Source organism: Hyla sarda, chromosome 1 (assembly GCF_029499605.1).
Source record: "Hyla sarda isolate aHylSar1 chromosome 1, aHylSar1.hap1, whole genome shotgun sequence".
NCBI classification, from domain to species: domain Eukaryota; kingdom Metazoa; phylum Chordata; class Amphibia; order Anura; family Hylidae; genus Hyla; species Hyla sarda.
In genome coordinates this window covers 396,204,245-396,343,932 of record NC_079189.1, presented here as the reverse complement: position 1 = coordinate 396,343,932, position 139,688 = coordinate 396,204,245, and the positions used below count along the sequence as shown (strand labels likewise).

Below are 139,688 nucleotides of genomic sequence, written 5' to 3'. Positions count from 1 at the left end.
GGTTCACATATACAATATGTCTACTTTATGTTTGCATCATAAAATTTATGAGTTTTTACTTTTGGAAGACACCAGAGGGCTTCAAAGTTCAGCAGCAATTTTGAAATTTTTCACAAAATTTTCAAACTCGCTATTTTTCATGGACCAGTTCTGGTTTGAAGTGGATTTAAAGGGTCTTCATATTAGAAATACCCCATAAAAGACCCCATTATAAAAACTACACCCCCCAAAGTATTCAAAATGACATTCAGTAAGTGTATTAACCCTTTAGGTGTTTCACAGGAATAGCAGCAAAGTGAAGGAGAAAATTCAAAATCTTCATTTTTTACACTCGCATGTTCTTGTAGACCCAATTTTTGAATTTTTGCAAGGGGTAAAAAGGAGAAAATTTTTACTTGTATTTGAAACCCAATTTCTCTCGAGTAAGCACATACCTCATATGTCTATGTTAATTGTTCGGCGGGCGCAGTAGAGGGCTCAGAAGGGAAGGAGCGACAAATGGTTTTTGGGGGGCATGTCACCTTTAGGAAGCCCCTATGGTGCCAGGACAGCAAAAAAACACACATGGCATACCATTTTGGAAACTAGACCCATCAGGGAACGTAACAAGGGGTAAAGTGAACCTTAATACCCCACAGGTGTTTCACGACTTTTGCATATGTAAAAAAAATTATTATATTTTTACCTAAAATGCTTGGTTTCCCAAAAATTTTACATTTTTAAAAAGGGTAATAGCAGAAAATACCCCCCAAAATTTGAAGCCCAATTTCTCCTTATTCAGAAAACACCCCATATGGGGGTGAAAAGTGCTCTGCTGGCGCACTACAGGTCTCAGAAGAGAAGGAGTCACATTTGGCTTTTTGAAAGCAAATTTTGCTATGGGGGCATGCCGCATTTAGGAAGCCCCTATGGTGCCAGAACAGCAAAAAAAAACACATGGCATATCATTTTGGAAACTAGACCCCTCGGGGAATGTAACAAGGGGTTAAGTGAACCTTTATACCCCACAGGTGTTTCATGACTTTTGTATATGTAAAAAAAAAATTTTTTTTTTACCTAAAATGCTTGTTTTCCCAAAAATTTTACATTTTTAAAAAGGGTAATAGCAGAAAATATCCACCAAAATTTGTAACACAATTTCTCCCGAGTACGGCGATACCCCATATGTGGCCCTAAACTGTTGCCTTGAAATACGACAGGGCTCCAAAGTGAGAGCGCCATGCGCATTTGAGGCCTAAATTAGGGACTTGCATAGGGGTGGACATAGGGGTATTCTACGCCAGTGATTCCCAAACAGGGGGCCTCCAGCTGTTGTAAAACTCCCAGCATGCCTGGACAGTCAGTGGCTATCTGGCAATACTGGGAGTAGTTGTTTTGCAACAGCTGGAGGCTCCGTTCTGGAAACAGTGGCGTACCAGACGTTTTTCATTTTTATTGGGGAGGGGGGGGGGGGGCTGTGTAGGGGTATGTGTATATGTAGTGTTTTTTACTTTTTATTTTATTTTGTGTTAGTGTAGTGTAGTGTTTTTAGGGTACAGTCACACGGGCGGGGGGTTCACAGTAGTTTCTCGCTGGCAGTTTGAGCAGCGGCAGAAAATTTGCTGCAGCTCAAACTTGCAGCCGGATACTTACTGTAATCCTCCGCCCATGTGAGTGTACCCTGTACATTCACATTGGGGGGGGGAAACATCCAGCTGTTGCAAAACTACAACTCCCAGCATGGACGGTCTATCAGAGCATGCTGGGAGTTGTAGTTTTGCAACAGCTGGAGACACACAGGTTGTGAAACACCGAGTTTGGTAACAAACTCAGTGTTTTGCAACCAGTGTGCCTTCAGCTGTTGCAAAAGCTACAACCCCCAGCATGTACGGACAGTGGAAGGGCATGCTGGGTCTTGTAGTTATGCAACAGCCGGAGGCATACTACATTGGCTGGGGATGCTGGGGATTGTAGTTATGCAACAGCTGGAGACACACTGGTTTGCTACATAACTCAGTGTGCCTTCAGCTGTTGCAAAACTACAACTCCCAGCAGTCACCGACAGTCAACGGGCATGCTGGGAGTTGTAGTTATGCAACCAGCAGATGCACTACTACAACTCCCAGCATGCACTTTAGCTGTTTGTGCAAGCTGGGAGTTGTAGTTACACAACAGCTGAAGGTACACTTTTCCATAGAAAGAATGTGCCTCCAGCTGTTGCAAAACTACAAGTCCCAGCATGCCCATAAGGGCATGCTGGGAGTTGTGGTGGTCTGCCTCCTGCTGTTGCATAACTACAGCTCCCAGCATGCCCTTGTTGCATGCTGGGAGCTGTTGCTAAGCAACAGCAGGAGGCTGTCACTCACCTCCAACGATCCACACAGGACTGTCCCTCGCCGCCGCCGCCGTCGCTCCTGGGGCCCCGATCCCAACAGGGACGCCGGGGATCGGGGTCCCCAGCACCCGGGGTCGTCTTCCCGCACCCGCTCACGTCCTCCGGAAGAGGGGCGGAGCGGGTTGCGGGAGTGACACCCGCAGCAAGCGCCCTGATTGGTCGGCCGGTAATCCGGCCGACGAATCAGGGCGATCGTGAGGTGGCACCAGTGCCACCTCACTCCTGCAGGCTCTGGCTGTTCGGGGCCGTCTCTGACCCTGGAGACCCGATTGACCCGGAATCGCCGCAGATCGCTGGGCTGAATTAAAAAATTGGGTTTACAAGAACATGCGAGTGTAAAAAATGAAGATTGTGAATTTTCTCCTTCACTTTGCTGCTATTCCTGTGAAACACTTAAAGGGTTAAAACACTTACTGATTGTCATTTTGAATACTTTGGGGGGTGTAGTTTTTATAATGGGGTCATTTGTGGGGTATTTCTAATATGAAGACCCTTCAAATCCACTTCAAACCTGAACTGGTCCCTGAAAAAAAGCGAGGTTCAAAATTTTGTGAAAAATTGGAAAAGTGCTGCTGAACTTTGAAGCCCTCTGGTGTCTTCCAAAAGTAAAAACTCATCAATTTTATGATGCAAACATAAAGTAGACATATTGGAAATGTGAATAAAAAAAAAATATTTTGAATATCCATTTTCCTTACAAGCAGAAAGCTTCAAAGTTAGAAAAATGCTAAATTTTCTAATTTTTCATCAAATTTTGGGATTTTTCACCAAGAAAGGAGGCAAGTTACCACAAAATTTTACCACTATGTTAAAGTAGAATATGTCACGAAAAAACACTCTCGGAATCAGAATGATAACTAAAAGCATTCCAGAGTTATTAATGTTTAAAGTGACAGTGGTCAGATGTGCAAAAAACGCTCTGGTCCTAAGGTGTAAAATGGCCTGGTCCTTAAGGGGTTAAGGATGCAGGGTTTTTCATTTTTTCCTCATCACCTTCTAAAAATCGCTTTCAATTTTGCACATAAAATTCCATATGATGGCTTATTTTTTGCGCCACCAATTCTACTTTGCAGTGACATTAGTCATTTTACCCAAAATTCCACGGCGAAATGGAAAAAAAATTCATTGTGCGACAAAATTGAAGAAAAAATGTAATTTTGTAACTTTTGGGGGCTTCCATTTCTACACAGTGCATTTTTCGGTAAAAATAACACCTTATCATTATTCTGTAGGTCCATATGGTTAAAATGATACCCTACTTATATAGGTTGGCTATTGTCATACTTCGGAAAAAAATCATAACTACATGCAGGAAAATTTATATGTTAAAAATTCTCACCTTCTAACCCCTATAACTTTTTAATTTTTCTGCATACGGGCCGATATGAGGACACATTTTTTGCGCCGTGTTCTGAAGTTTTTATTGGTACCATTTTTGTATTGATTGGACTTTTTGATCGCTTTTTATTCATTTTTTCATGATATAAAAAGTGACCAAAAATACACTATTTTGGACTATGGAATTTTTTTGCGTGCATGCAATTGACCGTGCGATTTAATTAACAATATATTTTTATAGTTCGGACATTTCCGCACGCGGCGATACTACATATGTTTATTTTTATTTACACAGTTTTTTTAGGGGGAAAAGGGGGGTGATTCAAACTTTTATTAGGGAAGGGGTTAAATGACCTTTGTTAACTTTTTTTTTCACTTTTTTTTGCAGTGTTATAGGTCCCATAGGGACCTATAACACTGCACACACTGATCTCTTATGCTGATCCCTGCAAAGCCATAGCTTTGCACGGATCAGTGAGATAGGGGCTCAATTGCTCAAGCCTGTAGCTCAAGCTTTGAGCAATCAATCGACGATCGGACGCCGCGGAGACAGGTAAGGAGACCTCCGCTTGCGTCCCAGCTGATCGGGACATCGCGATTTTATCGCGATGTCCCGATCAGCCCGACTGAGCTGCTGGGAAGCGTTTACTTTCGCTTTCAGATGCGGTGGTCAACTTTGATCGGCGCGTCTGAAGGGTTAACAGCGCGCGGCACAATGATCGATGCCGCGCGCTGTTAGCCCAGGGTCCCGGCTATGATTTGCAGCCGGGACCGACAAGGTGTGATGCGGGGTCACGGCGTGACCCCATTTTAAACACCGGGACCGGGCGTAGGGCATAAGAGGTTAATAAAGTGTGTGTGTGTTTCACTTTTTCGATTTTTTTTTTCATTTTTTAGTTAGTACTACTAACTACTGGGAGTCAGCATGAAACAAACTGTTCCATGATAATAGACAGATCGCCCGGGTGGCACTCTTGACACTCGATGTGATCGTCCATAATATAGCAGAGATGCGGAGCGGCTCTATACAGCACTCGCATCTCTGCACTATACTCCGGGCTGGCCAGTGATATGAATAGAAATTCATCTCACTCATATTCATATTTTCCACTCAGAGTGGGGATGGTGGGGGATGGTTGCAGCCAATCACAGCTCTCAGAGGGAAATATGATTGAGTGATGTTCTATTCACATCACTGGCCGGATTATAGTACAGAGATGCGAGGGCTGTATACAGTCGCTCCACATCTCTGCAGTAGATAGGATGATTGCATCGGGTGTCAGGAGTGATACCCGCTGTTATCTGTCCTTAACTGCAGGTACTACTACTCCCAACATGGAGCACACTCCATGCTGGGAGCTGTAGTACCTGCATTAATAGACAGATCGCAACGATTGTAACTTCTGACACCTGTTGCGATCTGTCTACTAATGCAGGTACTACAGCTCCCAGCATTGAGACGAGTGTGCTCCATGTTGGGAGCAGTAGTACCTGCAGTTAAGGAAAGATCACAGCGGATGTCACTCCTGACACCCGCTGTGATCGTCCTGTAAAATGTATAGACGCGGGCGGCCGCTCTTCTATGGTCCCCTGCACTGACGTGTATATACACATATTCATATTTCCCACAGAGAGTTGTGATTGGCTGTAACCATCTGGCCAATCACAGCTCTCTGCGAGAAATATGAATATGTGTATATATACGTCAGTGCAGAGGACCATAGAAGAGCAGCCACCCGCATCTATACATTATACAGAAGGATCGCAAAGGACCCGGGGCGATCTGTCAATTAGTACAAGTACTACTACTCCCATCATGGAACAGTGTATTCTATGCTGGGAGTAGTAGTACTACCTAAAAAAAAGTAAAAAATAAAGAGTGAAAAACACACACACTACATTTTTATTATTGTCGGCTATATTTTTAGGTCCCCGCCCGCACACATAAATTGATCCCTGTTTAAAAATTAATAAAAATGTCATTATAAAAAAGATACATTTCATTAAATAAATTTTTTTCCATCACTACTGTATCTTTTTTTTATTATTCTTTTTAATGGTACCCTACGAAATTTTATTAAAAAAGGTATCTCCATAACTTTTTTGGATCGCTAAAGTCCAAAAAAGAAAAAAAAAACACCTGAAAAAACGCCAAAGTTAAAACCCAAATTTTTATACTTCTATGGGAGAAAAACACCACGATTTCAGGTAAAAAAAACGCCATAGGCTCAACATGCTGTGCCTTTGCAAAACCGCCAAGGAGCTGAAAAACGCCAAAAAAGAGTGAAAAAAACGCCAAACTGAAAAACGTAAAGTGGAAGAAGAATTTTGCGTCTTTTCATTGATTTACAGCTAACATCTGGCCACAGCGTTTTTTCAATTAGTTTATTTGGCAAAATGCCAAAATAAAAAACAAGTGGAAACTTAAGTGGAAACTTAGCTTCAGGGGTTGTTGGATGTCCTCCGGGTGAGCATGATGAGGTTTCTCATATACTGTACAGTCCATTGAACCCTTTGATCTCCATGGTTAGTGGAAACACTCTTCAGTCAGCCCAGGAGACCTAGAAAGGACCTCAAGGCTGTTTGTTGGTCTGCATGCTGCTATGGCTCAGTGAGTTTATCCATAGTAGCCTCCTGCCTCATAGGGATATAGGGTATAGTGTACTAGCATACAGGAATATGCTAATACATTATCAGTATGAAATAAACTGCAATTCCATTGACCGTGCAATTTAATTAACGATATATTTTTATAGTTCGGACATTTCTGCACGCGGCTATACCACATATGTTTATATTTATTTTTATTTACACAGTTTTTTTTTTTTATGGGAAAAGGGGGGTGATTCAAACTTTTATTAGGGAAGGGGTTAAATGACCTTTGTTAACTTTTTTTTTGCAGTGCTATAGCTCCCATAGGGACCTATAGCACTGCACACACTGATCTCCTATGCTGATCCCTGCAAAGCAATAGCTTTGCACGGATCAGTGAGATAGGGGCTCGATTGCTCAAGCCTGTAGTTCAGGCTTGGAGCAATCAATCGACGATCGGACGCCGCGGAGACAGGTAAGGAGACCTCCGCTTGCATCCCAGCTAATCGGGACATCGCGATTTTATCGCGATCAGCCCGACTGAGCTGCCGGGAAGCGTTTTCTTTCGCTTTCAGATGCGGCGGTCAACTTTGATCGCCGCATCTGAAGGGTTAACAGCGCGCAACACAACGATCGATGCCGCGCGCTGTTAGCCCAGGGTCCCGGCTATGATTAGTAGCCGGGACCGACCCGGTGTGATGTGGGGTCACGGCGTGACCCCATTTTAAACACCGGGACCGGGCGTAGGGCATACAGATACGCCCTACGTCCTTAAGAGGTTAAGTAAGACACGTGTAGTGACACGGTGTCATGTAAAGGTAATATTGTTATATTGTCTAAAGTATGTATAGTGTTCTGGGGAGAAGTAGCTTCTGCCAATGGGCCCCAGCAGCTAAGGCATCGGGTAGAACTCCTCTGGCAGCCTGATCCGAATCAGGAGTGTAAAATGTGTTACGTATGCAGTTACAAGATTTAAAAATCCCACATGTTCAAGATCCCATAACCCAAGGAGCATGTAAGGACATTGCCAACTAATGCCACATGGACTGTCCCTAGTTCTTTCCTATTTGTTTGCCAGACCTGTGAATGACATTTGATATCAATGCCCAAGGAACTGTTGTCATCACCAGGCCCCAGTGGCCACTTCAGTCATCTGCCCTCCAGGACTGGGCGCTGAGGACGGCTGTGTTTAACCCCTTAAGGACCGGAGGTTTTTCCGTTTTTGCATTTTCGTTTTTTGCTCCTTGCCTTTAAAAAATCATAACTCTTTCAAATTTACACCTAAAAATCCATATGATGGCTTATTTTTTGCGCCACCAATTCTACTTTGTAATGACGTCAGTCATTTTGCCCAAAAATCTATGGTGAAGCGGGAAAAAAAATCATTGTGCGACAAAATTGAAAAAAAAAACGCTGTTTTGTAACTTTTGGGGGCTTCCGTTTCTACGTAGTACATTTTTCGGTAAAAATGACACCTGATATGTATTCTGTAGGTCCATACGATTAAAATGATACCCTACTTATATAGGTTTGATTTTGTCGGACTTCTGGAAAAAATCATAACTACATGCAGGAAAATTAATACGTTTAAAATTGTCATCTTCTGACCCCTATAACTTTTTTATTTTTCCGTGTATGGGGCGGTATGAGCGCTCATTTTTTGCGCCGTGATCTGAAGTTTTTAACGGTACTATTTTTGCATTGATAGGACTTATTGATCACTTTTTATTCATTTTTAAATGATATAAAAAGTGACCAAAAATGCACTATTTTGGACTTTTGAATTTTTTTTCGCGCACGCCATTGACCGAGCGGTTTAATTAATTATATATTTTTATAATTCGGACATTTCCGCACGCGGTGATACCACATATGTTTATTTTTATTTTTATTTACACTGTGTTTTTTTTTTTATTGGAAAAGGGGGGTGATTCAAACTTTTAATAGGGGAGGAGTTAAATGATCTTTATTCACTTTTTTTTTTCACTTTTTTTTTGCAGTGTTATAGGTCCCATAGGGACCTATAACACTGCACACACTGATCTTCTATGTTGATCACTGGTTTCTCATAAGAAACCAGTGATCAACGATTCTGCCGGATGACTGCTCATGCCTGGATCTCAGGCACTGAGCAGTCATTCGGCGATCGGACAGCGAGGAGGCAGGAAGGGGCCCTCCCGCTGTCCTGTCAGCTGTTCGGGATGCCGCGATTAGCCGCGGCTATCCCGAACAGCTCGACTGAGCTAGCCGGGAACTTTCACTTTCACTTTTAGCCGCGCAGCTCAGCTTTGAGCGCGCGGCCAAAGGGTTAATAGCGCGCGGCGCCGCGATCGGCGCTGCGCGCTATTAGAGGCGGGTCCCGGCTTCACTATGATGCCGGGCCCGCCATGATATGACGCGGGGTTACTGTGTAACCCCGCGTTATATCAGAAGAGCAGGACCAAGGACGTACCGGTACGTCCTTGGTCCTTAAGGGGTTAAGAGGGGGAGTTTGTGGTGGCCTGGTACAAGAGTTGCACCCTAGCTGCCCTGTGTCCCCTGGGCCCCTGCACCTGTTCCCCTTGTATAGTTATCTTTATGCTGTGTATTGTATATAAAAGCTTTATGTCTTTAAGAACCATTGATATGTGATTAACCAGTGTCATTTGATTGTAACCCAGTGAGGTATCAGTGACCATGTGACCTTAGGGTGACCTATGGGACCCCTTCTAGTCTCTCCCATATAAGCCCTGGGAGGAGAAAGCTCGCTCTCTTGATTTCCAGTTAAGTTTTTGCTGAGGTCCAGTGTCCAGAGGAGGCCTCAAGTCAACTATGCAGCCACAAATCTACAAGTCCACAACCCCCAGGTCCCAGTCTGCAAAGGGGGTATAGTCAGTCTCCGTCAAGTCAGTCAAAGTCTTCAGTCAGCGTGGCCTGCATCAAAATTGCCCCAATCCACTGCAAGTCCCAGCAAGCCCTAAGGTCTCTGAACTCACTGGTCACCTCCGTGGGCCTGGCTAAGCTGTATAGACTGTTCCACCTGTCTAACTCAGTAAAGCTACCGTTGTTCCGTAACTTGGTGTCAGAGTCATTATTGCCCCTGTGCCTAGCCCAGGATCCAGTGGTATACCTTCGGGTGGTATTGAGGATAAACCACGCCCTGGCATCACAAACATAAGGGGTTAATGCCATCTGCCCCTAGGGCCATTCCATCTGCCCTCATCACACCCTCTACCACACAAATTTATTGTGAAATGCCCCGGCAGTGCTCACTGAAACATTCAGAGGGTTATAAATGCTCCTGTAATCAAAGCCATTGTTATGTTTTGCAACAATTAGGTTGCTAAGGTCTTGGGACATATGTGCTTTTATTGATCATGAGATGTATCTTGTGTGACACCAGTTGGGACTAAACTACTGGTTGGGACTAACCTACCTGATATGAATTTGCACTGACAAGAGGCTGGATTGTTTTTTTTAACCCCGGACCATGGTTTATTTCCGTTTTTGCACTTTCGTTTTTTCCTCCTCACCTTTTAAAAATCATAACCCTTTCAATATTGCACCTAAAAATCCATATTATGGCTTATTTTATGTGCCACCAATTCTACTTTGCAGTGACATCAGTCATTTTACCCAAAAATCTACGGCAAAACGGAAAAAAATCATTGTGCGACGAAATTGAAGAAAACAGGCAATTTTGTAACTTTTGGGGGCTTCCGTTTCTACGCAGTGCATATTTCGGTAAAAATGACACCTTATCTTTATTCTGTAGCTCCATACGATTAAAATGATACCCTAGTTATATAGGTTTGATTTTGTCGTACTTCTGGAAAAAATCATAACTACATGCAGGAAAATTTATACGTTTAAAATTGTCATATTCTGACCCCTATAACTTTAGAATTTTTCTATGTATGGGGCGGTATGAGGGCTCATTTTTTGCGCCGTGATCTGAAGTTTTTATTGGTACCATTTGTATTGATGGGACTTTTTGATCGCTTTTTATTAATTTCTTCAAGATATAAAAAGTGACAAGAAATACGCTATTTTGGACTTTGGAATTTTTTTGCGTGTACGCCATTGACCCTGCGGTTTAATTTATGATATTTTTTTATATTTCGGACATTTACACACGCGGCGATACCACATATGTTTATATTTATTTTTATTTACATGTTTGTTTTTTATGGGAAAAGGGGGGTGATTTGGACTTTTATTAGGGAAAGGGTTGAATCACATTTATTAACTTTTTTTACACTTTTTTTTGCAATGTTATAGCCCCCAGTGTTATCGGCGGTCGATTGCTCAAGCCTGAATCTCAGGCTTAGAGCAATCAATCGCCGATTGGATGCGCCGGAGGAAGGTGAGTGACCCTAGCTGAACGGGACACAGCATTTTCACTGCAGTCGTCTCGATCAGCCCCACTGAGCAGCCGGGAAGGTTTTACTTTCGTTTCAGACGCGGCGTTCAACTTTGAACTCCGCCTCTAAAGGGTTAATCGCTGCCACGCACTATTAGCCCCGGTTCCTGGCTTCAGTTACATGCCTGGACCAGCCCGATATGACACGTGGTCACACCTTATATCGCGGGAGCTGGCCACGGATGTAAATATACGTCCATGGTCGTTAAGGGGTTAATTACTTATAGATTTTAGCTGTTGTCTTGGCTTTCCATGCTTTGTTGCACTTCCCTTTGTTTATGTGTTTAATACTTTTTCCCTGTGTCATATCACATTATTGCACATAACCTAATTTCTGAACTTATTTGTTTGGGTTTCTTGTATGTGTGGATTACTTGGGTTGTTACTGGTGAAAATGTCATGTCAATAGCATCTCTGAAAATATATATTCAGTGAGAAAAATGGTGACTGACATGTTCAATACCTAGTACACAATATACCAATACACACGATGTGTATATATATATATATATATATATATATATATATATATATATATATATGTATATATTAATATTAATACACACACATACAGTGGGGAAAAAAGTATTTAGTCAGCCACCAATTGTGCAAGTTCTCCCACTTAAAAAGATGAGAGAGGCCTGAAATTTTTATCATAGGTATACCTCAACTATGAGAGACATAATGTGAAAAAAAACAAAACATAAAATCACATTGTCTGATTTTTAAAGAATTTTTTTGAAAATTAAGTGTTTGGTCAATAACAAAAGTTCATCTCAATATTTTGTTATGTACCCTTTGTTGGCAATGACAGAGGTCAAACGTTTTCTGTAAGTCTTCACAAGGTTTTCACACACACTTGCTGGTATTTTGGCCCATTCCTCCATGCAGATCTCCTCTAGAGCAGTGATGTTTTAGTGCTGTCGCTGGGCAACACAGACTTTCAACACTCTCCAAAGGTTTTCTATAGGGTTTAGATCTGGAGACTGGCTAGGCCACTCCAGGACCTTGAAATGCTTTTTACCAAGCCACTCCTTGGTTGCCTGGGATGTGTGTTTGGGGTCATTGTCATGCTGAAAGACCCAGCCACGTTTGATCTTTAATGCCCTTGCTGGAAGGAGGTTTTAACTCAAAATCTCACGATACATGGCCCCATTCATTCCTTCCTTTACACGGATCAGTCGTTTTGGCCCCAAAGCATGATGTTTCCACCCCCATGCTTCACAGTAGGTATGGTGTTCTTTGGATGCAACTCAGCATTTTTTCTCCTCCAAACACAATGAGTGGAGTTTTTATCAAAAAGTTCTACTATGGTTTCATCTGACCATATGACATTCTCCCAATACTCTTTTGGATCATCCAAATGCTCTCTAGCAAACTTCAGATGGGCCCGGATATGTACTGGCTTAAGCAGGGAGACTTGTCTGGCACTGCATGATATGAGTCCCTGGGGGCATAGTGTGTTACTGATGGTAGCCTTTGTTACTTTGGTCCCAGCTCTCTGCAGGTCATTCACTAGGTCCCCCCGTGTGGTTCTGGGATTTTTGTTCACCGTTCTTGTGATAATTTTGACACCACGGAGTGAGATCTTGCGTGGAGCCCCAGATCGAGAGAGATTATCAGTTTTCTTGTATGTCTTCCATTTTCTAATAATTGCGCCCACAGTTGATTTCTTCACACCAAGCTGCTTGCCTATTGCAGATTCAGTATTCCCAGCCTTGTTTCTGGTGTCCTTCAACAGCTCTTTGATCTTGGCCATAGTGGAGTTTGGAGTGTGACTGTTTGAGGTTGTGGACAGCTGTCTTTTAAACTGATCAATTCAAACAGGTGTCATTAATACAGGTAACGAGTGGAGGACAGAGGAGACTCTTAAAGAAGAAGTTACAGGTCTGTGAGAGCCAGAAATCTTGTTTGTAGGTGACCAAATACTTATTTTCCACCATAATTTGCAAATAAATTCTTTAAAAATCAGACAATGTGATTTTATATATATATTTTTCTCATTATGTCTCTCCTAGTTGAGGTGTACGTATGTTGAAAATAATGGGCATGGTGTGACATCATGAGGGGCTTGGCGTTATGTCACTTCTCCTGTCGCAGGATTCCAGAGGTTTCCGAAACTGGAGACGCAGCCCCGCATACAATGCGGGTGCTGCAGGGAGATAGCAGGGGTCCCAGCGGCACTTCCTCTGGCCCTTTAAAAAAAAACGTATTGAACAGAATTGTTTAACTGAAAATACCCCAACAGGTAATTATATGTGTTATAATTGTAATATATGTAGTGAAAATTTGGTTAAAAATTGCTTTAGGTTGGATCACTGTAAAACAACTGATCACGAGAGTCGCATACGCGCGGCTCACTAGGCAGGACGTCTCCTCGGTGAGCTCCACACCACGGGTCAGGATAAAGCTTCCTCAGCGCTGATTTCTCAGCTCCTTCGCTCTGAATCTGCTCCGGACAGCACCCGGAACACACCAGTATGGACAAGAGCAAGTCTGGAGGATCGCAAAGGTCATTATCCCAGACAATTCCAGAGATTTTCTGAACGGGGCCTAAATCCAATATGGCGCCGACTCCATCTCGCGCCGCGAGTCCCCTGCCTGCAGAGGAGGAGGATATCTCGGACTCCACACCGCTCCTGCCTCTGCCAGCAGACCCGATGAACCCCGCAGACCTATACCGCTCAATACAGCAGATGTTCAAGCTGGAGTTGGGGAAAGCGATAGCTGACTTCACCAAGCAGGTGGGTGAATTAGGCCAGAGAGTAGCCGACATAGAACTACGGGCAGATGACCTCGCGGACGCCATTGAAAGCGACCGCACTGTTATAGCGGACCACACTGACCGCATAGACTTACTTGAACTTAAGATTGAGGACCTGGAAAATAGGTCTCGGAGAGCCTATTACCGGGGATTACCGGAGAATGTTACAGACCTCCCTGCTGCCGCACTGGACTTGTTTTCTAAGCTTCTGCCACAAACGGAGGCGGCCATGCTGCGGATGGATCATACATAGAGGCCTGGGACGCCCCAAGGGCTCTGATGTTCCTAGAGATGTGGTTCTTAAATTACACTACCCTGAAATGCGGGACAAGATCCTACAAGCTGCCCGTAATGTTTCTCCTCTACCGAGCCTCCCGCCCTCGGTTCATCCATATGCTGATCTGGCACCCTCCACCTTGGAGAGAAGACGCAATATGCGCCCAGTGACTCTAGCATTGCAAAAAGCGCAGATACGTTATAGATGGGGGTTCCCCTTTAATCTACAGTTTCAGATTCGCTCCCATCTGTATGTTGCTCGGACCCCCTCTGAAGCCATGGAGATTTTACACAAGGAAAATATACCGTTTGAGGAACACACTGGACCGTCATCGAAATCGCCAGCGTTGAAACGAGAGCTGAAAGTCCTCACAAACAGCACCGCACCCACACTCAACAACCTGGCTGACTCTTTCTTCAGGCTTGCCTTCTGTTCTCTTGCTGTATTGGAGTCTGACTGGACCGCCCAGGAACCCTACTAATAGGGGATAATACCTGTTTTCTCCTCCCTACCTGTTGCAGGTTCATTGTACTTATTATATGTTCCGTTTGACACCAGTTTATATTCTACAATCTTACCTGACTGTTTGCTCCGGACCACTGCTTGCTTGGACAGAACTGTGAGTACTTTTTTTTTTTCTTTTCCCCTTCTTCTTTTCTTTTTACTAAGTTGGGCCCCAAATAGTCCATGGTTGCCAGACTTTCCTGTTTTTCCACGGGATTCAGATCCCATATTGACTCTTGTCCTGGCCTACTGGACTACCATGTTGCCTCCGAATTGTGGGTTTGGACTGGCCTTGAACGGTCTCCTGTTGCATATCCTTTTTTGGCCCTTCCACCCACTGCTTCACGTGATGTCTCTATTATCTGTCATTGTTTTACCTGTTTGTCCCTCTGTCCGTCTGGTATTGTATAGTGAGACTAGTCTAGGTCCTGATGTTTATTGTAATCATATCATTTATATTGCTGATACTTTGCTTTTGCTGACGGTTGGGGATATGGGGAATCCCCTCCCCTGTTTGGGTCGTGTTTCCTAAGCTTTTCAGTACTGAGTGGGCATGTGTAGAATCCTGTCACATAATGTCAGGGGTCTCAATTCTCCAGTGAAAAGGAGGAAAGCATTCATAGATTATATCAAGCACAAACCCGATATACTTAGTCTCCAAGAAACGCATTTTCACGCTAAATATACCCGTACTTACATGGCCTCCTTCACTACTAAATCTAGAGGTGTTATTACCGTTCACGGTAGAGTCCACCTTTCCAAATCCTGAGGGACGCTTTCTTATTCTGGAGGGCATCCTTCAGGACGGCAAGGTCTGCATTGTCAACTCATATGCCCCAAATGATGATCCCCTCACGTTTTTTGTTACTTTGGTGGCCATGTTGCAGTCCCTCAGCTATGATGTTTTGTTTTGGACGGGGGACTTCAACATGGTGGTCAATGGTCTGCTGGACAGGTCTCACACTGCAGGCTTTAGGAGATCTGGTACCCAACAGCGTCTCCTTCTACAACAATTCACTGATCTTGAGGTGGCGGATGTCTGGCGGGAGCATAATTTAGCACAAAGGGGATATTCGCACTATTCTCCATCTCACTGTTTATATACCCGCATAGACTGGATTCTAACGAACACTTCTTCTCTCCCATCATTGTTATATGCCAGGCATATTTCGTGTGCATGGTCAGACCATGGCATGGTGTATGCACAATTTCAGCTTGGGGCATCGTGTTCTACCCCCTACACTTCTCTGTTGTGCCGACCCCATTTGCGTAGCCAGATTGAGACTTCCCTGTCTGACTATTTTGTTCTTAACTCCACCCCTTCTGCAGATGAGGGTTGGATGGCCCATAAGGCCTACGTTAGAGGAAAATTATTGCTCTGGCTTCTAAACTCAAGAGGGATAGGACAAGGGCGCAAGCCACCCTAGAAAATAAACTGGCGCGCTTAACTACTGCTCACCAATTGTCCCCAACCCTGTACCTACTCCAGGCGCTCAGGACCACTAGGCTACAACTTGATGCGGTGTTGTCTGATCGCACGGAGAGGGCACTTAGATGGACCCAGGCCACTTATTATATGTGGGCCAACAAGCCTGACCGGCTTTTAGCCTCCATGCTCAAGCAAAAACAGACACTTAATAGGGTACACAAACTTCTCCGCCCTGGAGTCTCCACTTCTAACCCTTCCAAGATTTACGAGGTCTTTCACTCATTCTATTCTTCCCTATACAAGGCTCCTGCTGTTCCTCCTTCTTCAACTACTATCTCTGACTTTTTGAACTCTCTACCCCTTCCTAAACTATCCCCCTCAGATAGAGACTCTCTTAATTCCCCTGTTACCGCTGAGGAGGTAGCTGATGCTATTTCTAGACTGAAAATGGGTAAAGCCCCAGGCCCGGATGGGCTCACAGCCATTTATTATAAGAAATTTGAATCTCTCCTCACACCACACATTGTCTCCTATTGTAATAAATTGCTCTCTGGCTCTCCCATGCCTCCTGACTTTCTACAAGCCTCCATAGTTGTCATTCCAAAACCACATAAAGACCCCCTCCTCCCCGGTAATTATAGACCTATCTCCCTCATTAATTTGGATTCCAAGATTTTTACTTCCATCTTAGCCACTCGCCTTAATGCCATATTGCCGAGCCTTGTACATAATGACCAGGTGGTATTTATCCCTGGCCGACAAGCGCCCGACAATATCCGCAAGGTCCTTAATGTAACCCACTGGGCTTCCGCTTCCAATACTCCACTCACATTGCTTGGATTGGACATAGAGAAGGCCTTTGATACGGTCCTTTGGCCTTATCTGTTTGGAGTATTGCAAGAAATGGGATTTTCGGGGGCCTTTGTTCAGGCGTTGCACTCACTATACTCCAATCCTGTGGCGTACCTCAAATTACCATCATCTAGGGCATCTCCTATTCCCATAGGTAGGGGTACTCATCAGGGGTGTCCCTTATATCCAGCTTTGTTTGCACTTGTTATGGAGCCCCTGGCGAGTGCACTACGATCCAGCCCAGATGTTTCCGGGGCCAAAATTGGGTCTCATGAATACCTAGTTAATTTATTTGCTGACGACCTGCTCCTTACAATTACTAATCCATTGATCTCTCATCCCAACCTATTTGGCATACTGGATAGATTCTCTAAAGTTTCGGGCCTAGTGGTGAACAGAGCTAAATCTAAGATGTTGTTCTGTAATACTCCTCAGCGTGTACAGGATGTGATATCTTCTACATTTTCCCTTAAACCCTCTTCTTCTTACTTACCTTACCTCGGAGTCTCTCTTACTTCTTCTCTCTCTTCCCTATATATACTGAACTTTCTGCCTCTTTATAGGGCTATTAGAATGGACCTTGCCAAATGGGATTTGCCGCACATATCTTGGTTAGGTCGTATCCATACGGTTAAGATGGTAATACTACCTAGACTCCTCTACCTGTTTCGTACTCTCCCCATTCCTATCCGGATGTCTGACCTACATAAGCTTCAGGCCGAGGTATTTCCCTTCATATGGCGTAACCGCCCCTCCTGCATTCCAAAATCCATTATGCATTACCATAAAAGGGTCTCTCGGTCCCTAATTTTGCCAAATATTACAAAGCAGCCGGATTGGCGCAACTGTTGCTATGTAATGCCCCTTCGGCCTATCCTAGATGGGTTGAACTCGAAAATGCCCTCTTGGCCCCTTATACCTTATCCTCGCTCATGTGGGTCACAGAGCCAGTATCTTCTTATCTTCCCTATGCTGCCACCATCTCTCTTTATTCCCTCCTTCTGTGGCGATCTGTCCTCTTCAAGCTTACTTTACAATCTCCTGTCTCCCCTGTTCTGTCGTTCCTCAGAAACCCCAAGTTTCTACCGGGTCTCCCCCTGACAGACTTCTCATGGTGGACTTCCCAAAAGTGACACTCCTTCATCACTTTCTGGTGGGTAAGAGTCTGATGACCAAGTCCATTTTTCAGACTAGATATAATCCCCCACCAGAGGAAATGTTCCGTCTTTCTCAAATTCTCTCTTTCTTTCGCTCCCTCATCTCACCTGCTCAGCAGATCACACCTACCTCCTACGAAGCCATGGCAATATACTCCCCCCTTCGCACAGGCACTCTTTCAATCCTGTACTCCTCCTTTAACCAGCCTCCTCCTGATTCCAAACTCGCATTCATGTCACAATGGGAGACGGATTTCAACATTGATGTCCCTCTCTCCACTTGGCATGACTGTTGCACACATCTGAGTAGAGGTAGCTGGCAAGTCTCTCTGTCGGAGACTGCCCTGAAGATATTACACCGCACTTATTATGTACCTGCCAGACTCCATGCCATATTCCCATCGGTTTCTCCTGTGTGTTTTAGGGGTTGTTCAGAGATAGGCGACATGCTCCACATATGGTGGACTTGCCCCAAGGTTGCCGACTATTGGCGTCAAGTGGTTGATCTCATATCATTATTGACACATAGAACACTCAGGTGTGAACCGGCGCTGTGTCTACTGGGACAACGTCCCAGTGGAACCCCATGTCATTCGCTTAAACTTATACAATTTATTCTGTTGGCAGCCCGGATCCATGTTGCATTTAAATGGCAGTCGCCTGTACTCTCCCTAGCAATGGTTATTTCGCAGGTGAACAATATTATGCTGATGGAAAGGCTGAATGCTCTGAGGGCCGATACATTGACACTTTTTGAAAAGGTGTGGGACCCCTGGATTTCCTCACCACATGCTCCAGACATGACCTACTACTTTACTTTGTAGACCACTAGAATGTACTCAATGTTGACCCGTATCCGAAATCAGTAATTCTGGATCCAAACCTTCACCTTCTGTTTCATACCCCACCCCCTTCCCCTCCCCACCTACCTCATGTGTCTAGAACCGGATGAAGCCCCAGCTCTATTCTAGATTGCTCAGAATGTACTCATTTTGACACTAAAACAACTGATCACTTCACAGACCACCTTTGTGGTATACTGCATAATCTGTCCATGTCAGTATTACTACATAGGCAAAACCTAGATTAAACTCCTGGTGCGAGTTATAGAACATTTTCGTTCTGTACGCACGGGAGTTGGAGCCTCTCGGTTTATAGCCCACATTCGAGATGCTCATCAGAGTGATGTGTCCGTCATTAAATTTGCGGGGATTAAGAAAGTTGAAGTCCCACCAGGAGGTGGTGATAGAAACCTGTTACTAATGGAGAGAGAAGCCAGCTGGATAATCCGAGCCAATGCGCTCGGGCCATTGGGTTTAAACGATAAAAATTAAATGGGTGCATTTCTCCATTAGTCTTGCCAGCTGTTTGTTTTTATTGTGTTGTTTCTATGCTTATTTATATATGCACTTGTTATGTTGCACTAATGCTCTGTTACTATAGTAATGGCCGTTAGGTTACTGTGTAAAGACTCCACCCTGACATAACTACGTCAGTACGGGCCAGTAAGCGCCCTCAAGTGCAAAACTAGTTGCCCCCCCTCCGTTATGCCCCCGCCTCACCTGTAACACCCGAGCTTCCTGTGTACCTGTCCTGTCTACTGAAGCTTTTGTATTCTCTTGGAAATAAAGCTTGAATTTTTGCATCATGACCAGCGGTGCATGCATTATCTTCTTTCCTTATATATTGTTGTGCATACTTACCCGTGGACATTCTTGATAATAGCACCTCCGTTTCCTATGCACTTTATATCAGGACTTATACACGTTGTTGGCTACCATTTTTGTTCATTACTACACTCTCAATTATATTGCGGTGCCAGACTCTGTTTTTCTACTTCTATGCTGTATTAATTTACAAATCTGTTTAACTTTCTGGCATCAGTTGATTTAAAATAAAATGTTTTCCAGCGGAGTACTCTTTTAATAGTGACCATGCTTCCTTTAATATTTCCTTGTCTCCTACTTTCCCTTATCTCTGTTCCCCCGTTGTTATTGTCCCCCTGAAAGATTTCCCGGTGTCCATGCTGTCTGGTGCAGCAGCGCTCAGTCTAAGCTCCTCAGCTCCAGAGTCGGAGTTTGTTCCAGGGCAAGACTTCTAGTGCAGGCCACGCGCTATGAGATGACGTCATCGCGATCAGCCTGCACGATAAGAGCTACAAAGATGTGATAAAGTACAGGAGCAGGGATTTTTGTTCTACGCTCCTGTTCAATACAGAGTGGTGATGCATCCATTATATGCGTCATCACTCATTTTACTTTTTAGAGGGGAGAGTTAGGCAGCCGCGAGGCCTTAGGCAGCCGCCTAACTCGCCTAATGGTAGAGCCGCCTCAGTCCTAAATTAGTGCAAAAGTTTAGTGCTAAAAGTACAGTGTTTTCCTATGTCATTCATGTTTGTCATCCTTTGTCAGTCCTGTAATGCTGGGACTTGTTGGGACTTGTAGTTTTGAAATAGTTGGAGGTACAGTGTTTGGATAACTCTTTTTACAGCAGTGTTGCCTTCAGCTGTGTGCCTACAGCTTTTGCAAAACTACAACTCCCAGCATGCCCAGACATCCTTTGACTGTCCAGACACGCTTGGAGTTGTAGCTTTGCAACGGCTGAAGGCACATGTTTTGTAAAACTCTGTGTTACAGCAGTGTTGCTGTAGGCTGTGTTCCTCATGCAGCCTTGAAATCAGCCATTTCGTGTCCATGAGCCTTGGACACCCTCAATCTGTTGAGGGACTCGTCAGTGTACCAGGAGGTATGGGAACCCTAATGGTGGGATTTTCAAAGCAGTTTTCTTTAATAAAATGTAAAAAAAATTTTTAAAGAAGTATATTAGAAAAACTATTGTTTTGCCAAGATGTATAACGTCAAATTTTCTAAAAAAAAATCTGACAGTGCCCACTTAACCCAACACATGTTTTGTGTATTGCTTCATTCAAGGGGGATGACCTGACTTTCTGTCTTTGAGAAATGCCATTTTATCTGTATTTTTTTTTATAACTTAAAGGGTAGCTCCCACCAAGTACTGTATAATCTAATATGTCCCTACCTAATAGTAATCTAGCCCTAACCCCCTACCTGGCTTCAAAAAATTTTTTCATCGCTTTAATAGAGCAGATTTAGTTCTTCTAAATCTGCTCTATAAAGCAGGGCAGGAAGCAGCGCTTCTTGGCAGGCACGACGTCACTGATGCCTTGCTGGGCGCTTGCTTCCGCCCTCACATCGTCTATGCATGAGTGTTTTATTTATCTAATAGGGTGCCTCCAGCTGTTTCCCAACTACAACTCCCAGCATGCCATGATTGCTATTAGCTGTCAGGCCATGCTGAGAATTGTAGTTGTGAAACAGCTGGAGGCACCCTATTGTCTAATGTCATAGTGTCACAAGAATGCCTCCCGCGAGCGCTACCATCACCGCTAGCGGGGTCCCTGTGCCCACTAGCGGTGTCAAATGTGCCCCCCGCGAGCGCGAGCGCTGCCATCACCGCTAGCGGGGTCCCTTTTCCCACTAGCGATGTCAAATGTGCCTCCCGCAAGCGCGATCGCTACCATCACCGCTAGTGCCCACTAGTGGTGTCAAATGTGCCCCCCGCGAGCGCTACCATCACTGCTAGCGGGCTCCCTGTGCCCACTAGCGGTGTCACAAGAATGCCGAGCGCGGCTCTGTTCCCCGTCCCTGTCAGCTGTCAGGGTACGGGAACAGATTTAAAAGCCTTGCGCGCAGCTAACGTAGGAGCACTGCCTACGTTAGCTCCTAGCACTGCCTACGTTAGCCCTACGCTATTTGCGTAGTGCTGCGCCTGCGCAGTACTACGTTAGCCGTGCGCGAGGCTTTTAAATCTATTCCCGTACCCTGAGAGTCTCAGGGTACGGGAATAGATTTAAAAGCCTCGCGCGCAGCTAACGTAGTACTGCGCATGTGCAGTACTACACAAATAGCGTAGGGCTAACGCCAGGCTCCTAGCGCTGCCTACGTTAGCCCTACGCTATTTACGTAGTGCTGCGCCTGCGCAGTACTACGTTAGCCACGCGCGAGGCTTTTAAATCTGTTCCCGTACCCTGACAGCTGACAGGGACGGGGAACAGAGCCGCGCTCGGCATTCTTGTGACACCGCTAGTGGGCACAGGGACCCTGCTAGCGGTGATGGTAGCGCTCGCGGGGGGCACATGTGACATTAGTGGGCACAGGGACAGGGTAAAGGGGGCGGTTGGGGCCGTGCGCGAGGCCAGTGGAGCTGGCCAATGCGCCCAGCCCCAGCTATCAGCGTGCTCGCTCTCGTCTGTTTGATTGACAGGCGGGAGCGAGCACCGCAGTGCCTGAATTTCGACTCATTGCCAGTCTTCAATGAGTCGAAATTCAGTAGTGACGTCACTGCCAAATGCATTCGGCCACTAGGAGGGCGACCCCTAGTGGCCGCATTTAAAAGTGATTTTAAACTTGTTTAAAATCACTTTTTTTTTTATTAAAGTATATTAGAGATACGTTGTAGTACTTAAGTACTACAACATATAAATTTTTGTACTTCATGACAGTGCCCATTTAAATAAAACATATTCTGTACTCTTTATCTATTATCTGTGTACTGAGTATATTTCAGTGTGTACCGATCATACCCAAGAAGATTGGAGGCTGGAATTGCTTCCAAATGTGCCTTAATTTGAACACTTTGAATGTTTCCTATTCATATGCAGTTACATCTGCCACTTGCCACAGGATGTCACTGTAGCATAACTTTTTAGATACTTGATGCTATGAAATAAAACGGTATGTTAACATGTGCTGGATTTAATCCGACACGTATCTACTTGAGGATCTTTAGGCAGAAATCTGAGGCTGGCACTGTAGATTTCTCCTGCAGATCTACAAATAGATTTATCCCGTTGTCATTTGAACAACTAACCCTTGGGTTTACCTGTATAGAAATGTTTAACTGCATGTGAAGGAGGTTGCTGAAACCCACGTGTATAGTATTCAGATTATCGTTCTAAAAAAAATCACATTAAATCCAACACATGTAAACAGAGCCTAATCTGATATCAATGATGTTTAGGGGTCAGATTATTAGTATATACCTCTTATATGTAAGAGAGAACCATCAGGAAAAAGTCCATGCTAAAATATGTATGTGAATATACTATGGTACTGTATTCCTGTTTGGATAACTGCTTACTTTTCTGCTTCTGGCTTGGTAAAATTCCACAGTATATAGCAGATTGTCTAGATTATAGATTTGGAGTAATTTTCGCTGTGTTTTGTGACTGAGCCCAGAAAGCTCACTGCTTGCAGCAATAAACTGTTTATACCTACCGCCTGTATATAATATTTCATTTTTGTTACGACTTTTTGTTATACAGAATCACAGCTAAATCTGCCAGCTCTTCCATAATTTTTTGCCCATCTGGAAACCAGAAACCTCTGGTCATATCCATGCAGGTTGAATAAGAGAAGAAGCTAAAATGTGTCAATGTTAGCTTTAGTCATCTGACTGCCTTGGAAGCGATTTAGTCGCCAAAGGGAGGGGTCTTGCGATTAGAGCATTGCAGTGTTTCATAAGTGATTCACTACTCATTCGGGAGGTTACATTCCTGCCACTGGTAGTACTACAGTATGACCCAATGCATCAATAAAATGCTGGAGAAGGTCTGCTATTGATTCATAGCCTCCTGAATCGAACAACATCTGTATAATATAGCAGGCAAAGACGGTCAGAAGAGATAAAAGGACATGCAGATAGCTTTTTTTAGTTAGAGGTTTGGAATGTTGGTCATCTGTTGGCCATCTTCCAACCATACTTATGGCATTATTAATAGCTATTACTAACTATCAGCCATGCACAGACACAAAGCTGAAAATGCTGTTAAAGGGGTACTGCAGCCCTATGACATCTTATCCCCTATCCACACCCCTTCCTATAGACTTGCATTGAGGGGGCGGGGCGTGATGTCTCAAGGGGGCGGAGCCGTGATACCTCAAGGGGGCGGAGTCGGAGGGTTCAGACATGGAGCAATCATTGCTTCGTGCAGCTGAGACAGGTGGGTGCTGCATAAGAGATTGCGGGGGTCCCCAGCGGCGGGACCCCCTTGATCAGACATCTTATCTCCTATCCTTTGGATAGGGGATAAGATGTCTTAGGGCCAGAGTACCCCTTTAAAGAAGACCTATTCACAAAGAATAAAGGTTAGGAGGGAATGCATGTTGTTAAATACACGTAATTTAAAGCAATGTCTATTCAAGGATCGAAGATTATAAGTTATTAGTCATCTGCATGAAAACCTGCTGATAATGGGTGACAATGGTGAAGACTTTCCAGCTGACATTTAACTGTCATCTATACATGCAGCTGCTACTTAGTGTCCCAAAATGCAATTATTGGTGATTCGCAAGTGCCAGTGTGATTCACCAATAATTTTTGGCTGCACCTGGACTTGGAACTGCTTAAAGCGGCAAGCCAGGTGCCACCTGCAAATATGGAACGCATGCACTAGCAGCAGCTGTTAGCACTGTGTGTGGGAGCACCCTTATATAGGTAAATTATAGGGACAAAAGTATTTGGCCCCACCTCTTAATGATGCACTCTGGGTTTTTATTTGTTGCCTATATCATGCACACTCACTAGTCATACATTGGTTTTATTCCAACGCAGCTGCATCTATTCATTTAATTACTCAAACTTGGTCATGTGATCACCAATCTGACCCACAGAAAGTTGCACGGCTTAAAAGGGCACTGTCTGATCCCAAAACTTTTTATATGTTGTACTGATGAAAATTAAAGACCTTTTGTAATATGGTTGTTTACATTTTTTTTGAATGTTTAATAAAGAAAACGGGTCCTGAAAATCCCACCACTAGGGATACCCATACCTACGGGGACACTAACAAGTCCTGCAGCAGCATCAGGCTTGTCAATGAGTCATGGACAAGAGATGACTTATGGACAAGGCTGCATGAGTGTTGTGTTATGCGCTCCGGCCGCACACGTTGGCCGTGAGCGCATGGTCCCATTTCCTGCTGCTGCCGGTGGGGCTGGGACTCGCATTGCGGGACACGCCCGCATGTGAGCCCCAGTCTGTCACTCAACTGGTGTTTCTCTTGCTTCTGCCTCTCTGCTCTGGCCCGCATGTCCCCATCCCCTAGGGCACGTGCCGGAGCTTTAAGATTTAAAGGGCCAGTGCGCTCATTAGTGTAATTCACCTGTGGCTCATTGATAAAATCCTCCACCCTCCTAACTTCCCTGCCAGATCTTTGTTGCCTTGAGCCTGAGAGAAAGCAATCCTGTTGCCTTGCTGTGTATGTGATGCTTTGCTCCATGACCTGACCTTGCTCCTTGTCGCCTGCCTACTGACCATTTGCTATGTTCCTGACTACGCTACTGTGCCGCCTGCCCTGACCTTCTGCTATCCTGATTATGAGCTGTCTTATCCCTCCTGTGCCTCGCATCTCCTCAGCCACCTGTGTGGTTGAGCCATGCCAGGGGTAGCGACCTCGGTGCCGCCTGCCGCAGCAAGTCCATCCCACTTTGCGGCGGGTTCTGGTGGAAACCAGCGGCACCTTAAATTCTGTCCGCTCCCTGGTACGGTCCGAGTCATCTGCCACACAGGTCCAGCGGATCCACATCCACCGGGGTTCCTGTCTTCTTAAATGTGAGTGTTACAATGAGCAGACACATCAATCACCTCCCACCACCACAAGGGATACGCCTCCTTCCCCTGAGTGGATTTCAAACACTGTGAGCTAATGAAAATAGGTATTTTTATAATAAATATAAGGGATAAAGGCATAAAAATTAGATTTACATGGTCAGGATTAAGTACTGAGTAATATATTATTTATTTATTTTTTTGTGGGATCTGACAGGTACGCTTTAATATGTCAGTGAAAGTGGTCAGTCCCGGTTCAGTGACTTCTTGTGAACTTCAGGATGACATCATCACCTATTAAATCACTTCTGCTAGCTCCCAGACCCCTCACAGTTGTATCTGTATACTGCTATTACTATGGGATTAGAATGTATAGTAGATACACACCTCTCCTGAGGCTCTGTTCACACATTACGTTTCTTCACTCAAGGTAGTGGAAAAAAGGTATTTATTCCATCCAAAGTAGTGTCTTTATAAAAGCAAACAATGTTTCAACTTGCTCAACCCAGTCTTTTTAAAGCAGTGTAGACTAGTGAGAGCATAATATATATCTATGGGCATCAATCAAATACCAGAAAGTGCATCAATTAATAAAAGACACCAGTCTTTTTCAAGCAGTGTAGACTGGTGTGAATACATGAATATAAAATCCTCTCATAATACAAAGTATAAAGTGTCAAATTCTACCTATTACAGTGCAAAGTACATACATTATTATTAGTATTAGAAAACTCATAATTGTTCCTAGAGGATTCATGTGCAAACAATAATTGTCATATTGGGGGCCAGGAATGCTTACTCACCATTTATATACATATTTAGAGACCAATAATGCAATAACCACTTAAAGGGGGTCTACAAAATGGTGCATGCACACCTGCACTCAGGGTCCGCTCAGAGCGGAAGGGAATCCCCAGAGCCAAATAAGTGCATACATCTTCTCTGCACAGGTGCTGTACTCTATTCTTGCACATCTGTGGCCATCTTTAAACAGGGCACTTCAGTAAACTGGTAATCAGCAATACTCCAGTACATCCGCTACTGTTGCATGTTATGCTCTAGTAAGTGTAATCACCAATTCAGTACCATGTATTTTAATGTGTAACTACTGACTATAAGCAAGTTAGCTTAGGCAGCTAGATCCCTGAGTTCTAAATGCATACAGAGATGTCCTTGAAAGAACACATACAGCATATGAGTAGGTAACACTCTGCGTTAGCTCAGCAAATCGCTGTGGAAGTGCAATGTATTAGGAGCCCGGAGACTAAATGTAGTGCCCAGATAGTCATCCAGCTACACTAAATTTACACACCTTTTAAGAACCTCACAGTCAAAGTAATTTATAGACCCACTCAAAACACTCATACACACCTAAAAATCTTTGGGAAAATAACCATCCACAGGATATAAGTCTCTGGGTGGAGACAATAAACTACATACCTATATCTACTGTACATTGCCTCCAGGGAATCAATCCCAAATCAGACAGACCTCCTTAGTGCAAAAAATGTTTCATATTTATTAGAAATTCAAAGAAAATATTTGCAGAAAAAAATCAAAATAACAAGAGGTAAAGGTGAGCAATCTTGTCATTTTTCTTCTTCAAATCTGTAAGATAAGAATAAGTTACTCCTTACTTTTCTTCACATACCAACATGTATAGTCACCGAATCAAGGGGCTATATCCAGTCACCTCTTCATAATCCTACTCAGCTTGAATCAACATTTAGGCCATTTGGTTTAAAGGTAATAAGTGTAAAAATCCTTTTAGGTTTACAATTTTTTTATTTATTTATTTATTTTTAAGTCTGCATATTGCTCCCATGTTTAAAATTGCAAGACTTTATCCAAGATCATGAATCTAAGTTCCTTTCGCTATGCCCCTTCTCTGCCAAGTGTTTATACACAGCAAGATCGTTTTTTTCTTTCTGATAGTATACCTACAGTATTCTGGTTTAAATGTGTCTTCAGGTCCCATGTGGTCTCTCCAACATAGAGAAAACCACATGAGCGCCAAAGCACGTAAACCACATATTCAGAATTACATGTATTATAGTATTTGATGAGACGACTGGTTTCTGTAGAGGAGTATGTGAACGCTCTTCTTTTCTGCATAAGGGTATGTTCACACATACAGGATCCTGCGCAGATTTAATGCGCAGGATTTGTTACTGCCGATTAGAAGTTGTGCCCAGTCATTTAGTTTACATTGAAATCTGCAGAAGAAAATCCTGTGCATCAAATCCTGCGCATCAAATCTGCGTACGTGTGAACGTACCTTGAGGCAAAGGGTGCTCTAATATGATGGAGGAGGTAGTACGCGTAATTGTTTTATTTTGTTTGTTTTATTTCCCCAAATATATGAAGCTTGTATACACTATGTATGCTTCGTCCTAAATATACGTGGATTGCAGCGCCATGTGTTTTTTTTTTCTTCACTCCACCTGTATCCTGGATTCCTGGCAGGCAGTGGGATCCTCACGGCCTGACACCACCTGGCATAGCAGCAATCCTTCCTTCCATGTACCTCATATTCACTGGGGCATTGAGCGTATATTCATATGCTCAAAGGTGAGCAGTTAAACTGTAGCCCTTAATCTGCCTACCTATATACTGAGGGTTATACACAAGTTCCTGTCCTCCATCTTTCTTTCTTTTCCTTCTCCATAACAGTAAAGTGTATGTGGTGATCTATGGTATTAAGATATTTATAAAAGCTCTGTAGTTCAGTCACGTTACTTGTCCAGACGAAGAAGATGTCATATATGTATTGCCTCTATCTTAGACATGCCTTAAGTAGTGGGACACATAAAAGATCATCTCCTCCAAAATTGTCATACAAATATTTGTATATGTTGACACCACATTGCTCCCCATAGCAGTACCCTGTTTTTGTAAAAAAAAACAAGCGAAAAAAAAGCAACATATAATCAAACAAGAAATTATTGTTCTCAAGTTCCCTTTGCTGTATGAACGTATGGGTCCCTGACCAAGGCTCCAGAGTCTGCATGCACCAAATGCTGGAGTAAATTTGGACTTTTTGATGTATTGCTCTTCTTTTAAGTTAACATATGTATGTAGATCAATCTCCCCTAAATATGTTGGTAGGTAGGTAGACAGGTAGATACTTTTCTAGCTAGTTAGAAAGACAGGTAGGTAGCTAGGTATGTATACAGGTAGCTAGCCAGGTAGTAAGCTATCCATGTAGATAGCTAGGTAGGCAGCTAACCAGATAGATAGATAGACAGGTAGGTAAGTAAGTGTGTAGTCAGGTAGGCAAGTATCTCTCTAGGAAGGGAGTCTGGTAGGTAGGTAGCCAATTATCTAGGTAGGTAGGGAATACAAAAGCTAAATTTGAAAAAGACTGGATAGAGTCAATACCTCGCTGTTAACATTATAGTGGAATAAAAAATGTTCACCGTTTTTTGTAGGTAGGTAGCTAGCTAGGTAGGTGGGTAGACAGTCAAGTAGGAAGGTAGCTATGTAGGTATCTAGCTGGATAGGCAGGCAGCCAGGTAGATAGGTTGATAGGCTGATAGGTAGCCAGATAGGTAGAAAGCCAGATAATTAGGTAAGTAGCCAGGTAGGTAGCCCCCCCACCCAATAGGTAGGTATGTCCCTAGGATATTTCCCCCCATCTTCCAGGATGAAGAAAATAAAAGCATTCTCACCTGATGTCTCACACAATGATCTCCAGAACAGCCTGGCTGCGTCCTTTCTCCTCTACAGTGCAGGCGCCGAAGAGTGATATAGTTGTGTCTGCGCTCCGTAAAGGGCTTGTTTTTCAGTGTGGGCCGCAGGTCCAGCAGCAGACACTGAGTGGCAGCTTTCACCTGCATATAAATAAAATAAATATATATATATATATATATATATATATATATATATATATATTTCGGGCTGCAAATTGAAAGCCCCTCTCAAGATGCTGCCAATCAATAGACCCAGTGGGGAACATAGTAGAGTCACCCTGACAACAGGCCAACCAAAGTCCTATGGAATCGCTCAATGATTGTGCAAGCAGATAACAGACTAAACTAGAAGATTACTGTGAATTTATACAATAAAAAAAACACTGGGGGAGATTTATCAAAACCTGTGCTGAGAATAGCAACCAGTTAGGCTGGGTTCACACCACGTTTTTCAAACACGGTTACCGTATACGGTTTTCCGCTAAAAAACGTATGGCAAAAACTGTATGCAACCGTATACAACCGTGTGACTCCAAATTAAAACGTATATGGTTTTTCCCCGTACGGTTCTATCCGTTTGCATCAGTTTTTGCCAACGGTTTTGCTATTTTGTTGGAATCAGTTTTCCAGTAATTTAATAAAGTTACTATTGTTCTATTGAAATTCCAATCTGCGCATGTGTCAACTCCAAAAACGGATTAGAAAAACCGTGTGCAACCGTATTCTGAAATTCTGTGTACGGTTCTCATAGACAACAATGTTAAAAGAACCGCATACGGTTCGCATACGGTTTTCCAACCGGAGGCAAAAACGTGGTCGACAGCGTTTTTGCCTACGGTTGAAAAATCGGCAAAACCGTATCAGAGGCAAAACGGAAGCAACCGTACACAACATTTGGAATACGGTTTACAATGCATTCTCTATGCATACGGTTTCGGATATGGTCGTATACTTTTTTTGCGGAAAACCGTATACGGTTACCGTATTTGAAAAACGTGGTGTGAACCCAGCCTTACACTGCTTCTTTTATTTTTCAGAGGCCTTTTCAAAAATGAAAGAAGTGATTTGATTGGTTGCCATGGGGAACTGGTCAACTTTTCCACTTCACAAATTCTGATGAATCCCCCACCTACTGAGCATTTGAAAAGTGGCTATTGCAGACATGGCCAAAATTAGCCATTTCAGCTGACCATTATTTCTGTGTAAATTGACCAGGCTCCCCGCTGCACCCCCTGCAGCAGCCCCAGCACAGAGTCTGAAAGGGGCTCACCATTGCCAACACCACATATACACTGCTCACGCTCCTGCTCCCCTCTCCCCGACCCGAACCCCTGCTCCTGATGTAACCACGCAATAAAATAAACTTTCTTTGGCAAGTAACCGGATGAGTGCGACATCATTTCTTTTTTACATTTTTGTAGCATGTGAAATTGATTGTCAATCAGTGTTGCTTCCTGAGTGGACAGTGTGATTTCACAGAAGTGTGATTGACTTGGAGTTACATTGTGTTCTTTAAGTGTTCCCTTTATTTTTTTGAGCAGTGTATATATATTTTTAAAACACCTTCAGCATGTGAGATGGTTAATATCGGTGCTGACTCTATTGGTGGAGCAGGCTCATACATTGTTTCTTGCTCCACCACAGACCCGCAGGGAAGAATTAGACTTCCCATGCCCTTGGATGATGCTGCTCATCGGGTAACTAACTTTCTGGGGGAATGCGGGAAGGGGGCAGGTTTGGGGGTCAGTGCGAGGTAAATGGGCACTATCTCTGTGTTTCCCAACCAGGCTCCCTCCAGCTTTTGTAAAACAACAACTCCCAGCATGCCATTTGGCTGTCTGGGCATGCTGGGAGTTAAAGTTTTGCAACAGCTGGAGGCGCCCTGGTTGGGAAACATTGAGATAGTGCCCATTTACCTTGCACTGACCCCCAAATCTATTTATCTAAGTATCTATCACTTTATCTCATATCTATCTATTTATCTCATAACCATCTCCATACCTATCTATCTATCTGTCTGTCTGTCTGTCTATCTATCTAGTTATTCTGGGGGCATTACTTACCTGGGGCACTACCAACTGAAGGCATTATCTACTACCTACCTACTGAGGTCATTACCTACTACCTACCTACAGTGGGAATTACCTACAACCTACCTGGGGCACTACCTACTGGGGGCATTTTCTACTACCTTTCTACTACTGGGGGCATTACCTACTACAAACTGATGGGGTGCATTACCTACAACCTACCTGGGGGCATTATCTTCTACCTACTTACTGGGGGCATTACCTCCCTGAGAGCATTACCTAGGGCCAACCTACTGGAGGCTTCTGCCTTATACGGAGATTCCCTACCTACCTACTGGAGACACTATCTAATAGGGGAGGGGAAATTACCTATCCACCACAACCCAACCTCCCTACCCTTACCCCCCAAGTGCCCAGGTATTGAGCTGTGCAAGGGGCCCCAAAATTTATAATGGCAGTGCTGATATTGACCCTATCAAGTAGGTATTCCCCAAAGTGGAGATCCCTTTAGGGTCTATTCACACATACAGTATACTGCACATATTTAATGTGCAGGACTTGAAGCTGCAAATTTAAAGCTGTATGCAGTCATTTAGTTTACATTAAACTCTACAGCATAAAATCCTGCGCATTAAATCATGCGCGTCAAATCTGTGCAGGATACTGTACCTGTGAATATACCATTAGAGAACATTTACATTGTAGTATGCAACATGATATAGAGTCCCCATTACACAGGCATAGACACAAGTTATGCAAATGAACTGAAAACAATGCAAACCCTTAAACTTTTTTACTAATACAACTGAGTAGTAAAATCGTGTATAAAACTTTCCATTTTCATTGTGGTGAGAGACTAAGCTTTAGAATGAGCAACGTATACTGCAGAATTGTACCATGCCTATAGGGCCAACGTCACGGAGCTCTTTACAAGACATCTGGCATTTGAGGAAGAGGTCAACCTTTTCTGTTTCTTAGACCCCAGAGACAGAAACAGATTCTTCACAGGATACGTAGTCACATGAGCACTCCGCCTCGCCTCGCCTCTATATCATAATTGGTACTTCCCTTTGTGATGAGCTCATATTTGTGTCCTGACCAGAAAGGAGGAGATAGTTTCTTCTCCTATTTCAAGATCCCAGTCAGGTTACCGAACAATAATGTGTGGGATCTGTGTGTTCAAGAGATGATCTAAAAAATAGGTCTCTTACTAAACAGGGCATGTATTTGTTACATCAGGATTACGAGATCATGCCAATTAGTGCCAACAGAGGTGAGCAGGCCAGAGGACGGTTGTCATGGAAACCAGACCACCAGACTGACCACATCCACAGGATGCCTGCCCACACAAGCCATGGCAGGAGACTTTTCTTTTTATGAATCTAATTACACAGCTAACATTCTCCCTGTAGGTCTCAATCAGTATATACATATATATATATATATATATATATATATATATATATATATTTACCATACTTTTTTTTTTATTACTACAGCATACATTCATATATAAAGAGCAGTTGCCTCTTTGGTAAACCTATATGTAGACATACACACTGTACATACTAATATGCATGCGGTGTCCCAGTACAACTGTTCCAGCTACCATCCTAAGAAAGTTGTTGGGTGTCTGAGAGTCTAAAGGTTTGCTTATTGCAAAACATAAATAAGAGTACTTGAAAGCTTTTCAAATGTATTTTTGTACACTACACTGAATGTAATGCATACACTGAGGTTCTGCCTAGTGTCAAGGTTTAATATTTCTTGCATACACTGTTCACAGAAGAATGGTGCTTTGGTCACATGCTACTCCTAGCCAGTAGAAAGTCTCTAGTCCAACCTCTCTATCCCAGGAGAATGGGAGGACCTAAACATGTTAGAGCAAGTCTTGCTCTGGGCTTAGCAAGTGCCACATGTGTATATTCTAACTCTGCTATAGATAGACATACCTATGGCTTCTGTTTTGTCACAGAAGCCAATGCAAAGTGACTAAAGTGAAGTCTATATTTGTACCTTGCACCAGAGTAAACCAACCTGTGACGATCCTCTACAGTAGATTCAGTAACATTGGATGCAGAATATGAGATCCAGAGAACATATACATTATTCATACATCTGAATAAGTAATTTCATGTACATGTGCTAAGGAAGCACCGAAAGAGTGCTAAATTCAGTATAGCTGCTGCAAAAGCAATATTAAAAGGAACAGTGACCAAATATCCATTTTTCTGTCTGATAATCTGTAACAAGTTATACCAAAGTAACGGCATCCCGCTGGAATTGCAGCAGAAGTTTGAATAACGTTTACAAGTTGTTTCATGAGTATAATTCCTGCACTTTTAATATGTTAACAGCCATATTGACAAAAGCTCAGGGGTCACAGAGGATGTTGGTTTAGTACACAAGTCTGCCATGTGACAAACATTATGCGCTACCACACCTAGCATAACTCATAATTTCCCTTACTGGCTTACATATAGATATACATATACAGTGATCCCTCAACTTACAATGGCCTCAACAAACAATAGTTTCAACATACAATGGTCTTTTCTGGACCATCATAAGTTGAAACCAGACTCAACATACAATGTAAAGACAGTCCAGATCTGTGAAACGTGTCAATGGCTTGAAGAACCGACCAATCAAAATGGGCATTCACTGGTAAAACACCTGTATTACTGAAGTGTATGCACTGACTGGTGGCTGGTATTACATGTTCTGTACACTTTACCTGTATCAGGGTTAGCTGCTCTTTTGGACACCAGGTGAGGGCGAGTCCATTACTTTTTTGGGACATTGCGTGTACTGTACAGGACCCTGAAGACGCTTCTGTCCTCTACATAGACCAGTGTTTCCCATGCAGGGTGGCCCCAGCTTTTGCAAAACTACAACTCCCAGCATGCCCGGACAGCCTTTGGCTGTCCGGGCATGCTGGGAGTTGTAGTTTTGCAACAGCTGGAGGCTCCCTGCTTGGAAAACACTGACATAGACAGTGATTTACAGCTCCCAGCAGATCTTTCCTACTTTTATATGTAAGGACTTGCTTTATCTATATTAGTTATCTACTTATTTTTCTTTAATTCTCACTTTTTCCTATTTTTGGGTGACATTTTGGTGCTTTTAGAACCAATTACCAGGTTTCCATAGAGTTCTGGTCTCAACATACAATGGTTTCAACTTACAATGGTCGTCCCAGAACCAATTAATATTGTAACTTGAGGGATCACTGTACACATATACATTGAACCCTCTGTGAGAAGACTCTCCTCTTTGAGATGGCTACTATGTATAATTTATGATAGACAGAAAGTGAAATCTGGTGTCAACAAGGGGGTGGTCTTCTCAATATAGAAGAATCGGTGTTCCCATAAAAGCGTCAACGGAAGAAGGGATACCAAATACCCTCTGTTGCCAAGATTGCTTAACAAAGCATAGGTTAGACTGAGGACACATTTGTCCCACAATCCGCCACCATCCCAGATTAGAAATAGTTTGGAATGCTGGATTTTGCAGCTGATGTCCCATTCATTGCCCCAAAGTCGCTGGACCTAATGGCTTTTTTGTCATCCAACAGGGATTTGCCGGATCAAATAACAGTGCATGCAGTGGTTTTTGTTCCAACACCTGCACACAAAATGCCGGATGCTGATTGAATGGAAAGGAAGCTATCCTGTTTACAGCAGCCTATATTCTGCCCATATAGAGCAGCAATAGCGGTCAGAAAATGGTCTGTGTTTATTGATGACATGAATGGAATGTCTTGCTTGGTTGAAGTGTATATTCATGAAGTGCGGTTCTTGCGATTCCCCAATATAGATTAATGACATTAGCCTTGCTGATATCTACAAAAAGGAAGTTGCTGTGACTAGTTGGAAGGTTTTTATGACTAGGTAGAACATTTGTTATTGCTTTGTTCCCTAGGACACAAATCAGTGCACAGTGTGTCCCTAACAGGATAAGGTATGGTGCACACACATATATATATATTTATATACATTGTTCTGGAAAAGGAGCTTCCTATTTCCTCATTGCCTTATCACTGGCGCCTGAGGGCACTTCCTCTGATGTCATTTCCTATTGCTTTCTATTTTCCTCACTGCCACCTGTCTGCCCCAAGGGATATCTTTATTTTAATCAACCAATTGTGTGACAGGAGGAAGAAAAGAACATTGTCATGAGTTACAATAAGATAAGTGTTGTAAAAAAAAAAAAAAAACTCCATTTTGCGTACTGTCACCCTCCTTAAAAGACTACAAAGTTGATGCCAAGTGATATCCTGTGTTTTGTGATGTGTTATGGGTCACCGTTTATGCCATTCTTTACAGGACACACTGCAGAATGTTAAACTGTGCTTTTATGTTTTGTGATAATGTAATTGTGTGTTTGCTGTAGTTACTGTGCGGTTTGGAGAGGGGGCAGTCCGAGAGTGTTGAGACCCAATTAGCTCCTAGCAGGCTATAACTACCCCTCCCCTTACTACAATAAATAATTAAATAATAACTGACCCAACAACAATTTAACTTTTGCGTGGGTGGGGATTAGCCACAGCTTTATTTATAAAATTACTTATATAAATAACAATTTAACTGTAACAAAGACACCGATTGGCTTCTTGCCAACCCAAGAGGTGCTGCCACACTGTCCTGTGTGGAGGTCTACCCCGGGTTGACCCCGCTTTCACCGTCTTCTTACCGCCAAGCTGTGACTTACAACAAACAAAGATACAAAAAAAGGAGGGAGGGCAAAACTCCGGGTCCTGGGCAGATTGAGAGGGGGGGGGGGAGGGAGACTTAGTAAATCTTACCACCAGGAGTAGAACCAACACAGAGAAAACTATAATGAAAAGATTTGCAGCTTTTCCTGTGTCTGTTTCACTCCTTGCTGTGGCTAAAAATACTGAGCAAAATGCTGACCAAATACTATGTGTGATCATGACCTAAAATGGGCTATTTTGTGATGTATTTTGAAAATTGTACAATGAAAAAGGTGAAAAACTGTAATAAACAGCACGTATTTCCTGGCCTGTGTGAAGTTATACCACTGTTTCAGTGTTGACTGCTATAGACCATCCGAGTGTAGCAGACTCATTAATTGCAAGAAAAGTTGTGGCTGGGAAAGCCTGTGAAATGATAGGTCCATGGGATGTCTTGGCCTGCAATTACCTTCAGCAATTGCTGAAGTTAGAGCTAGGCCAGAGATTTATGAAGTAGAAGCAGACTATCCAAGACATCAGAGACTGTCGTGTGAGAAACCCTCATATAGTGTTGAGTTACAGAGTTTAGCCCAATGGGGTTGGGATCCTCCTGGTCCTGTGGGACCCAATATAAAACTTGAACGGGCGTTTTTTTGTCTTCTGTGGGCCACAAAATCCTGCAAACCTCTGGAATGGCACAGTGGGCTGATGAAATGGCACAAGAGGGTGATGAAATGGCACAGGGGTAATGAAATTGCAAAGGTGGGCTAATGAAATTGCATAATGGGGGGGCTATCTCTGCAAGCTGTGAAAAAATGTTTGTGGGAGCGGGCGGGATTGGACACACATGTTGTGGGAGCAGGCAGGATTGGAAAACACAACTTGCGGAAGCAGGTTGTAATGGTCTAAAATTCTGCGGGAGCGGGCGGGAAGGGGATTAAGAAAACCCTAAAGCTTGTTCTACAAATTACTGTGTAGGGAGATAGCAAAGGTATCCCAAGTTGCACAGGGCAGAGACTGTGGAGAGTACATCAATGAGCAGATGAGTACAGAATGAGTTAATGAGCTGCTGCCACAATAGTACTGCCAGCCTATGTTTCTTTTTAGGAACTGTGCACAGATATATTGATGATGTAACCACTAAGACAAGAGCCCATTGAGTTCAACCTAAAACCCAACAGAGTTGATCCAGAGGAAGGCAAAAACCCTCATGGGGCTGATGCCAATTGCCCCATGACAGAGGAAAAATTCCTCCCCAACCCCAATATGGCAATTAGAATAAATCCCTGGATCAACGTCCTATCCCTGTAACTCTATTATCCATAACCTGTAATATTATACACTGCTAAAAAAAATAAAGGAAACACTAAGAAAAAACATCCTAGATCTGAATGAATGAACTAATCGTATGAAATACTTTCGTCTTTATATAGTTGAATAGGCTGACAACAAAATCACACAAAAATTATCAATGGAAATCAAATTTATCAACCCATGGAGGTCTGGATATGGAGTCACACTCAAAATCAAAGTGGAAAATCACACTACATGCTGATCCAACTTTGATGTAACGTCCTTAAAACAAGTCAAAATGAGGCTCAGTAGTGTGTGTGGCCTCCACGTGCCCATATGATCTCCCTACAACGTCTGGGCATGCTCCTGATGAGGTGGCGGATGTCCTCCCAGACCTGGACTAAAGCATCCGCCAACTCCTGGACAGTCTGTGGTGCAACGTGGCGTTGGTGGATGGAGCGAGACATGATGTCCCAGATGTGCTCAGTCGGATCCAGGGCTGAAGAACGGGTGGGCCAGTCCAAAGCATCAATGCCTTCCTCTTGCAGGAACTGTTTCAGGCAGCAGAACATTCTCCACGGCATCTTGAGACTCTGTCACATCTGTCACATGTGCTCAGTGTGAACCTGCTTTCATCTGTGAAGAGCACAGGGCACCAGTGACGAATTTTGCCAATCTTGTTGTTCTCTGGCAAATGCCAAACGTCCTGCACAGTGTTGGGCTGTAAGCACAACACCCACCTGTGAACGTCGGGCCCTCATACCACCTCATGGAGTGTGCTTCTGACTGTTTGAGTGGACACATGCACATTTGTGGCCTGCTGGTGGTCATTTTGCAGGGCTCTGGCAGTGCTCCTCCTACTCCTCCTTGCACAAAGGCAGAGTTAGCGGTCCTGCTGCTGGGTTGTTGCCTACGGCCTCCTCCACATTCCCTTATGTACTGGTCTGTCTCCTGGTAGCGCCTCCATGCTCTGGACACTACGCTGACAGACACAGCAAACCTTCTTGCCACAGCTCGCACTGATGTGCCATCCTGGATGAGCTGCACTACCTAAGCCACTTGTGTGGGTTGACTCAGTCTCATGCTACCACTAGAGTGAAAGCACTGCCATCATTCAAAAGTGACCAAAACATCAGCCAGGAAGCATAGGAACTGAGAAGTGGTCTGTGGTCACCACCTGCAGAACCACTCCTTTTTTGGGGGTGTCTTGCTAATTGCCTATATTTTCCACCTGTTGTCTGTTCCATTTGTACAACAGCATGTGAAATTGATTGTCAATCAGTGTTGCTTCCTGAGTGGACAGTGTGATTTCACAGGAGTGTGATTGACTTGGAGTTACATTGTGTTGTTTAAGTGTTCTCTTTATTTTTTTGAGCAGTGTATTTTTCCAGAAAAGCATACAGACCACCCTTGAACTTGTTTGAGTCAGACATCACAACATCATGTGGCAGAAAGTTCCATAGTCTCACTGCTCTTACAGTAAAGAATCTGTCTGTGATGATGGAGAAACCTTCTTTCCTCTATACGTAGAGGATGCCCCCCTTGTCATGGTTACTAGGTATAAAAAGATCACTAGAAAGATCTCTGTACTGTCCATTCATATATTTGTCCATTGTGATCAGATCACCCCCAACTAAACTAAATAACCCCAAGCTTGATAACCTGTCTTGGTCCTGTAATCCTCCCATACCATTAATTATCTTTGTCGCCCTCCTCTACACCCTTTCCAGTTCAGCCATGTACTTCTTATATACCCATCTTGGCTTATCACATCTTTTATGCCGACCTAAAAATGATGATGCCACACGAATCATGCTGCGATCGTTCTTGCATCCCTGCTTGTACAATGATTCACCCGTGTAAGAGGTTCCTTAAACAAGCTCTAATCTACTAGATCTGAGCATGTTTCGGGCATGCTTTGGCCTGTCTAAAATGGCCCTATATCTGCACAGTGCTGTGAAATATGTTGGTGCTACATCAGCAACAACAAATTTATCTCAGAATTTATTTGAGAATAATAAGTCACTGCCAGAACAAAGGATTGTGCCTACTGACACGGAGCATGCTCATTCCTTCTTTCCCCATACACATTAAATTGTCAGCTGATCCCTGAAATCATGTGGGTTGGATGACTTTGATCTGATATGCGTGACAAACTTTAATAATGTTGAATGCTGTGAACAGTGACTGTATTTCTTCAATGTAGTAATACTTGTCTAAATGGTTTAGTCTAGTGCAATAAGTGAATAGAAATAAGGAGAATGGTTATTGGTTGTGAACTGTAGAAGTCCTTAATTGGTAATAGAATAGTGAGTCCAGCCTGTCAACCTCAATGGTTCTTCAATTTCACATTGCTTGCCAGAGAATAAAAAGAACATGTTGCAATAGGTTTTATCCTAAATTACCTCATGATGTAGTTCACATGATGAAGAGAGATTTGGTGAGTCAAACCATTTATTGTTATTTCCTTATAAATGGTAACATATGAGGTTTTTAGAGAAAACTCAATACAGGTTTCTAGTAACCATTGCCTCCAGCTTCTGTTTATGTCTTTGTCAGTGACAAGTTGAAAACCAAAAAGGGGTTTTACAACAGTGATCAAGGACTGCCTACAAGCTGGGACCAGCAAAACAATTTATTTGAAAAGATTTTGGACCCTTTCACTTTTTTTTCCACATTTTGTTATATTGTGGCCTTGTGGTAAAATAAGAAAAACAAAATAACAATTTTACCCCCAATCATTCTGCACTTAAATGGGCACTGTCATCAACTTTATTTTTGATATGTTGTAGCACTTATGTACTACAACATATCTCTAATATACTTACATTATTTATTTTTTATTTTTCGTGGTGATATTTACGTTTAAAAACCGGCCACTAGGGGTCACCCTCCTAGTGGCCGGCTGCAGCCAGGCGTGACGTCACACCAGAAAAAAAAACAGTTTTTGGCTGGGCAAAATCAGTCCTTTTTCTTTTCGGCTGCGCTCTCTCCCTGCCTGTCAATCAGACAGGCGGGAGCGAGCGCATTAAATGCCGGGGCTGCGCGCATTGGCTGGTTATAGTCGCGTGCAGCCCATTCATCCCCGCCCCCGACATGTACACTGTAGTGGAGACGGCGCGCGCACACTAGTTATCAGTGCCGCGCTGATGCTCCACTACTGTCGCTATGCAGGCTACTCCTATACTCCTCCTCCCCGGGTATCACATGTAAAGATAAACAGGGAGGAGGAGACCCCGGAGCAGCCTGCCATGCGATTGGCAGATCATCCCTACGTGAGCGCAGCATAGATGAAGTGAGGGCGGAAGTCTTTGCCTAGCAGGCGTCAGTGACGTGCGCCTGCTGGGAAAGCCGGCTTCCGGTAGAGGAACGAGCAGGGAGCAAGAAGACGTGCAGATGACCGCTATGTGAGTGCCAAATTTTTTTTTTTAAAGGCAGGGAGGGGGTTAGGGATAGATTACCTATAGGTAGGGACAGAGTAAAATAAATGTGAGATGGTGGGAGCTACTCTTTAATAACCAACAATGACAACATGGGGAAAAAAATAATTTTTATATATTTTTTATTTTAGGAAAACAAAGGAAAAACAAAAATGTTGTCTTACCTAAGTATTTAGACCCTTTGCTATGGCACCTGGATTTTTGCTCTGATGGCGTTCTATTTCTCCTGATCATCTTTAAGGTGTTTCTAAACTGAGATCGGAGTCCATCTGTGGTAAATTCAGTTGACTGGACCTGATTTGGTACGACACACTCTTGTCTATATAAGGTCTCACAGAGGATAATATATATCAGAACAAAAACTAAGCCATGAGGAAGAAAGAACTGCCTGTAGAGATCAAAGGGAAGGATTGCGTGGAGGCTCAGGTCTGGAGAATGGTGCAAAAAATATCTGCTGCACTGAAAGTTCCCAAGACCACAATTGTCTTCATGGATATTACATGGAAGAAGTTTGGAACAGCCAAGTAATTCCAGGAAAAGGGCCTTGGTAAGAGAGAGATGACCAAGAACCTAATGGTCACTCTGACTAAGTTCCAAAGATCTTGTGTGCAGATGGGAGAAACTTCCAGAGGGTCAACCATCACAGCAGCACTCCACACATGGGTTTTTTTTCTGGCAGTTTTTGGAAATCTGCCACTGCAGTTTTTGAGCCAAAGTCAGAAGTGGATCCATGAGGGAGGAGAAGTATAAGACCTTCCTTTATATGTCGTTTTCCTTTTGAATACATTTCTGGCTTTGGCTCAAAAACTGCAGCGGCAGTATTCCAAAGACTGCTAGAAAAAAAAACAAGTGGAAACTTAGTCTAAGATTGTGAGAAACAAGATTCTTTGTTCAGACTAAGCGGAAGGTTCAGTTTTAAAGACAATGGGAAAGATTTATCAGAACCTGTGCAGAGGAAGAGTGGTGCAGTTGCCCATAGCAACCAGTCATATTGCTTCTTTCAGTTTTAAAGAGAAGCCTGTGAAAAATGAAAGAAGCAAACTGATTGGTTGATTTGGGCAACTGCACCACTCTTCCTTTGCACAGGTTTTGATAAATCTCCCCCAGTGACCTGAAAGGGGTACTCCGCCCCTAAATATTTTATATCCGATCCAAAGGATAGGGGATAAGATGTCTGATTGCGGGGGGTCTGGCTGCTGGGGCCCCCCATGATCTTCGGGCTGGCACTGCAGCGTTCTGAGCTTGGAGCTTCCATGTTTGTTACGTCATGAAACACCCCCTCCATTCATGTCTACGGGAGGGGGTGTGACAGCTAGTACATAGCCATCACGCCTTCTCCCATAGACATGAATGGAGGGGACGTGATGGCTGTGGTCGCCCGTCATCCGGCACGGGCAATCAGACATCTTATACCCTATCCTTTGGATAAGGGATAAGATGATTAGGGGCGGAGTACCCCTTTAAGCACTTACCCAAGACAACACAGGAGAGGCTTAGGGACAACCCTGCGACTGTCATTGAGTGCCCAGTCAGAGCTCTGACTTGAGCCCAGTCGAACATCTCTGGAGAGACCTGAAAATTGCTTCCACCGATAGTTCCAATCCAGCCGAACAGAGCTTGAGAAGATCGGTAAAGTAAATGGGTAAATGGTTTGAATATTTGCATATGGTTGATTGTAGCACAAGGCCACAATATAACAAAATGTTTATTCTTCAGATGTTCTGTACATAATCTTTCTATTCAGTTACTCACAATTTTCAAGATCTCTGTTTGCTGTTATTTAAAACATTCTTGTTACGTGTGGAGGTTGAAAGCCTTGCAGCGGGGGATCAGGCTTCTAGCCACTCTATGTAAACACAAATGTTTGCATTCACTGACAGCAATCAGTTTGTAGCAGAAGAAAGGGAGTAACATATGATTGTAGAATTTAGATTACATTGATCAATAATTGTATCTGTGAACGCCATTATTTTCGTGTGTGCTATTATGGCCTGGTTAGGCACAATATCCAATATGTAGAAATCAACAGCACTCTGTTAGCTGCAAGTTCCTTTATTAAAGATGAAATCATTGGTATTCATGTGGCTCTGTGTTTTTATTTTACAGTTATTACAGAAGACATTGGGGTTGGCCTCCTCCAATATTAACCAAAATCATCTATATCAGATAGGATACCATTTCATATGGACATTTTAACCTTGTTGTATAAATTGGACGCATATGAGAATATGGCAATGAAGGGAAAACATAGTAGAATTACAATGTCCTAGCTTCTGTAGAGCCATCTTCTCTGTACTAGAGCCGAACGGCACTGCTACAAAAGTGAATGGGGCTGAATTGCAATAAAACACACAACCAGGTGTTATCAAAGTATGTAAAAAGCGGCCATCTTTTTGTAACCTTGGACAACCCCTTTAACGTTGGAAAATTGTTTCATATTTTATCTTAGATGCATTGGAACAATAAAGACTATTGTTTACTTAGAGGTAATATACAGTCTATACATCAACTCCCTGATCAAGTATATATCTGTCACTAGGTTTGCTTGCACAGGCTGTCCATGGCTCGCCCTCTATTACCTGTTGCATTCATTCCTCTTCATCTTCTATTTTGGGCTCATTGTCACTCTTCTTGCTTTTTTCCTGTTGAGTGTTTTTGTTCATTTCCTTTGCCTGACGTGACCTGCTCTACTTTGCAGTCTTTCTCCATCTGGACACTGTTTTGTTCACTGTGAATTAGTTTCTGGCTTTGCACATAGTTCATTGTTACTTATTTTATTTCTTTAATTCATTTCCTTTTATGTTTCAATCAACATCTTTATGTTCTCCATTGTGTGGCACTTACAGGATCAAGGTTTTTTGTGCTATACTAATTTATTACACTAATTTACGTTCTTACATTTTTAGTGTTTTTGTTCCATAAGCATTGTCTGACTGCAAGACTTGACTTGCTCACTACCTTGGAGCCCCTTACTTGTAATGCTGGCACTCTTCCAGTATCACAGGGTCCATATATTAAATTCCCGAGTCAGCTTTTCTTTGATTTTAAAAAAGATCAGCAAAGAAGATTATAGAATCCCTGTGGTGGCTGTATGTCTTGGAAGGTGGGCTGATCAATTGTAAGGGTCTGGGCTCTGTTGGGGGTAGCCATGTCTAGTCTCATTTCCTGGATGTGGTTTTGTATGCTTAAGTAGAAATGGTGATGAACTAGCTCAAAAAGTCCCAAGAAAAAAGGAAGTGGGAAGGAAAATTGTGTGCTCATGACAGTGATATATTTATTTTTGGAATAAGAACAAAAAACTCTGCTTGTTTGTTTCCCAATCTTACCTAACCCACGCTGTGTGGAGATAATTACGTGTTACTTATCTAAAAAAACATAAATAAACAATAAATTGTAAAGTAAACATATCTATGATATGCCGATATGTTATTGTTTCTATATCCAAGAGTCAAGATCCATAACTTAGAGCCCTATGAGAGGGGAAATTATTGGCCACATAGGATCTTAATTGCCTTATGTAAATAGGCCAAGTGAGCAGGCAGCAAACCTGCAAATGCTTGTTCATCAGTTGGTCATATAGTTTTAACCTGCAAAAAAATCCTTGTTCTTTAGCCACATATCTCCTTGTGCAATAGGGGATATGCAGCTGACGAATGATAGAAGTAAAGAGCCACACAATTGATCCAGCGATGTGTGGTAGCCTTGGGTTGTAGGGTTTATGGGGTGTAGCTGTGCGGTAACTAAAGGGTGCTTGTTTAACCCTTATCACTCGTGACGCCAGGGTGAGGGCTCCTCTGTATATGCTTGTCCTATCACCACCCGTCCCAAGAACGATAGGGAGGTATAATAAATGATTGTCCACAACCGGAGGTTTTCAGAAAACTTTTACTGCAGCTTTTATGCAACATTAAACAGAAACAGTCTTTGTACAAGAGTCTATTAAGATCCTGACAGTTGGTTGGGACCTCGTGAGTTCTGTTCCGCTAGATTTAGGGGATTGAGTGCTGTTCCGCTGGATAAGTGCTGTTCCGCTGGATTTAGGGGATTGAGTTTATGTCCAGCAGTCACACTAGCTTTAGCGGGGATTGATATTGTAACTCACGATTAGATTCAGGCTGAGGCTGGCAGGCTTCAGGCCTAAGCTTGTCTTTGTAAGTTGCATGGATCACTTCTCTCTCTCCACTAGTCCGTAACCCAAGGGAGCTGTTACTGCTTTGCAGTACAGGAACAAGAGAGCGATAATTGGCTGGCAGTTCCCTTATATGGGCAGGGGCTGGCCTTAAGCTCACTGGTCCATACCATCTGTCATTCACTTTACAAGGAATTATGGTCTAACCATTTGACCACACATGAGACCTCCGAAGGTCCTTCAACACACCTTACTAGAATTAACATGAGTCATGTGACCTAAGGTCCTGCGACACTATATAGCTAATTAAATATACAATTATTTATACATGTAAACATCACAGAATTGCATAAGAAAGAGGCGACTAGGGGCTATCCCAACAGGAGGATGCTACTGGAACGAAGTAACTCTGATTTTGGGGACCACCACACAAGGTACGGTATACAATACGGTACCGGGACACCACAAACCCCCTTACTTAAGATAAGTCGGCCTTGACGTCTGTCCCCTAAGGCAGAGGGATGAAGTGCAAAATTGTTTTTTACAGTCCTGGGCATAGTCTTTCAAATGTCCATTATTCAGGCTGTATGAACACAACAAGAGAGTCTTTGCATATAATGAGAGTTCTTGCAAGTTCTGACAACTTTTTGGTTAGTTACTAGTTTTTTTTCTTTTTCTAAACAAACTTTATATATACTTTGATGTACATACATGAGTACTGATAAACTCACGAACAGGATTGCATTGTTCATGAATTTATTAACAGGATGACATTATAAGCATTAGATACATCCTAAACACTTTTCTATTGACTGACTAGAAACATTGTATAACATTTTATAAATCTCACTTGACATTGTTATTACCACATTTGTTACCTGTCTAGTACACTGAGGTTATATTGGCTTGCCTGTGGCTGTCTACCAATAACTGGCTACTAGGGTCCATTGGCTACACGCACTTATCCCTAGAACTCAACAGATAGACCTTATCTAGGTTACCTTTATGAATATGTGTATATACTTAGGCTTACAGGAGCGCCTTCTGGCCAGGAAGAGCATCCTGAACACGTAAAGAGAAAACAGAGAACACGTAAACAGTGGCAGGAATTGAATAATGGCATAGGCTACAATCCCTTAAAGTTTTGTTTCTTTGGTTGCTTAGAATGTGAGATATATTTTTGTTTTGTGTACTAAGTTATAGTGAGATAGGTACACTAGAGTGATTATTTGATGTACTATGTGTATCTTGTCTTGGTATCTTAAGGGTAGGTTACACTGAGTAGATCTTTGAGAAGTTGTTAGTGAGGGGTGACAGGAACGTTACTCTCAGTGGAGCTGAGAGGGCCACCTATTTACAACTACTACAACACCTGTTATCTTATGTACACATGTACAGAGTGAAATCTTCCGTGTACAACAACCATTTACATTTGGTTCAACATGAAAATAACATTTATTAGAAGTACAACAGGGTTCAGGTGTATTCACCTGATGCAATTAGGCAAGGAAATAATATATTACTGTTGGATTATGTACAGTTAAATAGGCGCGCAAGGATCATCAGTCCACCTGCACTAAAAGTCCATATAACATGGCTACCGCATTTAGCCGGGCACACACTTACAAATCTCCTACTGGCTAGGAGTCTCTTGACCCAAGGGTCATGCACAAGCTTGGTGGTTGCAGAAATAACTTGAACTGTCTTAGCAAAGTTCTGCTAGGTGCCTCCTTAAACAATTCCAACAGTCTGTGAAGACAAAACTAGGAGAGAAATAAAATCTAAATCAAATTAGGATCAAGCAGGAAGGTTAACCCTTTAAAAGAAGCTCTTTAGAAGTCATCCAGCTCCTCTTGCAGAACCCCTGCCCCTCCTTACTTCAGAACTGGGCAAAGGATTGACGTTGGTGTCCCACACCACATTTGAGAAGGTAGAGTGGGTTACTGTAGGGTTAACATTGACCATGTAATAAATGCCGGCTGCTGAAGATGCCAGTGGTAAAATGTTGGTCCGGCCAAACCTCCTCAGTAGAAGTAGGCCGCGGCAATGTTGTTGGTGCCCGCAGTTTAGGCCTCACCTTCTTGGCAGGAGTAGGCCTGGGCACTTCTGTTGGTACCCGCAGTTTAGGCCAAACCTCCTCAGTAGGAGTAGGCCTGGGTACATCACTGAAAATAGAAGCATCCGGCTGCTGTTGTAGAATCTCCTTTTCTGTAGGCTCATCAGTGGAAGCAACAGGAGCAAGCCATTTTGCCCATAGCTGAAAGGGGTCCTTCTCCCAATACTCAGAAGGAAAGTACTGGAATGGAAGCTGGGCTGGAGCTGCTGGTCTGCTGACTGCGGCTGTCCACCATCTCACCCAACTCCAGGGAATGGAACTTCTTGTCAAGGTAAGGCCTCTGTACAGCTCTCCGGTTTATGAGGATGGTATAGCCAGTGTGGCAATCAATGAGGGTACCATAACCTCTGACCTTGTCGAACTTGGCCACTGTTGCTCTGCGGCGTTCTAATGGCTTCTCCCCTTCTCGGGGATAGTCCCACATACGGATAAAAAGTGCTTCCAATTCTTTGGTGTTTCGCTCTTAGCGAATCTTCTCTTCATAAGGCAAATGAACATGCTTGGGGGCATAAAGTTCTCTGTGATGGGCCTTTAGTTTCTCCATCAATTTGGCCATTTCGGCTTCTCGACGGGCCCTTTCCCTCTGCACTGTAGAATCGGTGGGAGTGGCTTTCCAGGCAGGGGTTGAAGAACATCATGCATAAATTGAATCAACCCTGGTTCATCCCCGAATGTCCATTTAGGCAAACGTGGCAAGCGCGGTCGTGCACTCGGCAAATTTTAATCAGACAGGGGTACTTCTGGTTCTGGGCTGGAGGAGGAAGAGAAGGCAGCTTCTGGTGGGGTACTTACAGAAGATTCCTCTGTCGGGATCTCAGCCCACGAACCCCATGTCCGGTGGTGAGGGGACAGTCTCACCGGTGAAGATGCTCCAGGTGTCCCAGCAAATTCTCCTGGAGGGGTGTCTGGCCAGTCGTCATCATCGTCGGGCAGCGGGGGAAGATTGCAGGCCCCCTCCGCATCCAACGATAACTGCTGCAGACGGTTGGCAAGGTCTTGGAATAGTTGGGCTGCGACCACCACAACTTTTCTCTGCTCCGGCGCTATCTTGGAACTCTCACCGCGTGGAACGCTGCTCTCCGCCATGTCTGTGCCCTCCATCCCTTCCTCGTGCAGATTGAAGAGGTCGCTGTGCAGGGCTCCTTTTATAATGGGCTTCTCTAAAACGGCCGCCAGCCAGAAGGACGTCATCGGTGCAGCCCCGATTTCCGGTCCCCCGGGAAACAACAGCGGCAGTCTAAGTTCCTTTTTGGCTGCAACACATTTACTTGGTAGCCACGCCCAGGGGCGGGGTCGTGGCGCAGCGCAGGCTTTTTTCGCACGCTTCTCCGGCAGCAAATTAACTCTTGCAGCGCTGACCGGACCAGAGGATCGTAGCATGTATTCACCTCGTACTTTACACATTCTTGCAGCCAATAAATGTTCACCTCCCCCCTTACTTTTCGTGTTCCCTCCTTGCACGCAACACCACACACACAGTCCCATACACTTAGATGGTGGTTTACAGCACATGAATAAATGTAGTGAATAAATGTAGTAGTAGTCCTAAGGATATTATGTCATGTGGCCCCTGAACACTGGGGTTCTGTGAAACAACTCACTAGCAGTGGCGTAGCTATAGAGATCGCAAGGGTCGCAGTTGCGACCAGCCCGATAGCCAAGGGGCCTTCCGCCACTGCACTATACCATGTTTCCTCCTTGCTGCCCATAGCTGCATCCCTGGGCCACACAGATGCATTGATGCAGCTCTGGACGGCCTGCCCGCAAGGAGGAGGAGCGGTGCTGGAGATAAAAGGTGAGGGCCTGAGGAGAGCTGGGATCACTCACTCATGTTTAGGCCCCACCCCCAGTGTCTGATGGACCCACCCCCTGTCTTCTGACAGCAATGGGAGACTAGAAGGAGAGGAGAAGGGGCCAGGCACACAAGGTCCAGGAAGAGGAAAAAGCCCCCTACCCATCCTCCACTAGTCTATGCCCAGGATGCTGCAGTTGTACCTTCAAAAGCCAGAACTCAGGTAAGATTATTTTTTTTTAATGCTGGGGGGGAGGGGGAGGAGCAGTGTTTTCCAACCAGGGTGCCAGCAGCAGCTGGAGGCACCCAGATTGGGAAACACTGGTATGTAGGGTTGGGGACACTGTGTGGGGTACATGCTGAGGAGGGGGGAGGGCACTATGTAGAGGGATGGGAGACATGCTGAGCTAGGGGGTAACTAAGCCGAACAGTGTTTCCCAACCAGGATGCATTTAGAAGTTGAAAAACTACATCTCCCAGTATGTCCGAACAGTCTCTGGTTGTCTGGGCATGACGGGAGTTGTAGTTTTGCAGCAGCTGAAGGCACCCTGGTTGGGAAACACTGGTATGGAGGGATGGGGGACATGCTGAGAAGAGGTGAGGGGCATTGTGTGGAAGGATGAGAGACATGCTGAGGAGATAGGGAAACAATATGTATGGATGGGGACATGCTGATGGGGGGGGGCTGGTGTGAATGGATAGGACCATACTGATATGGGGCTAGTGTGGATGAATAAAGAGCATGCTGATGGTGGCTGGTGTAGATGTGTAGGGGACATGCTGATAGGGGGATGGTGTGGATGGATGGGGGACATGTGGATTGGGGGGCTGGTGTGGATGAATGGGGAACATGGTGATTTGGGGGTTGGTGTGGATGGATGGGAACATGCCAAAATATATCCTGGAGCCCATGGGATTCTAGTTAGGCCTCTGATTCTGATGGTACTGTATGAGGGTTGTATTTATTATTGTCTTCACATGATGAGGATCTGCTAACAAAGTGAGGAGCCAATGATGTCCGGGCATAAGACTCTGCAGAAGGAAGTCACCACAGTCTGAACTAGATAAAGAAAAAAAAAAGACTACAGAGAAGACGTCACCTGTGAGTCATTTATATCATTATATATTCTACTGACTGTGTCCCTTTAGGGCTGTAGTCATTGTTATCTTTGTGCGGTCAAGTCCGGGGGAAGGGAGATGTCGGGGGGGGGGGGGGGGGGGGGTCGGTATGGGTCTCAGGAGTGCCAGCATTGAAAATACAGTTGAAAACAGTAGTATATAGAAAAGGTAACGTAGCTCTCACTCTCCAGACAGTTTCAAGTGAAGAACCTTTATTCAAACATCACAGGATACAGATAACATCAGGAAATAAAGAATTAAACACTGCAGCTCTCTCAGAGCCCAGGGGGAGCAGCAACGGCTCTGTTTCACGGTCAAAAACCGCCTATGCGTGACCAAAACGACATAGCTGTCTCTGTCTCCCCCTCCCCCCCAGGCTACATTACCTTTTCTATACACTTCTGTGCTGGTAGTCCAGTGTGGGCACCATCGCTCATTTGGGGGTTGCCATTTAGGGTGGATCTTCCAAGTAGCTACAGATAGTGGTTTGGGGTGAGCTCAGATCTGCACTGCTCCCTACCTGACGTGATTGAATCACAGACCCATATGTCTGGTTCCCCCAGTGTCAATATGGATGCCATGACTGGTGCACCAGATGCAGGGACTCACCAAGTTGTTTCAGTACTTGGCCTAGAGAATTTTATGTCACTCCCCAGATTTGCACTGCTCCCTACCTGACATGACTCTTGTTTCACCTCAGTGTATACTACTAATGCAGTGCAATGCACAAAACTGTTTTGCAAGGAAACTCACAGTACCCTAAACACATTCATGTAGTTTTCAGAAAGATTTCTCACAGCCACAAGACAAACCTCTCTAGGGAGGAAGCTAGAAAACAAGTGCTCGGACAATCCACCATTCTCCCCCTTTCCACATGCTACAATTGTAAACAAGTGAGGTAGGAAAACGGTGATAGTCGTGTCATCAGGGATTGTTATCGGTCCTGATTTTCCTATTAACATGCATTTTTGGCTTGGCTACACATGCCTATGTTATCTCAACAGAGCAAGGAGAAATAAGCATGTCTGTTGCTGGTTATCTTCAGGGAAAACAAACATGCTGGGGAGGAAGAATCCATCAAACGGTTTTGCCAGGCACCACAGACAAAAAAATCATCAGATTGCCAGTATGATATGCAAAAAAAAGTGGAATGTCTATGGCCAACTTAAATTTTCATGTCTATTTCCTTGACACATTTATTAGACTGTAATGCTCTTCCAAATGCACTAGGTATATAGAAGAGCCATGTATAATGCTAAGTGGGTACAGTTTATTGTGATACCCCCATATTAAGCATATTGCTTAAAGGGGTACTCCTGCAAAAACTAACTTAAAGGGGATAAGAAGCTGAGGGGTCTGACCACTGGGACCCCCCATGATCTCCAGGATAGGACCCTGGCGCTCTCAGTAAGGAGTGTGTGTCTTCTACTGGTCGACGGCATGTACTCTCTTTATTTCTATGGAACCTGTGAACTGTACTGGGGTCTTTATAGTGCTCCCATAGAATGGAGCGCATTTTGTGGGTTTGTGATCATTTTCCTTTTAACTTGTTGTTATTTCATTTTCCATAAACATGAAACAAGCTGAACTAGATTATTACTGTACATTGTATATAATGTAGAGACCCATAAACTATTTAACAAGAACAACAATAATAATTCTAATAGAATCACATATATATTGTTAACAGTAATTTCAATTAAGTAAAAATTAGATGGTTAGAGATTTAATTGAGCATCATATCTGTATATAGAATAACATGAACTGAAAACCATTGATACTAATAGTTGGAAAGAGGGGAACAAAGGAAGCCTGTGGGTCCATGGATGCTGCAAATTGCCACTTGCTCCAGATGGAGAAGGTTGTTCAGGTTGGGATTGTAAATCATTTTACAGTGCCCAGTAAATATAGCCAATGTGTTCATATTATTTTCTTTATTAATTATTTTTAATTTTCTGTAATCATTTTTGTCAGGCTGTGTTCACATGTTAAGGTTTTTTATTGCAATTTTTTTTGAATTCAAGACCAAGGACAGATCATAAATAAGGGACATGTATAAAGAAAAAGCTGAGACTTCCCCTGTTGTCAGGTCCACTTCTGGCTTTGTGTTAAAAAATTGCAATTAAATTCAAAACCTGAATGTGTGAACACAGCCTCAGTGATTTTGGTCCAAGTTGTTAAAAAGAAAAAACTAGTTGGTGACCCTGTTGTAGGTGAAGGCTTTTTACCCTTCCTCGTGCTAACTTTTTACCCACCCTGCGGCCAAGCTCTGTATTCATTTTGCTCCTTATGTTTTTTACAATCTGTAATTATAAATTCACATCTCTGTTTTAAACGATTTCTTAAGTTGTTCCAAAGACTTCCATGCTTTGAGGATTCCATAACCTCTCCCCCCTGGACTCTCCCAAAATTCCACGAGCCAAACACTTACTGCATATTCACCTCAGCATATGGACATCCTCACCCTGTAGAAAATGTCTGCATTTAATAAATCTTTCATAAATCACTGTATGAATCCAGATCCACTAGACAGTCTGCGTATCGCTATCTGAATCATGATCTGTTGTGCGTAATTGAGGTTACATTGGAATTCTGCAGCGGCACAATAACAGGCTAGCTAATCTTCACAACCCCAAATGGAGATTAAAGGGGTACTCAGTGGAAAACTTTTTTTTTTTTTTATGAACTGGTGCCAGAAAGTTAAACAGATTTGTAAATTACTTCTGTTTAAAAATCTTAATCCTTCCAGTACTTATTAGCAGCTGTATGCTGCAGAGAAAATTCTTTTTTTTTGTCTTGTCCACAGTGCTCTCTGCTGGCACCTCTGTCCGTGTCACGAACTGTCCAGAGCAGCATAGGTTTGCTATGGGAATTTTCTCCTGCTCTGGACAGTTCGTGATGTGATGTTCATGATGAAGTGTCAGCAGAGAGCACTGTGGACAAGACAAAAAAGAAATTCAAAAAGAAAATAATTTCCTCTGTAGCATACAGCTGTTAATAAGTACTGGAAGGACAAGTATGTTTCAATAGAAGTCATTTACAAATCTGTTTAACTTTCTGGCACCAGTTGATTTAAAAAAAAAAAGTTTTCCACCGGAGTACCCCTCTGGAGTAACAGCCATTTTATACTTGCCAATCTGAATATATAGAGATTTAAAGGGGTACTCTATATACTCCAAAGGATAGGGGATAAGATGCCTGATCACGGGGGTCTCGCCGCTGGGGACCCCCGTGATCTTTCACACAGCACCCCATTACCATCAGCCCCCGGAGTATGTTCGCTCCGGGTCTGATGATTGCCGATCACGGGGCCGGAGTATTGTGAGGTCACAGCTCCGGCCCCGTGTGATGTCACGCTTTGCCCCCTCAATGCAAGCCTATGGGAGGGGGCGTGACAGCTCTATGGGAGGGGGCGGAGCGTGAGGTCACATGGGGCGGAGCCATGACATCACAATACTCCGGCCCCGTGATCGGCAGTCATCAGACCCGGAGCGAACACGCTCCGGGGGCTGATGGTAACGGGGCGCTGCATGAAAGATCACGGGGGTCCCCAGCTGCGGGACTCCCGCGATCAGGCATCTTATCCCCTATCCTTTGTATAGGGGATAAGATGTCTTAGCACCGGAGTACCCCTTTAAACCTATTAATAATATGTCTTCTTAGAGGGGAAGTAGGAACCTATCATGTCTTCTACCTCTACTATATATGCGAGGGTTAAGACTAGGAATCTGCTTTCGTGTCCCTTTTCCTCCCTCAGTATGCATAGCTTTTTTTCTAGCCAAATTTTGCATTTATTCCCTCCCTTTTCTTCCACAGTGTTTGGTTCTCCCCTTTCTATATATCCCTGTGCCTCAACCCCCCTTTACTCTTTTCATCCCTGTCGTTCTCTTTGTTTTGTAATGTTGGAATCACGAGTTTGGATAGTTCTGTTTCCATTTTCTGTGGAATGTTGGCAGCTTTTGTGATCACAGGACCCAGACCCCTGGCCAGGAAGAGGAGATGAGGGGAGGGGAAGAATAGTGCTAGCAGAGGAGGAAGGCTGATGGGAGAAAGAAAGACAGGAAGAAATCAATGAGGGAATAAAACAAGACAGACATTGGTAGAAAAAGGAAACAATAACACAGCTGAATAAATGGCCTTGGTCTCCAAGCATGTGTTATACATTTTTTAAGTGAAGATATGTTACACAAGTTCACATAGACACGAATAGTAAAACCAAATCTGATGATTTAAAGCATACCCGTCAAATCCAGCTAAATTTTTTATATATATATATATATATATCACTCAGTACCTAATCCTGACCATGTACATCCAATTTGTATATGTCTAGCACCTTTATTTATTTTTTCATTACACTTTTAATTTAGCTCACTTTTCTGAATTCCTCTCAAAGGGAGGGGGCGTGGCCTCACTGTGCAGGTCTCCGCCCCCTCCCTCGTTATGCTGTCTGCTCACATCTCCCCTAGAATTAACAAAACTAGAACTCCCAGCTTGTCCTCATTGACAGTAGCGGGACACAAGCTGACAGTGGGAGGATTTTTCCTCCAGCTGTGAGCCCTGCATTCACAGCTGTCAATCAAGGAAGTATGTCCATGACACATGGACACAGCAGGACTAGTATGTGTCCAAGCAGGCGGGGGGGCAATTGTTTGACTGGCTTTTTTAGTATGAAATACTGAAAATTTTCTAATGAAAGCAATTGCAAAACCTATTGGTTATACATGCTTTACAACATATCAAAAGTTTTTGTATTTGACAGTGCCCATTTAAGGAAAAAAGATATGGGTATTAGTAGAATTGCTATTACTACTGCTAGGTACAATCATTCATATTTTCATAGCTGAATATCTGAATCTTTAGCAGGTATCATGACATGCACAGTTGTCAACTTTGCTTCTTGGCAACGGTTCAAAAAGATTTTTAAAGGAGAAGGAGAAGTGTAAAGTTCACCCATAGTGCCCAACTGGGAAAGTCAAAAGAGACATTTTTGCATATTTCTTTTATTAGTTTAATGGTGCCTAAACCATGGCAGCATGAAACACTGAAAGACTTTCTTATTGATTCACTTTAAGCAGCTGTAAGATCAGCCAGGAAAAGGGTTCCGAGTCATCAGGGTGGTCTGCCGATACTGATTGACAGATCTCTTCTTACACACAAATAGCGAGACATATTCCATTTGAGCCCCATTTCCAGCTAATGGGGCAATATAATGTTTAATCTGTCTAAAATGTAGTCACTGCTCGTGCCCCTGTTACCATCCATGCTGTGAGGAAACCTTTCTACAAGATTTCTGTCTACGAAAGGGAGAACTTCACCTTAGTATTAGAGGAGAATGCTGAACCAGGGCCTCTCTGAATTACACTAATCTCTTTTTTGGCCTATGGTCAAAGTTAGTGGAGCTTGCTTACCATATCAGGATGACTTCCCTGGATGCGCCTTTTCAAGTGTTGTGTTGCAGGACCACCACTGGAAGAGTAAAGAGAAGTCTATATAATGCACCTTGCACCACAGTGAACCAACCTGTGAAGATCCGCATCAGTGGTTTCAGTAATATTGGACTGAGAACATTAAAACAGAGAACATATACATACATACACATGCTAATGAAGCTGAATTCAGTAAAGGGACAGTGACCAAATATCCATTCTTCTGGCTAAAATGCTGTAACATTCCAAGCTATACAAAAGAAACTGTATTAAATTGGAATTGCACCAGAGGTTTAAGTAAAGTTTACAAGTTGCTTCCTGGAATCCTAATATCAAGATGTCTTATTCCTGCATACGGTAACAGCTTCGCTGACAAAAGCTTGTGGGGGCCACAGGGAAGCATTGGGTTACTTACTGCTCTAGCATGTGACATATACATCAAGGACTACTACAACCAGTATAACCCTGCATCATCCCTCAGTGGGGATGAGAGAAGAAGCAGCCTATGAGTGGTTGGATTTAATTCTATTCTCCTAACGGTCTGCGGAGTGCCAATGTAGAACTGGTACCTACTGACTGTTCTACACAGGCTCTCTGTATAGTGTTAATACTTGACCTCAGACTTGTACAGCATTATCATACAAAACATGGCAATTCAGCATATACTTTATTAGGAGCATATCAGATCTGCATGATTATCATGCACGGACCATTACTTTCAATAATGAAGTCAGAACAAATTTGTTTTGGCACAAAATATAAATCATTGTAGCCCGTCCTATTATTACCTAGTCTTTTGTTGCTAAGCAGTTGCTCCAACATATAATTAAGCATCTTTTTTTTTCCAAATTTTGGTTTTTCCCTAAAAACATACTGTGAAGCTTTTCTCTTGACCTGAAATGACTGTATTAAAGTCTAGCGCTACTCACTGCTAATTTTTCAGAGCACAAGAAGGAAGCCTATATAACAACATGTTAGACAATCTGCTTTCTTTTTGAAGAGCCAAGAAAATGGCAAATTTTTGTATTTCTCCATTTACATGAAATCAGCTGTATTTTACAATTTCAAAATTACAAACTTGTGTTTGGAGCGAACCTTTACAGGGTCTGTATTGTTAGGAAGGGGTGTATAAAGGGTAGAAATATCAGGCTCTTCTATTTGGCAATGCCAGACACCATAAGAAGGCCCCTCTGGGTAGAAATGATATGACAACATACTGAACGAAGGGAGTTGAGTACCCAAAATATCAAGAGATTAAACACAATCTTGGAAAACTACTTGCAATTATATGTTTTGTTTTAACGGAAGAGAAGAGAATCAGACCAAAACCATGTTAGTGGTGCTGCTAGAGTTGCCATAGTTCTAATAATAGGGGATATGCCCTAGGTGTCAGACTGCATTATTACCTGCACCTTGGTAAATTATGAAAATGATGACGATGATGAAAATGAATGCTGCTGCCACATCATTACTATGCCAAATTACACCCAAAAAGCACTGCCATTTTTTTTAAATGGGGCACTGTCATTAAAACAAAATTTGCTTATGATAGATAAAAAATCTTTCTAATGTACTTTGTTTTTTTTGTTTGTTTTTGTTAAATAATGTGTTCTATGTTTTATTTGTGTTTAATGAAGCTGCCACTAGGTGTCTTCCTACTTGTACAAAGCACATCCCCCCCCCCCCCATCTCTTGCACAGACTTTGGACTCCTGCTCGCCTGGCAGAAGTCCAAAGTCAGGATTTGCTGGGGGGGGGGGGGGGGGGGGAGTCCAAAATCAGGAAATGCTTTGGGGTGGTGAGGGAAGAAGTTCCCCCCTGTATGGCTTCAGATGATGTCACGCCTGCTGGGGAACGCCCCTCTGACTGAGACTGAGTGGAAAATACAGAGCAATATCAAGGTACAAAATTATCTATATATATAAAACTCAACGTGTGTGTGTTTGTATGTATTTATGTATGTATGTTCCACAAAAACGTCAAAACGGCTAAAGATATTAACATGAAACTTGGCACACGTTACTTATATGTCAACAACAAACATAGGATAGGTAATTTAACCCTTACTCACCCCCATTTGCCAGGGGCGGGGCTTATGTTTAAAGTCCCATACAAGTCTATGGGAAATATATGTTACAGCATAACTTCCAAACGGCTGGAGATATTTCGATAATACTTGGTCACATGTTACTTATATGTCCACTTAAAATATAGGATAGTTAATTTAATCCTTAACCACCCCCATTTGTGAGTGTCTGGGTTTTTGTTTAAAGTCCCATGAAAATCAATGGGAAATGTATGTTCTCACATAACTTCTGTACGGCTGGAGATATTTCAATACCTGGTGCACATATTACGGATCGGGATAGGAGGTCGAGTTAGGAGGTCAGGATTTGAGGACGGGATTTGAGAATGGGATGGGAGGTCGGGATATGAGGACGGGATAGGAGGTCAGGATAGGAGGTCGGGAGAGGAGGACGGGATAGGAGGATGGGAATGGAGGTCGGGATAGGAGGTTGGGATAGGAGGACGGGATAGAAGGTCGGGATAGGTCGGGATATGAGGTCGGCATATGAGGTCGAGATAGGAGGTCGAGATAGGAGGTCGGGATATGAGGACGGGATAGGAGGTCGAGATAGGAGGACGGGATAGGAGGTTGGGATAGGAGGTCGAGATAGGAGGAGGGGATAGGAGGATGGGATAGGAGGTCGAGTTAGGAGGTCAGGATATGAGGACGGGATAGGAGGACAGGATAGGAGGACGGGATAGGAGGTCGGGATAGGAGGTTGGGATAGGAGGACAGGATAGGAGGTCGAGATAGGAGGATGGAATAGGAGGTTGAGTTAGGAGGACGGGATAAGAGGAGGGGAAAGGAGGTGGAGATAGGAAGACGGGATAGGAGGTCGGGATAGGAGGTCGAGATAGGAGGAGGGAATAGGAGGATTGGATAGGAAGTTGGGATAGGAGGGTGGGATAGGAGGTCGAGTTAGGAGGTCAGGATATGAGGGGGAGATAGGAGGTGGAGATAGGCGGACGGGATAGGAGGACGGGATAGGAGGTCGGGATAGGAGGACAGGATAGGAGGTTGAGATAGGAGGTCGGGGTAGGAGGACGGGATATGGGGTTGGGATATGACAACAATATATGGGGATTGGATATGAAGTCAAAAGCTTCCCCCTCTGTTGATTTTCCTCCCCAACAAGGATGAGGAAGGAAAAACCGGGCAACGCCGGGTAGTCAGCTAGTTAAATAATAAAAATAAAGGGGTGGTTTATCATGATGGGGCAGTGAACTGGGAGGATTATAAAATTTAAGAAGACCATGAGAGGTACACTTTAATCTATATTGAAGGCTAGTTATACAGTGCATAGTGAAAGTATTCGGCCCCCTTGAACTTTTCGATCTTTTGCCACATTTCAGGCTTCAACAAAAAGATATAAAACTGTAATTTTTTTGTGAAGAATCAACAACAAGTGGGACAGAATCATGAAGTGGAACAAAATTTATTGGATATTTCAAACTTTGTTAAGTAAAAAACTGAAAAATTGGGAGTGCAAAATTATTCAGCCCCTTTACTTTCAGTGCAGCAAATTCTCTCCAGAAGTTCAGTGAGGATCTCTGAATAATCCAATGTTGACCTAAATGACTAATGATGATAAATAGAATCCACCTGTGTGTAATCAAGTATCCGTATAAATGCACTGTGATAGTCTCAGAGGTCCGTTTAAAGCACAGAGAGCATCATGAAGAACAAGGAACACACCAGGCAGGCCTGAGATACTGTTGTGGAGAAGTTTAAAGCGGATTTGGATACAAAAAGATTTCCCAAGCTTTAAACATCCCAAGGAGCACTGTGCAAGTGATAATATTGAAATGGAAGGAGTATCAGACCACTGCAAATCTACGAAGACCTGGCCGTCCCTCTAAACTTTCAGCTCATACAAGGAGAAGACTGATCAGAAATGCAGCCAAGAGGCCCATGATAACTCTGGATGAACTGCAGAGATCTACAGCTGAGGTGGGAGACTCTGTCCATAGGACAACAATCAGTAGTATACTGCACAAATCTGGCCTTTATGGAAGAGTAGCAAGAAGAAAGCCATTTCTTAAAGATATCCATAAAAAGTGTCATTTAAAGTTTGCCACAAGCCACCTGGGAGACACCAAACATGTGGAAGAAGGTGCTCTGGTCAGATGAAACCAAAACCGAACTTTTTGGCAACAATGCTAAACGTTATGTTTGGCGTAAAAGCAACACAGCTCATCACCGTGAACACACCATCCCCACTGTCAAACATGGTGGTGGCAGCATCATGGTTTGGGCCTGCTTTTCTTCAGCAGGGACAGGGAAGATGGTTAAAATTGATGGGAAGATGGATGGAGCCAAATACAGGACCATTCTGGAAGAAAACCTGATGGAGTCTGCAAAAGACCTGAGACTGGGACGGAGATTTGTCTTCCAAGAAGACGATGATCCAAAACATAAAGCAAAATCTACAATGGAATGGTTCACAAATAAACATATCCAGGTGTTACAATGGCCAAGTCAAAGCCCAGACCTGAATCCAATCGAGAATCTGTGGAAAGAACTAAAAACTGCTGTTCTCAAACGCTCTCCATCCAACCTCACTGAGCTCGAACTGTTCTGCAAAGAGGAATGGGCAAAAATTTCGATGTGCAAAACTGATAGAGACATACCCCAAGCGACTTACAGCTGTAATCTCAGCAAAAGGTGGCGCTACAAAGTATTAACTTAAGGGGGCTGAATAATTTTGCACGCCCAATTTTTCAGTTTTTTATTTGTTAAAAAAGTTTGAAATATCCAATAAATTTCGTTCCACTTCATGATTGTGTCCCACTTGTTGTTGATTCTTCACAAAATATGTTTGTAAGTTTTATATCTTTATGTTTGAAGCCTGAAATGTGGCAAAAGGTCGAAAAGTTCAAGGGGGCCGAATACTTTCACTATGCACTGTGTATGGTTCAGTTTAATTCAGGTCTACAGCAAAACATACCTTCAACTGTCTACTATACACTGGTCAAATAACTGTGAGCCTTGGTAACATCCTCCTAGACATCCTGCAGTCGTACATCCCTCCTTTATATAAAAATGATTTGCATTCATCTTTGGGAAAATGTTGTTGAATGTAAAATCTTTGGTGAATTTGTTAAAACATTTTATTTCTCTGTTTATTTCTGACACTGATTCCCAGTAGCTCATCCTGTACACCTCCAATAAAAAATAGATAAAAATAAAACATTCACCCTGCTCTTGGACCTTCATGTATAGTACATTTGTGGAGCCTTTTAATTTAAAGTTAAACCATTTGTGCTGCAGACCTCTCCCTAGTCTGACGCGCTACAGATACAGTGGAGTCCTGCCAGATCACATTACACTTTCCACTCCTTCCCTCACCCTGCTTCATAATGTGCAGATGCTGCTGTAATTACAGGACTTATTAGCCAGCAAGATTTCTATGGCAGTACAAATTTAAAGGGATATTCCGGCGTTTACACCTTATCCCCTATCTACAGGATAGGACATAAGTGACTGATCGCTGAGGGTCTGATCAGTGGGACCCCCGGCTTTCCCTGTGCATGGAGCAGGGTCAACATGCAACCCTCCATGCATCTCTATGGGATAGCTTGGGATACATGAGTACAGCGCATGTGTACCTCTGGCTCTACCATTGTAATGCATGGAGAGCGTGTCGAGGTGACGTTCAGGAGATCGCAGAGGATGCCATTAGTCAGATAACCCCTCTCACCCCCCCCCCTCCCAACTTGCGACTAGACACTTTTCCCCTAAGATGTAAAATTCTGAAGTATCCCTTTAAATCCCTTAATATTGTGCAGCTTGCTAGTGACTATGAGATTTATAGATTACATAGAGCAATCCTCTACTATTCTTGATCAGAAACTTTAGGTGTAGACCATATATTGTGCCTGCTCTAAGAGAAGATTAGTAGCAATTGTTTTACTAACACAAGACTCCCCCCCCAAAGCTCTAAGCCAGGCAGAGGCAACCCTCGGCACTGCAGATGTTTTGGACTACATCTCTCATGATGCTCTTACAGCCAAAATACTGCCAAAGCATCATGGTAGTCCAAAACATCTGCAGTGCCGAGGGTTGCCTATCCCTACCCTAAGCAAAGGGAGACATGATCTTAGGAGGGGGAACATAAAGCCCTTGTAGTTTTGCCTGTATAGTAGCGGATGACTCAGGACTTCATTCTCCAGATGGCAGGGAACCCCAGCAGTCAGATTTGAATATGTGGATCGGGGATAATGTTACAAGATGGCACAACCTTTTTAAGCAAAGGAAGAAATGTAACTTCCTGACTTATCTCTCTCTATTCCTCACTCTCTATGCCTCTCTTGTTTTAATCTTTATTCTATAATTGTTTATCTATTACCTGGATAATGATGAATGTATTATTGTTTCTATCATTTGTTTGATATCGCTATTGTATATCTGGTGCCATATATAATTTTATTTAAATTTGATGAGCTCCAGTTTGGTAATAACCCTCTAAACCTTCCATGGTTCCCTAGAGGTTTCCTCCTCTGGATTTTTCTTCTCTTGGGTGCTAGAAGGAATTGCTGTTTAGCCTAATTTTTATTGTTTTTAACTAGATATATAGTTTCATGTTATACGTTAATGGCATGGAATCAGGTGTGCAAAAAATGTATAAATAGAAAAAGGCTTATTTGTATACACTGTCACAGTTTTAATTTAACGTTTCAGAAGTGAAGCGAAAGTTGCAGACAAGTTATGGTGGACTCATTTTAAATAATAGAGGATGTTAAAGGGGTTATCCAGGAATGGAAAAACAGAGCTTATTTCTTTCAAAAAACACTCCCTGACTGTCTCCAGGTTGGGTGTTGTTCTGCAGCTCAGTTCCATTGACGTAACTGGAGCCAAATTGTAATACCACACCCAACCTGGAGACAGACAGGGAAGTGTTTTTGGAAGAAATAAGCTCTGTTTTTCAATTTCTGGATAACCCCTTTAAACCTTATGGTCATGAACAGGCTGAGCCTTGGAAGTGGCCAGCCTTAAGCATATTGTAATGGTAACATCTACCAGAGGTTAAAGAGGAAAAAAAAATTGTCTTGCAAATCAACTTTTGCCAAAAAGTTACAATACAGATTTGTATATTACTTCAGCTGCTGTATGCTCCAAAGAAAGTTGTGTAGTTATTCCAGTCTGATTCCAGAACTGTCCGGAGCAGGAGAAGTTTGTTATGGGGATCTGCTCATGATCTAGACAGTTCCTCACATGGACAAAGGTGGCAGCAGAGAGCACAGTGGTCAGACTAATAAGAAAGAACTACACAACTTTCTCTGTAGTATACAGCAGCTGATAAATACTGGAAGGTTAAAGATTTTCACAAGTAAGTTACAAGTCTGTCTAAATTTTTGGCACCAGTAAATAAAAATAAAAAATCCTCTAGAGCCCCCCCCCCCTTAAGACCATGAATGAGGACCTTCAGTAGGGCCATTTGTGTCCTTAAAGTTTACTGGCTCAGCTAAAATGGCAAGCCAGTGAGTGCTGACCCTTTATTGCTGTCTGGTCTGGTGCTGTATGTCAGACAACTGGTGATCTTACAGTATTTATCGTTCCCTGGGGCCTGGCACTTCACCTGATAGGGGATAAAGGATAGGGGATAAGATGCCTGATCTTGGGGGTCCCGCCGCTGGGGACCCCCGTGATCTTGCACGCAGCACCCCAGTTAAAATCAGTCCCTGGAGCATGTTCGCTCCAGGTCTGATTACCGGCGACCACAGGGCCGGCGGCATGTGACATCATGCCCCCGCCCTCTGGTGACATCACGCTCCGCCCCTCAATGCAAGCCTATGGGAGGGGGTGTCACGCCCCCTCCCATAGGCTTGCATTGAGGGGCGGAGCATGACGTCACACGGGGCGGAGGCGTGACGTCACATGCCGCCGGCCCTGTGGTCGCCAGTAATCAGACCCGGAGGGAACATGCTCCGAGGACTGATTTTAACTGGGGTGCTGCGTGCAAGATCACGGGGGTCCCCAGCGGCAGGACCCCCGAGATCAGGCATCTTATCCCCTATCCTTTGGATATGCATCTGGGTACTAATAACCTGCATGCGTCGTATGTCTTAGGGGGGATTAAACTGGCAGAGTCACTGGTAGAGAAGGATCTGGGTGTAGATCACAGACTACAGAATAGCATGCAATGTCAGGCTGCTGCTTCCAAAGCCGGCAGGATATTGTCATGTATCAAAAGAGGCATGGACTCAAGGGACAGGGACATAATACTCCCCCTTTATAAAGCATTGGTACGGCCTCACCTGGAATATGCTGTTCAGTTTTGGTCGCCTGTTCATAAGAGGGACACTCCGGAGTTGGAAAGGGTGCAGAGACGCGCGACTAAACTAATATGGGGCATGGAACATCTTAGCTATGAGGAGCGATTAAAGGAGTTACAATTGTTTAGTCTTGAGAAGAGACGTTTAAGGGGGGATATGATAAACGTATATAAGTATATTAATGGCCCATACAAAAAATATGGAGAAAAACTGTGCCAGGTTAAACCCCCCCCCCTCTAAGGACGAGGGGGCACTTTCTCCGTCTGAAGAAGAAAAGGTTTAGTCTCAAGGGGCGATACGCCTTCTTTACCATGAGAACTGTGAATTTATGGAACGGTCTACCTCAGGAACTGGTCACAGCAGGAACAATTAACAGCTTTAAAACAGGGTTAGATACATTCCTGGAACAAAATAACATTAATGCTTATGCAGAATTATAAAACTACATCCCTTTCCCTTATCCCCTTACACCCTTCCCTTCAATTCCCTGGTTGGACTTGATGGACGTATGTCTTTTTTCAACCATACTAAGTATGTAACTATAGAGGATATGATCTGCTGGGCAGATCTCCTTCTCTGAAAGTGTCCATGCAATGTGCTCAAATACACAGGGGATGTCGGTGGTTCCAACTGGTTGGCCTCTACTGATCTTGATGCCAAATATTACAGATGATTTGTTTAAAAGGAGCAGAGAGACACTGTTTCACAGCACAATTTCACTGTATAGCATCACTGCTTGCTTGACATTGTAGGAACTCTACAAAATCAATACACACAGAAATATGAATACAGATTGTCACTTTTTTGTATTTTTATATTTTTAGTTTTACAAAACCATTGGTTCATAACAAATAGCTTTTAGGTGATTCTATAAAAGACTGTAAAAAAAACAAACAAAAAAACATAAAAAAAAACACAAACTTTGTCCACATTAAAGAAGCTTTAATTTGACTGATAAGGTGGGTCCCAGTCTCCTCCATAAATTAGGGTAAACCATGAAGTGATACTCATGTCAGCACCATTTAGGGTCATAATTGAGGTTACTCAATAATACAAGGCACTTGGAGTTAGGTTAGAAAGGGCATACACTTCTTTCCAACCCCCAAATACTGTGCAATCTCTGACCCCCAGTCTCTAGGCTTGAGGGGAGGAGGGGTGAAGGAGTGCCATCTCATTGAAGAAGGGATCGGTGGAGCATTATCTAAATATTGATCCACTGATCCCTCTGGCAGTGGACAGGTGGGAAATGCAAAGCGGCCTGACCTGCAGGAGCTGCCTTATTATCAAATAATAATTATTATAATAATCAAAAATATAAACCAAAGATACAGAGAAAGACAGGAAACAAGCAAATGTGACCCCTTACCCCCCTGACCGTACCATGTGATCTGCCCTTCTTAACCTGACCCAGTCAGAATCCCCTCCCCCCAGAGCTGTGATTAACCCCTTCTCTGCCTAAGACACTTGCAGAGCAATGATTTTCTCCCTTTCCAGCTACAGGGGTGTTACGAAAAATAATTTTCTCATCACTGCCAGAGACCTGCAACAAGCATGCATTAATCTCTTCTAAGACAGAGACAGCCCAAAACATGTCTGCCAGATACCTGCAAAGAATGTTTCAGAGCAGTGACTACGCCTTCCATCACAGAAAACCACCATAATGCTATGTCTGCCAGGACCTGTAAAACAGTAACTAATATTTTGTACAGAGTACAGATACCAGCAGATAACCCTGAGAGTTTAACCTTTCCATTTAGTATTCAACAGAATCCAGGGGGGTGGTGGAGGGCTGAGAAGGCATTATACAGACACAATGAATGGAGTTACAGAGATCCAGGGCACTTTACAGGCCAGTCTGGGAGCTTACTGATATTGACCTTACATTTATCCTTTCCGTTATCTCCAGAGATTCCTGCTCTGCACAACTTGCTCAACTATCTTCTTTTTCTGTAGGTCACATATCATAGACAATACTTAATATTGAACAAGACTAACAATCAATGTCCTCATCACGCACAGTTAAAGTTTCATTTTTTTATGGAAATACTTTGGTCCCAAATAATACTAATAGTTTTTCATGACTAACATCTGTTCAGTGGAGGTCTATAGGTCACAACACAGCTGTGACAATTTGTATTGACCCCCTTATTGACCCCTTATTTACTATTACTATTCCATCTTTGGATGTTCACAACCTCTTTGCATGTAGACATAGAGCTTACATGGTCAGACAGGTTGCTCTTCCCCCACTCGCATTGTACTTTCCTGTACCCATCCAAAAACCAAGCAGCTGGTTATCTATTTCCCTCTAGACCTATGTATCTATGTTGGAATGGTGGTAGGTTCTGGAAGGGTTAAAAAAAACAACAACAACCAGTCAGAAACTTGTAGTTATATGTGCGTTTTCTGACCTTTGGAGGGTGTCCATCTCTGCTCTGAATTTTGCAAGTGGTGGCTGTATCGAGAGCACTGCCTGACCGATAGCCAATGAAATCTAATATATATGTACCCCAGAAATAACCGTTATGGAAGACATAGCTCCAATCTGGCAGTGAAGGGGTTAAACATAGCAATGTCCACCACATGAAAGCGGCAAAGTGGATGTAAACGGCTTCCTTCCTCCCTTCCCAGGAGATTGATACTGCTCCCCATAATATCTGTGTGTGAGGGGTGTGTGGGAGGGCAGGAGAGATTGTGATGGGGGGCAGGGTCCAGATCCATGAGGTCTCACACTTTGTCCAGCAAGGAACGCTGCCAATATAGAAGCCTCTTGGGGGTGCCATATTGCCTGAAGATAAAGACAGCCAGTCCAAGGAACAAGACACAGAGCAAGAGGAGGACAGGAACTACAACAGCGGCAGTGCTCACTCCTCCACTAGCTTCATCAACTTCAATGATCACCACTTCTGTTTCCTCATCGGTATCTTCAGGTTGGCGGACAGTGCATCCCATCCAGTCCTGCAGGACAGACTTCGGGAACCCAGATTCGGTTTTTAGCTGCTGGTTATTAAACTTCCAATACTTATTACCTTTATAGAAATATGTAAAAGCTGGAAAAAAAAAGAAGAAAGGAAGATGCTTAAAATGCAATGCCATATAAGGTGCAAATGTTAGTGTCTACTAATTTACAAACATTCTGCCCTGACCAAAGCGTAAAATCTTGTAAATCATTAAAGGGGTACTCCACGGCCTCAATGTTCGAAACATTTTGTTCCGAGCGCTGAGTGTGGGCGCCGGGGCTCGTGACATCATGGCCATGCCCCCTCGTGATGTCACGCCATTCTCCATTAAAGGGGTACTCTGCCCATAGACATGTTATCCCCTATGCAAAGGATAAGGGATAAGATGTCTGATGTGGTGGTCCAGCAGCTGGAGGGCACTGTAAATGAATGCCGGGTGCGGGTGGCGGGGGGTCATGACATCATGGCCACGCCCCTTGTGATGTCACACCATGCCCCCTCAATGCAAGTCCATGGGAAGGGGCATGGCGGCTACCATGCCCCCCCATAGACTTGCATTGAGGGGGCGTGGTGTGACGTCATGACCCCCGCCGCCCACTCCAAGCATTCGGAACAAAATGTTCTGAACACTAAGGCAGCCGAGTACACCTTTAAAAACTCCCAGGCTTTACAGTGTTCTATATTATCCCACATTTTATTTTCACTACACAAAGATCAGTATTTTACAGATGGCGCAAAATACAAAAATACAACAGATAAAGGGTTTACCTTAACCTGGATGATATATCACGTATCTACAATCTCATGTGCCTATTGTTTCCTGAAATAAGACTGGTAGGCGATAAAGTAGAGGCTACATTTGCACACACACTCTCTATTATAGTCTATGAGAAATTCAGTCATGTGTCTCTTTTCTCAGGTTGATTATAAAAAACGGCAGGATCTCAGCCTTCAAGAACAGAAAGAGTTCCTCTGCTCAGACCCTAGCTTGTGGTGGGATTTGTTTTAAATGGAATCCTACATGATCACCACAGGATGGCATGACTTGTCTGGCATGACTATAGGAGGATGCAATGCTCTGCTGGAAAACATTTTTTTTTCTGGTTGCAGAAAGTTTAACAAATTTTTAAATTACTTCTATTTCAAAATCTTAATCCTTCCAGGACTTATCAGCTGCTATATGCTCCACAGAAAGTTATTTTCTTTTTGAATTTCCTTTCTGTCTGACCACAGTGCTCTCTCTAATGACACCTCTGTCCATTTTAGGAACTGTGCAGAGTAGGAGCAAATCACCATAGGAAACCTATCCTGCTCTGGACAGTTCCTAAAATGGACAGAGGTGTCAGCAGAGAGCACTGTGGTCAGACAGAAAGGAAATTCAAAAAGAAAAGAACTTCCTGTGGAGTATACAGTAGCTGATACGTACTGGAACGATTAAGATTTTGAAATAGAAGTAATTTACAAATCTTTCTAACTTTCTGGCACCAGTTAATATAAAAAAAAATGTTCAAGTGGAGAACCCCTTTAATACATAATTTGAGCATTAATTGTATTGTGAGATTTCATGAATGTTTCAAGACAATTTGTCACTGTTTTATTAATTAAAGTAAATATAATTGTGTAAATTATGATCTATCTTCAGACTTAATAAACTTGAGTGGCCTGGGTCCCAGCAGTTGAACCCCCAAATATCAATGTAACATGATCTATGTTATGATACGTTTACGTAAATATTTGCTTGGAATTGTTTTGTTAAAATTCCATATTTTTTTTCAGAAATGTTTTATTAGCTCTTGTGTAAAGCTTTTATATTGATCATTCACTAGACAAAAAGGCGGTCTCCACCAATGTAGGTTGACTCAGAAGACGATCTTGTGTATGAGAGCATCCCACAACAGCAAGGAAGACCAGCCTGTTGGATTCCAACCAGACTTGTCTTTGGTTTCCTGATGAATTACTGTTGCCAGAGGAGTCTGGAAGTGACTTGTCTTCAGAGGCGTAAGGCACCATTGCCCTGGTGCGACTGATAGCATGGCACCCCCTATAGCTACGCCCCTGCTTGTCATCCTCACGCTCTTAAAAAAGCATCAGCACATGGCAAAGTTCATTACTTTATTATTCACTTCCCTACCTCCATCACTTCCCATGAATGCCCCTCGAATAGAGTCAGGGATCCCTTCCCAAACTTTGATAGGTTTTGGGTAATCCGCATCTACTTCTCTCAACTCCTCATTGAACCTGTAATACCTGGATAAGACAAAAGAAAGAGAAAATATAAGAAAAACATGCCCATTTTTTCAATGATTTAAAGAAAACCTATTAGGCAGCATGAAGCAGGCACAGGCCTGTGCATTACTATAATTAATACAGCAGTGGTTTAGACAATTAATAGTTTTAGAAGACCTGGGCCATATAGTCCAGGGGGCTGAGCAGAGAGGGGCAGGACTGGCCTGATTGGAAGGTCTCTTAATGTATGTAGGTACAGACCTGTCAATCAAGACCAGCAAGGCAGGCAGTAGCTGGCAGAAAGCCCTCTTTTATGCCCAGTTCATGACTTATCTTTAAAAGAGTAATTTGTCTGGAATGTTTCAGCCTTTCAAAGAAAATCATAAGTCATTGTAATGGGGACAAGGGTGCCTGTTTCATACTGCTTGTGGCTCAGGCTGCATGAAACACCTCACAGGTTCCCTGTAAGTGATTTGTGTAAACTATCATTTACTTGTTTCCTCTGAATAAATAGGTCTTTCCGTTGGGCATCCAGTAGAGTGCCGCATCAATTCTGTCACTCGGTAATCCTCTTCCCATCTCCTTCAATGTCTTGGGATACCCAGGTTCTAGCATGGCTTCATCAAACACCCAATGCTTGTCCCCTGAATACACACAAACATACACAAAAGTCTTTAAATAGTTCTGAAATGCTTTAGCGGATCCACCTTTAATTATTAAAGCTTTTGAAGAAAAAATATGATATATAGTTCTATTTTTTGGAACTCAATAGAACAAAGCTGGCTTTTTAATATTTACCCTTGAAGAAAACAAATTTCCCATCTTTTCTTTCATAAGCTGAGTTTATAGAACTTGGAAGTCCACGCCAGAATTGTCCAATAGGCAGTGGGTATCCATCCATGACACGGTTATTCCGTACACGCCAGAACCAACGTTCCTGCAGTTATATAATTTATTAAGAACTCATAGACTGTTGGAGAGTGAATACTGGAAACATTATACCCACAAAAAATAGATACAATCACTGCCAACTGACCTTAAAGACAAACATTTCTCCCCTTAAAACAGCAATGGTGTCAAAATTGCCTTGACAAATATCTGGTCCATAAGGCACATTGGGATCATCAGGAACATTAGGGTGGCGTGGAGAAGGTTTAGGTGTTCGTGGAGGTGCTCGTGTTGGTGGATTCTCTCCATGGCCTAAGAAATGGATTTAAAATGAAACACAATGAACATTGAATAGAATAACAATACACAAAAATTACTGCAAAGGAATATTTCAAACAGTAAAGACTGATGCAGAGTCTTAAAGGCTCATTTGATGTTTTTCTGCATATTTTTTGACTGTTCCTCAATGGAGGTTTTCAAAATAGTGGAGGCTGCATTCCCCATACCATATTAAATGCATCTAGTTTTTGTGTCCACAGCGCAATAACAAGAGGTAAGTGGTGTCTTGTTAGCTTTTTTTTTTTTACTACTGTTTAACCTTATAATAACGTTGCAATAGTTCATCTGTTTTTTTTTTTTCTCTGTGTTTTCCTCTCCTTCGGTAGGGCTTTCCCATTTGTTCAACAAAATCTTACTTACCACTTCCATAGAGCTGCTGGATACCTCTGCGGTCATCTTCTGGAAGCTGAAAGTTTTGAGTGTCCATCCATTGATAGAATGGAGCCATAATGGCTGATGGATCATTAGAATGTTCTAGACCCAATGCATGGCCTAGTTCATGAACAGCCACAAGAAACAAGTCATTCCCTATTAGAAAAAAAAAAACAAGAATAATTTATCAAATTGTTTCTTTCCAATTTTCTACATTTAATTCTGATTTCTTTAGAGCCCTAATAGGTTTTTCAGAAAACTAGATTAAATGTTTACATCTACACATCTAATGCCTTTACAATTATTTATGGTCCTTTCTCTTACCATCTAGATCTTCATTTCTGGCTGTCCAAGGTTCTGCAGAATCAAAGTGAGTGTCTCCGCCAATGCCTGGTCCAGGAAAGTAGGCATGTGCCAAAAAGCCGCCTTCTCCATCAAAAGGGGTGCTATCCCCATGGAACCCCTCAGCAAAGAAAAGCATTATGTCAGCATGCTTGGCATGACCATCCTGTATGTCCACGTATCGAACCTCACGGAAACGCAGTGGGGTTACACTTTGCCATAGTGCAAAAGCCCTCCTGATAGCTTCATGTGTCTCATATTCACCCACTTTTGGAGTATAGTTCTGTATGCTACGAGGAAACAGGTGTACACTGTTAAAAACCAGGACAGCACCCTACTTCTTAACAAATATGATAATATTTTGGTCACATACCAGAAAGTGATGTCCCGGTGCTGCCATTTCTGACCTTGAATAGCGTATCTTTTTCGCCTTACATTTGCTTTAATTTCACCACCAAATTTATCTGGCACCCCACAACGTGGCTTCTTCATTGCCCTGAAAATGAAGTTCTGGTAAGTAAGTTATAACTGTGAGAACACAGAACATCTAAATTAAAGGGAACCAGTCAGCACTATTTGCTGGTAAGAGATACACTGTTGGATAGCTCTTAGGGTCTACTTACACAGGCAGACTTTCCGATTGCAGAATTCCACCTCAAATGAAAGCCCAATAGACTTCTATGTACACTTCTAAATTTCCACACAAATTCCGCACCAATTCCACACAAAATCCTCACAAGCCAGAAATCACCCAAGGAAGCGGAAGCGGAATTGGTGCAGAAATTTTGCCCGTGTGAATAGACCCTTAGGGTATAAAAGTAATCTGTACCTTTCATTGAGATGATGGTGGTTGTAAATCTTCTTGTTACGCCTAGCGCTCCGGGTCCCCGCTCCTCCCCGGAGCGCTCACGGCGCCTTTCTCCCTGCAGCTCCCCGGTCAGCGCTGACCGGGAGCGCTGCCCTGTCATGGCCGTTGGGGATGCGATTCGCACAGCGGGACGCGCCCGCTCGCGAATCGCATCCCAGGTCACTTACCCGTTCCCGTCTCCTGCGGTCATGTGCTGGCGCGCGCGGCTCCGCTCTCTAGGGCGCGCGCGCGCCAGCTCCCTGAGACTTAAAGGGCCAGTGCACCAATGATTGGTGCCTGGCCCAATTAGCTTAATTGGTTCCCATCTGTTTCCTGGCTATATCTAGTCTCCTCCCTTGCACTTCCTTGCCGGATCTTGTTGCCCTAGAGCCTAGTGAAAGCGTTTTTGTGTGTTTATACCCTGTGTACCAGAACTTTGCTATCTCCCCTGACTACGAACCTTGCCGCCTGCCCCCGACCTTCTGCTACGTCCGACTTTGCTTCTGCCTACTCCCTTGTACCTCGCCTATCTTCAGCAGCCAGAGAGGTGAGCCGTTGCTAGTGGATACGACCTGGTCACTACCGCCGCAGCAAGACCATCCCGCTTTGCGGCGGGCTCTGGTGAAAACCTGTAGTGTCTTAGAACCGGTCCACTAGCACGGTCCTCGCTATCCCTCTCTGGCACAGAGGATCCACCTCCTGCCAGCCGGCATCGTGACAGTAGATCCGGCCATGGATCCCGCTGAAGTTCCTCTGCCTGTTGTCGCCGACCTCCCCACACTGGTCGCCCAGCAAGCCCGACAGATTGCCCAACAAGATCACCAGCTGTCGTACTTGACCACCATGACTCAGCAACTCCAGTCGCAGCTACAGCAGATTCAGTCTCAGCTACAGCAGCAGCAACCATCTCCTCCGCCAGCTCCTGCACCTCTTCCGCAGCGAGTGGCCACTCCTAGCCTCCGCCTGTCTTTGCCGGACAAATTTAATGGGGACTCTAAGTTTTGCCGTGGCTTTCTTTCCCAATGTTCCCTGCATCTGGAGATGATGTCGGATCAGTTTCCTACTGAAAGGTCTAAGGTGGCTTTCGTAGTCAGCCTTCTGTCTGGAAAAGCCCTGTCATGGGCCACACCGCTCTGGGACCGTGATGACCCCGTCACTGCCTCTGTACACTCCTTCTTCTCGGAAATTCGAAGTGTCTTTGAGGAACCTGCCCGAGCCTCTTCTGCTGAGACTGCCCTGCTGAACCTGGTCCAGGGTAATTCCTCCGTTGGCGAGTACGCCATACAATTCCGTACTCTTGCTTCTGAACTTTCCTGGAATAATGAGGCTCTCTGCGCGACCTTTAAAAAAGGCCTATCCAGCAACATTAAAGATGTTCTGGCCGCACGAGAGACTCCTGCTAGCCTGCATGAACTCATTCATCTAGCCACTCGCATTGACATGCGTTTTTCTGAGAGGCATCAAGAGCTCCGCCAGGAAAAAGACTTAGATCTCTGGCCACCTCTCCCACAGTCTCCACTGCAATCTGCGCCTAGGCCTCCCGCCGAGGAGGCCATGCAAGTGGATCGGTCTCGCCTGACCCTGGAAGAGAGGAATCGCCGTAAGGAAGAGAATCTTTGTTTGTACTGTGCCAGTACTGAACATTTTCTGGTGGATTGCCCAATCCGTCCTCCACGTCTGGGAAACGCACGCTCACACTCAGCTCTCGTGGGTGTGGCGTCTCTTGATGCCAAGTCGGCTTCTCCACGTCTCACGGTACCTGTTCGGATTTCCACTTCAGCCAGCTCTCCCCTCTCAGCCGTGGCCTGTCTGGACTCTGGAGCTTCTGGGAATTTTATTCGGGAGTCCTTTGTGAATAAATTCCATATTCCGGTGACCCGTCTTGTCAAGCCACTCCGCATCTCCGCGGTCAACGGAGCCAGGTTGGACTGTACCATACGTTTCCGCACGGAGCCCCTTCTTATGAGCATCGGATCTCATCACGAGAGGATTGAACTTTTGGTCCTCCCCAATTGCACCTCGGAAATTCTCCTTGGACTTCCCTGGCTTCAACTTCATTCCCCAACCCTGGATTGGTCCACTGGGGAGATCAAGAGTTGGGGGTCCTCTTGTGCCAAGAACTGTCTAAAACCGGTTCCCAGTAACCCTTGCCGTAACTCTGTGGTTCCTCCTGTATCCGGTCCCCCTAAGGTCATTAAGGACTCTGCCTGCCACAGGAAATGCCCCTCCCCCCCTCCCAGGCAAGCTTCTGTGTCCCCTCATGGCCCTCGTCCTGGTGTCACACTGCCCCGTGCCAGGTCTAGCCCTCTGCCCTCTCTCCCCATTCCTACTCCTGCGGTTCTGCCTGCCGTTGAGGAATCCCTCCTTCCTTTCCCGGTGTCCTCATCCCAGGGGAGGCAGTTACCCGATAAAGAGAAGGGGAGACCTAAGGGGGGGGGGTACTGTTACGCCTAGCGCTCCGGGTCCCCGCTCCTCCCCGGAGCGCTCACGGCGCCTTTCTCCCTGCAGCTCCCCGGTCAGCGCTGACCGGGAGCGCTGCCCTGTCATGGCCGTTGGGGATGCGATTCGCACAGCGGGACGCGCCCGCTCGCGAATCGCATCCCAGGTCACTTACCCGTTCCCGTCTCCTGCGGTCATGTGCTGGCGCGCGCGGCTCCGCTCTCTAGGGCGCGCGCGCGCCAGCTCCCTGAGACTTAAAGGGCCAGTGCACCAATGATTGGTGCCTGGCCCAATTAGCTTAATTGGTTCCCATCTGTTTCCTGGCTATATCTAGTCTCCTCCCTTGCACTTCCTTGCCGGATCTTGTTGCCCTAGAGCCTAGTGAAAGCGTTTTTGTGTGTTTATACCCTGTGTACCAGAACTTTGCTATCTCCCCTGACTACGAACCTTGCCGCCTGCCCCCGACCTTCTGCTACGTCCGACTTTGCTTCTGCCTACTCCCTTGTACCTCGCCTATCTTCAGCAGCCAGAGAGGTGAGCCGTTGCTAGTGGATACGACCTGGTCACTACCGCCGCAGCAAGACCATCCCGCTTTGCGGCGGGCTCTGGTGAAAACCTGTAGTGTCTTAGAACCGGTCCACTAGCACGGTCCTCGCTATCCCTCTCTGGCACAGAGGATCCACCTCCTGCCAGCCGGCATCGTGACACTTCTCTTGAACTCCCTAATTGCTGACAGTAGCTGGGGCTGAATGATGTGTGGTAGCCCAGTATGGGAGATGTTACCCCGTACCCTTGCTGCCCTGTCAGGTAGCCTCCCTACAGTGTCCGCTTGGCCTCCCTTGCATCTGTCCACCCATGTAAATATGTTTCTAATGTATTATACCATGTAATGTGTTCAGAAAGCGTTGTCACTTTAAGACTGTTTAACCTGTGACTTGTCATGTGATTGTCACCCAGAAGGGACCAGTGAACAGGTGATCCCAGGGGTGACCTATGGGCTCCCTGCTAGTCTCCTCCATGTCAGCCCTGGGTGGAGCTAGCTCTCACTCTTTCCTTACAAGTCTTTGCTGAGGTCAAGTAGAGTCCTAGAGAGTGTCCAGAGTCATAGGAGGTCTCAAGTCCAGTCTGCAGCCACAAGCAGCTACAAGTAAGCCACAGTCTCAGTATTGTCAGTCATCAGTCAAGTCAGCCACAGTCACCAATTGTCAAGTCAACGTGGCCTGCATTAAAGTCCCAGCAAGCCCTTAAGGTCTCTGAGTCACTGGTCACTTCTGTGGGCCCAGGGAACTGTATAGACTTTACCTCTGTCTAACCTCAGTAAAGCTATCGTTATCCCTAACTTGGCGTCAGAGTCATTATTTCCCCCGTGCCTAGCCCAGGATCTAGCGGTATACCTTCGGGTGGTATTGAGGATAAACCATGCCCTGGCGTCACGAATACAAGGGGTTAATGCCATCTGCCCCAGGGTAATTCCATCTGCCCTTTGCATCACACCCTCTACCACAGATGCATCCATTATTATCTGTTACTCCTCTAAGCATGCAGATAACTTTAAATGGAATCTGTCCGCTGTATTTGCTGCTAAAAGCTGCAGACACTGTTGTATAGAAGATAGAGTATGACTGTACGTTTCCTAGAGTTCATGGTGGTTGCCAAAATTATAAAATTGCCTTTTTATTTCTTAGCCAAGCATCAAGGAGGTGGAGCCAAACTGCTCAAATGCTACATCCTAGCCACATCCTGGCCACTATTTGCTTGCCCTAACCTCCCAGCCCCTCCATGACCGATGTACAGGGCTCTGTATGTCATCCAAGGAGGTACTGGGAAGTGTGAGTGAGGTGGCATACAGCTCCACCTCCTTGGCACTTGGTTGAAAAATGAACTTTGGCAACCATCATCAGCTGCATGAAAGGTACAGTTTGCCTTTATATCCTAACAGCTATCCAATGGTGTCAGCAGCTCTTAGCAGCAAATACAACAGATTCCCTTGCTTGCATGCTTAGAGGAGTAAGAGGTAATAATGGGTAATAATTACTCAGCCCCAGCTACTATCAGCAATAAGTGAGTTTAAGAGCCAGTAAGTTGGTTATGCACGATGAATACAAGTCACTATGAGAGATCTATGACACTATTATCGTAATCCTTGTTTCTTTTTCTTTCCTTCCCTGTGTCAGCGCTCTGTATGTCTTACGTCTTTTTCTCTCCTTTGCCTACCTTCTTCAGAGGCAAGATCATAGAAATATTTTACTGTCCCTACCCTCCAGGACCCTCACAATCAGACATGACAAGTGTTCTCTATTGCTGGGCAGCTGCATTGACTGGTACTGCAGTAGACATCTTGGCCCTCGTTTACGAACAGCATTCCGACTCTGTTTGTCGGGTTGTGCGCCTAAATTCTGTATGTGTGACAGGAAAAACCTGACAGAATTAGAAACAAACCTACAAAATGGGCGTGGTTTTTGGGAAAAGAGGCGTGTTCCCTACATTTCATCCAAAATCACTCGCCTTTTCTGAGAACCACTCTGAAAATCATGAATTTTCTGGGAAGAAAACCCTACACTTTAAAGCATGTATAAAGTTTCCGAAAACGGAGTAAATTAGTAAATAATATGGCAATAAAAGGTCGGAACAGCAAAAAACACAAAACTTATACTCCTCTCTAAGTAAATCAGGGCCCTTGTGTTCCTGAGCATAGACTAGCCCATGTGATTTCCCCCCCCCCCCCCCCCCCCCCATTTGTGTGACAATACAGATGCAGTATTTGTAATCTTGGATGCTGCATTAACAATTCTGCAACGTTGAGCTCCCTCAAAAACTCTGCTCCCATACCTTTCTGTCTCACTGTCAAACTTGCCAGTCACTGTCAGCCCATAGAATCTCTGCATAGCAGCAATAGCTTCACTCATAGACTGTGGGGAGCGTAAAGTGTGAGTACGAAGGTCTCCTGGAGGCAGATATCCATATTGTTGTAACCAGCCCTGAAGATAGAGAAGTATGAAAGTGGGTTAGAATGGAATGTTATATTAGTGGACCAGCATAACATGATAGCAACAGATATTTAACAGTGTACTACTAAATGTATAGACAGACAAGAGATCGCATTACATGATAGAGCAACATCGACAACCACAGAAAAAATTGAGATTAAAAAAACATTTTTCTATAGAAAATCAATTTGCACTATGATATATCAGATAGTAAGTTTATGAAGTGGAAATACTGATAATTCTGAAAGTTCCTGTACTCTGATGGTGCCTGATAGCACTCCCAATCCCAAATATTAAAGGGGTTATCCAGGAAAAAACTTTATATATATATATCAACTGGCTCCAGAAAGTGAAACAGATTTGAAAATTACTTCTTTTAAATTTTTTTAATCCTTTCAGTACTCATGAGCTGATGAAGTTGAGTTGTTCATTTTCTGTCTAAGTGCTCTCTGATGACACGTGTCTCGGGAACCGCCCAGTTTAGAAGCAAATCCCCATAGCAAACCTCTTCTAAACTGGGCGGTTCCCGAGACAAGCAGAGATGTCAGCAGAGAGCACTGTTGCCAGACAGAAAACAACAACTCAACTTCAGCAACTGATAATTATTGAAAGGATTAAGATTTTTTTTAATAGAAGTAATTTACAAATCTGTTTAAAGGAAATCTGTCATCAGAATCACCCGCACTAAACCTGTTACACAGGCTTGTAGTGCGGGTGATCCTGATTAAAACGCTCCTTACCTGGTTAAAAATGGTTGAGCGCTTCTTAAGATATCTATATTTTTAGTTTTCTGTTATTCCCTGGCTTGGGACTCAGTGGGAGGTGTTATCATCTGGGACTCGGCCACACGTCATTATAGCTGGGCGGAGCTGCCGCCCGGCTCATGAATATTCATGAACTTATCCTCGTAGTCTAACTCCTTTTTCTAGGTCTGGTGCATGAGGATAAGTTCATGAATATTCATGAACCGGGCAGCAGCTCCGCCCAGCTAGAATGACGTGTGGCCGAGTCCCAGATGATAACACCTCCCACTGAGTCCCAAGCCAGGGAATAACAGAAAACGAAAAATATAGATATCTTAAGAAGCGCTGAACCATTTTTAACCAGGTAAGAAGCGTTTTAATCAGGATCACCCGCACTACAAGCCTGTGTAACAGGTTTAGTGCGGGTGATTCTGATGACAGATTTCCTTTAACTTTCTGGAGCCATTTGATATAAAAAAAAAAAAAAGTTTTTTCCTGGAATACCCCTTTAAGGTATTTACAGATAACGTTTACCATAGGTTATCGGCTTTGGAAAACCCCTTTGTGTTCGAAAGGTCTCCTATACATAAGCTAATGACAGGGCGTCTCACTGCTAGGTACACAGTGAATAGATGGAATTGTAGTATTGACAGAAAATTCAAGCACATGTATTACACATCACGTCCTCCAGAGTGAGAGACGACTATGAAGTTGCGTCTGCTTCAAGTAACATGTAGCGTAGTCTAATACTTTCACGTGGTTCCCCTTCAAACATCAGATCAAAGTCATTCAAACAGATCAGATTTACTTACTGTAAAACAGTGCATGCTGTACCTCAGCAAGCTTGATGGTAACAGTTTTTAGATGAGACACAAAAACTTAATGGTTATATTCACACTAGGTGGCACTGTTGCTTGGACAACAGTAATATAACAATTTTTGATAGCATGGAAATAGGTTTGTTATTTGCACAAGAGCCTGTCTAGTCCTATGTTACCTCACAGGTCAACCCCGGTTTCACCCTTTTCCCACTGTCTATCTGGTGACTTTCAGACATACCTCCTATGCTTTTAAGGGTTACGTCCTAAACACTACTCGCCACCAAGACACCATTTAGTAGGCTATATCCCAGGATTGGTGCCACTAGGCCTCTCTAAGACCTACCTCATGGTTTCCTCTCAGCAAGGTAGGATCTTCCTCAGCACCCCTGCCTCTCCTGCAAGATGTCAAGCTAGTGTCTAGGTGAACAAATTCTCTGGCTTACTCTCTCTATATATACATGCCAACAGCACTAGCCACACACACTGTTTATAATCTCTTTTTCTTTATTTCTAAACACCTCCTCAATCTTTTCCCACTCTCCTACTCAACGTGTTGGCGCAGCACATCATTGTGATCACACGCATCTTAGTTCCAGTACTACCCGCTTCTAGAGCCCATGCTGATGTCTGCACCTCCACTTGTGGGTGACAGCCTAGAAGTCTGTTACCTGTCCAGGAACCATTTCCCTACTCCTCACTTTCTCCATATAAAAGAGATCAATTCACATTAGTTTGTTGTATGACTAAGGCTGCATACCGTGGCCGAAACGCGTCACTTTGTACATTGTTCATGTCTGTATGATCCGTAAATAAAGAATTTAGCATTGAGCCTGCGCTGGACTTCTATTCCGCAGCCCAGAAGTCTGTTATTTTAATGGCCATCCACAATAATGCAACATGGCAGTACCACTACTAGAATAGTCAACCCAAAAGTAAAGGTTAACCTACACACAAAACACACAACACACAAAGTACACACATATACACAAGTGCAAGGCGGAAACGAATATACAGTGGGGCAGAAAAGTATTTAGTCAGCCACCAATTGTGCAAGTTCTCCCACTAAAAAGATGAGATGCCTGTAATTTTCATACCTCAACTATGAGAGACATAATGAGAAAAAAAATCCATAAAATCACATTGTCTGATTCTTAAAGAATTTATTTGAAAATTATGGTGGACAATAAGTATTTGATCAATAACAAAAGTTAATCTCAATAGTGTTGAGCGGCATAGGCCATATTCAAATTCGCGAATATTCGCGAATATATGGTCGAATATTCGTCATATATTCGCGAATATTCGCATATTCGTTATCTCCTTGTTTCATTTTCGCATATGCGAAAGTTCGCGCATGCGAAAATTAGCACATGCGAAAATTCGCATATGCGAAAATCCGCACATGCTAATTTTCGCATATGCGAATTTTCGCACGCCAGTCTCACACAGTAGTATTACAGCCTTCTTTACACCACACAAGCTGGAAGCAGAGAGGAATGATCACTGTGATGTGTACTGTGGAAAAAAAAACCCGAATATTCGTAATTACGAATATATAGCGCTATATTCGCGAAATTCGCGAATTCGCGAATATGCGATATTCGCGAATAATATTCGAATTGCGAATATTCGCGAGCAACACTAAATCTCAATACTTTGTTATATACCCTTTGTTGTCAATGACAGAGCTCACACGTTTTGTGTAAGTCTTCACAAGGTATTCACACACTGTTGCTGGTATTGTGGCCTATTCCTCCATGCAGATCTCCTCTAGAGCAGTGATGTTTTGGGGCTGTCGCTGGGCAACACAGACTTTCAACTCCCTCCAAAGGTTTTCTATGGGGTTGAGACCTGGAGACTGTCTAGGCCACTCCAGGACCTTGAAATGCTTCTTACGAAGCCACTCCTTTGTTGCCCGAGCGTTGTGTTTGGGATCATTGTCATGCTGAAAGACCCAGCCACGTTTCATCTTCAATGCCCTTGCTGATGGAAGGAGGTATTCACTCAAAATCTCACGATACAGGGCCCCATCCATTCTTTACTTTACACGGATCAGTAGTCCTGGTCCCTTGGCAGAAAAACAGCCCAAAAGCATGATGTTTCCACCCCCATGCTTCACAGTAGGTATGGTGTTCTTTGGATGCAACTTAGCATTCTTTCTCCTCCAAACACAACAAGTTGAGTTTTTACCAAAAAGTTCTACTTTGGTTTCATCTGACCATATGACATTCTCCCAATACTCTTCTAGACCATCCAAATGCTCTCTAGCAAACTTCAGACGGGCCCAGACATGTACTTGCTTAACCCCTTAAGGACGCAGGACGTAAATGTACGTCCTGGTGAGGTGGTACTTAACACACCAGGACGTACATTTACGTCCTAAGCATAATCGCGGGCATCGGAGCGATGCCCGTGTCATGCGCGGCTGATCCCGGCTGCTAATCGCAGCCAGGGACCCGCCGGCAATGGCCGACGCCCGCGATCTCGCGGGCGTCCGCCATTAACCCCTCAGGTGCCGGGATCAATACAGATCCCGGCATCTGCGGCGGTTCGCGATTTAAATGAACGATCGGATCGCCCGCAGCGCTGCTGCGGGGATCCGATCATTCATAACGCCGCACGGAGGTCCCCTCTCCTTCCTCCTTCCGGCTCCCGGCGTCTCCTGCTCTGGTCTGTGATCGAGCAGACCAGAGCAGGAGATGACCGATAATACTGATCTGTTCTATGTCCTATACATAGAACAGATCAGTATTAGCAATCATGGTATTGCTATGAATAGTCCCCTATGGGGACTATTCAAGTGTAAAAAAAAATGTAAAAAAATATAAAAGTAAAAGTTAAAAAAAAGTGAAAAATCCCCTCCCCCAATAAAAAAGTAAAACGTCCGTTTTTTCCTATTTTACCCCCAAAAAGCGTAAAAAACATTTTTTATAGACATATTTGGTATCGCCGCGTGCGTAAATGTCCGAACTATTAAAATAAAATGTTAATGATCCCGTACGGTGAACGAAAAAAAATTAAAAAAGTCCAAAATTCCTACTTTTTTAATACATTTTATTAAAAAAAAATTATAAAAAATGTATTAAAAGTTTTTTATATGCAAATGTGGTATCAAAAAAAAGTACAGATCATGGCGCAAAAAATGAGCCCCCATACCGCCACTTATACGGAAAAATAAAAAAGTTAGAGGTCATCAAAATAAAGGGATTATAAACGTACTAATTTGGTTAAAAAGTTTGTGATTTTTTTTAAGCGCAACAATAATATAAAAGTATATAATAATGGGTATCATTTTAATCGTATTGACCCTCAGAATAAAGAACACACGTCACTTTTACCATAAATTGTACGGCGTGAAAACAAAACCTTCCAAAATTAGCAAAATTGCGTTTTTCGTTTTAATTTCCCCACAAAAATAGTGTTTTTTGGTTGCGCCATACATTTTATGATATAATGAGTTATGTCATTACAAAGGACAACTGGTCGCGCAAAAAACAAGCCCTCATACTAGTCTGTGGATGAAAATATAAAAGAGTTATGATTTTTAGAAGGCGAGGAGGAAAAAATGAAAACGTAAAAATTTAATTGTCTGAGTCCTTAAGGCCAAAATGGGCTGAGTCCTTAAGGGGTTAAGCAGGGAGACACATCTGGCACTGCATGATTTGAGTCCCTGGTGGCGTAGTGTGTAGCCTTTGTTACTTTGGTCACTAGGTCTTTTCTGTGCCCTGCTTTAGACTTAGATAAGGGTCTTTTTGTGCTTTGATTTTGACATAGAGAAAACTGTAGGATGTCTTGTAAGAAGGTAAGCTGGCTATACAGGAGTTGTTGCTTGGGAAATTCATAACATTTTAAAAAGTTTTCTGGAAATACATTGTCTGCTGCCTATTATAAAGATTGGATAGCAATAATCTATTTATTAAAGGGGTACTCTGACTTATTATTGCATATCCCCTATCTACATGATAGGATAGAAGTGTTAGATTGCAGGAAATTGTGCATGTCTGTCACCATTGTATTCATTCTCTATGATAACCACTGAAAGCTGTTCATAACAAATAGCTGAGGCTGGGGGTATCCCCTGCGACCTGACACTTATCCCTTATCCTCTGGATATGGGATAAGTAATTTTATGTTGGAATACCCTTTTATATTAACATTTTCTTCAAAGCTGTACACAGATTGTGGTCTAGTCCCACTAGTCTAGGTATCCCGGTGCTACTTTATATTGTCTGATATTATAAATATATAGAATATAGATTTAATCAAGCTCTGGTAAAGTTAAAAGATGCATGACTATATAAATCTGTAAGATGTACATTTAAAAGATGGCTGGCAGAGTAGAGGTTAATCCTTCCAGGTTTTTAAAGGGAGAGCAACATTCATCAAAGAGATGGAGATACATTAGAGTGTTTTTGGGGGATGTTCTGAGAGGTATAATGTATTTATCTCCCCTGAGACTCCATAAAATGTACACAGCTTCAAAGAGTTTGGGGGCAGGGAATGGTATGGTGCTGTGGGTACAGGAAAGCAGTTTAAAGTTACAGGAAATCCTTTCATATATATAGTATCGGGAGGGGGAAGAAGATATAGTGAGAGGGAGACGAGTCTGTTGTTGAAAACTACAAGCTACCAAACATCTTCTCACATGATCAGTTACGCAAACTGGACATTTAAAAAAACTAAACAAATTAAACAGAATTTTACGCAATCAGAGACAAAAATAACCATGAGAAAAAACTCTGGACTCATCCAAAAATACTTCCCTTTATGTGACACGCAATACAAGCACACAGTCGAGAACTTGTCATGTGTTCTCAATATTTTAAGATTAGAATGTAGATTAGGTATGTATCGGTATTATTATACCGATACAACACAATGTAACTCCAAGTCACATTGTGTGAAATCACACTGTCCACTCAGGAAGCAACACTGATTGACAATCAATTTCACATGCTGTTGTGCAAATGGAGCAGACAACAGGTGGAAATTATAGGCAATTAGCAAGACACCCCAATAAAGGAGTGGTTCTGCAGGTGGTGATCACAGACCATATTTCAGTTCCTATGCTTCCTGGCTGATGTTTTGTTTACTTTTGAATGCTGACAGTGCTTTCACTCTAGTGGTAGCATGAGACAGAGTCTACAACCCACACAAGTGGCTCAGGTAGTGCAGCTCATCCAGGACGGCACATCAATGTGAGCTGTGGCAAGAAGGTTTGCTGTGTCTGTTAGCGTAGTGTCCAGAGCATGGAGGCGCTACCAGGAGACAGGACAGTACATCAGAAGATGTGGAGGAGGCCATAGGAGGGCAACAATCCAGCAGTAGGACCAGCAGTAGGGCCTACCTCCGTCTTTGTGAAAGGAGGAGCAGGAGGAGCACTGCCAGAGCCCTGCAAAATGACCTCCAGCAGGCCACAAATGTGCATGTGGCCACTCAAAGGGTCAGAAACAGACTCCATGAGGGTGGTATGAGGGCCTGACGTCCACAGGTGGGGGTTGTGCTTACAGCCCAACACCGTGCAGGATGATTGGCATTTGCCAGAAAACACCAAGATTGGCAAATTCGCCACTGGCGCCCTGTGGTCTTCACAGATGAAAGCAGGTTCACACTGAGCACATGTGACAGACGTGAAAGAGTCTGGAGACGCCGTGGAGAATGTTCTGCTGCCTGCAACATCCTTCGGCATGACCAGTTTGGTGGTGGGTCAGTAATGGTGTGGGGTAGCATTTCTTTGGGGGGGCCGCACAGTCCTCCATGTGCTTGCCAGAGGTAGCCTGACTGCCATTAGGTACCGAGATGAGATACTCAGACCCCTTGTGAGACCATATGCTGGTGCGGTTGGCTCTGGGTTCCTCCTAATGCAAGACAATGCTAGACCTCTTGTGGCTGGAGTGTGTCAGCAAGGGGAAGGCATTAATGCTATGGACTGGCCTGCCCATTCCCCAGACCTGAATCCGATTGAGCACATGTGGCACATCATGTCTCGCTCCATCCACCAACACCACGTTGCACCACAGACTGTCCAGGAGTTGGCGGATGCCTTAGTCCAGGTCTGGGAGGACATCCCTCAGGAGACCATCCGCCACCTCTTCAGGAGCATGCCCAGGCATTGTAGGGAGGTCATACTGGCACGTGGAGGCCAGACACACTACTGAGCCTCATTTTGACTTGTTTTAAGGACATTACAAAGTTGGATCGGCCTGTAGTGTGGTTCTCCACTATGACTCCATATCCAGACCTCCATGGGTTGATAAATTTGATTTCCATTGATAATTTTTGTTTGATTTTGTGGTCAGCACATTCAACTATGTAAAGACTAAAGTATTTCATACGATTAGATCTACGATGTTTTATCTTGGTGTTCCCTTTATTTTTTTTGAGCAATGTATGTGGATAGACATAAAATAGATATTACATAAATGTTGCCCATTTTATACTATTTCACTAGCGTGGAGAAACAATTTTTACCATGCTGGCCAGACTGGAAGGAGGATTAGGGGCGATATATGAAACTAATCTTTTGTTTCTGTTTTGCCAATTGAAATCGTCTTTCACAAGGCATAAATTCATGACAACACTTATCCCTCCAAAATCTCTCTAGAGTAATCCAAGTATACATTTTAATGGAAAGAGTTTATGGCCAAAACTTGTTGGAACATCTAAATGCCAACAACATCTGTCTACAGCGATCAGTGTTTATTGCTTTCCTATATAGCACATGTGTCCCAACACAATTGACAAATACAACTGTATATTACACAAACAACAGTTAGGATGACCCTACATGTATACATATATGATAGCTGGAGGCCAACCACTAACTTCCCGGCCCTCCCTATAAACATGTACACTCAGCTCAGTCAAATGTGTATGTTTATTCAATAAGGCCAAGGAAGATAAGCCACTGCCAGAGACTTTTGACAGCAGAGCATCTCCCCTGCAGAACAAAGAGCTGGGTGTGTGGAAGTGAAGTGAGTAGTTTAACATGTTGCAGCAATGTAAACAATATAAATACTCTAGTAAAGGCATCCTATTACTACTACTACCTGACCTTTGGCAGTGAACATAACTACATATTAATGTTTATACTTTAGGTTGACACTTTAATACTCTAGCCACAAAGAGGCCGGAATTACTAATGTATATGGATAGTTCTCAAAAGATACAGTAGTGTGTAATAGTATTATTCTGTTGAGTAAAAAAAAAAAAAAAATCTGCTGGATCCTTTACGATCTGTTACAAAACAGATCACATGGAGCTCCTATATCCATCACAGATCCTTTAAAAATTGAAGCCAGTAAATAGACCCTTTAGCTGGCCATACATAGTGCTACCGCTTCGATCCCTTCATATTAAGAAACACTCAGCTTGGCAAATTCTTCGGAATGGAAAAAGTGGAGTAAGCCACTTGTGGTCATTAACTCTTAGGGGGTAGTTGGGAGGCCATCATACACATCAGATAGTGGGCTACCCCTCGCGCGAGTTTACCTGCGAGGGGTACCCGCGAACATACTTTCACCCTTTGGGGGTACAGTCGGGAAACAAGGCTGAGAACCACTGCTACATGTCATGTGCACGCCTTTAGCTTTGTTCAGTATCAACCACTGACCTTAATGACAAAAGAAGAAATAACCATAATGCAAAAATACATAACAACGTAGCATAATGCTCTGTTCTCACACTATTTGTTTGCCTAGACAGCCAGAATAGCTGAACATGCTGCACCGTTCTTTAAAGTTTTGGACTTTTTGTGTGTATGTTTGGCGCAGTGTATTTTGTGCAAATATTTTCATTTGGTGTCTATGGTGAATGGTTTTCTAGGCAAGTTTGTGTAGAGGTCTTGAATTTTTTTATGCGCAACTTTTGTAAAAAGGAACATTATTTGTTGCAAACCAACTTTACACCACAAAAACCACACCAGCCCAGACCATACTTAGAAGCTTGTCTATATCTGACCTACGTTGCTATTTAATGCGCACCTCTTTGATAAATGTGGGGAAAAGAACTTGATTTCCACAGACAATAATATATATTCCCCCCACTATATGTCCAAGGGCTCAAGCTCTGATAAGCTCCACCATGATGCAAATGTGAAGAGTAGGATCTAGAGAATGTGACTGCATAAGCAGTGTCTTTCTGCCTTACCATGTCTAACATTGGCACCACTCCAATGGAGGGAAACTGACTCTTAGTGTAAAAAGGTCTCATTTACACCTTAATCCCATTAAAACACCTAAGCAGACGTCCAGACATAAACTAACTTAGCTTATTATGGACAGCCACAAATATCTGAAGTACAGTGTAACACACTGTCCATTTTGTTCTTCAGTGAGGCTGTGTCAGTGCCTTTTTTCTCCTCGAAATATTAGGGGTTGCTGCATGTCAGCTAATAGCAGCGTCCCTTGGCTACTGAAATCAGCTGTGAGCTGCTAGGTATGAAGTGAGTCCTTATCCCACCCCATACACCCTTAACAGTGCCATGACGGATCGGTCATGGGTTGAGAAGGGGTTAAACTGTGGTGAATGACGTCTCCTAATTAAACCACACCCCTTGTATCTTTGCCACACCCCTTTCACAGAGGGAAGTTCACGTGTTTTTTTTTTTTTTTGCACTAGTTTTTTTTTAGCGCAGATGACTCCAGAATTCTATAACATTGCAATAGTAAATCTGTCTTGTTAATGTTCTGTGATTTGCACTCTGGGAACTGAAGCGCTGCACAGTAATCTAATGAGGAAAATATCTGTCCAACTGCATTATAGGAGCTCAGCTAAGCTGTCAGGGATGTGTCTGACAACATGCTGTTGACTATGGGGGATTTAGCAAAACCTGAAACCTGTGTAGAATTAGGGTGCAGTCACAACACGATTTTGCTATACAGTTCCTGTATTCGGTTTTGTATAGGAAAGCCGTATACAATCGTATAGAAAACCATATACATAGACCTCCCATGCTAAAACATATGCAACAATAATTATCCGGTTGTGTACGTTTTTGGTCATGAACAGTTTTGTGCATTTTTTCTTTAACCGTACACTAAAACGCCAGTCTACTACGGTTTTGTGTCCTGTGTAAAAACCGTATACGGACTTTATACGTTTTTCTTTTAACATTGAAGTCAATGAAAAATGGATGGGTCTACGGTAGCATACGGTTTTTGGAATACGTTTTTTTTCTTGTACATGGCAAACCACACATACTTTCCTTGGAATTTCAATAAAACAATCTCAAACTTTATTGCAAGAAAGTGTTGATCAAAAAAAGTATACTTTTTTTTTTTTTTAAACTGATGCAACTGGACATCTAAATTCAAAATGCATACAGTTCAAATTTATAGCACACGTTTGTATACAGTTTAGTCAGTTTTTAAGGCATACGTTATGCAAAAAAAAAAAAAAGATGCAAAACAGTATGGCAAAATCGTGATGTGAATGTAGCCTAAGAGTGGTTCCCATAGCAACCAATCCGATTACTTTCATTTTTAACTTTTCATTTTTAATGCCTCTTAAAGCCTCTTAAAGGTACGTTCACACGTGCGTATTTTCTGCTGCAGATCTTCTTCTGCAGAATTTGCTATCCATTGAAGTCAATGGGCAGCAAAATCTGCAGAAGCATATCTTCAGCAGAAAATACGCACGTGTGAACGTACCCTTAAAAAGAAAGAAGTGATCTGATTGGTTGGCAGGGGCAACTGCACAAGTCCTTCTCTACACAGGTTTTATTAAATCTTCCCCTATGTCTGTATGACAGCCTAAAGGATTGTAAATGTAGTTCTCGTATACACTACAGGACCATTGTGAAGACTTAAAAACATTAAGGGGGACATGTATCAAAACCTGTAGGGAGGAAAAGTTGCTGAGTTTGATAAATCTCCTCTCCTCCTAAGTGTTTTTTTGGAAAAGTAAATGCAGCAATTGCCCTTGTAAGAGTCATGTGAAGGGCGGGCTAGTACCACTTCACTGATATCTAAATTTACAGGTGATGGCTTTACTGTCAATCTTTTTGTGCATTTACAAAGGGCAATTATTGATACAATTGCTATGAAACTAGGGAATCACGACTGTCCAGGAAACTAGCCTTAGGCTATGTTCACATGGCAGAATTTTTGTGCGGAATTCCACATTCCATATTCCACACGGAGATTCTGCCGCAGCAGAGTCCTGTTAAATTCAATGGGATTCTGCTGCGCTGGGCACATGGCGGAATTTCCATGCCTGTATATTTTGATTCTGCTGTTCACAGAAAGAATAAACACATCCATTCTTTCTGCGGACTCCGCACGGAATGCATAGCCATCTATGAGATGGTGCATTGCTGTGCGTTCCATGCCATGCCGGTGCCTGCAGCCTGCAGAATGTCTGCACGGAGAGTTTCCGTGCGGACATTCTGCTGTGTGAACTCGGCCTTAGGCTAGGTTTATTTCTTAGCCAGAGCTCTGATCAGGGAGCTCCATTCGCAGAATCCATTAAAATAGTGAGACGAGTGGAAAAAAATACTGTGTTCATTTTTTCTTTGCTCACAACCTGCTGATAAAGGGACAACAGTCGGAATCCTGACGGACCTCATTAAAGTTAATGGGATCCATTGGAACCCACAATGGAGCATCCTGCACAGGTTATACTGTCAGAAACAGAGTCCGTGACTGAGCTCCAAGACAGATGTGAACCTAGTCTTATATTAACTGTTTAGTGTAAACAGGTCCTTAGCTGTAAAAGGGGTTTCTCACGAAGACAGCCCCTAAGCATATGCCTAAGTGTAAAACTAATGGCTCTCAGTTTCTAGGCCTCAGGATATTTTTTTGGTGCTGTGTATCATGTAGAAATACGGAAGTATGTGCAGAACCCACAAGGCAAATGCGAACAGAGGCTTACAAGCATAGACCTGCATGAATACAGATCCCTCTCAGGCCTGGACTAATGAATACAGACAGAGATTAAGGAACAGAAACTATGCTACTAGAAACTGTAATCTCTGCTATCACAATCCGAAACCATCAACTATTTGTCTACTCAAGACTTGTATGAAGCGGGTCACAGACATTAGGTAACTGCTGGGGAGGCATTTATTACCTCTGGTACCTCCCCCGCTGGACACCTCGGGAGACACTTTTCTTTCTGGGAAACAAAAGAACTGCTGAAACAGACCAACAAGTGCCTCATTCTTTCCTAAAGCAACGAGGTTTCCTAAAATCCTGTCAGTGGTTTACCAGCAGCAAAATCTGACACTTTTACAGTATGAATGGTCCATGAAAGCCGATCAGTATGGATTAAAGGGGTTATCCAGGAAAAAACTTTTTTTTATATATCAACTGGCTCCAGAAAGTTAAACAGATTTGTAAATTACTTCTATTAAAAAATCTTAATCCTTTCAGTACTTATGAGCTTCTGAAGTTAAGGTTGTTCTTTTCTGTCTAAGTGCTCTCTGATGACACGTGTCTCGGGAACCGCCCAGTTTAGAAGCAAATCTCCATAGCAAACCTCTTCTAAACTGGGCGTTTCCCGAGACACGTTTCATCAGAGAGCACTTAGACAGAAAAGAACAACCTTAACTTCAGAAGCTCATAAGTACTGAAAGGATTAAGATTTTTTAATAGAAGTAATTTACAAATCTGTTTAACTTTCTGGAGCCAGTTGAGATATATATATATATATATATATATATATATATAAAATAAAAAGTTTTTTTGCTGGATAACCCCTTTGATGTTGTATATTTTGTATTATTGTGTTTATGTGGGAAGGGGGACTTATGTATGGGTATATTTTTATATATTGTTATGTCACCTGGATGTAAAAATATACATGTTTGGTCAAAAGCAATATGAAATATGGAGATATGTCCCCCGAAGATCCACTGCTATATTCCGGGAATTGCACGCTGGAGGCGGGGCCCCGTTGGCTTAATTTACATATCAATTGTCTGTTACATCACGTCCTAGAGTGATCAGGTGAGCAGTGAGTTACAGACAAGAATATGTAAATTAATCCGACAAGGCCCCACCTCAAGTGTGCAATCCCCAGAAATATAGCGGAGGATCTTCGGGGGAGGGATATATCTCCGGACCTAAGGTACATATTTTAGTCAGTGACCCCTTCTCTGACTTCTGTTTACCCACACTTTAACCAAGAGTATTGGGTTTCATATGGGTAAACAGGCTGACAGTTTTCCTTTAAGTTAATTTTTTTTAGGTTACACTCTGGTTTGTCTAATACAGTGGTCTTCAAACTGTGGCCTCCAGATGTTGCAAAACTACAACTCCCAGCATGCCCGGACAGCCAACGGCTGTCCGGGCATGCTGGGAATTGTAGTTTTGCAACATCTGGAGGGCCACAGTTTGAAGACCACTGGTCTAATACAAAGATAGTTCTCTCCATTTTGGAGAAGAGCTAATCTGAACATAGAAGGAATAGCAATCCTTGCATCTCAGCCAGAATATTGCATTAAAAAGACAAGGGAGAGAGCTCCATAGCGTAATACCGCAGGTGCCTGATGAAGCCGCACCTGCGGTGAAACACGTTGTATTGTTTGAATAAAGTCATTCTCTTACCTACCTGACGTGTCTACTCCTGACCAGCGCCATTAAATCCCATCACCTCCAGAAGTCTTTTCTTTGCCAGAATATTGCATTAGGCAAGAATTATAGTCTTTTTGTTTGTCCCTATACCAAGCTCTTTTTTTGAGGAAGGAATGGGAGTAGGGGGTTTCACAGAAGTAGAAAAATTGTCCTGGGGTTATTTTAAGGAGAATAGCTTGGAAATGATTGACTTTAAAGGAGTAGTCCGGGTCTGATCATGGACCATCAAACCTGACTATCTTCGAGGGTGGGGGCTGGAGGACTGAAGAGTTTGGTAAGTTCAATGTGAGAGCCAGGCCCTGTACAGGAGATCGGAGGAGGGGGGGAGGGGTCCCGGGGGGGAGGGGTCCCAGCAGTCAGGATCCGAGAAATGAGTAATGCATTTAAAATAGTTTTCCCACCAGAAAACTGCTTTAACGTTTTATATGAATTACCTAATAAACGTGTGTATTGTCTCAATATAAGATGATAAATGTCAGTATTTTAATAACATAGACCCTTCAAACATGAACTGTGGGTATCTGGCCCTACTGTAAACTGTGTGGGCTTAATTGACTACGTTATTTCTTTTTGCGCTGTTATTTTACCCTCTTTATATTGTGTTCTGCTCAGTATATACACAAACTTACTGCATTGGTGTCATCATAATATTGCTGTTTTATGTGCCAGAAACTGCCTGCAAGGTATAATATTACAGGCATGACAATCTGCTCCTGGGAATGTATCCAAGGAAATACTCAACAGCTTTTGAATGGGAGTACAACTGACTCACGTTTTGTTAAAAGAAAAGAGAAAACAAATTAAACAAGCACAAAAATATGCTGCACCCCATGTACTCCACTTTTTAGGGCATAAATCCAATCAAATTAGTAGGGAAATTAGTAGCGCCATATAAGATGCTCCGGCATATAAGACGCACCCAATTTTAAAGGGTTAAAATCTAGAAAAAAGAGATTCTGAACCTTCAACCTGCGGACCTCCAGATGTTGCAAAACTACAACTCCCAGCATGCCCGGACAGCCGTTAGCTGTCCGGGCATGCCAGGAGTTGTAGTTTTGCAACATCTGGAGGTCCGCAGGTTGAAGACCACTGGTATAGGAGGTAATACTCACGTGTCCCCGCCGCTCTGGACCCATCACCGCTTCCCTGGATGTCGCCATCCATCGCTGTCGCTGGTCCCCTGGGTGTCCCCGTCACTCCGGAACGTCTCTGCTGCCGGGTATCCCCGCTTTCCGTCGCTGACATCACGTTGCTACGCACGCCGCTCCTATTGGATGACGGGACGGCGTGCGCGACAACGTGATGACGACGAAGGACAGCACCGGCCATGCAGGGGATCCCGGCATGGAGCAGACACCGAGGAGGCAGGTAAGGTCCCTGCCGGAGTCCTGTAAGCTGTTCGGGACGCAGCAATTTCACCGTGGCGGTCCAAAACAGCCCGACTGAGCAGCCGGGTTAGTGTCACTTAGTGTCTCGCTTCAGACGCAGCAGTCAGCTTTGATCGCCGCGTCTGAAGGGTTAATACAGGGCATCACCGCGATCGGTGATGTCCTGTATTAGCCGCGGGTCCCGGCCGTTGATGGCCGCAGGGACCGCCGCGATAGGACAGGTTTTAATGTGTATTTGCCATATAAGACGCACCAACTCTTCCCCCCCCCCAGTTTTGGGGAAGAAAAAGTGCGTCTTATACGGCGAAAAATATGGTACTTGTAAATTATTACTAGTGGGAATCTAAACTTATGATATATCATTTGGTGAAGAAAGAAAAGTTAGATGCCAAACTTTTACTATAGAATATGAGAAGCTGGCCATAGACAGAGTCTTTCTTGTCTGATCCAAACTATGTATTTCATGGGAAGCATCTTGGTCCCACAAATCAGGGAAAGAATGCCCTGGAAGGGATAGAATAGGACTGGAGGGGCACATGACAGGGGAATTATGCAGCAGGGATAGGGTTAAATGGAGTTGAGCGGGAAGCTGTTAGAGGAAAGGGAGGAGTTAAGAAGGGGGATATAGGGAAGGAATAGGAAGTTAGGGTCAGTCGGGACGCAGGAAGGAAAGTGTACAGTGCTCCCTACCTGACCTGTGATGGAGGAGATTCTGCGGAGGGTGAGGGAGGAGGCGCTGCTTCGTGGGCCCCAGTGGTTTGCGGAGCAGTTCCCCGCTTACGCTGCTCCGATGGTGCAGCCGGTGGCGGAGCCCGGGTCCCGGTCTAGCGGCCGGCGCTCTCGTCCGCCTGCGCGCTTGTCCCCTGACACCTCTCCTTCTGCGCGGCGACGGCGGGTGAGCCCTTCGGCCGCTGCCGCTGGCGGGAGGACCGGGGAGGCCAGTGGTGTGCGGCCTGAGGGTTTGCCTGCCGCGCTTGCCGGTGCGGCAGGGCGGAATGCGGGGCGTGCTGGCGGTGCGCCCCAGGCTCGTCGGAGGGAGCGTGGATCGGCGGCCTGCTCCCCGGAGGTTCCGGTGGCGAGGGAGCAGGCCAGAGGACGGAGGACGGCGCGTGCCCTGACTGACCCCGCCCCTCAGCCGGAGGGGCGGGCCTCGGCTGGCCTGGTGGTGACACAGGCCGAAGTTCATCGTGCGCCTGCGGCCTCTTCCTTGGGAGGAGGTCGGCGGGCTCCAAGAGTGCGTCCGGCTGCGGCGGGGGGGGCTGCAGTGTGTGGAGGTGAGGAGATCAGCCCCGCCCCTAGTGATGCCAGCGACGACGACCTGCTGCTGGCGGAGGTGCCGGTTCTTCCTCTGGATCCGCTGGCCAATCCCCTGCTCCCCTTCGGGGTTGTAGCGGGCGCGGGTGGTAGCGGGGTCCGGAGGCCCGAGGGTGCTGAAGTTGCTGCTGGTGGAGATTCGTCCGGTGATGCTGCTATCCACGCGGGCAGGGTTCCCCTGGCTCCTCCTACTGTTGTCGCCGTGAGTCAAGTCCAGGAGATCCGGAGTCGTCCTGCAGCTGGAGCTACGGCCGCTGGTTCGGTGCCGGTGAGGTCCGGTGAGTACACCAATGTCTCCAGTTCGGCGGGTTTGGGGGCGGGGGCGGGTGGGTTGGGGGGATTGCAGTTTTTTGTTGATGGGTTGCATGCTTTGTTGCGGGGTAGCGGGTTGTACGTGGGTGGGTCGCCGTTACCTGTGTGGGGCGCAGCTGAGGGACCTGGGGGGCAGGTGGCTCCGGGGGTGGCGCTGGGGGTGGCTTCTGGGGGTGGCGCGGGGGTTCAGCAGGTGGGGACTCCCCCGGTGGTAGCGGCTTCGGGGTCCGGTGGGGGGGTTCGTTTGGCGGATGCGGCTAGGGGGGAGGTTTATGTGTGCTTTGAGGGCCCCTTAGGCGCGCACCTCAGGGCCGAAGTGAGGGAGAAAATTTGGAAGCGGGAGTACGTGGACATTTTTTCGCTACTCCCGCTCGAAAAATTTAACCTGGATAGAGTGCGTCCGGATGAGTCGAAACGGTTGGAGAAGGTGGAGGAGGAGGAGCGTCGGCGGTACCGGCTGATACCGCGGACGTTCTCGAATTGGCTTCAGGCCTTCGCAATTTTGGCCTGTGTGGTGGGGGAAAAGTCGCCGGAGCATTGCTCCGGTCTCTTTTGTTATATGGATGCGGTGGGGGAGGCGTACAGGGTGTACGGGGGTTCGGCGTGGCTTCGGTACGACGAACAATTTCGTCAGCGTATGGCGGTGCGTTCTGACCTGCGGTGGGACCATAAAGATATTGGGCTGTGGATGCGGCTGATGGCCGCTCCGCGTGGGGGGGTGGCTTGCAGTCCTTTCGGGACGGCGCAGGGGGGGCTGGTTCTGGGTCTGGGCGGTCGGCGGGGGCCGGAAAAGGAGTGTGTTGGCAATTCAATGAAGGGAATTGCAAGTTCGGCGCTGAGTGCCGGTTTAAACACGAATGTTCGGGCTGCGGCGTGGGAGGACACGGGCTGTCGCGCTGTTTCCGGCGGGGAAGAGGGAGACTGGGAGAGGTTGACGCGAAGAGGGGCGACCCCGGTGCAGGTGGGAAGGATGGCACCTTTCCTCGCCAGGTACCCAAATAGGGTTGTGGCGGAATTTTTGAGGTCTGGGTTTACGGAGGGTTTTCGTATCCCCTTCGAGGGGATGGGGTACGGTAATGGGGCAGTTCGGAATCTGGTTTCGGCGTTGGCCCGCGCGGATTTAGTTGAGGAAAAGTTGTTGAAGGAGGTGTCGTTGGGTCGGATGGCTGGACCGTTCGAGTCGCCTCCGTTAATGGGCTTGCGGGTCTCCCCATTGGGCTTGGTCCCTAAGAAAGAACCCAACAAGTTTCGCCTTATTCATCACCTCTCCCATCCAGTTGGGGGGTCGGTGAATGATGGCATTGACCCGGCGCTTTGCGCTGTGTCTTACACCTCGTTTGATGCGGCACTGGTGTGGGTCCGGAAGTACGGCAGGGGGGCGTTGTTGGCTAAGACGGATATTGAGGCGGCGTTTCGTCTTTTGCCGGTACACCCGGACAGCTTTGCGTTGTTGGGGTGCTGTTTGGGGGGTCGGTTTTTTGTGGATTTGTGTTTACCTATGGGCTGCTCTGTTTCCTGTGCGTTTTTCGAGCAGTTTAGTTCCTTTTTGGAGTGGGTGGTGCGGAGTGAGTCAGGTTTGGAGTCGGTTCTACATTACCTGGACGACTTCCTTTTTTTGGGCCCGGCTGGGTCTAGGGTATGTGCGATTTTGCTGCGGGAAATGGAGCGGGTGTCGGGTTGGTTTGGCGTCCCGTTGGCGCCTGAAAAGACGGAAGGCCCGTCTACCTCGGTTAAATTTTTGGGCATAGTGATCGACACGGTAGCCATGGAGTGTCGGCTGCCCGAGGATAAGCTGGGAGAACTGAGGGAGGCGGTGGGGAGGGCATGTCGGGTTCGCAAGTTGCAACTGCGGGAGGTCCAATCTTTGTTGGGCCGTCTCAATTTTGCGTGCCGGATCATGCCTATGGGGCGTGTTTTTTGCAGGCGTCTCGCTGCGGCTACGGCGGGTGTCTCGCGGCCTAACCACTATGTGCGGCTGTCGGCTGTGTTACGGGCGGACCTGGGGGTGTGGCAGGTTTTTCTGAGTCGGTATAATGGCCGTTCGGTGGTGATGGGGAAGCCGGTGTCGAGTGTGGATTTGGACTTGTATACCGATGCGGCAGGGGGCTGCGGGTTTGGGGCTTTTCTTCAGGGTCAGTGGTGCGTGGGGCAATGGCCGGGTGAGTGGCAGGAGGCGGGGTTGACGAAAAACCTTGCATTCCTGGAGCTGTTCCCGATTGTGGTGGCGGTGTTTGTGTGGGGTGAGATGTTTCGCAATCGGAAGGTGTGTTTCCATTGTGATAACATGGGGGTGGTCTTGGCCATTAACAACCAGACGGCGAGTTCTCCGCCCGTGGTTACGTTGCTGCGGCATTTGGTGTTAAGGGTGTTGGAACTTAATTCACAAGTGGTGGCGTTGCATGTACCGGGGGTGGATAATGCGGTGGCTGACGCTCTCTCTCGTCTACAGTGGGACCGTTTCCGGGAACTGGCGCCGGAGGCAGAGGTGACCGGCCTTCCGTGTCCGGAATGGCTGTGGCGTCTGGTTTAGAGGTGGCGCTTGCTTTGGTCGGCCGCTCAGTGTGCCAGGCCACTTGGTCGGCTTATCGGCGCTGGTGGTCAGACTGGGAGAAGCTGGTGGGGCAGTTGTCAATCGCGGGCGCCCCCGCTGAATGGGAGGCGGCCTTGTTGTTTTATGTTGGTAGGGCGTTTTGCGAAGGGGTGTCTCCGGCGGGAATTGGTCGACGAATGTCGGCCTTGGCATTTTGGTTTAAAGTTCGGGGTTTGCCGGATGTTTCTAAGTCGTTTTTGGTGCGGCAGGCGTTGAGAGGGTTTCGGAAAGGGGCGGTGTCCAGGGATGTGAGGCGCCCAGTGACTTTTCCGCTTTTGTGTCGGTTGGGGGTGGCGTTGGGGGAGATATGTTTTTCTGATTATGAGTGTCGCTTGTTTCGGCTGGCGTTTGCGTTGGCGTTTTTTGGGGCGTTTCGTATTTCGGAACTGGTGGCGCCTAGTAAGCGGCGTGTTGGGGGTTTGCTTTTTTCCGATGTGAGTCTGGCTGATGGGGTGTTGCGATGTTTTTTGCGCTATTCTAAGACGGATCAGGTGGGTCGTGGGGCGACTGTGTGTTTGGCGGCTTTGCGGGGTTCGGATATGTGTCCGGTTTTTTGTTATGCCGCATTTTTGGAAGTTCGGACGGGGGTTGTGGGTCCTCTATTGGTGCATGCGGACGGGGGGTTCTTGTCGCGTTTTCAATTTGTTGGGGTTTTTCGGAAATGTTTGAAGATGGTGGGTTGCGGTGCGAGGGAGTATAGCTCTCATTCGTTCCGCATCGGGGCGGCCACCGAGGCGTCTCGGTGGGGCTTTGGGTCTGACGTCATTCGGCGGATCGGGAGGTGGGAGTCGGAGAGGTTTCAACTGTATGTTCGTCCTCATTTGGTGTGAGTGCTGTGTGTTTTGGGAGTGCGGTTGGTAGTTTGTTCTTGTTGTTTTTGTCTTTCAGGTGCTGGCCCGGGACTGATTTGGATTGTCGGCCACTCATATGTGGTGAGGGGCGGGGTGAGGGCTGGTGTTCGCCCGGCGGGCCGCCAGTTGGGCTTGGAGAGTTCGGCAGGACAGGTGCATTGGTTGGGTAAGGGGGGAATGAGGTGGGCGGAGCTGTTGGCCAGGGTTCAGTTCTTTGTCCATTTGGATAGGGCCCCCGATGTCCTGGTTATACACCTGGGTGGGAATGATTTGGGTGTGCGGAGATCGCGCGATCTGATCAGGGACATCAAGATGGACTTGTTCAGGTTGTGGTCGTCCTTTCCTGGCCTGATTGTTGTGTGGTCCGAGATAGTGGCTAGGCGCAAGTGGAGGCAGGCTCGTTCGGTGGTGGCTTTAAATAGGGCTCGGATTAAGGTTAATAAGGTTATTAGCAAATTCGTGGCCCGGAATGGGGGACTGGTGGTGCGACATCGGGAATTGGAGGGGGGCCCTTTGGAGTTCATGGCTGAGGATGGGGTCCACCTCAATGTTTTGGGAATGGATCTATGGATTTTGGAGATTCGAGAGGTAGTGGAAAGAGCCCTTAGTTTGTGGAGGAACGGTGACTAGTGAGGTGTCACTTGTCGCCGTTGTGGCGGTGGCAGGAGAGAGACCTGGAGGTACATGTGGATGGCATGGAGGTGATGGGATACAGTGTGGAGGTGGGCTGGGAGCGGTTCCCAGCCCGATGGAGAAATTCTTCAAGGGGACATGGGTCCCAGGATGGTCGGGGGGCCTCACAAAACGGTGCTCCTGTGCAGGTGCTCACGGCTAGGAGTAAGGGAGGCCCCATTCTAGTTTGGACTCGGTAACAGTGCCTTCAGGTCCTCCTCCTCATGTATTAGGGACATGTTAACTTATGTTAAATTATGTTTAAGGATGTTTATACAATGTTTATGTATGATGTTCATACTATAGTTGCATTACAACGTTTTAATTGTGTTATTTAATAAAGGGGCTGCTGTGGCCTTGTTACCACCAACATTGTGTCTGTCGTGTTTAAGGTAAGGGGTTGTTATGGGGACAAAGGGGTTGGTGGGAGGTAGGTTACAGCAGCTATAATATCCCCTAGTCAAGAATGCCCTGGAAGGGATAGAATAGGACTGGAGGGGCACATGACAGGGGAATTATGCAGCAGGGATAGGGTTAAATGGAGTTGAGCGGGAAGCTGTTAGAGGAAAGGGAGGAGTTAAGAAGGGGGATATAGGGAAGGAATAGGAAGTTAGGGTCAGTCGGGACGCAGGAAGGAAAGTGTACCCGCCCGCCCGCCCTTGTTTATTGTCACGGCAGCGGTGGCAGGAGAGAGACCTGGAGGTACATGTGGATGGCATGGAGGTGATGGGATACAGTGTGGAGGTGGGCTGGGAGCGGTTCCCAGCCCGATGGAGAAATTCTTCAAGGGGACATGGGTCCCAGGATGGTCGGGGGGCCTCACAAAACGGTGCTCCTGTGCAGGTGCTCACGGCTAGGAGTAAGGGAGGCCCCATTCTAGTTTGGGCTCGGTAACAGTGCCTTCAGGTCCTCCTCCTCATGTATTAGGGACATGTTAACTTATGTTAAATTATGTTTAAGGATGTTTATACAATGTTTATGTATGATGTTCATACTATAGTTGCATTACAACGTTTTAATTGTGTTATTTAATAAAGGGGCTGCTGTGGCCTTGTTACCACCAACATTGTGTCTGTCGTGTTTAAGGTAAGGGGTTGTTATGGGGACAAAGGGGTTGGTGGGAGGTAGGTTACAGCAGCTATAATATCCCCTAGTCAAGAATGCCCTGGAAGGGATAGAATAGGACTGGAGGGGCACATGACAGGGGAATTATGCAGCAGGGATAGGGTTAAATGGAGTTGAGCGGGAAGCTGTTAGAGGAAAGGGAGGAGTTAAGAAGGGGGATATAGGGAAGGAATAGGAAGTTAGGGTCAGTCGGGACGCAGGAAGGAAAGTGTACCCGCCCGCCCGCCCTTGTTTATTGTCACGGCAGCGGTGGCAGGAGAGAGACCTGGAGGTACATGTGGATGGCATGGAGGTGATGGGATACAGTGTGGAGGTGGGCTGGGAGCGGTTCCCAGCCCGATGGAGAAATTCTTCAAGGGGACATGGGTCCCAGGATGGTCGGGGGGCCTCACAAAACGGTGCTCCTTTGCAGGTGCTCACGGCTAGGAGTAAGGGAGGCCCCATTCTAGTTTGGGCTCGGTAACAGTGCCTTCAGGTCCTCCTCCTCATGTATTAGGGACATGTTAACTTATGTTAAATTATGTTTAAGGATGTTTATACAATGTTTATGTATGATGTTCATACTATAGTTGCATTACAACGTTTTAATTGTGTTATTTAATAAAGGGGCTGCTGTGGCCTTGTTACCACCAACATTGTGTCTGTCGTGTTTAAGGTAAGGGGTTGTTATGGGGACAAAGGGGTTGGTGGGAGGTAGGTTACAGCAGCTATAATATCCCCTAGTCATGAGTTATCCTGCTTTTTTTCTATCTAGCTGCACGGTGGTTCCAAGGATGAGCAGATATCCGTGCACAGTCCATGTCAGAGAAGCACCATCTTAGCCCAGCTTTGAGAAGATACAGTGCAGACTTCATTTCTTGGCTTCTAGTCATTGCAATGCACATTTTTATACACTAGCGAAAATATAAACTCATAACTAAAGATAGGATGCAATAAGAGCTATGCGTATAGCACCTGAGTCACTTTATCAAATTGGGACATTTCTCACAGTCAGAATTGATGATGGGGCAGAATAAGATGTGTTTATATGGTATATCTTCTTCCTCAACAAGCTTTACTAAAATAGCAGACTGCTTCAACTTTCCATACTAAGTAACTCACTTCACAGAAATAAATCTACACAGTTCATGTAAAGGTTCTGGCATGTGACCCTCAAAATCCACATTTCCTGACATCATGGGAATATAAAAGCTAAACAGTATTTGCCTTTTTAACCACACAAAAAATAATGTTTGCACTGGCTCAATCTTTAGAATTTGGCCTCTACATATATCGGAAATAACGTAACATTATTTTTGCCCTCATGTATTTCCAAGTGTTGCACCTAATAATGCCAATATTGCAAGATAACAATATATGTGTGGATGTGATTGGGGTGTATTGTGTTAGTGAAATTATATTATCATGTATATAGTGTTTGTACATATGTGTAATATGTAATTATATTGCAGGGCTGGCTTGAGTAAAGGGCTTTTTCATGGTGTGTTATTGTATTGTTTATTTTATAGAAATAGAAAAGGTGTTTACAGTGGGGCAAACAAGTATTCAGTCAGCCACCAATTGTTCTCCCACTTAAAAAGATGAGAGAGGCCTGTAAACTTCATCATAGGTATACCTATAAAATCCTTAAAATCACATTGTCTGATTTTTAAAGAATTTATTTGCAAATTATGGTTGAAAATAAGTATTTGATCACCTACAAATAAGCAAGATTTCTGGCTTCTTCTTTAATTCTCCTCTGTCCTCCACTCTTTACCTGTATAAATGGCACCTGTCTGAACTTGTTATCAGTATAAAAGACGACTGTCCACAACCTCAAACAGTCACACTCCAAAATCCACTATGATCAAGACCAAAGAGCTGTCGAAGGACACCAGAAAAAAAATTGTAGACCTGCACTGGGCTGGGAAGACTGAATCTGCAATAGTCAAGCAGCTTGGTGTGAAGAAATCAACTGTGGGAGCATTTATTATGTGGCCTAGCCAGTCTCCAGATCTCAACCCCATAGAAAACCTTTGGAGGGAGTTGAAAATCCGTGTTGTCCAGCAACAGCCCCAAAACATCACTGCTCTAGAGGAGATCTGCATGGAGGAATGGGCCAAAATACCAGCAACAGTGTGTGAAAACCTTGTGAAGACTTACAGGAAACATTTGACCTCAAAGGGTATATAACAAAGTATTGAGATGAACTTTTGTAATTGACCAAATACTTATTTTCCACCATAATTTGCAAATAAATTCTGTAAAAATCAGATAATGTGATTTTATGGATTTTTCTTTTCTCTTTATGTCTCTCATAGTTGAGGTATACCTATGATGAAAATTATAGGCCTCCCTCATCTTTTTAAGTGGGAGAACTTGCATAATTGGTGGCTGACTAAATACTTTTTTGCCCCACTGTATGTGTGTAAAAGCTAGCCGTTGACTCTGGTTGTGCAGTATGGCAGCCAAAAAACAGGGTAGCTGCCCTGCTGCTGAGCTGTCTGGGCTTGGTTAAGGAGGAGTGAAGAGGTGTATTTTGGCCTCCATTTGGGGAGAAGACTTGTGCAAAAAAAGGATGGGGAAGTGAAAAGGACCCAAGGCTATTTGCCATTATGACGGCAGAGTTAGAAATGGGCCTGCAGTGAAACCAGATTTCCAGAGCCAAACCAAAGAGCTATGAGAAAACCACTGTGTTTTTGGTGGGTGGAGGAGGACTGCCCCAGAGGGACTAAGCTGAGAAGTGAATAAAGTAGGCAGAGGAGTAATCACTGTCAAGTGAGAGAACGTTTATAAAGGAAACAGCCCATGAATGACAAACCATCTGGCAAAAGCCAACAGCCCACTTCTTGTGTTGTATGTAAGAATTACGTTATGTAGATCCAACAAGTGTCTGAATCTCATTTCCCTACTGCATCATTAGGCTAGGCTTACATCTGCATTATTTCTTTCTGTTCATTTGCTCCGTCATTGGAGGAATCGAGCCTGAATGCCAGACACCAATGGTACCCCCAATGGCCCCCAATGGAGCCTCTGACACAGATGTGAAAGCAGCCTTTATCTGCAGGCCAGTCACTGCCAGACTCCCTCAATTTGCCAAAGGTCCACTCCCTATACTTGCTTGGTCCTGTTACATATGTATCAATAAGCCTTGTTTACACTTTTATTCCTAACATTCAGTATTTTCAGTTTTGGCAAAAATATCTTTTACTTGTTATCCAGTGTATCATGATTCTTACCCACAACCAATGTCCTGTCTTTTGAGCTTGACAAGCTTATCATGCCATCTGCTTTAGCTCAATTCAGTAGAGCACATTTTTGTGACATTACTAACTCTAATTATCATACTATACTTTTTCAGCTATTCAGGTCTATGTTCATTGTGCCATTTTTTTTGTCTAATAGGAGGAGATTGTGTCTCAGTGTAGCACACCTTGGTTCTATGACAATCGTTGGCTATACCTATGTATGTCCCATGATACCAATAGAGATAGCAGCCCCACAGAAATCGGATAGTTAGCTTCACTGGGATCAAAGAATGAAACAATAGATACTCCAAACAGTGCAAAAATATTAGCATGAAGATATTAGGTCACATCACATAATGTCCAGACCATGTCTAAACATTGATCACAATGATTGATAATTTATTCTTCCTGTGTTTCACCCAAAAATTTTGAGAAACAAACAGGCCTGGTCATATGCAGCATTTTATTAGCAAGATATTACACAAGACTGCACAGGCATGTTTTATAGTTAAGAAATGTAAGCAGATAATTAAAGTTGTAATCTCAACTTGAAAAGTTAACCTCTATCCATCCTGTAGACAAGGGTAATTTTTCAAGTTAGAAATACCCCTTTCAATAATGTGACTAGAAATTTAAATTTAACTGTGTACATTAAATTCTGAGTTCATTGAGGGCTCTACTTTTGGATACAGAGCTCCAAATCCCCTAGGTAGTCACACAGTTAAAAATAAAAATTTGGCTACATGCAGCCACCACTAGAGGGAGCTTACAGTATACTGTTATACATCATAGGGGTTTTCCTATGGCAATAACGTCCTATTTAAGTCGAAATTAATTAAACTTACTAATGTGTCCATAATTTTTAAAGCATGATGCTGGGATGACCCATATGTTTTAGGATTGTCCCAAGGCTAGGCGGCAATAAATAGAAAAGTGATGGAAAAAATGGAAGTTGGGTTACAACTGAGCTTTCAGAGCATGATACTGGGAGATGTTATGATGTCCCTCCAGTAAGGGAATGGCAATCAAAAGAGTTTGGTAAAGGCAAAAGCCTAAAATCATAAAATGAAAGTTACTTCTCTTCAAAGTATGAAAGAAATCAAACAAAAGGAAAAGTATATGGTAATAATGGATCATTAGTGATTATGAGTGGAGTCTCCTGCCTTATCGACCAGTGGATGGGAGTGGCAAGTGGGGGGGGGGGGGTGCCGGAGGAAAAAAAAAAAGGGGAAAAAGAGTATTTAAAAAAAAAAGGGTTCGACCCAACTGAACTCCAGAACGGCACCCTGGCTTTCAGAGAGAGTGCTTGCTGTAGAAAGTACACGCTTATTCACTTTTATGGGACCGCAGAAGATACCCAAGTACTGCATTCAGGCATCAAAATAAATGAAGCGCAAGTCGCGAGTAAAGCTCATTACACAGACTAGATAACTAATTTCTTTGTGTATTTTGACTAATGGCAATAACCAAGAACTGAATGTTAGTAAGAACAAAATATACACATATATTTTTCTTGGACAAGTGATAACATGGGGCCATGGGGCCCAAAAAATCTCCCACTAGACATACAGTATAGTGATTTCATGTATTACTAGACAGTAAATGGAGTAATTCACTAGTTCCTTAGCAATGGGGAACATTTCATTCTATAGGTATCCCATGCTGGTAAAGATCTTGGCACAAAGAAGGCTTGGCACTTTATATACCTAAGCCATATTTTTTAAAGTGCTTCTGAGGTTTAAAAGCAAAGGTTTTTGAATAATAGGTCTATCTGTAACCTTGTAAGTCTGTGCCTAATGGTTATTGCCATTGGAGATAAGTAAATGGGGCCACTTATCTCTGCACAACAACATTTTTGACTGGTTAAAATTCATCATGTCTGATATTTATTTATCCAAACAGCAGAAGTCTGGGAACATTATGGATGTGCCCATTGTTTGTAGACCTTTACTGATCTAGTGTGTAGTGTATGGAAGATGTAAGTGAAGCATGCACTAGACATTTTATGTGGGCCGTTTCTTCCTCCATAGACTATACTTTAAACTAATGGAGGTGACAAGCCACTTGAACGCTGTCACATATGTAGCCAAGTAATTGTATATAGTGGAAGGTAAAAGTTACAAATAGGCCCAAATGCAAAAGAAGTGCAGATAGGGTGAGTATCCACAGTAGCAACATTAAGGCCAAGTCATTGGAGACTTCCACTATAATCTGAGGAAGATATTGGCTGGCGCACATTACACCACAAATACCTGTTTTTTAGTGTACACTTTTAGTGTATTCATTACAAATAGCAAAAGACCTCTCTGCTTATGAGTTCTTGATAATATCTAAGCTTGAGGATACAGTTGAAAAAGTGAAAACTGTGCTAATAATAAATGAAATTTTAAAAATACAGGTCAGTACTATTCCAATAAAATGAAGGGAATCAGATGACACCAGTCCCCATATTCCATAGAATCTTATGCACAAATCCTGAGGACTGGAGCTTTAGAGGCCAAACTACTCATTCAGCCGGCTGTTATATAAGGAAGAGTGAGCAGGTCTACTACCCTCCTATTGTCTCACAAGGACAATCCCAGTCCTTAGAGAATATTGACCTCCTCAATTTGCCAGAGCAGAAAGCCAATACGTCAAAGCAAAAAATAAAAAAGGATATTCTGCATTGACTATTCACGAGCTGACCTTATTATTCATGAATGAGAAAGGGAATGCGGCTCTGCTCTCAGGTCCTGGCAGATCATTTCATATAGCCTGTAGCAGTGCAGGACACATTTGTGTATTGTTTGTATGTGTGTACGTGTGGAGCTTATGTTTTACAGTGCTAGTATGATGTGTGTGTGCATGGTACAGACTCTTCACAGTCTAGAGGCCTTCAGCTCTGGTTTGCATTATACTTTATTCACTGTTTCTTGCCATTGTGCATAAATTCTATTCAATTCAAGTTTCTAATGCTGAATTGAAAGATTTCTTCGATTCATACTAGAATTTGCTTATTTAGGGGAATGTTAAATGAGGATAATGTTGGCTTACCCTATATGGCTTGGTGACCCACATTTTTTATTCCCACCCGTATATTAAAAACATCTGGATTCCTTTAGGATTTAGACCCAATGAAATTGCATTGTTAGTGGAATATATCCAGGCTTCCTTTGTCTTTTTTAAGCTAGCAATAGATGGAAAACTTCCCCGCCCAGTTTGACAAGCATTCCAGTATTTTTCATTATTTCTCATTATCGGAAAGCTTATCAGAAAATACCTGCATGTAGCAATATTTCCAATGATAATCACAATATTATATGGATTCAAATTAGCATTTATTTTAGGATCGGTCTAATACAATTGATAATTGTTCCATACAATTCTTTCCAGTGACTCTTTTAGTATCATTGACAGAACTATAGTTAATGATTAAATGGCTAATGGTAAGAGTTAGGGCTATGGTCAGTTTAAGACAAGTCATAGGTTCCATGAAAAGACTGTGAACAGTACTATGGCCAGGGAATCAAAACCATCATTTCTGAAAGGATTATTGCATTTCCTTTTGTCTATGATTACAACTGATGTTGCACATTCCCCTGGTAGCTGGAACATAAGCCTTTGATTTGTTAACTATATTTTTGCCAATATCATTGGGCCATCAAAACGTAGATGTGGTTAGGCAGTCATTGGATAAACAGATGATTGTGCCCGCCAGGAATTCGAGCCTAGGTGAGGAGTCATCGGGAGGGAGTCAAGGATTTAGGGTATTAGAAAAGGTTAACAAAAAAAAAAAAATCACCATCTCACAAAATGGAGGAAATCCTAGTAACGTCTCTTCTGCAGGACTAATACTTTTCTCATTCATTATACTGGAATGGAGCAGACGCCTACATACACATTTTAGGAGAATAATCTACAAATACACGGCTCATTACAAATTGTTACTGGAACAAAGCAAACCTTAAACTTAGTCAATGCATCTTGGGAGCTTGACCCTAGGATTCAAGGTGTAATTTTGTCTTAAGATGTTGCTTTCATTAACTGATTAACTTAACTAAAATAACAACCTAATAAGTTACTCATGATAGTAGTATTTAGCAAATGAGTGCAGTTGTAATTCTCTGTTATCAGCCTTTGTGGGACAAAAGAAGGAGGGCACTGGTTATATGATGTAACGGTGTGAAAAGAAAGTCAACTTTGCTTGAATATTTCAGATTTGTATATACTTCTATACTCCTGTACATAAATCCCCTTTATATCAAACTTCACTTTCTTTACTGGTCTCAAACATTTGTATGGATAGAGCCTTGGAAATAAATGGATTTATTTGGAAAATCAGACAACATTGCTGCATTCACAAGACACATAGCTTGTTGTTAGGCTTCATGTCTCTGGTTAGCTAGGACAAGGAGACCAAAGAAATCTGTCTGTTCAATGGAAGATCCTCCAAGCGGCCTCTCTCTCCCCCACCTCCTCCTCCCACAATGACTCTCCTCATTCAGTCTCCTGGCTCCAATTTTCACCCCTTCTTCTCTGGTCTATTTTACTTATACACTGCATTTTCCAAACAGTTTTTTTTAAGAACTGGTGAAATGAAATGAAATGATACCTTTGTGAATTATTATACTCAAAGGGGGCAATTCAGAAAAACTTCTATCAGCTAAACCTGTTGTAGGATATCATAGTTTTCCTCCAAGAAATCATAGAAGAACTCCTTTACTCCTTCATTAGTATTCATAGGCATTGGTCTTCACCCTATGACCCTGCCATCTGGTCTCACTGCTTATTCTTTGTATTGTAACCTTGTTCTACCCATTTTCTCCCATACAATTCCCATCAATCAAGCACACCTTCATGTCCCCTGTGCATTAGGTCCCCTCCTAATCCACTGTAACATTGGCCCTTTGCTTCAGCTCTCACCCCAAACATTGACTCTTTTCCAGAGAGCACATTTCCAGATTTTAACAGGATTCATGTGTGACCTCAGATTCCAAGGAGAGCCCAGAAAGACTTCTCCAGGAAAAAGGGAGGGAGGGAGAAAAAGTTACAGGCTTCCAGGGAATAATCAAAAAAGCTTATTGGAGCCTTTCATATATTTTGCTAATATGCATGCATCCAAAATGATATAGATAAATAGAGATAGATAGATAGATAGATAGACAGACAGATAGATAGACAGATAGATAGATAGATAGATGCAAATGCATAATCTTACCTCAGGGCTGAACTTGGCAAGGGTGAAAGTGTATACCGTACACAGCAAGAGCCATATCCAGATTGCACTTAGAGAGTCCATTCTTAGCATAGAGTCTGCAATTAGTCTTTCGCACTACTGGAGGTGGGAAGTTGGGAAAGTGTAGAATAATGGGCTTTTCTCCTGTGTTTTCCCACCTCCACTCAGTGGCTTCTTTCCTAAGACACAGGAGGTTGTCTTCCAGCAGTCATCTATTCTTCTACTCCTCCATGAACTCCGCTATCCTCTTCTGCAGCTCAGCTTTTTGTTTCCTAGTTTGATGTCCTTCTTTCCAACAATCTCTTTACCAACTGTGTCCTGCCTCTGACTTGCAGACGTGGTCTCCTTACTCCCCCATTTAGTAGTTACTGGAAAATGTGATGCTGTACACCCCCTAGTGAACAAACTGGATATTACTATGAAATTACTATAAAATGCTGGCCAGTGAACTGTTGGGGTGAAGGTGCTAGCAAAGGTTTTCAGTAATGTGAATATAGACCTTGAACTGGTCAAGACTCTTAAAGGGGTACTCCACTGAAAAACATTTTTTTTTAATCAGATGGTGCCAGAAAGTTAAACATACTTGTAAATCCTTCCAGTACTTATCAGTTACTATTAAGTTCCATAGGAAGTTCTTTTCTTTTAGAATTTCCTTTCTGTCTGACCACAGTGCTCTCTGCTGACACCTCTGTCCATTTTAAGAACTGTCCAGAGCAGTATAGGTTTTCTATGGTATAGGTTTTCTGGACACTTCCTAAAATGGACAGCGGTGTCTGCAGAGAGCACTGTGGTCGGCCAAAGGAAATAAAAAAACAAAAGAACTTCCTGTGGAACATAACAGCAGCTGATAAGTACTGGAAGGATTAAGATTTTTTAATAGAAGTGATTTACGAATCTGTTTAACTTTCTGACACCAGCTGATTAAAAAAAATGTTTTCCAGTGGAGTACCCCTTTAACAGGTAGACAGGACTAATCTTACATTTGGTGGTAATTCCTTATGCTTAAAAATCTTGAACTATTGATTGAACCAAGTATATGTTTTTAGACATAGTAGTATATTTAAAGGCATGTGATGCTTGGCTAATAGGCAGAATTAAATCTGTTAATAAGTTACATGTTATGAAGATTATATAGACCAGCCCCAGCAGAGAGAGAGAGAGAATGAGCATACAAATATTCCAGCCACAAAAGAGATCATACAAGTGTGACAACAAATACCATCCAAATGTGCCAGGTAAAGCAGAGACCATAAGGGTATGTTCACACCTACAATATACGCTATGGATTTCAGGATAAAATCTACAGCATGCAATCCGCGCCTCATACAGTATGTGTGAACATAGCCTAAGAATGTCGACATGCGTAGAAAAAGATGTTCACTTGCACTCACCGTCTTTGTAGTAAATTACTTTGCGGATCCTTCGTGCGGCAGGGAGACTTTATATGCGGGTGCTCATACCCTAAGAATGTACCAGCCAGACCTGAGACTGTAGAAACATGACAGCCACATCGGAGACCATACAGATAGACCAGTCACAACAGAGAGCATTAAATATATGCCGCTCACACTAGTGACCACACACATCCGCCAGCCACTGGTATGCTTTTTGGTAATATGACAATTATCTAAACGGGAGGCAAATGCATTGTCTAGATTTTATTTTCTACTTATTAGAGACATACTGACACATGTCCTTTCTTTTTACTGACCTGTTTCTTTTTTCTGATTGTAATTTTTTATTTATTTAACTTTTAGTAGATTATTACGGATTTCTGGAGAGCTGATTTGTGACTTCGGGCGGTGCATCCGCAGTGTGCCCTACTTGTGACTACATTTGCTCTGTTCAAGTCTATGGGGACACTGATGTGGTAGCCCAGTACAGGAGTTGTCATCCTGTACACCTGTCTGTCCTGTGTGGAGGCTTTCATTTCAGTGTTCCCGTGGGTCCACACCCCTCCTCAGGACTCTAAAATGTTAAATGTTCTCATGTTATATGCTGGTTAATATTTGAGGACTTTTGTCTCTTTAAATATTGTTTCTAAGACCTCTGTTACCAAGGAAGGTGCAAGTGAACAGGTGACTTGTTGGTGACCTATGGGATTCCTCCAAATTGCTCCATTATATACTGGGGAGGAGCTAGCCTAGTCAGTTAAGTCCAGTCTTAGCTGAGGTACTGTCAAGTGAAGACCTGAGAGTTGTCTGGTGTTACTAAGGGGGACCAAGGCCTAAACATGCAGCCACACAGTTACTACCAGTAACCCCTGCATGTGAAAGTCAAAGCTTGGCAATAAGCACTAATAAAGGGGAGCAGACTAGTCAAGATAGTCAAGTCTGTCAAGTTATTAAAGTCAGCGTGGGTTGTATAATTCAGTCCAAGTGCACTACTAGTCCCAGCGAGCCAACAAGCTCCCTCGAGTTGACTGAGCATCTCCTTGGGCCTGAACTGAGCTGTAAAGACTTTTACATCCTGTCTGTCTCAGTAAAGTGTCGTTGTTCCGTAACCTTACATTTGAGTGATTATTTAACCCGTACCTGGCCCAGGAACCAGCGGCCATACCTCAGGTGGTGTAGAGGATAACTACGCCCTGGCTTCACGAACATTAAGGGTTAATACCATCTGCCCTAAGGGTTAACAACATCTGCCCTTCCAACACCCTCACCACACTGATGGATATGTTTTAATACACTTTAAACAAAATGCGAACCCTTTCAGGTCAAACACTCTACTTCAAAAATTGGGACAATATTTTGCTCCCTCTCCCATCCTTGTCCCTGCTTGCTTGATTGACAGGCAGGGCTCAGCTTCAGCACTAATCCCTGTTTCCACATGTCATTTCTGCGCATTCAAATACAAAATGTGTGCAGGGGTGTGATATGGAAACAGGGCTAAGCTTCCAGCTTGCTGTCAATCAAGCAAAGAGAGGGATAGGAGGGAGAGTGAGAAGGCATTCCAGCCCTTAGCACTTCAGGGGCATAGAAACACCTCTGACTATATGCATCAGAAAATAAAAGAATTTTTCTACATTATGGACGCAAAGACAGATATATGAAAGGTACCATGTGTCTCCTTACCATAATAGACATCTAACAGTGTCAGCCGTTTGACATGACATGACATCACATGAATTGCAGCTTATATATATTTTCTTTACCATAGGTATATACAGAGGGCCATGCTGTGATCAATTTATAGAGAAGGGAATAATCATTTGGTTTTGGGATTACTGTCACAGATCCTCTGAAGTGTAGAAAAGGCTTCAAGATCCTGTCTATTGCATTTATTATTTATTATTATATGCTCTCCTTGCCAAATTGCCATGGCTGGTGCCCTGCCAACCCACTGATGATTGACAGGTTTCTCCCTATAATTGTGCAAAGAGACAAACCTGTAAATAACTGGTAGATGGGCGGGGCAGCGGCCACGGTGACCCTTTCAGACCCTGCACTCCCAGCTAGCATGTGTAGATCCTTTGAACTTACACCCACAATCAGCCATCGGCCGCACATCCTCTATTACATGGACGGACGATTATTTTGTGACCCTTGTTCGTCAGCTGATTGTTGGGACTGTTACACCGAGCGATGTCCACCTATTCAGCCAATAAATGCTTCATGTAATAGGACCCAAACTTGGCTTTTGATACCTGGTTAGCCTAATGGCCTCTCTGCCACATAAAAAGTGTCTTACAACTAGTTACACATTTTCCATCAGGGTTAGGGACTTTCAAGTTACCCTTTGCCCAATGCCTTCCAGTTTCTGCTGCAGCTATTAGAGATATGCACAGTTGCACTGCTTATTGAGCACATAAGAGCAAGCAATCGTCTATCTATAGAGAACACTGTCACCGAGTAACCAAGTGCTACCCCCTATTACAGACACATTGATGTATGAGACTGATAACTGACCTCTAGTCCATAAAAAAACAACCTGAGACTTTTACTATATTGTTATCAGAGCAATCATGTCATATTGAATCCATACCAGACTTTTTAATGACTAAGACATTTTAACAACAATACTACACTACGACTGGTTTCATTACATATATGACAGCAATAGGACACAATAATAATAATAATAATAGACTTATGGGGAAAGAAAGCAGAAATTGCCCTCACCAAGCCAGAGAATCCAAAATAGATGACTTTATTCCAAATCATAGATGGTGCAGTATACAGAAAAACATGAGCCGCTCTCAGGACGCTGGGGCACACCACTGAATGGGGACTAGTTTCGCGTCATAAGACTCTTCTTCCGGCCAAGTGTGTATGCCTTCCCCCAGTGGTGGTTACACTTACGTAAATGGTAGTAAGGAAAAAATAGTGATATAATAAAATATATATATAACAGTGCAACCAGTATACCTTTTTTAAAACCACTAGAAAAGAGGATATAATAGGGACTCACAAGAACGCTGACAAATCATTTTGTTCCTTTAATCCCAGGGGACCCGTGGTGTTAAATTTTATAATCCACAGAGCTTATCTGTCTAACAGATATAAATGCCGATCCGTACCAACATTTTCTATACGTTTAAGGCCTGCAAATTTTTGTCCCTCCGTGCGGCCTCCATGATGTTCAATCATATGGGAGACAAAACGGGTGGAGCCCTTCCCTGTTCTTAGGGAATACAAGTGTTCTCTTATGCACGCGCATAACTTTCTCTTGGTTTTCCCAACATAAAAAAACTTGCATGGGCAAATGAGGCAATAAACAATAAAAGTAGACTGACATGATGAATTGGTTGAGAAAAATGTCAACACCACCCAATACAAAGTTTTTCTTTGCTAGATTGAACTGACAATAGTTACGATTTCTACATGGATAGTTTTCTTTTGATTGACATTCTCTCAGCCAATGCTCACTATCTATTCTGGATTCTCTGGCTTGGTGAGTGCGATTCCGGCTTTCTTTCCCCATACTTGTCTATTTGACATTGTGCTTGGAATCCGCACCTCCTCAGCAATCCATAGGAGCTCTCCATAGCGGTGGAGATTCAGCGAGGTATTAGCAGTGCCTGACAACCACTCTTTTCTTCTTATTATTTTACAATAATAATAATAACCACTCTGAACTAGGGGCTACAATTTCGGCCTCATGAAAGCACATGTATGACTCCTTTCTATGAGCTCTCCCTGGCATTCAGCAGAACTAGTCATTATAAGGGGAAGTATGTGTGAGGTATGGGGGTGCGGGTCTTCTGAGAAGCACTTCAGTGGGTTCAGCTTGGATAAGTCCGTAATTTAGGCTATACCTTTAAATGAATGGTTATTTGATCTGGATTAAAACACCTTATATTTTGTAGTGCTCAGCATGCTGCCACAAATGCTTAAAAGCATTAAGACTAATACAATAACAAAAGACACATACAAAGGAGTTCTAAAAGGTCACACAAGGGCACAAATGGGAAGCAGACCTGAAGCAAAATGTCTGTACTAAGCATCCCTGTGCGGTAAAATGATGTTGTAAAAATGCTTTGTAGACAGCAGTGGTCATTCAAAAATCCCTCCTCTCAGCAGCTCTGACCAACAGCTCACCAGGGATGGCTGCTGGGGAATCTGCGTTACACCTTCTGGAAGAGAAGAGGTTACACAACAAATTTCCCCAAAAGCATCTGTCCCATGATATGCTAGTTAGCCCGTCCATGCATCTGGCACTCTGCCTTCCCCACAGTGCTCAACCCCAGAAATCCTGTCTCAGCATAAACTTTGGGTGTGTTTTTTGCTGAACCGTCATTCCTGCTCCCCCCACCTTTCTTCCTTGTGACCCTCATTTCCTGAAACTCCCGCCTACTTTTCCTCCCACACCCGTCTTTATTTTCACCCCCTCCTTTTTTTCCTTCACTCTCTTTGTGTCTGCATCTCTGCCCTTCCTATAGCCTCTCCCCTCCTTTTTACATTTACAATAACAATAAAAATATAAGGGGCATTGCAAGACGAGAACTTGGTTCCAGATCGTTGCACAGGGAAAGGAATGGGTTTGTAAAAAAGTCCATTGGGAAATCTCATATAACTTCTCTTTAAATTCTTCTCTAATATTGTAGCCTGCGATCTCACAGAAAACTCCATCATAAGGACGAGCTGTGATTTCTAGTTCTGTGAGAAGACAAGTTCCTGAATTTTTTTCTTCCAACCCCTAAAAAATATCCCTGTATTCACATGCACACAACAGACACTAATTCTCATAGCAATGCAAAATAACAGCATAAACCTAGTAAAATTCCGCAAAATTCCGCAAAATAAACTGCACATTGATTTTAGTGGGATTCCTTGGTCCCATTCAGATAGCGCAATTGCTGTGGCGGGCATTTCGCCGTGGAAGTGTGGCCGAATCTCATTGAAGTCAAGGGGGCTTGAATTTCAGCAGAATTCTGTGTTCTAATAACACAGAAATTCCGCCCCAATTCCGGCGGAATACCATAATTCCGTTCAGCAAACTTTGCTGAACAGAATTTGTGCAGAATTGCAGAGTTTCCTAGCCTTACAGGTTACATAGTTACACGATTAGAAGCAAAAAGATCCCTCCTGACCCCTGCTGGCAATGAGACAGATCTGAGAACCGGCATTCTACATTAAGGAAATGTTCGCCCATGTGTCCTATACAGAACAGCACCAAAACTCTTCACTTTTTGGCACTCACCCCTTTGATTCATGGCCTTCTGGCTAGGAACAGGGACATTTTTTACAGATCCATCCGGATGTCCAGGTCATAACTCATGGCACACATTCACTTATTTATTTGTTTGGCTTTTGATTACCATGCCACCTTATGCGTGTTGGTCGTCACTAGGATTTGTCAGGGTGCGGTAAGCCCTTCTGGGATTCGCTCATGATGGTCCTGGAGAGGTGTGTGTCGCCATTAGGTTCCTCACCTCCCTGCCAACCCCCGGCATTCGTTCATGGGCAGGATGCCATTGGTATATGGCTCTGTGGGCGGATACTTGGGCTAACGCTAGGTTGACATCGGGAGCACTTGTGGCCCCCTAGTAGCTTTGGGCTTTGGCGAAAAGGGACATTGAACCTGGACCCTTGCAGGTGCCTTTTGGCCCAGAGGGGAAGGGTAGTTTGTTGGGGGGCCTATCTTCTTTCGGAGAAGGGCTTTGCAATGGACCGCATCCTTGTGCACGTTATTTTTATTTTTTTGTGTAACACGTTTGCACCTTTTCCCCCAGACCTGGATCCGATTGAGCACATCTGGGACATCATGTCTCGCTCCATCCAACAATACCACGTTGCACCTCAGACAGGATGCTTTAGTCCAGGTCTGGGAGGACATCCCTCAGGAGACCATCCTCCACCTCATCAGGAGCATGCCCAGGCATTGTAGGGAGGTCATACAGGCACGTGGAGGCCACACACACTACTGAGCCTCATTGTGACTTGTTTTAAGGACATTACATAAAAGTAGGATCAGCCTGTAGTGTGGTTTTCCACTTTGATCTTGAGTGTGACTCCATATCCAGACCTCCATGGGTTGATAAATTTGATTTCCATTGATAATTTTTGGGTGATTTTGTTGTCAGCACATTCAACTATGTGAAGACGAAAGTATTTCATTCGATTAGTTCATTTATTCAGATCTAGGATGTGTTATCTTAGTGTTCCCTTTATTTTTTTTGAGCGGTGTACTATGGAAATATTGCTACTTAGATGGAAATGTATCCTTGCTTGTTCATAAGGAATAACAGAGGAAGTGCAAGGTTCTAAGAAAAGATGCTATTGTATTGTTATTTCATGGGCAATGCAAGAATTTTAGTAAAACAGGCAAGTCAGCAAAACTGAAACATGCTCTTTAAAGAAATTTTTAATATACACTATGGAAAACAAGGCTAATTTTTTATCTGGGACAATCTTGAAACATGCCGCTTGATAATGGCAGGTGGAGCTATACACTGGCACACAAAAATGTCTGACCAGAACATGCATATAGAAAATTCTGTATAGTCATAGCAAGGTCAAGTATGCCCACGCTCTATGGTATAGAATGTGTAAACAGAGAGCATATGGATATATTCCAGAAAGCATGCAACAAAGACAGACAAAAAATATGTAACAACACGCCAAAGGAATTTACACACACCCAGCTGGTTTTATGACAATGTGAATATGTGGGAGTGTTCTAGAATGTCCCATTATGTGTAAACTGAATTACTCTACGGCAAAGACTATAGCTCTAATGGAAAGTGATATACACAGAATACCTAGGCAGCTCACAAACTAATGACATCTGTCAATTTTTATGTCATAAAAAACCTTTGTCTGGTACACCACTATGCCGCATTGGTCCACCAAGAACCCCAGTGTATTAGAGAAACCTGGACAAAGCTGCTAGATATAACCAACTCTGTCTACTTTAGAATTCAGGCTGGAAGTATTTAACAAGGGATACTTTAGATTCCATATCCCAGTCTAGCCAATGCAAAACCAGTAGCAGCCACTAGGATGCACTATTTTTAGTGGTCATGGATTAGATCGATGCTATGCCACTAACAACTCTGTCAATAGATTTAAATGTTTTTGATGAACAAATTATATGACACTGGAAATATTAATATAATGCCCCAATGGGTGTGGACCTACCTACCAGTTTGATTTTGGGCCAAACTTGGGAGCAGAGTCTAAGCCTACCCTGGTTTTCACCAATTATCTAAATCCAGGATTTGGAAGCTAGACTTCTGCTGTAGAAGAGATATCAGGTCACTACTGCAAGGGTACTGGTTTGTTGGCAACTAACCAGGAAGGCCAGAATGCCCTTTTTCCAAGCACAGGCAGGTGTGGCAAGCCCAAGTTTACGTAGAGCTGATACAGCCAGGTGGTATCTAGCTTGATGAATACACAGGCATGGTTGACAGTCCAGGCCCTGCACTGGAGAATCAGGAAAGTACAGAAGGTGCAGGAGAGGCGGGGTAAGAATATAAGGCACAGGTCAGACACAGAATAACAGATAGTGTTGCTCGCGAATATTCGCAATTCGAATATTATTCGCGAATATCGCATATTCGTGAATTCGCGAATTTCGCGAATATAGCGCTATATATTCGTAATTACGAATATTATTTTTTTTTTTTTTCTTCACAGTACACATCACAGTGATCATCCCTCTCTGCTTCCAGCTTGTGTGGTGTAAAGAAGGCTGTAATACTACTGTGTGAGACTGGCGTGCGAAAATTCACATATGCAAAAATTAGCATATGCTAATTTTCGCATATGCGAATTTTCGAGTATCTAATTTTGTATATGCAAATTTTCACATATGTTAATTTTCGCATGCGCGACTTTTCGCATATGCGAAAATTAAACGAGGAGATAACGAATATGTGAATATTCGCGAATATATGACGAATATTCGTCCATATATTCGCGAATATTAGCGAATTCGAATATGGCCTATGCCGCTCAACACTAATAACAGACACCTTTGCTTGTAGAAATTACAATATTGCTCATTCACCAGGGTCTGGGCAGAGAAAACTTATATAGATGGTGCCTGGCAGAGATTGGTAAGGGAAATATTAGAGAAGCATGCAGTGGCCCTTTAGGTTACAACCATTGCATGCATATGGCCCCTGGAGGAAAGACCGCAAACTGGAAGCAATGGTGGAAGCAGCAGGAAAGGGGCCTGCAGCGGGACATGGAGCAGAGAATGCAGCTCAGCGTTGTGAGTCTCAGGACGCCAACTGTCGTAATTCAGCTTTTTTAGAGTATTTTTTTTCCATGTTGACAACGTCCACTGTGTGCTTGGTCCAACTCTTGAAATATCTGTACCTGCTCTAATTTTGTCAAATATATGCTGAAAGTGTACCTGTCATTAGGAAAAACTTTTGACATGTCAAAAGTTTTAATGAGCAGGTGTCTGAGTGTTCAGACCTACGCCAATCAGAAAAACAAACCGGAATAAGACCATGCTGCCACGCACAACTCTCCCTGCCTGTGTCATGTGATCGAGACACTCTTATAGACCAACATACTAGTTTGTCTAGATCACGTGACAAAGAGCCAGGAGAAGAACTTGCTGAGTGCGATTTCTCCTGGCTCATTCTCCTTATCAGTGGAGGTCTGAACACTCACCGATCAAAACTTTTGACATGTCAATAGGACTTGTCAAAAGTTTTTAATAATGATAGTGGCCTTTTAGGTTACCCTGGAGCTCAGTTAGTCCCGAATAAAAGATTTCTCCTTCAAACAAAGGTATTATCTTTATTTTTCCATGGTGCTCCACTTCTGCCCTCCATGTCTTGGTGGTATACTTTCTGAGATGAGAGGAGTCGGGTACCAGATTGTGATTATTGTGTGCAGGTCAAACCACAACCACATCTGATGCCCAATAACTGCATGATGTTGCCACAAGATCTGGTCTCGTAAGTTATACTTCTATGACATGTGTAGAGCGGAAGTGGACCGCCAGAGAGCAGAAGAGATAATACCTTTTCAGCTCCCCTGACATCCCATTTATGTCCTTTCCTCAATATACTTGCGTTATGTCTAGTAAGAACTCGGCATCCAGATGGCTTTATCCTGACCCATGGTCTTAGAAAAGAACATAGGAAACCTTTTATTCTTCATCCAGGCAGTCATGAACATCTGTAGTGGAAAAAAAAAAGGGGGAAACAGTCTAAAAATTGAGCTGACTCTCCTTGACCACATGTCAGCTCCATTTTTAAACTAAAAGAAGTTATCATGTGTGGCTGAGTATTGGGCAATTCATGTTAGGGAGATTCTTTTTCAGGTTTCACAAGTGGCAGGAAGTTAAAAAATGTCAACCCCCAGGGTCACTTCATCGTACAAAATTTAAGAAGATCAAAAAACATTGAATTCCATGTGATAATCATATTAGCAGAAATAATAGTGTCAGCATACAGGTACATAAAGCCTCTACTGTACTTCTGTAACCCTTAAATGGGCACTGTCAGATTCAAAAACTTTTTATTTGTTGTACATCTTGGCAAAACATTAACCTTTTTAATACACTTCAGAAAACAAATTGTATTTCCTTTTTATAGAAATTATGGCTTATAAGAAGGCCACTAGGGGCCCCCATACTGTCCAGAACATAATCCTTTCAGGCTGTAGCATCATCTTTGTCCCAGCTGAAACACAGACTGGGAAAAAAAAATCCAGCAAATGAGGGTGGGACTAGCACCCCTCTGTGCTCACTCCTCTTCTATCAGACTGCAGCATGAAAACTGAAAGGAAAACTGAGTTACAGAGCAGCCTGCAATGATTGGATGGAGATACCCACCACAGCACAGCAGACTCAGGGAGGAAAATGAGTAATGCAAAGTGAGGGCAAGAGACAGACATGCCCCCTTCAAGGCACAGAATGAAAAACTAAATGAGCAACAGAGAGAATGTATTTTTGAGAGAAATATAGGCGCTATAAACAAAAATGATATCTACATTATCAAGATTTGGTAATGAGTAACATATTTTTTGTGGCATATGAAAGGTAGTCTTTACATTTCACATCAATGTATACAGAGGTTCTTTATGGAAGACTCCTTACATATATTCATGATTAAAAAAAATTGTTGTATGTCTGAAGGTATTTTTTCTCTCTCTCTCTCTCTTTTGCACCTCTTTTCTCTTTTATCCAAGGCAATTGGTCCTAATTTCCCTGTGAAAACTATAAAACTGCCCTTTGTCCCCTAAACAAAGTGGGGGAGATTTATCAAAATCTGTACAGAGGAAAAGTTGCCCAGTTGCCCGTAGCAACCAATCAGCTTGCTTCTTTCATTTTTAACAAGGTCCCTGCAAAATGAAATAAGCGATCTGATTGGTTGCTATAGGCAACTGGGCAACTTTTTCTTTGCACAGATTTTGATAAATCTCCCCCAGTATGCCTACCCACTATTCCATTCCTCTAACTTGTCCCCAGTGCTATTGTAGCTATTGTTATTTCCCTCTTTATCACCACTAACCCTAACAAGCACCCAACTGACCCTTTGAAGTAGGCCACATCAACCCACTCAGTGGGTCCTCACGCTGAGCAGGCCTCATTTGTGGCTCTTTTGGTTGTGACTGTTTATGGATATCATGAAACATCGTTTCAAACTTTTTTTTTAAACCTCTTACTTAAGCCATATTTTATATCCTCTCTTTGCTTATCCAGGTGTTTGTACTTTGTGACTTCCGGAGCTCAGTGGTGATATAGGATTCTTTGATGAAGAGTTTAGATCACAGACAGGGTGGAAGGGCCCTCTATAAAAGGTAAGTGTTAGTAGGAAATGAAAGATATATGTGGAGATATGTGAAGCAGAGTAATGAGTCAGTATAGATTCACTACCAACCCAGATCTGAGAGAGGAAGTGATTAGACAGGACATGGTCATTTCAGACTTCCTCAAATGATCACATAGGAATTCACAACCTACTGTAAATGGAAATAGTTTTATTTTTAAAGCAGGGCACTTAAAAAAAAATGTACATGCAGAAGAAACCAGTTTTTTTTATCTTTATTTTTCAGTAATTTTCAGTTGTAAGACTTAAAGCAACCAAAAAAAAAACCTGTAAATAAAGATAAAAAAAAAAACATTTCCTTAAATAGAGGTGTAAAGTAATGATTGGAATATGTTCATCATCGTTACTATGTTACTATGCTTTGGAAAATGTGTTCTAATGTATCAGCAGTCCTTGGCAGTGTCCATACTACTGACCATACAGCTATGATCTAGTCTTGGACTATATTACAATTAAAATGGAGAAAATAAAATACAGCCAATCCATTTTTGTTTCCCAAGACTTCCATTTAGTTTCCCTTTCCTTCGGACATACCTCTGATTTGCATTCGGCTACCATTGCTGGGAAGAAGCCTGTTATAGCACCTATGCAGTGTGAGACTTGTTCCATCAGCCTAGAAAAATGGAGGTGATTACGAGACAGTTCTCAAGACTGTTCGTGGATGGTATGTCGTGTGTGTTTCCTTTAAGACAACAGCAGCCTGATGTAAATTAAACAGATTAGTGTTACAAATGCTTAAAGGGAATCCGTATCAGTGTCACCCGCTGTAAACTGTTAATACAGGCTTGTAGTGTAGGTGACATTGATAAAAATGATACCACGGGCCAATCCGTGGTCCCGTTCGCCTGCTATACTCCTCATTCAGGCGTCAGGCTTGGTGCATGAGTGGTGCCTGACGTCCAAATAAGGAGTATAACGGACGAACGGGACCATGGATTGGCCCCTGGTATTATTTTCATCAGTGTCACCTGCAGCCTATACCAACAGGTTAGTGTGGGTGACACTGATGACAGAGTCCCTTTAAGTTACTAGGTGGAGGGATTGCTTGAATGCTTCTAATACAGTGATAAGAGGAATATAACAATGTGACACAGTTTACAATCTGTTTCAGTGCCCTGTTTTTTTCCCAAAGATGCCTCTCCTAGGCCTGTTACTTCAGGTCCCCACTAGTCGTATACCTTTCACTATTGATCTGTCAACTGATCTTTCTCCTTCCTGTAAAATGTACTGTAATCCACAGGCACCTGTATAATGATTACTGTAGGATGTACCCAGTCAAACACAAAGCAATGTCAAGGGTTACCAGCCAACCACTGCAAACAAGAGACTTTTATGCTTGAAAGAAGAGTGGGGGTTATGTTATGAAATGTAGCCGTCCGGACAGGGGCCATTTTTATAGACGGCAATGCATTTCCGAGCAGTTTCACCTAAAAGAATGAATGTTTATTTTTTTGCGAGTCTGGAATTTCTGCTGCAGAATTCTTCACTGAAAAATACCTGAGGTTGTATTTATTCTACACTAGTACGTACTTGTTATAAAGTAATTAGCTTTCTGCTGATACATTATCAATTGGAACAATACATGAACTGTAAGTGCAGTGCAAACAATGATGATGTAAACAGCAATGCCTCTTGGGTATTAAAATCCTCCTATACATTTATAGGGCTTTTCGAGTTATGAAAAATCTTGGCTAAAGGGCGGTAAAATGGCATAAAATCAAAGAAGCATTACTCGTGATATATCTGCCACTGCTTTTAACCCCTTAACAACCAAGGACGTATATTTACGTCCTTGATTGGCTCCCGCGATATAACGCATCATTGCAGGAATAGCAGCAAAGTGAAGGAGAAAATTCAAAATCTTCATTTATTACACTCGCATGTTCTTATAGACCCAGTTTCTGAATTTTTACAAGGGATAATAGGAGAAAAAGCCCGCAAAACTTGTAACCCAATTTCTCTCGACTGAGGAAATACCTCATATGTGGATGTAAAGTGCTCTTTGGGTGCACTAGAGGGCTCAGAAGGGAAGGAGCAACACTAGGATTTTGGAGAGTGAATTTTGCTGAAATGGTTTTTGGGGGGCATGTCGCATTTAGGAAGTCACATGCCATATTATTTTGGAGACTACATTCCTCAAGGCACGTAACAAGGGGTCCAGTGAGCCTTAACACCCCACTGGTGTTTGACACCTTTTTTTTAAAGTCGGATGTGTAAATGAAAAAAAAATTTTCACTAAAGTGCAGTTTTTCTCTCCATATTTACCATTTTTACAAAGGGTAATGGGAGAAAATGCCCCCCAAAATTTGTAACCCCATTTCTTCGGAAAATGGAAATACCCCATGTTAGGATGTAAAATGCTCTGTGGGCAAACTACAATGCTCAGAATAGAAGGAGTCAAATTTGGCTTTTGGAAAGCAAATTTTGCTGAAATGGTTTTAGGGGGGTATGTCACATTTAGGAAGCCCCTATGGTGCCAGAATAGCAAAAATAAACCCCACATGGCATACTATTTTGGAAACTCAGAGATGCTGCTGCCCCATTACATCTGAGCCTTCCCGTTATGCTACTCAACTGTACCTTGCTACATGAATCATTTTGCTCAAGATCTTCACTTGCCTTGGGTGAGTTGCTCCTTCTTTCTACTTTACCTGGATACACGTTATTCCTGACTCTGTTCCATGTGAGCACCACCCATTAAGAGCATATACATCTCCTGCAAGCTGCACCTTATCGAGGGTACTCGTACACTGGCTCATTGCCTCCTATGTTCCGGGATTAACCCACTAGTGCCAGGTTTCTCTCTTCACTGCATGATCTATTTTGGAAACTACACCCTTCAAGGAATATAACAAGGGGTATGGTGAGCCTTAACACCCCACAGCTGTTTGCCGACTTTTCGTTAAAATTGAATCTGTAAATGAAAAAAAATATTTTTTTTCACAAAAATGCTGTTTTTTCCCAAAATTTTGCATTTTTACAAGGGGTAATAGGAGAAAATGCCCCCCAAAATTTGTAACCCCATTTCTTTTGAGTATGGAAATACCCCATGTGTGGATGTCAAGTGCTCTGCTGGCGCACTACAATGCTCAGAAAAGGAGAGCCATTGAGCTTTTGGAGAGAGAATTTGGTTGGAATAGAAGTTGGGGGCCTTGTGCGTTTACAAAGCCCCCTGTGGTGCCAGAAAAGTGGACCTTCCCCACATGTGACCCCATTATGGAAACTACACCCCTCAAAGAATTTATTAAGCGGTGCAGTGAGCATTTACACCCCACTGTCGTTCCAAAAATCTGTCAGACACCTGTGGGGTGTAAATGCTCACTGCCCTCCTTATTACATGAGGGTGTAGTTTCCAAAATGGGGTCACATGTGGGAGGGGTCCATTGTTCTGGCACTATGGGGGCTTTGTAAATACATGTGGCCTTCAATTCCGGACAAATTTTCTCTCCAAAAGCCCAATGGCGCTCCTTCTCTTCTGAGCATTGTAGTTCACCCGCAGAGCACTTGACATCCACATATGGGGTATGTTCTTACTCAGGAGAAATGGAGTTACAAATTTTGGGGGTCTTTTTTCCCTTTTGAAAATGAAAAATTTAGGTTAACAGCTGCATTTTAGTTAAATTTTTTTTTACATTTTTTTACCCATCCAACTTTATATGTAGTATATGTAGTGTTTTACCCTTTATTTTGTGTAGTGTAGTTTGCCGCAGCTCAAACTTTAAGTACCCTGTACATTCACATGGGGGGGCAAACCTCCAGCTGTTGCAAAACTACAACTCCCAGCATGCACTGACAGACCATGCATGCTGGGAGTTGTAGTTTTGCAACAGCTGGAGGCACACTGGTTGGAAAACCTTCAGTTAGGTTCTGTTACCTATCTCATTATTTTCTAAACAGTGTGCCTCCAGCTGTTGCAAAACTATAACTCCCAGCATGTACTGATTGCCGAAGGGTATGCTGTGAGATGTAGTAGCAATAGCTGAAGGTATGCAACTACAACTCCCAGCATGGCGAGACAGCCATTTGTTGATTGTGCATACTGGGAGTTGTAGTTTTGCAGGATTTAGAAACCACCGCACAGTGATCTCCAAGCTGGGTCCTCCAGATGTTGCAAAACTACAAATCCCAGCATGCCCAGAAAGAAAACTGCTGTGTGGGCCTGCTGGAAGTTGTAGTTTTGCAAGATCTAGAGGGTCACAGTTTAGAGACCAATGTATAGTGGTCTCCAAGCTATAGCCCTCCAGATGTTTCTAGGCAACAACTCACCGGCTTCCGTAGTCAGCAGGATCGCTGAACCAGGGAGCCGCACCTCATCGCCGATTGCCGTCAGTAAGTAAACCCCCCAGGGGTTTGCACGGGGTGCCTGCTGAATGATTTCAGCTGGCATCCTGTCTCTCCCCCCCCCCCCCCCCCCCCCCGATGAGCGGCAGGGACCGGAATTCCCACGGGCGTACAGGTACGCCTTGGGTCCATAAGTACCAGGGAGTGCCTGTACACCCTGGGTCCCTAAGTGGTTAAGCAGGGGGACATGTCTGGCACTGCATGATTTGAGTCCCTGGCGGCGTAGTGTGTTACTGATGGTAGCCTTTGTTACTTTGGTCCCAACTCTCTGCAGGTCATTCACTAGGTCCCCCCGTGGGGTTCTGGGATTTTTTTCTCACCGTTCTTGTGATCATTTTGACACCATGGGGTGAGATCTTGCGTGGAGCCCCAGATTGAGGGAGATTATCTGTGGTCTTGTATGTCTTCCATTTTCTAATAATTGCTCCCACAGTTGATTTCTTCACACCAAGCTGCTTGCCTATTGCAGATTCAGTCTTCCCAGCCTGGTGCATGTCTACAATTTTGTTTCTGGTGTTCTTTGACAGCTCTTGGCCATAGTGGAGTTTCAAAGTGTGACTGTTTGAGGTTGTGGACAGGTGTCTTTTATACTGATAAATTCAAACATGTGCCATTAATACAGGTAACGAGTGGCAGACAGAGGAGACACTTAAACAAGAAGTTACAGGTCTGTGAGAGCCAGAAATCTTGCTTGTGTGTAGGTGACCAAATACTTATTTTCCACCATAATTTGCAAATAAAATCAGACAATGTGATTTTATGGATTTTTTTCTCATTATGTCTCATAGTTGAAGTATACCTATGATGAAAATTACAGGCCTCATCTTTTTAAGTGGGAGAACTTGCACAAGTGGTGGCTGACTAAATACTTTTTTGCCCCACTGTACACACAACGTTAAGGTTATACAAAGCTGTATTACTCTCCTGTGTATAAGCTCTTAGGGACAGTACCATTGATGTAATGTAAAGGAAAGCTCTGGATACATCATTATACGTGTTTGGTTCCAATGACCTGTTACATTATAATTAGTATTGTGTGGCACATCCTTATCTAGGGAAAATTGGATTCTGTATGGCCGTTGTGGAAGCCGTGTGTCTAAAATATAGATAATAATGGACTTCACTACAAGAAGAAAGGGCTAAATGCTCATGGGAGGAAGACCACAGCTGGGTCTCACTTGTCTGCACCCAACCATAAAGGGTTAATTAATTTCTCTTGATGTAACTGACTAGTCATACTACAAACTTCCTTTATGCTGAATGGCCTACTGTTCCCATTCAAAGCCATCTGTAACAGACATATTCTTTGTGGCAGCGAAATCAGGATAAAAAGCTTTAATTAATCATGACCAGTGATGACTCCATTTCCTCATGTGTAAACTGTACATAGCAAGTATGAGAGTTCTGTCCCCCGGTTCTGGGGAACACCGACCACCAAGCAGGCAGTTTACATTCTGCCATTACAAGTGCTGTAGTCAGCAGTCAGGAGCAGCTGCTGGCAATTTTGGATTCACAGCTGTATTAAAGATGCTACACTATACTGTATGGGGGAGATTTATCAAAACCTGTCCATAGCAACCAATCAGATTGCTTCTTTCATTGCAGAGGCCTTTTTCAAAAATAAAAGAAGCGATTTGATTGGTTGCTATGGGCAACTCAGAAGTTTCCCCCTGGGGAATTGCTGTACAGTATTGCTGGTTATGTGGTGTAATGAACAATTACCTTGAAAGGGTTTTCAGGTCAAAAACTATTGAATGGCCTATCCTCAGCAATGTCTGAGGAGTGATTAGCTGTCTGCCATAGATGAAGCCCCCACATACATGAGGAAGCAGAGCCAGAAGGAGTTGGCTCTGTTCTCCGCTAATGTGGCTCAGTGAAGGGCTGTATTGCTAATAAGTAGATCAAAACAGGGCATTTGGCCAATAATTATCCCATGTAAAAAGCCCTTTAGGATAGTGATTGATCAATGTTTTGAGGATAGGAGAACACAGCAAGTCCATCCAAACGACTGAGCACAACTTCTACCAGGTAAGTAGAAACAGAAGCAAATATGTGAGTCGGGGGACAGGACGCAGTGCTTCTTGGTGTGGACAATAGTAGATAGAGTCATAGAAAACTAACAGGTGGTCAGGAATATGGTTGTACAGCATAGATAGGGTTAAATATACTACTCTAAAACACCCATGCATTGTGGGAATTGTGACAGGAACTTTTAAAAATTACAGAGGGAATTTGTTAATGCTTACACCAGCAAAAATGTGTGACTTTTTATGGCACGCAAGCTTAGATAAATTCCCTCCTATATCTACAGCACGCAGTAGCGGTGTGATGCATATGAAATTGCAGCAATGCATGGGCGCATTCCATTCACAAAACACAGTTTTACCACTTCTCTATCATAATCTTTATCACATATAGTAAGTAACAAACACTAACCTTTATGAATGAACAAAAATACAGAAAAGAAATAGTAAAGACATAAATATTTATTAGGATTTTGAACTCTTCTTAAATATAGCCTTGGGTTTTAGTTGATTCTTCTGCTTCAAGAGTTGTTGCTGCTTCAGATTTTCCTGCTTCTCTGCCCAATTTTTCATTCCTTGATCTATTTCATTACTAAGCATGACAATACGACTCTGTAAACAGGAAAGAAAATCATTCTAGAAGACTGTGATTCTTTGTAATATATCTTACGGCTACTAACGGCAGATTCCCTTTAAATTAAATGTAAACGCACTAGAATAGGCCATTTCCGAGGCGTAAGGCTATGTTCACAACGAGGGAATGTCAGTGCAGACATTCCCGACAGCAGAGCGCCAGCATGTTCTGCTGTCTCATAGATGGCAATGCTTTTCAGTGCCAAGTCCGCAGAAAGAATAGACATGTCTTGACATTGTGCTAAGTGAACAGCGCAGCAGAATCCCATTGAAATCAATGGGACTCTGCTGCTGACAAATCCCATTGAAATCAATGGGACTCTGCTGCTGACGAATCCCATTGAAATCAATGGGACTCTGCTGCTGACGAATCCCATTGAAATCAATGGGACTCTGCTGCTGACGAATCTCATTGAAATCAATGGGACTCTGCTGCTGACGAATCTCATTGAAATCAATGGGACTCTGCTGCTGACGAATCTCATTGAAATCAATGGGACTCTGCTGCTGACGAATCTCATTGAAATCAATGGGACTCTGCTGCTGACGAATCTCATTGAAATCAATGGGACTCTGCTGCTGACGAATCCCAAGTGTGGAATTCCTATACCCAATACACAAATTCCATTGTGTGAGCGCTGTGTGTGAGCCGTTGTGTCTTTTGTATATTGTGTGAACATGACCTAAAACAGATGTTTTTGGATATTTTTTTTCTCTCAAAATGAGCCCAGAAATACAGTATGTGAACATAGTCTCACTGCTGACACTAATGCTGAAATTAAAATAAATAAAAAGCAAAAAGGACTTTAACCCGTTAACGACCATGGACGTCTATGCTTATCCATGTGCCATTAACGGGGTATGATGTGGGCTCCAACTGATTCCTGTAGCTGGGGGCCGGTGTTAATAGCCGACATGCGGCGATTGCCGCGGCCAGCTATTAGCCCTTTAGATCGCCGCTGGGCGATCCACTGTGGAGGTAGCCTGAGGGCTTACCTCTCCTTTCATGCCGGCTCCGGTGCTCAGAATGATAAAGCCTGACAGGACAAGGCTTTATCAATCGAGCAGAGAGCACACCGATCAATGTGGTTTCATGGAACCCCATTGATCTGTATGAGGAATGAAATGATTCCTCCTAAAAGTCTCCTAAGGTGACTAAAAGTGTTAAAAAAAAAAAGTTTAAAAATACACACATTAACCCATTATTAAAAGTTTAAATCACACCCCTTTCCCAAAATTCCATATAAAAAATATATAAACATAATAAAAAATAAAAATATGTGGTATTGCTGCATGCGTAAATGTCCGAACTATAAAAATATATCGTAAATTAAACCGCACGGTCAATGGTGTATGCAAAAAAGTTCCAAAATTGCGTATTTTTGGTCACTTTGTATACTATAAAAAAAGGAATAAAAAGCGATCAAAAAGTACGATCAAAACAAAAATGATACTGATTAAAACTTCACATCGCGGCGCAAAAAATTAGCCCTTATATAGCCACATACGCTAGAAAATAAAAAAGTTATAGGGGTTAGAAGAGGACAATTTTAAACGTATAAATTTTCCTGCATGTAGTTATGATTTTTTCCAAAAGTAATACAAAATCAAACCTATATAAGTAGGGTATCATTTTAATCGTATGGACCTACAGAATACAGATAAGGTGTAATTTTTACCGAAAAATGTACGGGGTAGAAACAGAAGCCCCCAAAACTTACAACATGTTTTTTTTTTTTCTTCAATATTGTCGCACAATGATTTTTTTCCCGTTTCGCTGTAGATTTTTGAGTAAAATGACTGATGTCTTTACAAAGTAGAATTGGTGACGCCAAAAATAAGCCCTCATATGGAATTTTATGTGCAAAATTGAAAGGGTTAAGATTTTTAAAAAGCTTTGTCCTTATGGGGTTAAAAAAAAAAAAGAAAAAATAATAATAATGCCTCACCAGACCTGGTCTACTGTGCAACTACAGTAAAAAAGTTATTGTAGGCAGCACCAAAAAAAAAAATGTCAGTTATGCTCTTTCTTTACACAAACATTTTAGTATAACATGGCATGATGCATACAAATGGAAGGGCCACCGACTATGTATTTTGCTACTGCATCTCACAGAAGCCTTAAAGGACTTAGGCTCTATAGCACGAGTGCTCAACTACTTCAAGAGGAGCTTTGTTTATTTAGATCCTACGTATCCAGGTCTGCCATCAGTTGAGGGTCTGAGCTGAATGCTAAGGCCTGGTTCACACTTAGTGGCTGCACTGCCTTGCGAGAAAGAGTCACTGCCTGTAACAGGGTAAAAAGAGCTACAATTCTCAGTTCTTATTTATAATAAATATTAATGTGCTATACTCTCCTATATACTTCTTATGTACTCTACTATACACAACAGACACACTTACAGCCAGTTCTTTGTTCTCCTCTTTTCTCCTGCTCTGTCCTTTCCACGGTGGTGCTGGTCGCCCATCTGTTAATAAAACAAATTAAAAGCAAAGTAAAAACTATGTGCAAAATGAAAAGTTAGTAATTATTCCCAATGAAAAACCTAAAAAGACTTTAAAAGGGGTTATACACCATAAAGTGATTTTAGCACATACCTGCCAGACAGTAATGGACATGCTTAGGAAGGATCTGCGCTTCTCTTGGGGCTAAATGGCTATGTTGTGAGATTACCATAACACTGTGGCTAGCTGTTTGTGAACTGGTTTTTTTTCTGTTGGATATTGTTCTCTAAAACTACACATCCCACAGTTCATTGTTAGTAAGTTTGAGATCACTATCCCCCCTCCCACACATCAGCCACCCCGCCCATTGAAACACAAATGAGCTGCATCCATTCAAAAGACCAGTGTTTTCTAACCAGGGTGCCTACAGCTGTTGCAAAATGATCTCTCCCCCACCCAGCGGTCGCCCCACACATTAATGCAGGACAGGCTCCCTGTCATCACCTGACTAGTGATGTCAGGTCTCAACAAACTACAACCTTGGAAAAACATAGACCTGAGTGATTTCGTATGCTGCTAAAAATAAAAATTAGGACAAAAATCCCAGAAGAATTGCAAGACCACCGTCACACAGGTACAGACATCATATTATCAACTACACAAAACTTTACAGCCCCTGTAGCATAGTCAAATAAAAAAATCCTGGAATACCCCTTTAATAAATGATTTATGCACATACAATAGCTATAGCCTAGAAATTCAAGGATCACCAAACTTTATATCGTGCTTTGTGAGGTGCTTTTGTCACCTCCTTGCCAGCTGCAGAACGAAAAAAAAAAAAAAGCCACAGCATCTCATATAGGGTTAGCTAGGTGCCACCACACAAACAGCGATAAGCACAAAGCTCCATTATACTGTACAGTGCCCGTCACATTCCCTGATAAATAAGTCCCCCACAATATTTTCCACCCCCAATGTAGAGTGCAGTCACATTCCATTCATACACAGTGCCGCCTGCTGTCCCATATCTACATGTCTCTCCAATGTAAATTACATCTCCTGGCTCTCTTGTACGTCTAGCAGCAGTTTCACTGTGTCATGCTGCCATCTGCTGGCTGAATTAGGTCCCTCTAAGGCTATATTCACAATAAGTTTTTCATGTGGATTCTGCATAAACAATTGGCATAAAATCCACAATATTATGTCTCAGATTTAAAAAAAAAAACCTGTAGTTTTTCTGCAAACTTATACAGACAGACTTCAAATGTGCTATATATACACACACACACACACACACACACACACACAACACAATGTAACTCCAAGTCAATCACACTTCTGTGAAATCACACTATCCACTCAGGAAGCAACACTGATTGACAATCAATTTCACATGCTGTTGTGCAAATGGAACAGACAACAGGTGGAAATTATAGGCAATTAGCAAAACACCCCCCAATAAAGGAGTGGTTCTGCAGGTGGTGACCACAGTCCACTTCTCAGTTCTTATGCTTCCTGGCTGATGTTTTGGTCACTTTTGAATCCTGGCGGTGCTTTCGCTCTAGAGGTAGCATGAAACAGTCTACAACCCACACAAGTGGCTCAGGTAGTGCAGCTCATCCAGGATGGCACATCAATGCGAGCTGTGGCAAGAAGGTTTGCTGTGTCTGTCAGCATAGTGTCCAGAGCATGGAGGCGCTATCAGGAGATGTGGAGGAGGCCATAGGAGGGCAACAACCCAGCAGCAGGACTGCTAACTCTGCCTTTGTGCAAGGAGGAGCACTGCCAGAGTCCTGCAAAATGACCTCCAGCAGGCCACAAATGTGCATCAAACGGTCAGACACAGACTCCAGGAGGGTGGTATGAGGGCCTGACATCCACAGGTGGGGCTTGTGCTTACAGTCCAACACCATGCAAGATGTTTGGCATTTGCCAGAGAACACAAAGATTGGCAAATTTGCCACTGGCGCCCTGTGCTCTTCACAGATGAAAGCAGGTTCACACTGAGCACGTGACAGAGTCTGGAGATGCCGTGGAGAACTTTCTGCTGCCTGCAACATCCTCCACCATGACCGGTTTGGCGGTGGGTCAGTAATGGTGTGGGGTAGCATTTCTTTGGGGGGGCCGCACAGCCCTCCATGTGCTTGCCAGAGGTAGCCTGACTGCCATCAGGTACCGAGATGGGATCCTGAGACCCCTCGTAAGACCATATGCTGGTGCGGTTGGCCCTGGGTTCCCCCTAATGCAAGACAATGCTAGACCTCATGGGGCTGGAGTGTGTCAGCAGTTCCTGCAAGAGGAAGGCATTGATGCTATGGACTGGCCCGCCCATTCCCCAGACATGAATCCGATTAAGCACATCTGGGACATTATGTTTCGCTCCATCCACCAACGCCACGTTGCACCACAGACTGTCCAGGAGTTGGCAGATGCTTTAGTCCAGGTCTGGGAGGACATCCCTCAGGAGACCATTCGCCACCTCATCAGGAGCATGCCCAGACATTGTAGAGGGGTCATACGGGCACGTGGAGGAGACACACACTACTGAGCCTTATTTTGACTTGTTTTAAGGATATTACATCAAAGTTGGATCAGCCTGTAGTGTGGTTTTCCATTTTGATTTTGAGAGTGACTCCATATCCAGACCTCCATGGGTTGATAAATGTGATTTCCATTGATAATTTTTGTGTGATTTTGTTGTCAGCTCATTCAACTATGTAAAGACGAAAGTATTTCATACGATTAGTTCATACATTCAGATCTGGGCTGTTTTATCTTAGTGTTCCCCCTTTTTGAGCATTGTATATAACTTGCGCCAGAATTGGGTGCACTTTTGACATCTAAAACATTGGAGATATTTTTTATCATAGTGAACAAAATGCATAATCTTTAAAAGTAGTGACCTTGTGTGTGTTGGAATGAAACAATGTAAGGGTCTCCATGCTAGTTCTTCAATAATCCCCCTGCAGAATATACTACATATATAAATTGTCATTTACCTGCAAAACTCCAATCTGGAAGATCTGTCAAGGGACCATATTCTGAACCACTGCGAGCAAAACCGTGCCTAAAGGAAAAAAAACATGTTAAAAGAAACAGAAACTGCCCTGGAAAATATGGATGTGTCATTTTCCTGCTAGATTACATATATGGGTTAAAGTAACCCCAAAACACTTACTTAATTCTCCATTCCTGTCCAGCACAGATCAAAGCAGAGCTGTGCAGACTACGCGCCCATGGGAATCGTACGAAACTCTGGTACACCCGTGGCTGCAGACAGGTAACTGAAAAAACACACATAAAACAAAGTATTCAGATTTCCTTTCACTGGATTATCAGAGAGCTAGGGGTGCTTGAGGACCCTTTTAACATAATGGAATTGTGCAAAGCAGACAACCCCTTTAAAAAGGACCTGTGGCCTCACTATCCATGTAGAGCGATGCTCTTCTGTTCATTAGCAAACTGTGCAGTCGGTTTCTGTGCTCCATATGCTGTCAATGGGCAGTCTCTACTGCTCAGTTCTCAACAGAGAGTGCCTCGGGTTCATGTCCTGTCGTGTACAGGTGGTGGCTACCATTTTCACAGTCTATGGACATTATAGGCATTGTTTTAGCCTGTGAACAAATAGCGTCTAGTCCACAACAGGTTATATTCTAGTCACATCAGAAGCTGCCGACATGTTTAAGATCAGAAACTTTACTCGCAGCTTATCTCACATAGGGTGACCTTAGTACTTATCTGCCAGACAGTAAAGGACGTGCTAGTGTAGGTGGTAAATGGCTGTGTCCCCATAACACTGCTGGCTTGTTTGTGTGAACTGGCTATCTCCTGTTTGTATACCCACCCTCCAACTACAATCCCCAGGGTCCCTTGTTTCTGATGGGAGGTGACTTATCTTCCTCCAACACGTCAACCACCCCCCTCATTGCAGCACAGCCAGGCTCCCTTTCATGCACGCTGTGCTTAAAACTACAATTCCCTGCGACCCTTCCACCCAGCAGTCGCTCCACCCACTCAAGCACTGCCATGCTCCCTTTCAACCCCTGACTAGTGATGTAATGTCCTGCGCCACACTGCAACCTGGGAAAAGCCAGATACACTGATTTTGTATACAACTAAAAATGAACATCCGGGGTCAAAGATCAAATAAGAATTGTGAGACCAGCAATCAAACACAGGTACATACACTATATTATGAACTAACACTAAACATTACAGCCCCTGTAGCACAGTCCAAAAAAAAAAATATATCCTAGAATACCTTTATTCACAAACCAAGGTGAGGCTTTGATCACATCTACATTGTGGATCCCATTTATAACAAAGGACAATAATGCTCTGCCCAACAGGTCATACAATGGGCATCAGGGGCACTTAAAGGGTAGCTCCCACCATCCCTTCATTTTCCCCTCTCTGTCCCTGCCTATTTCCCATCTATCCCTAACCTCCTCCCTGCCTAATTTTTTTTTTTTTTACTATATAAAAAAAATGCAGTTTTGTCTTCCTGGTAGCGTGCTCACTACCAGGCAGACTTCCCCAGCAGGCACCACGTCACTGATGCCTGCTGGGGGGGACTTCCGCCCTTAGTTCATCTACACAGGGTGCCTCCAGCTGTTTCACCACTACAACTCCCAGCTTGCCCTGACATCTATTGGCTGTCAGGGCATGCTGGGAGTTGTAGTGGGGAAAAACTGGAGGCACCCTGTGTTAAAAACAATACATGGCCGCGGCGCAACCCGAACCCCGCTACCCGAACACCCCCCCCCCCCCCAGACATACCAGGACAGTGAGGCGACGGGCAGTACAGCAGCGACGGAATGCCGGGAGGCGGGGCCGGCGTGCAAGGCCAGGGAGCAGGGGAGCCAATGCGCGCTTCTTCTGTTCTCAGCGCTCGCTCCCGTCTGTTTGATTGACAGGCGGGAGCGAGCACCGCAGTGAGTGAATACCGACTCATTGCCAGGCTTCAATGAGTCGAAATTCACTAGTGACGTCACTGCCGAATGCATTCGGCCACTAGGAGGGCGACCCCTAGTGGCCGAATTTAAAAGTGATTTTAAACTGTTTTAAAATCACTTTTTTAATTAAAGTATATTAGAGATATGTTGTAGAACTTAAGTACTACAACATATCAATTTTTTTATTTCATGACAGTGCCCATTTAACAGACCCCCCCGATGGCCGGATGTGTTTGCAGGAGATGTGCTGCCAAATAAATGGAAGTGTACAGGGGCATGAATGATCATGTTAAGAATTATTATTTAGTGTGGCCATTCACAGCTACAGTGTAAATGCTTTAAAAAAAAAATCTCTCAGCAGCATCGCCCGTACTAACCTGCTGGTACTGCCTGTTAGGACAGGTGAGGTTGATCGAAATGGTGTTTACTTGCTAGATGTTACCATTCCCAAAATATTGTTAAGAATCCTAATATGGGGATCTTTGTGCGAATAGGGCATTCCGTAATCCCGAGGTGCACTGGTTCTTCTTCCCGGACGATCCCTGATTCTCGAGCTCTAATGAATATTCATGTTACCTTTTTGCACTCCGCTGCTACATGCTTAGAGATGTAAAGTTTTCTGAAGCCATGGAACACAAAAAAGCAGGTTAGTGTGGGTGATGCTGCTGAGAGATTTCCTTTAAAGACAACCTGTGGCCTCTCATGACCTGCCTGATGTAGTAAATACATGTATTCCCTATGAAATAATTCTGGAGCATCTTTTGTTACAGCTCTGTGATGTGTTATTAATCTCTTATACAGCTGTCTGCCTATACAACTGATCAGACGGGGCCTGGAGATGTACCGCAATACTCTAATACTGAAGGGCTGTCCTGAGGATAGGTAGTCAGTTTTTCACTGGGTTCACATGTAGTATTTTGGTCAGTATTTTATGGTCAAACCTTGAAAAGAACCAACACCATAAGGAACTATAATAGAAATATTTGTACTAGGGATCGACCGATTATGGGTATGGCCGATAATCACGATTTTGGGCATTATTGGTATCTGGGCGGTGGCAGTGATAGGACTCAGGACCCCCGGATAGGCAGGGGGGAGAGAAGCGGGTGGCGGCGGTGGTCTATGGCACCGCAAAAGCCGCTGCAGTTCATTGATTAAAAGCGCCCGCTTTAAATCAATGATCTGCAGCGGTGTGTGTGTGTGTGTGGGGGGGGGGGGTAAATAGCCGATAACTTATACCGGAATATCGGTATAAGTTATCGGCTATCGGCCCTAAAAAAACGATATCGGTCGATCCCTAATTTGTACTTTTGCTGTGTTTTGGACCCGCTTCTGGTTGAAACTACTGACAAAATTTTGCCTAAGGAAGAGAAGTCTTCATTTAAAAACCTACTGGTTGAACGTAAAATACAACAAAGCAAATTGCATGGGGATCTAAATTTCCCTGATGTGTGTGCACTCTCCCTCGTTGCCAAATTCCATACCGTACAACACCCTGTCTTCTACACAGACTTTGTGGCTACTCTTTCACTCTCAAACTTGTTGCACACTCCCTACAACACCCACCCTTCCTGGATAAAAATTAAGGATAACTCTGGGATGTAACAACTTTTCCCCTAAACTAAGGATAGGGGAAAAGTGTTAGATTGCGGGGGCCCCCCGCGATCTCCCAAACGGCGCCCCGGTTCTCAGCATGAATGGGTCATGTGGACCACCGCACGAAGCGGCTGCCAACACGCCCCCTCCATGCATCTCTATGGGAGAGCCGGGGCACTACTTTCGGCAATCTCCAGCTCTGCCATAGAACTGCATGGAGGGGGCGTGTCTGCCGCAGCTTCGTGCTCTGGTCGAAAATACTTGTTTCATGCAGGGAGCCGGGACGCCGTTTGGGAGATCGCGGGGGCCCCCGGACCCCTGCAATCTAACACTTATCCTCTATCCTTAGGATAGGGGATATGTTGTTACATCCCAGAGTTGAAAAGCTACAGGGGTTGAAAAATGGCAATGAAAAAAATTTGAAAAAGTTCAGAATTTTTTTTAAATTAGCAAAACATGATGTAAATTATACAAATCTGGTATCGCTGTAATCAGGCGCCTAAAGTATCAAAACAACATGTTGGCTCAACCACAATGTAAATGGCGTAGAAAAGAAAACCACCAAATCTGCAAAATTATCTTTTACTATTTCAATTTCACTTCCCCAAATTATATATATATTGAATTTTTTTTTTTTGCTCAGAGAATATGTTATTGAAAAATTAACAGGTATCATTATAGTAGGTAGTTATGGCTATTATAGGGATAGGAGCGAAAATTGGCCTGGACAAGTGGATCGTCATGAGGCACAAGTAGATTTTGCTCCATTTTGGACAAGTAGTTTTTTAAAATAAATTTTCCACCCCCCCTGATAAATATAAACATTGTGGGGACAGGTATGTCCCCATTCTTAGCATTGTAGGATGGGAAACCCCTTTAATCCATAAATCGTTACCATACAAACCTTATCATGGAGTTTTATCAAAACCTGTCCAGAGAATACCTGTTTCTGAGGACTTTCCAAAAATGAAAGAAACGATCTGATTGGTTGCTATGGGCAACTTTTCCTCTGGACAGGTTTTGATAAATCTCCCCCTCTATGGCTATATTAGGTATAAGCCATCCATCAGGGCACAGCGCAATACACGTTGGGGATTCTTCTAGTAGCCCCATCCTAGTGTACACAGTATGCCATCATAGCTCAATACAACTAGTCTGCTGGGAGGAGGACATGTCTCCCCTGACACACACGACAGGCTCGGAGCACACACACACTGTCACCCATGCGGACACAGCAACACACACAATGTCACGCGCTATATACGCTCACTCTCCTCACCTAACATGGGCGCCGCCATCTTGCCCTAAACGCCTGCACCTAACGTGACGTCGCGTCATTCAGTCAGGTGACTCCAGCGTGGACCAATCAGTTACAACGGATAGTTGTCATAGAAACAACGTAGTGGGAACGGCGCAAGTGGTGATTGAAACCTCATTTAGTTATGGTATAGTAGTATACAAGATGTAATAGACGAATGCGCAGCGAAGGGGGAGGGGCGTGAGAACATGTGACGCTGCCGCCATTTTACAGTCTGCTCATGCGCACAACAGCAGCAGTCCGCTCAGCTTTTACAGATCATGTCATGAACAAACTGGTCTCTGTTTGCTCTCTGTGTGAAGGTTATAGGCGTGTATAATAATGGAGGTTTCTGAGTGATCGCGTAGTATTGAGCCTGGTCACTAGGTGGCGCTCTATTCTTCAAGTGTTCTGTATTAAGTGCCCCCTCCCCCGCTCCAGATGACTACATCCATTTCTGGATGGTTACAGTTCCATCCTTTATAATAAGAATTGTATATAGCGCACACAGATTACATTGGGGCTCACAATCTAAACCTACCAGTATGCTTTATAGTGCGAAGGAAGCCAGAGTACCCTACAGAAACGCATACAGGACGTACAAACTCCCCTGCAGCGCTGTAATGCTACAATGCTTACCACTGAGGCACCATGCTGCCCTATATAAGAGGAGGCGGAAGTTGGTTTAGGGTAAGGCTGCTTTCACACTATAAAATTCATCCGTTTGATGTTCCGTTTTGAAAACCCTGAAAATCGGCCATTAAACGTCCGTTAGAAAATCCCATTATAGTCTATGGGATTTTTACATTATCCGTTTTAATCCGTTATTAATAATGGACGTTATTTTGTGACGAGAGAATGAACGGAAGAAATGGTGCATGTACTATTTCTCCCGTTACTATCTTCCGTCACAAAATAATGTCCGTTATTAATAACGGATTAAAACGGATAATGTAAAAATCCCATAGACTATAATGGGATTTTCTAATGGACGTTTAATGGCTGATTTTCAGGGTTTTCATAACAGAACATCAAACGGATGTTTAAAACGGATGAATTTTATAGTGTGAAAGCAGCCTAAGGCTGCTTTCACGCTATAAAATTCATCCATTTTAAAGATCCGTTATATGTTACATTATGAAAACCCTGAAAATCGGCCATTAAACATCCGTTAGAAAATCCCATTATAGTCTATGGGATTTTTACATTGCCCGTTTTAGGCTGTTTCCACTTGTTTTTTTTCTGTCAGTTTTTGGAGTACTGCCACTTTTTGAGCCAAAGTCAGAAGTGGATCCATGATGGAGGAGAAGTGTAAGTCCTTCCTATATACTGTATTTATCGGCGTATAACATGCATTTGTTAGGCTAAAATGTTTAGCCTAAAGTCTATCTGCGTGTTATACGCCGATAAGCCACTGCAGTTCAATGATTTAAAGCGGGCACTTTAAATCAATGAACTGCAGCGGCTTTTGCAGGTCCAGAGACCTTCCGTCGCTGCCCGCTTCTCTGCCCCTGCCTGTCCTTGGGTCTAGAGCCCTGCTGTCGCCGCTTCTCTCCCCCTGCTATCGGCGCCGCTGCCCCTTCTCTCCCCCTGGATATCGGTGCCGCTGCCCCATTGCCGGCACCGCTGCCCCGTTGCCTCCCCCATCCCCGGTTGTATAATTACCTGTTGCCGGGGTCCGGTCCGCGCTGCTTCTGGCCTCCGGTATGGCGTCCCCTGCGTCGTTGCTATGCGCTGTATGGTGCGGCGCAATGATGAGTGACGTCACTCGTCATTGCGTCTCGCAGCGCATAGCAACAACGCAGGGGACGCCACACCGGAGGCCAGAAGCAGAGCGGACCGGACCCCGGCAACAGGTAATTATACAACCGGGGATGGGGGAGGCAACGGGGCAGCGATGCCGGCAATGGGTGCCGCTGCCCCTTCTCTCCCCGTCTATCAGCGCCGCTGCCCCATTGCCGGCGCCGCTTCTCTCCCCCTGGCTATCGGCGCCGGCAATGGGGCAGCGGCACCGATAGCCAAGGGGAGAGAAGGGGCAGCGGCGCCGATAGCAGGGGGAGAGAAGCAGCAGCAGCAGGGCTCTAGACCCCAGGAAAGGCAGGGGGAGAGAAGCGGGCAGCGACGGCCTCTCTCCCCCTGCCTTTCCTGGGGGCTTCTGCGGGGTCAGAAACAGTGTATCGGGGTATACACATGCACACACACCCTCATTTTACCAAGGATATTTGGGTAAAAAACTTTTTTCACCCAAATATCCTTGGAAAAATGAGGGTGCGTGTTATAGGCCGGTGCATGGTATACCCCGATAAATACGGGTATGTCCTATTCCTATTGAATACACTTCTGGCTTTGGCGCAAAAACTGCAGTGGCAGTCCTCCAAAAACTGCCAGAAAAAAAACCAAGTGGAAACCTAGCCTTAACCCATCATAGCCTGTTATTAATAACGGACCTCATTTTGTGACGTGAAAAATAGTGCATGGGCTATGACGGGTTAAAACAGATAATGTAATGTGGTGAGCCACCAGTGTT

At 43.8% G+C, this 139,688-nt stretch overlaps 2 protein-coding genes and 1 long non-coding RNA gene across 3 annotated transcripts; all 3 read right to left on the bottom strand.

Annotated features, from left to right (window-relative positions):
* Window positions 1-26,820: 26,820 nt before the first annotated feature.
* LOC130276826 (uncharacterized) lies at window positions 26,821-32,343 on the bottom strand. The gene is made up of 3 exons (XR_008845258.1): window positions 31,937-32,343; window positions 28,990-29,151; window positions 26,821-26,926 (listed from the first exon to the last, which is right to left on the bottom strand). It is a non-coding gene; the product is annotated as an uncharacterized LOC130276826 (long non-coding RNA).
* Window positions 32,344-64,174: 31,831 nt separating this feature from the next.
* MMP14 (matrix metallopeptidase 14) lies at window positions 64,175-107,963 on the bottom strand. The gene is made up of 10 exons (XM_056526692.1): window positions 107,615-107,963; window positions 76,642-76,790; window positions 70,900-71,022; window positions 70,509-70,816; window positions 70,173-70,340; window positions 69,622-69,785; window positions 69,384-69,522; window positions 69,079-69,229; window positions 68,491-68,606; window positions 64,175-66,449 (listed from the first exon to the last, which is right to left on the bottom strand). The coding sequence occupies exons 1-10, from the start codon at window positions 107,702-107,704 to the stop codon at window positions 66,127-66,129; spliced, it is 1,731 nt and encodes a 576-aa protein (XP_056382667.1). The 5' UTR covers window positions 107,705-107,963; the 3' UTR covers window positions 64,175-66,126.
* Window positions 107,964-126,579: 18,616 nt separating this feature from the next.
* On the bottom strand, window positions 126,580-137,334 carry MRPL52 (mitochondrial ribosomal protein L52). Its single transcript, XM_056526682.1, has 5 exons — window positions 137,144-137,334; window positions 132,492-132,597; window positions 132,313-132,380; window positions 129,272-129,336; window positions 126,580-126,847 (listed from the first exon to the last, which is right to left on the bottom strand). Exons 1-5 carry the CDS (start codon window positions 137,160-137,162, stop codon window positions 126,701-126,703), a joined length of 405 nt encoding a protein of 134 aa, XP_056382657.1. The 5' UTR covers window positions 137,163-137,334; the 3' UTR covers window positions 126,580-126,700.
* Window positions 137,335-139,688: the final 2,354 nt, after the last annotated feature.

Bases quoted from the DNA above. Each gene is read 5' to 3' on its own strand.
- MMP14 (XM_056526692.1), bottom strand. From the start codon at position 107,704: ATGCTAAGAATGGACTCTCTAAGTGCAATCTGGATATGGCTCTTGCTG. The intron at 71,023-76,641 runs GTATGGGAGCAG...CTTCATTTTCAG, and splicing joins TTTGACAGTGAGACAGAAAG to GGCAATGAAGAAGCCACGTT. The intron at 70,817-70,899 runs GTATGTGACCAA...GTTTCCTCGTAG, and splicing joins CACCGGGACATCACTTTCTG to CATACAGAACTATACTCCAA.
- MRPL52 (XM_056526682.1), bottom strand. The intron at 132,381-132,491 runs GTAAGTGTTTTG...TTTTTCCTTTAG, and splicing joins GGACAGGAATGGAGAATTAA to GCACGGTTTTGCTCGCAGTG. The intron at 129,337-132,312 runs GTAAATGACAAT...TTTTATTAACAG, and splicing joins TCCAGATTGGAGTTTTGCAG to ATGGGCGACCAGCACCACCG.